Source organism: Nelumbo lutea, chromosome 1 (assembly GCF_056320005.1).
Source record: "Nelumbo lutea isolate HS-2025 chromosome 1, American lotus-T2T, whole genome shotgun sequence".
Classification (NCBI taxonomy): Eukaryota; Viridiplantae; Streptophyta; class Magnoliopsida; order Proteales; family Nelumbonaceae; genus Nelumbo; species Nelumbo lutea.
The window spans coordinates 51405556-51549734 of record NC_142684.1 but is presented as its reverse complement, the minus strand read 5'-3'; the positions used below and the strand labels follow the sequence as shown (position 1 = coordinate 51549734).

The window sequence follows — 144179 nt, the reverse complement described above, 5'->3', positions numbered from 1 at the left end:
AGTAAGATCTCCATTCAGGAATGCAGTTTTGACATCCATTTGCCAAATCTCATAATCATGGTATGCTGCTACAGCTAGCAGGATCCTAATGGATTTAAGCATGTTCACAGGTGAAAAGGTTTCCTCATAATCGATGCCCTCTTTCTGAGTGTACCCTTTCGCCACCAGACGAGCCTTGAAGGTCTCAACCTTACCATCGGGGCCCTTCTTCCTCTTGTAAATCCATTTACAACCGATTGCTTTTACCCCGGAGGGCGGATCTACTAGAGTCTAGACTCCATTGGTCTCCATTGAGTCCATCTCTACTCTCATGGCCTCCACCCACTTCTGGGAATCTATGTCCAACATAGCTTCCGTGTAAGTCACGGGATCCTCCTCACTAGTCAAGGTTTCCACCAGGTAACTATCCTAGTCGTAACCATAATGGACTGGTGGCCTGGATACCCAAGTGGCTCTTCTAGGTTGGTCACTACCTGTAACTTGTGGGACATCTCCCACTGCTCCTGAGCTCTCCTCATCAAGAACAACTTCCTGACGATGGGTGTCCAGGATATAGTCGGTTTCCAAGAATTGCGCATTACGACTGCAGAACACTTTCTACTCACTTGGGTCATAGAATAGGTAACCTACAGAGCCTTTTGGGTAGCCTACAAATAGGCAACGGCTGGTCTTGGATTCCAACTTGTCTGCACTCGTTCTCTTAACGTGTGCTAGACAACCCCAAATCTTCAAGTGTCTGACACTTGGTTTCTTTCCGGTCCAAAGTTCATATGGAGTATTCGGAACCGATTTGGTTGGAACCCGATTCAGCACATAAATCGCAGTCTCTAATGCATAACCCGAAAAGGATGTGGGTAACTTTGAGTGCATGAGAAGCAATCGGACCATATCCAATGAGGTCCTATTCCGCCTCTCCGAAACACCGTTAAGTTGTGGTGTAGCAGGAGGCGCTAATTTTGATACTATCCCATTGTCCTTTAAGTAGTCCTGAATTCGTTAGAGAGATACTCGCCACCTCGATCTGATCGAAGGGCCTTAATTTCTCTCCCTAACTGTTTCTCGACCTCCTGTCCAAACTCTTTGAACTTTTCAAAGGATTCAGACTTGTGTCTCATTAGGTACACGTAACCGTATCGTGAAAAATCATCTGTGAAGGTGATGAAATACACGTGTTGATTTCGTGTCCTAACACTCAGGGGACCACATACATCAATATGTATTAGGTCAAGTGTGCCCATACATCTTTCAGGCTTACCGTTAAATGGCCGTTTCGTCATCTTGCCTTGTAGGCAAGGCTCACAAGTGGGAAGATCTTCTACAGTTAGAAAATCCAAAGGACCATCATTTACCAACCTTGTGATGCGGTCAACACCGATGTGGCCAAGTCGATAATACCACAGACACGTGGGATTAACTGTATCACGAGCTCTCTTCTTAGGGATTTCAGCCGACGTAGTTTCGGTTATGTTAGTTTCTAGAGAAGGATGTAGAACATAGAGACCGTTCTCCAGTTCCCCATCTGCACACAGTTTTGAGATTAACAGTAATCATATTACTAAAGAAGACAGAATAACCATCTGCACACAGTTTTGAGACAGAAATCAAATTTCTCCTTAAATTTTGTACATAAAGACAGTCTTTCAGTACAATTATTCCTTCTCTAAAAATTAATTCCACGGTTCCTATGGCCACGGCTGCAACAGTTGCAGTAGTCCCCAAGAAGAGTGTGACTTCTCCTTCACTCAGCCTTCTGCTTACCTTGAACCCCTGCATTGAGTTACAAACATGAGTCGAAGCCCCGGAGTCAATACACCAGGAAGCAAAAGCTACCAACAAATTGGTTTCTATAATAGAAGTTTCGAAGTTACCTTTCTTGGATTCTAGGTAGGCAGGACAATTCCTTTTCCAGTGGCCGGTCTTCTTGTAGAAGTGACAGGCATCCGATGCTTTGTTTTTCTTCTGCTTCTTGCTCTTAGTGGCTTTCTTCTGAGGCTTCTTTGCCTTCCTCTTTCTCTTGCCTGGCTTGCCAGCTTCAACAAGCATGGCTATAGGCTCATCCTTTCTAATCAGTTCTTCAGCTCTTTGCAACATATTGCTGAGCATCAGCTTGTTCATGTTATAGTTCATGATGAACGGATTAAAGGTAGGAGGCAAAGAGTTAAGGATAGCATCTATCTGGGTAGCAAGGTCCAGCCCGGATCCAAGAGCCTCCAGTTCGTTAATGTATCCCATCATCCGAAGACAATGGTCGTGAACTTGTTGACCCTTGGACATTTGTGCGGTCATGAACTGTTTCAAGACCTTTTGTCGAGTAGAATGATTCAGCTCTTCATACATTGTCCTGAGACTGTCCAATATGTCTTTGGCAAGTTCGATCTGATCGAACTGCCTCTATATCGGGTTGTCTAAGGAGGCAATGATGTAACACCGGGCAAGGGAGTTTTTCTCCTCCCATTCTTGATAGTCTCTCCTTCGGGCCTCAGAAGCCCTATCACCCGGATGCTCCGGGGCAGGATTCTTTGCCACTTTGTCCAGCTTTTCAGAAGCTAGGACCAGCATAAGGTTCCTGTACCAATCAGCATAGTTTGGGCCCTTCAACTTGTTGTCATCAAGTAGTTTTGCAAAAGATCCGTTTGCCATTTTCTGATAAAAGAGCAAACATCAGTCCACAACCTAATTTGATTCATGTTCATTTTATAGATATGGATTTTAATCTATGATCCATTTCCATTTATTCATCTCTGAGATTTCCCTCCTCTCTCAATGATGAAGACTACGGGTTGTCTCTGGAAATGTGGGAAATCACATAGGGTGCATGGAGCCAACTGTTTCAGCTGCATAACCCCACCACCTTTCTGTGAAGGATCACATCCACTCATCATATGAGTTTTTCCTTTGGCCTCTGTCAGACAAGGTTCAGAGCCGTTTTCAGGTAAACCTTTCTGTCCAGTGAGTGCTTACCCATCATATTCGTGAACGCCGAGGTACCGTGATAGGTTGGACCGAATTAACCATTTAATTAAATATCAATCCTCAGGCCCATTAGTGGGAAAATTAGGGTTGACTTTCAGCCTTGATTAAACCCAAGATTTGGTCCAAATAGTTTGAACCAATATTGGGTCGAATGGGTTTAGGGTTTGATCTTTAATTAAATCTTTAATTCAAGAAAATAATCTGAAATTAAAGAACTGATAAAAGAAAATCAAGAATCAGTCAATCAGGGTTGTTCGCACAATCCATCCTGCAAAATAGAGGTTAGATCACAGATTGCAGTTTCACAAACTGCAAATCACAGATTCTATGTCTCCCATCTGTGAAATCTTCTTCTCTGTGAAATCTCCCTTTCTATGCCACCATCTTCGATCCAGAAATAAAAATAAATAGAAATCATATTTCTATTAATAATTACATCAGATCGAATGCCTAATACATTCGATCTCCTCTTGTACGAACAACCCATAAATCAAGAAAATCATAAAGAACTATTCTAAACAATAATTAGATTTATGCAAAATTAATTTCAGATTATTTGCCCATCAAATTTGGGAACAAATTTCCCAAAACCCATATCTGCGCAAATTGGGTAGAACGCCTTCTGCCCATTTGCGCAGGTTCAGATCTGAAATAGAATGGTTCAAGATTTGAACTTGGCTCTGATACCACTGAAGGGATAGGATATCCATCACATGGTCACCCAGAGATTGCAGAATAACAGCGTGAATTTCAAAATTTTTTTCTCTCCCTTCAACTGGGAATCGCATTCCCTATTTAGAAAATCATATTTTCAAGGATCATTCTTGAACCATAAACTAAACCAGATCTGAACCAAAAGGGTTAGGGAGGGATTATACCTGATACGAAGAAATAGTATCTCCCAAAGGAGGTGTTCACGCCCAAGGAAGGATCCAAAATCTGCTCTCACTGAAGATGGCACAGTGCAAGATGGAGCAGAATCAGTAGTGTTCTTCCAAAAGAACTTGACCCTTCGCAAGAATCAACTGGATGCGTGTGAATATATCTCCAATATCAAGATCAAATCTTGTTTTCTCCCAAGAGCTAGAGATCGAACTGCTGGAGTCAGCGGCTGCAGGAAGGAGGTGGCTAGGGAGTATTCGCAGGGTGCAGATTCTCTCTTCTAGTGATTTCAGCTCTGAAGACAAGAATGTGGATTGCATGTCTAAAGCCTGCCGCCCTCTCTTCCTTTTATAGACTTAAAGGGATCAGATCCTAATCCCATTAGGAGTTGCTAACCCAAATCATATCTGGATAAGAAGTCCCTTTAAGTGATAAGGGATAACCCTTATCTTATCTACAGATCAGATCAGCCATTTCCTAATCTAATTAGGAGGTTTCCAGATCTAAATCTCATTTAGATCTTGGACTCTCTATGTGGATAGGGTCTGGGCCCAATCCTATCAGCTGATCCATCTTAGAATTCGCCCCTTTAAGTGACTAATCAAATTAGCCCAGTTCGAAATGGGCTTAAGGACCATTTAAGGTTATGTATTCATTTAGCCTTCCAAACTGCTACCCAGTTGGGCTTCCTTGTATGGTGGGGGACCCTAACATTGATCTACACATCAACCACATGGGTTCGGCCCAGCCTTTGTTACAAGGCCTGGCCGAAAACACTGTTATGGACAGTGCACCCCTTGAAAACCATCTCATGGTCTCTATGGGCCCAACACTTACCCTAAGTGGTCCCTAGGCCAAGCCACCTTATAACACCCAGGGATTGTGGGCAGATGCAAGATTAGCCCATCAGGTATTATTCTCAATGATCTTACACTTAACCTCTCAGCCCATAATGATAATACACTGCCCGACAAGAGAGGACCTCTCCCTCGGCTGCAAGGAACAGTGTTGCACTCTCTGCTTATATGGACCCCGGGAATTAAAACCTTTTGCAAATCATTTCAAAACCATAACATATATACTTTCATATCTCATATAAAATATATTTTGCAAAACAAATCTCAACGATTGAAATCGGTTGCCAGCAGTCTTGGTTTCCATCAGAGAGAGTGCATCCCCGATCATTACCTTTTTCTGACAAAGGGGCTGATCCTGTCACTATGATCACCCACTCAGATGAATTCTTAGACTGTCTCAACATACCCAGGTTTTGACCCCCGCTAAGGATCTCACTGATTGGTACATCAAAGACAGCCTAGTCTGACACCCAATGCAATATCATAATCGAGTCTAGGGGTCGGGTGTAACTTTCCAGTTTTGCACATCAATCTCCAAGGTCTAGGCCAATACCGAAAATCTAGTCCAATTCAAAGAGTCAATTGTATGTGCCTAGGGTCTCACCCTGGCAGCTGAGACTGGCCACCTCAACCGACTTGGTGGCACCACAGTGTCAGCCTTGTCAGGATAGGTCTCCCCATTCCAACCCACTAGATGTGAACATTCTAAACTAACACAAGTCTCATTAAGTGTCCAATTCAAGGGTATTACACAAAAACATACCAAGGGAATATGAATCAAATATGCACTTTTATTCATTTACAATAAACTCATAAAGTACACAATCTTGATTGAAGCTAAGGGCATACAAAACTGTCTAACAATAGTAGCGTGCTATGGAATTTTTATCCTCCCAATCTTGGAATTCCCTCATTCTGGTATCAGAAGCCCTGTCACCCAGATGCTCCGAGGTAGGATTTTTGACTACCTTATCCAAATTCTCGGAAGTTAGGACCAGCATGAGGTTACGGTACCAGTCGGCATAGTTCTGGCCCCTAAGCTTGTTATCGTCAAGAAGCTTTCTAAATTGTCCATTTGCCATTTTTTGATAAAATAGAAAACATTAGTCCACAACCTAATTTAAATCTTGTTCATTACATAGATATGGCTTTTAATCTATGTTCCATTCCCATTTGTTCATCTCTGAGATTTCCCTCCTATCTCACTAACGGAGGCAACAACTTATCTCTGTAAATGTGGGAAACCACATAGGGTGCATGGAACCAACTATTTCAACTACAAAACCCCACCATCTTTCAGTGAAGGATCATATCCACTCATCTTATGAGTTTTCCCTTTGGCCTCTATCAGACAAGGTTCATAGCCATTTTAGGGTAAACACTTGCGGAAGTCCCCAAGTAGAGTGTCACTTCACCTTCATTCAGTCTTCTGCTTACCTTGAACCCCTGTAGTGAGTTATACGCATGAGTTGAAGCCCCAGAGTCAATATATCAAGACGTAGAAGCTACCAATAAATTGGTTTCTATGACACAAGACTCGAAATTACCTTTCTTGGATTCCAAGTATTGAGAACAATTCCTCTTCCAGTGGACGATCTATTTGCAGAAGTGACATGCATCCGATGCCCTGTCTTTCTTCTACTTCTTGGGTTTGGCAACTTTCTTCTGAGGCTTCTTTGCCTTCCTCTTTTTCTTGGCCGATTTGCTAGGTTCAGCAAGCATAGCCATAGGCTCATCCTTCTTTATCAAATCCTCGGGCCTCTACAACATGTTGTTGAGTTCCTGGACGTTGACATTCAGCTTGTTCATATTGTAATTCATTATGAACAGGTTGAAGGAAGGAGGCAAAGAGTTAAGGATGGCATCCACTTACGTGCCAAGATCTTTCCTGGATCCAAGGGCTTCAAGCTCATTGATATAACCCATCATCCGAAGACAATGGTCGTGAACCTGTTGCCCCTTGGACATTTGAGTGGTCATGAACTATTTCAAGACCTTCTAGCGAGTAGAACGATTCTACTCTTCGTACATTGTCTTTAAACTATCCAATATGTCCTTGGCTAGTTCGATCTTATCGAACTGCCTCTGTATTTAATTGTTTAGGGAGGCAATGACATAACAGTGGGCTAGGGAGTTTTTATCCCCCCAATCTTGGAATTCCCTCCTTCTGGCCTCAGAAGCCTATCACTCGGATGCTCCAGGGCAGGATTTTTGACTACTTTATCCAATTTTTTAGATGTTAAGACCAACATGAGGTTACAGTACCAATCGGTATAGTTCGGGCCCTTAAGCTTGTTGTCGTCAAGAAGCTTTTCAAATTGTCTGTTTGCCATTTTCTGGTAAAACAACAAACATTAGTCCACAACCTAATTAGATTCATGTTCATTACATAGATATGGCTTTTAATCTATGTTCCATTCCCATTTCTTCATCTCTGAGATTTCCCTCCCATCTCAGTGACAGAGATAGTGACTTGTCTCTGGAAATATGGGAAACCACATAGGGTGCATGGAGCCAACTGCTTCAGCTGGAAAACCCTACCACCTTTCTGTGAAGGATCATATCCCCTCATCACATGAGTTTTCCCTTTGGCCTCTGTCAGACAAGGTTCATACCCATTTTCAGGTAAACTTTTCTGTCCAGTGAGTGCTCACACATCATATTCGTGAATGGATATGATGCTCCATTTTCTAGTGAGGCCCCTCCCACATCGGGCTATGATGCCCCTATCTTCTTATGAAACACTCAGACAAGCCCAACAGCAAATGGATAGCCAATTTTCTGGTGTGTTTCTTCATTACTGAAGGACCCATCCTCATGCTAATGATGGAAGGGCTTTAGAGAGTTCATCATATGAATCTCCCTATCACATGCACTCATATTTGTTGGAGGGAACGGAAAAATTACGCCCTACTTTGATTTAGGTCAACCCAAAGTGGCTCCCATTGACTTTCATAAAGCTAGATTTTGGTGGGCCCAAATCGGTTAGGGTTCCACACGTATCCTCTTCAAGAGATGTGGGGCCCACCACTGAGGGAGGTCATCCAATGACCAGTAGGGACACCATGGCAATGATGTGCATTCAGCCATGGTGTGTGCAAGAGCCACTATTGAAACGGCATGGGCCAAGTACTTATGGCCCATGAACGTAGCACATCACACATCCATACATCACATGCAAGAAAGAATTGATCCAATCAATTAATATCTATAAAGCCCATTTTAAAGCCCATAATATTAACCATTAATATTATTTAGGTATATGGGCTGAATTAGGGTTGAACATTTTGGCCCATATAACTTTTTCTGCGAAGTGGGCTTTTAGGAGTTTTAACAACTTAAAAATGGGCCTTTATAGGTTGGGCCGAATTAAACATTCAATTAATTATCAATCCTTAGGCCCATTAATGGGAGAATTAGGGCTGACATTCAGCCTTTATCGAACCCTAGATTCGGTCCAACCAATTTGAACCAATTTGGTTCGAATGGGTCTAGGGTTTGATCTTTAATTAAAGATTTAATTCAAGAAATAAATATAAAATTAAATACTGATAAGAGAAAATCAAGAATCAGTCAGATAGGGCTGTTCACACAATCCATCCTGCAAAACAGAGGTTAGATCACAAATTGCAGTTTCATAAACTACAAATCACAGATAGCGATTATCCCATCTACGAAATCTCCTTCCTTGTGCTACCATCTTCGATCCAAAATAAAAATAAATAGAAAACCTAATTTATGTTATACCTACATCAGATCAAATGCCTATACATTTAGTCTAAAAATAAAAAAAAAATATTTTACAGACCAAATGTAATAAAATAATCAAGAAACTGCAAATTCATAGGTCTACGCCAATCAAGATTTTGATCTCCATGTGTACGAACAGCCCATAAATCAAGAAAATTATAAAGAACAATTCTAAATAATATTCAGATTTATAAAATTTAATTTCAGATTAACTGCCCATCAATTGGAAACAAATTTTCCAAAAAAACCTTATATCTACACAAATCGGGTAGACCGCTTTCTGCCCATTTGCATTGGTTCAAATTTGATCCAATTTAGTTCAAGATTTGAACCTAGCTCTGATACCACTGAAGGGATGAGATATCCATCATATGGACACCCGAATCTTGTGGAATAGAATGGGCAAGTTTCAAAATTTTTCTCTCCATCCTACTAGGAATCGTATTCCCTATTTTAGAAAAATCATATTTTTTAAGGATCAATCTTGAACCAAGAACAGAACCAGATCTAAACAAAAGCAGTAGGAGAAGGATATACCTGATATGGAGAAATAGTATCTCCCAATGGAGGTGTTCATGCCCAAGGAAAGAACCAAAACCTGCTCCCACTAAAGATGCCGCAATGTAGGATCGAGCAGAATCAACAGTGTTCTTCACAAGAACTAGATCCTTCGAAGGAATCAGGCGGATGACACGTGAGCACTCCTTCCAATCATCCCTTTCACAAAGGACTGATATCAATATCCAATCTTGATCACTCCCACTGGCAACAGGAGATCGAACTTGCAGATGTGACGGTGGTAGGAAGGAGGCGGCAAGAGAGATTTAACACAATGATACTGAATTCTCTCTTCTGTGATTTTAGCTCTGAAAAGGATGTGAATATGAATCATCTAAAGGCTGCCACCCCCTCCAACTTTTAAAAGCTTAAAGGGATTAGCTCCTAATTCCATTAGGAGTTGCTGATCCAAATCATATTTGGATCAGAATTCCCTTTAAGTGATAAGGGTAAACCCTTATCTTATCTGTAGATTAAATCAGCCTCCTCCTAATCCTATTAGGAAGTTTCCAGATCTGAATCACATTTAGATCTGGACCCTCTGAGTGGATAGGGTTAAGACCTAATCCTATCGGCTAATCTAATCTTAGAATTCACCCCTTATTTAACTGATCAAATCAGCCCAGTTCAAAATGGGCTTTAGGCCCAATAAGTTTATGTGCTCACTTAGCCTTCCAAACTGCTGCCCGGTTGGGCTTCCTTGTATGGCGTGGGACTCAAACATTGATCTATACATCAGCCACATGGGTTCAGCCTAGCCTTTGTTATAAGTCCTGGCCGAATACACTATTATGGACAGTGCTGTTAGACAGTCTTGTATGCCCTTAGCTTCAATCGGATTTGATGTACTTTTGTTATTTAATGGAAATAAATTAAAGTGAATGTTTGATACATGTTGTTTGGTATAATTCTGTGTAAGACCCTAAAACTGGACACTTATAGAAACTTGTGTAAGTTTTAAATGTTCACAGCCATTGTATAAGTCTGGGGAGATTTATCCTGCCAAGGTTGATACTGATGTGCCACCAAGTGTTGGGATGGCTTATTTCGGCCATCAGGGTAAGACCCAAGGCACATGCAGTATGGGATTGCTTGAACCCTTGAACCAGACCAGATTTTCATTATTGCCCTAGACCTTGGAGACAGATGGGCAAAACTGGAAAGTTACACCTAATCCCTAGACTCGATTATGACACATCACTAGGTGTCAGATCGGGCTGCCTTTGATGTGTCATTCAGTGAGATCCTTGGTGGGGGTCAAAACCTGGACATGTTGGGGCAGTCTGAGAATTCATCTGTGTGAGTGGTCATAGTGACAGGATCAACCCCTTTGTCGAACAATGGTAATAATCGGGAATGCACTCTCTCTGATGGAAACCAAACTACCGGAAGTTGATTTCAATCATTGGAATTTTGTTTTGCAAAATTAATATATATATATATATATATATATATATATATATGTATATGTATGGTTTCAAAAGATTTGCAAAAGGTTTTAATTCCCAGGATCCATGTGAGTAGAGAGTATGGCATTATTCCTTGCAGCCGAGGGAGAGGTCTTCTCTTGTCGGGCAGTGCTTGATCATTAAGGGCTGAGAGGTTAAGTGTAAGACCATTTAGGATAATACTTGATGGGCTAATCTTGCACCTGCCCACAGTCCCTGGGTTTTTATGAGATGGCTTGGCCCAAGGACCACTTAATGTAAGTGTTGGGCCCATAGGGTCCATGTGATGGGCTCAAGGGGGTCACTGAGTCTTTCAGTGAATTCGGCTGGGCCTTGTAATAAAGGCTGGGCCGAACCCATGTGGCTGGTGTGTAGATCAATGCTTGGGTCCCATGCCATACAAAGAAGCCCAACTGGGCAGCAGATTGGAAACTGGTTAAACACTGAACACTTAATGGGCCAAAAGCCCATTTCGAACTGGGCTGATATGATCACCTGTTCATGGGGCGAATCTGAGATTAATGTTAGTAAAAGGATTGGGTATTTAACCTTATCCACTCTAAGAGATCAAATTCAAATTAGATTTGAATCTAGTAACCTCCTGATAAGATCAGGAGTTAACTAACTTAATCTGCAAATAGGATTAAGATTATCCCCTATCCAAATACTGGTTTGGATTGGGATAACTCCCAGAATATTGGGAGTTTTCTTAATCAAGAAGAAAGAGGAGAAAACCCTAATAGAAATATCAGATTTCGAACTAGGGTTTTGTGAAAGCAAGAAACACCTCCTGCGAATTGAGATTTGATCTCTCACAGACTCCAGAGAGAAGAGAAAGTTCTGCCCTCTTCGTCCCTGGATTTCTCCTCCCCTAGTAGCCGCCATTCCCTGTTGGAAGATTGGATGTTTGCAGCAACAGGAAGTCAAGAAATCAGTTCTTGACAACAGTCTTGCAAGAAAGACAAAAGGATTCGGTGTTCAAGGTTTCTAGATGATTCTTGTGAAGAATCCAGTGTGTAGGATACACCTTGCTGGTTTCGTTCCATCCACAACTGTGTCATCTTCAGCAGGAGCGGTCCTTGGTTTCTTCTTTGGGTGTGAACACCAACTTTGGGAGATATTGTTTCTCCGGATCAGATATAATCTTTCCTGTTTTCCTTTGGTTCAGAACTGGTTTAATTATGGTTCAAGAAGAATCCTTGAATAATGTATTCTAAATTTAGGGAATATGATTCCCAGATTGGAAGAAGGTAGGAAATTTTTTTTGAAATTCGCCCTCCATTCCGCACCCTTCATGGCATCCATTAGATGGATCCTACCATTCTTTCAAGTGCACCCCCTGAAACCCATCACATGGGCTCTATGGGCCCAACACTTACCCTAAGTGGTCCTTAGGCCAAACAACCTTGTAACACCCAGGGACTGTGGGCAGATGCAAGATTAGCCCATCAGGTATTACCCTTAATGGTCTTACACTTAACCTCTCAGCCAATAATGATCATACACTGCCCAACAAGAGAGGACCTCTCCCTCGACTACAAGGAACAGCATTGCACTCTCTGCTCACATGGATTCTGAGAATTAAAACCTTTTGCAAACGTTTGGAAACCATAATATATATACTTTTATATCTCATATAAAATATATTTTGCAAAACAAATCTCAACGATTGAAATAGGCTACCAACAATCTTGGTTTCCATCAGAGAGAGTGCATCCCCGATCATTACCTTTGTTCGACAAAGGGGCTGATCCTGTCACTATGATCACCCACTCAGATGAATTCTCAGACTGTTCCAACAAACCCAGGTTTTGACCCCCGCTAAGGATCTCACTGATTGGCATATCAAAAACAACCCAATCCAACACCTAGTGCAGTATCATAATTGAGTCTAGGGGTCAGGTGTAACTTTCCAGTTTTTCCCATCAATCTCCAAGGTCTAGGGCAATACTGGAAATCTGGTCCGGTTTAAAGATTCAATTAATCCCACACTACTTGTGCCTTGGGTCTCACCCTGGCGGCTAAGACAGGCTACCCCGACATTTGGGAGCACACCAATGTCAGCCTTGGCAGAATAAATCTCCCCAAACTTATCCAATGACTATGAGCATTCTAAACTAACACGAGTCTCATAAGTGTCCAGTTTAAGGGTATTACAAAGAAACACACCACAACAACATGAATCGAATATGTACTTTATTCATTTACTATAAATTCATAATGTACATCAATCTGATTGTTGCTAAGGGCATACAAATGTCTAACAATTCACCCTCCTCCTATATTTATAGCCTTAAAGAGAGGTTCTCCTAATCTCATTAGGAGTTTCTAATCCAAATCTTATTTGGATCTGGACTCTCTTTAAGAGATAATGATAGACCCTTATTTTATCTACAGATAAAGACCAACCCTCCTAATCCAATTTGGAGTTTCCTGATCCAAATCTCAATTTGGATCTAGACTCTCTAAATGGATAGGGACAATCCCTTATCCTATTTGCTGATCTAAATCCTAGATCCTCCCTTGTTTAATTAATCAAATTAAACCAGTTCAATTTGGGATTTAAGCCAATTAAGTCCATGTGCTCACTTATCTTACAAACTGCTGTCTAGTTGGGTATCCTTGTATGGCGTGGGACCCTAACATTGATCTATACATCAGCCACATGGGTTTATCCTAGCCTCTGTTAAAAGGCCTGGTCGAATTCACTGTGAAAAATAGTGAACCCTTGAGTCCATCACCTTGGGCTCTTATTGGGCCCAACATTTACACTAAATGGTCCCTGTGTCAAACCACCTTATAAAAACCCAAGGACTGTGGGCATATGCAAGATTAGCCCATCAGGTATTATCGTCAATGGTCTTACACACAACCTCACAACCCATAATGATCAAACACTACCTGACAAGAGAGGACCTCTCCCTCGACTGCATGGTATAGTGTTGCACTCTCTACTCACATGGATCCGAGAAATAAAACCATTTGCAAACATTTCAAAATCATAGTATATATATATATATATATATATATATATATATTTATATAAATATATTTTGCAAAACAAATTTCAATGGTTGAAATTGACTACTGGCAGCTTTGGTTTCCATCAAAGAGAGTGCATCCCTAATCATTCACTTTTTCCGTCAAAGGGGCTGATCCTGTCACTACGATCACCCACTCAGATGAATTCTCGACCTGTCCCAACATACCTGATGAGACCAAAAAGAACCCTATTTTTATCCTCTAATATTTACCCTTTTATATTTATTTATCACTTAAATGAACTCATTACTCTTGTCTTTCGATCTAGGGCAATAAAGAAGGCAATTGGAAGAAAACAGGGCAAATCGGGTGATTTTGCACAGTTTCAGCGACAGTCAGTAATATGGGCCTAACTCTCAATTCCGGACACCGAATTGGATAATTCAAGAAGCATTAGAAAGATGAAAGGAAGGCCCACAAATTTTATGTTTTTGGTTTTAACAGATTCAGCCCGAATCGAGTACGAAAACAAGCCCAAAGTCGAAGCAAGTTTGCAGCCAAGCCCATTTCACAACTTAAGCCCAACTCGTAGCAATACCTTGAAGCAGCCCAACTCGAATTCAAGAGTAAGAGTCCGAATTTAGAATGTAATCTCCAAGGAGAGAATTTTATCAGATCTAAAGTCTTGAATGTAATCCTAGAGAGATAAGAAGATTGAGATTAGAGCATTAGATAAGAGATAGGATAGGATTAGTTCAAGATAAGATCAAAACTCCCTAAGGATAAGATGATCTCCTAGAAGGAGTTGGAAAACAGCCCTCTTCTTTGGCTATATAAAGAGGAGGGTGAACCAGCTCTAGAAATCACTCATTCCAAGATCCAAGAGATCATCAAGAAGACCAAGAAGCAAGAAGGCAGTTCGGCTATGGAGAAGAAGAGCATGGAGATTGTGCAGATCATGAGTAGCTAAGCTTCTTTTTCTGGTTCAAGGGGGGAGGTTCGATTGTGTCATTGTGAGGTTTTGTAGTTACTTTGTTTTCTTTCTTTTTAATTCAAGTATTCATTGGTTCTTGTGCACATTTTTTATTGGATGTTAATGTTAATTAGTCTAACAAACTGAATTAATGTTGATTTTCCTACTGCTATCCATGATTTCGGTGATCTGTAATTGTCACGAATAATGGTACAAGTAGCAATTAGGTTGATATCATTTTTGGGTCAATTGTTCGTCACAGCCTTTGACCAATGTTTTAACATGGTTCAACCTAAAAGAATCAATGGAACAAAATTCAGTAATTGCAGCTATCTCAATTATTGTTATTTTGGTTTAACTGTTTTCACAAATCTTAATGCTATCATTGTTTAACATGGAACGCTATCGTACCCAGTTGAGTGGTGATAAGTGTTGATCGAATGCTGGGTTTGGTCAACTGAATTAGGAAAACACAAGGTTTATTATGGCTATCCTAATAAATCTAAGGTTAAATGCTTGAATTGCAAGAATGCTGAATTGTACCTAGGATCGATGGCCAATCGATTCAACCCGAACCCTTGAACCAGAATTTGGTAAGACTGATTTTCTCTTGTTTATTTAGTTTGTTATTCTTTTAATTTTAGTTATTTAATTTTCCCACACAATTACTTTACCCATTCGACTAAGAGATTACTGATTTGCTCCCTGTGGGATTCGACCTAGAACCACTTTTACTGCAAATATTTTATTGTGGGACTAGTAATAATTTTGAGGGCTTCGACAAACCTGTCATTACCCAGGTTTTGACCTCCTCTAAGGATCTCATTGATTGGCATATCAAAGATAGCACAATCCGACACCTAGTGTTTATCATAATCGAGTCTTGGGGTCAGGTGTAACATTCTATTTTTGCCCATTAATCTCCAAGGTCCAGGGTGATACTGGAATTCTGGTTCGGTTCAGGGTTTCAAGAAAACCCACACTGCATGTACCTCAGGTCTCACCCTGGCAGCCGAGACAGGCCTCCCCAACCAACTTGGCGGCACATCAGTGTCAGCCTTGGCAAGATAAATCTCCCTAGATCTACCCAACGGCTGTGAATATTCTAAACTAACATGAGTCTTATAAGTCTCCAGTTTAAGGGTATTACACAGAAACACACCACAATAACATGAATAAAATATGTATTTTATTCATTTACAATAAATGTCATAATGTACATCAATCTGATTGGAGCTAAAGTCATACACTGTCTAACAGCTCCCACTTGCACTTAGGTCCAATTTGGTATAAGCCAAAGTCCCATACTTTCCACGTGTTTCTCAAACACTTTCTCTGTCAGTGGCTTAGTCAATGGGTCTGCTTCATTTCCGCTAATGCTATCTTCTGAATTAGGATGTCTCCTCTTCCAACTATCTCCCACAATACATGATACTTCCTCTTGATGTGCTGCCACACAACAATGGAATGGGTGATGTGCTGGATGGAACTACTCCCAATTCGTGGATGAACTTCTTCATCCAAACGGCTTCTTTGGCAGCTTCACTTATGGTAATGCATTTGGCTTCAGTTGTGGAATCTGCCGTGGACCCCTTTTTGCTACTTTCTAGGAAACAACACACTATTCCATCGTGAAAACATACCCAAATGTAGACTTTCTATCATCTGGGTCTGACTGGAAGTTGGCATCAGTATACCCCTAGATCTTTAGTGAATTACAATCGAATACCAAACAAAACTCCTTTTTCCTTCGAAGGTACTTGAGTATGTTTTTCACAACAGTCCAATGCTCCTGCAATGGGTTGGCCTAGAATCTGCTTACTACACTCACTGCCTGAGCAATGTCAGGACAAGTGCACAGCATGGCATACATGATGCTCCCAACAGCTGAGACATAGGGAACGTCCTTCATGCCCTCAATCTCCTCGGGAGTCTTGGGAGACATGCCCTTGGAGAGAGTGACTCCATGCCTGAAAGAAACATTTCCTTTTTTGGAGTTCTCCATGCTGTATTGACTATCTTGTCAATATAAGTAGATTGGGATAATCATATTATCCTCTTCGATCTATCTTTGTAGAGTCGAAGACCTTGTATATAGGAGGCTTCTTCAATATCTTTCATGGAGAATTGATGTGAAAGCCATACTTTCACCGTAGTCAACATTCCTACATCATTCCCAATGAGTAGAATGTCATCTACATACAGAACCAAAAGCGTAATTTTATCACCACTAGATTTCCTATAAACCCAGGGTTCATCCAGGTTTTGCTTAAAGTCAAACCTTTTGACAGTAGAGTTAAACTGGATGTTCCAACTCCTAAAAGCTTTCTTAAGTCTATATATGGATCTATTCAACTTACATACTATGTGTTTTTGAGCTACAACTAAAAAATCTTGCGGTTGCTGCATGTAGATATTTTCAGTAAGATCTCCATTCAGGAACACAATTTTGTCATCCATTTGCCAAATCTTGTAGTCATGGTATGCTGCTAAAGCTAGCAGGATCCTAACGGATTTTAGCATGGCCACGGGTGAAAAGGTTTCCACATAATCGATACCTTCTTTCTGAGTATACACTTTTGCCACCAGACGAACCTTGTAGGTCTCCACCTTACCATTGGGGCCCTTCTTCCTCTTATAGATCCATTTGCAACTAATTGCTTTTACCCCAGGGGGTAGATCTACCAGAGTCTAGACTCCATTGGTCTCCATTGAGTCCATATCAGTTGTCATGGCATCTAGCAACTTCAAGGAATTTATGTCCAACATAGCTTCTGTATAAGCCACGGGGTCCTCCTCACTAGTCGTGGCTTCCACCTGGTAACTATCGTGGTCATAGCCGAAATGAACTGGAGGGCTAGAAACTCGGGTATATGTTAGTCATTACTTGGAACTTGTTGAATACTGAAGGGGATAGGAAATCCATCACACGGATGCCCAAGATTGCGGAATAAAGGGGGCGAATTTCAAAAATTTCTCTTTTCCCTTCAACTGGGAATCGAATTCCCTATTTAGAAAATCATATTTTCAAGGATCATTCTTGAACCATAAACTAAACCAGATCTGAACCAAAAGGAGGAGAGAGAGATAATGCCTGAAACAGAGAAACCAAAATCTGCTCCCACTGAAGATGGCGCAATGCAAGGTGGAGCAGAATCAGCAGTGTCCTTTCTAAGAACTTGATTCTTCCTAAGAATCACCTAGACGCTTGTGAATACAACTCCTACCAATCTTTTCCCCAAAAGATTGGAATCAAGATTCAATCTTGATTTCTCCCAAGCAATGGAGATCGAACTGCTATAGGCAGCGGCTGCAGGAAGGAGGCAGCTAGAGAGAATTTGCAGGGTGCAGAATTCTCTGCTCTGTGATCTTAGCTCTGAAGACTAGACTTGTGTCTGTGGGATGTTGTGTTTAAAGGCTGCCAAAGGGATCAGCTCCTAATCCCATTAGGAGTTGCTAACCCAAATCATATATGGATTAGAAGTCCCTTTAAGATAAGGGAAAATCCTTATCTTATCTGCAGATTAAATCAGCCAGCTCCTAATCTAATTAGGAAGTTTCCAAATCTAAATCTCATTTAGATCATGGACTCTCTAAGTGGATAGGGTGTGGGCCCAATCCTATCAGCTGATCTTATCTCAGAATTTGTCCCTTAAAAACTAATCAAATTAACCCATTTCGAAAAGGGCTTAAGGCCCATTTAGGGTTATGTATTCATTTAGCCTTCCAAACTGCTGCCCAGTTGGGCATCCTTGTATGGCATGGGACCCAAACATTGATCTACACATCAGCGACATGGGTTCAGCCCAGCCTTTGTTACAAGTCCTAGCCGAATACACTATTATGGACAGTGCACCCCCTGAAACCCATCAGATGGGCTCTATGGGCCCAACACTTACTCTAAGTGGTCCCTGGGCCAAACCACCTTGTAACACCTAGGGACTGTGGGCAGATGCAAGATTAGCCCATCAAGTATTATCCTCAATGGCCTTACACTTAACCTCTCAGCCCATAATGATCATACATTGCCCGACAAGAGAGGACCTCTCCCTCGACTGCAAGGTATAGTGTTGCACTCTCCCATATATGGATTCCAGGAATTAAAACCTATTTGCAAACATTTCGAAACCATAATATATATACTTTTATATATAAAATATATTTTGCAAAATAAATCTCAATGATTGAAATTGGCTGCCGATAGTCTTGGTTTCCATTAGTGAGAGTGCATCCCCGATCATTACCATTGTCTGACAAAGGGGCTGATCCTATCACTATGATCACCCACTCAGATGAATTCTCAAACTGTCGCAACATACCTAGGTTTTTACCCTCGCTAAGGATCTCACTGATTGGTACATCAATGACAGCCCAATCCGACACCTAGTGCAGTATCATAATCGAGTTTAGGGATCGGGTGTAGCTTTTCAGTTTTGCCCATCAATCTCTAAGGTCCAGGGCAATACTGGAATTCTGGTCCAGTTCAAAGATTCAATTAATCCCACACTGTGCGTGCCTAGGGCCCCACCCTGGGAGCTGTGACAATCCACCCCAACCAACTTGATGGCACCACAGTGTCAGCCTTGTCAGGATAGGTCTCCCCAGACCAACCCACTGGTTGTGAACATTCTAAACTAACACGAGTCTCATTAAGTGTCCAGTTTAAGGGTATTACACAGAAACATTCCAAGGGAACATGAATCAAATATGCACTTTTATTCATTTACAATAAACTCATAAAGTACATCATTTTGATTGATGCTAAGGGCATACAAAACTGTCTAACAACTCCCACTTGCACTTAAGTCCAATCAGGTGCTAACCGGAGCCCCAAGCTTTCCACGTGTTTCTCAAACACTTTCTGTGATAGTGGCTTTGTCAATGGGTCTGCTACATTTTCCATTGACGCTACCTTCTGAATCAGGACGTCCCCTCTACTAGCAATCTCCCTCAGTACATGGTACTTCCGCTCGATGTGCTTCGAATTCGAGTGGGTTCATGGCTCCTTAGCCTGAGCAATAGCTCCATTGTTGTCACACAACAATGGGATGGGTGATGTGCCGGATGGAACTACTCCCAACTCGTGAACGAACTTCTTCATCCACATAGCTTCCTTGGCAGCCTCACTTGCGGCAATGTACTCGGCCTCGGTCATGGAGTCTGCAGTGCACCCCTATTTGTTGCTTTTCCAGCAAACAGCACATGATCCTATCATGAAAACATATCCAGATGTAGACTTTCTATCATCTGGATCTGACTGGAAATTGGCATCTGTATACCCTTGGATCTGTAGTAAGCTACCATCGAATACTAGACAAAACTCTTTTGTCCTTCGAAGGTACTTAAGTATGTTTTTCACAACAGCCCCATGCTCCTGCCCTGGGTTGGCCTGAAATCTGCTTACTACGCTCACTGCCTGAGCAATGTCAGGGTGAGTGCACAGCATGGCATACATGATGCTCTCTACGGCAGAGGCATAGGGAACGTCCTTCATGCCATCAATCTCCTCAGAAGTCTTGGGAGACATCTTCTTGGAGAGAGTGACTCCGTGCCTGAAAGGAACATTTCCTTTCTTAGAGTTTTCCATGCTGTATCTTTTGACTATTTTGTCAATGCACGCGGATTGGAATAATCCTATTATCCACTTCGATCTATCTCTATAGAGTCGAAGACCTAGTATATAGGAGGCCTCTCCAAGATCTTTCATGGAGAATTGCTGTGAAAACTATACTTTCATGGTAGTCAACATTCCTACATCATTCCCAATGAGTAGAATGTCATATACATATAGAACCAAGAAGGTAACCTTATCTCCACTGTACTTCCTATAAACACAGGGTTCATCCTGATTCTGCTCGAAGTCAAACGATTTGACGGAAGAGTCAAAACGGATGTTCCAACTTCTAGAAGTTTGCTTAAGTCCATAAATGGATCTATTAAGTTTACATACCATGTTTTCCTGACCCGTAGCTAAGAAGCCTTGCGGCTGCGGCATATAGATATTTTTAGTAAGATCTCCATTTAGGAATGCAGTTTTGACATCCATTTGCCAAATCTCATAATCATGGTATGCTGCTATAGCTAACAGCATCCTAATGGATTTATGCATGGCCACAGGTGAAAAGGTCTCCTCATAATCGATGCCCTCTTTCTGATTGTACCCTTAGCTTCAATCAAAATTGATGTACTTTATGAGTTTATTGTAAATGAATAAAAGTGCATATTTGATTCATGTTCCCTTGGTATGTTTCTGTGTAATACCCTTAAACTGGACACTTATAGAGACTCGTGTTAGTTTAGAAAGTTCACAGCCAGTGGGTCGGTCTAGGGAGACCTATCCTGACAAGGCTGACAATGTGGTGCCATCAAGTCGGTTGGGGTGGCTTGTCTCAGCTACCGGGGTGAGACCCTAGGCACATACAGTGTGGGATTAATTGAATCTTTGAACTGGACCAGATTTCCAGTATTTCCCTGGACCTTGGAGATTGATGGGCAAAACTGGAAAGTTACACCCGACCCCTACACTCGATTATGATACTGCACTAGGTGTCGGATCGGGGTGTCTTTGATGTACCAATCAGTGAGATGCTTAGCGGGGGTCAAAACCTGGGTATGTTGGGACAATCCGAGAATTCATCTGAGTGGGTGATCATAGTGATAGGATCATCCCCTTTGTCGGACAAAGGTAATGATCGGGGGTGCACTCTCACTGTTGGAAAACAAGACTACCGGTAGCCAATTTCAACCATTAAAATTTGTTTTGCAAAGTATATTTTATATGAGATATAAAAGTATTTACATTATGGTTTCTAAAATGTTTGCAAAAGGGTTTTAATTCCCGGGATCCATTAAAGTGGAGAGTGCAACACTGTTCCTTGCAGCCGAGGGAGAGGTCCTCTCTTGTTGGGCAGTGTATGATCATTAAGGGTTGAGAGGTTAAGTGTAAGACCATTGGGGATAATACCTGATGGGATAATCTTGCATCTGCCCATAGTCCCTAGGTGTTACAAGGTGGATTGGCCCAGGGACCACTTAGAGTAAGTGTTGGGCCCATAGATCCCATTCGATGGGTTTCAGGGGGTGCACTGTCTTTAATAGTGTATTCGACCAGGCCTTGTAACAAAGGCTGGGCCGAACCCATGTGGCTGATGTGTAGATCAATTATTGGGTCCCATGCCATACAAGGAAGCCTAACTGGGCAGCAGTTAGGAAGGTTAAGTGAGCACATAAGCTTGATGGGCCTGAAGCCCATTTCTAACTAGGCTATTTATTTAGTTAATTAAAGGGGCAAATTCTGAGATGGATTTGTAGATAGGATAGGGTCTTAATCCTATCCACTCAGAGAGTCCAGATCTGAATGTGATTCAGATCTAGAAACCTCCTAATGGGATTAGGATAAAACTAATCTAATCTGCAGATAAGATAAGGGTTTAACCTTATCACTAGAAGAGAAGGCTGATCCAAATATGATTTGGATAAGCACCTCTTAATGGGATTAGGAGCTGATCTTTTCAAGTTAACAAAAGGAAGGAGGGGGCGGCAGCCTTGAGGGAGACCAATAAACACATCAAATCCTCTTTAGTGCTGAAATCAAGAAGAGAGAATTCTGTACCCTGCGAAAACTCTCTTGTCGCCTCCCTGTTCTTGCCGCCCTGTTTGCCAGTTCGATCTCCAGCTGTGGGAGAAGTCAAGATTGGATCTTGACATCAGTTCTTTGAGAAAGGGTCGAAAAGGAAGTTGTGCTCACGTTCTATCCTACTGTTTCTTAAGAAGGACGGAGTTCTTGGGGAAGAACACTACTGATTCTGCTCCATCCTGCACAGCGCCATCTTCAGTGGGAGCAGTCTTTGGATCCTTCCTTGGCCGTGAACACCTTCGTTGGGAGATATTACTTCTCCGTATCAGGTATTATTCTCTCCCATTCCTTTTGGTTCATATCTGATTCTGTTTAAGGTTCAAGATTGATTCTTGAAAATATGATTTTCTAAATAGGGAATGTGATTCCCAGTTGAAGGGTAAGAAAAATTTTTGAAATTCGCCCCTTATTCCGCAATCTTTGGGAATCCATGGGATGGATCTCTCATCCTTTCAGTGGTATCAAAGCAATGGTTCAAATCATCAACCTGAAGGGAATGAGAGATCCATCACATGGACGCCCAAAGATTGCGGAATAAGGGGAAAATTTCAAAAAAATTTTCTCTCCCTTCAACTGGGAATCACATTCCCTATTTAGAAAATCATATTTTCAAGGATAAATCTTGAACCATAAACTGAACCAGATCTGAACCAAAAGGAATGGGAGAGAATGATACCTGATTCGGAGAAGCAATATCTCCCAACAAAGGTGTTCACACCCAAGGAAGGATCCAAAGACTGCTCCCACTGAAGATGGCGCAGTGCAGGATGGAGCAGAATCAGCAGTGTTCTTCCCCAAGAACTCTGTCCTTCGCAAGAAACAGTAAGATGGAACGTGAGCACAGCTTCCTTTTCAATCCTTTCTCAAAGAACTGATGTCAAGATCCAATCTTGACTTCTCCCATAGCTGGAGATCGAACTGGCAAACAGGGCGGCAAGAGCAGGGAGGCGGCAAGAGAGTATTCGTAGGGTGCAGAATTCTCTTTTCTTCATTTCAGCACTAAAGAGGATCTGATGTGTTTCTTGGTCTCTCTCAAGGCTGCCACCCCCTCCTTCCTTTTGTTAACTTAAAAGGATCAGCTCCTAATCCCATTAGGAGGTGCTTATCCAAATCATATTTGGATCAGCCTTCTTTACTAATGATAAGGATAAACCCTTATTTTATCTGTAGATTAGATTAGCTTTATCCTAATCTTATTAAAAGGTTTCTAGATCTGAATCACATTCAGATCTGGACTATCTGAGTGGATAGGATAAAGACCCTATCCTAACTGCTAATCCATCTCAGAATTCGCCCCTTTAATTAACTAAATTAATAGCCCAGTTCGAAATGGGCTTTAGGCCCATTAAGCTTATGTGCTCACTTAACCTTCCTAACTGATGCCCAGTTGGGCTTCCTTGTATGGCGTGGGACCCAAGCATTGATCTACACATCAGCCACATGGGTTCGGCCCAGCCTATGTTATAAGGACTGGTCGAATACACTATTAAAGATAGTGCACCCCCTGAAACCCATCAAATGGGCTCTATGGGCCCAACACTTACCCTAAGTGGTCCCTGGGCCAGGCCACTTTGTAACACCCAGGGACTGTGGGCAGATGCAAGATTAGCCCATCAGGTATTATCTTCAATGGTCTTACACTTAATCTCTCAGCCCATAATGATCATACACTGCCTGACAAGAGAGGACCTCTTCCTCGGCTGCAAGGAACAGTGTTGCACTCTCCACTTATATGGATCCCGGGAATTAAAACCTTTTGCAAACATTTTAGAAACCATAATATATATACTTTTATATCTCATATAAAATATATTTTTTAAAATAAATTTCAACGGTTGAAATCGGTAGCCGGTAGTCTTGGTTTCCAATAGTGAGAGTGCATCCCCATTCATTACCTTTGTCCGACAAAGGGGCTGATCCTGTCACTATGGTCACCCACTCAAATGAATTCTCGGATTGTCCCAACATACCCAGGTTTTTACCCCCACTAAGGACTCACTGATTGGTACATCAAAGACAGCCCGATCCGACACATTGTGCAGTATCATAATCGAGTCTAGGGGTCAGGTGTAACTTTCCGGTTTTGCCCATCAATCTCCAAGGTCCAGGGCAATACTGGAAATCTGGTCCAGTTCAAAGATTTAATTAATCCCACACTGTATGTGCCTAGGGTCTCACCTCGGTAGCTGAGACAAGCCATCCCATCCGACTTGGTGGCACCACAGTATCAGCCTAGTCAGGATAGGTCTCCCTAAACCGACCCACTGGCTGTGAACATTCTAAACTAACACGAGTATCAATAAGTGTCCAGTTTAAGGGTATTACGCATAAACATACCAAGGGAACATGAATCAAATATGAACTTTTATTCATTTACAATAAACTCATAAAGTACATCAATTTTGATTGAAGCTAAGGGCATACAAAACTGTCTAACAGCTCCCACTTGCACTTAGTTCCAATCAGGTACTATCCGAAGTCCCATGCTTTCCACGTGTTTCTCAAACACTTTCTGTGACAGTGGCTTAGTCAATGGGTCTACCACATTCTCCGCTGATGCTACCTCTTGCTATCAACCTCCCGTAGGTCCTGTGTTGTCATACAACAATGGAATGGGTGATGTGCTGAATTCCAAATTCATGAATGAACACCTTAATTCACAAGCCGGCATCACTTACGGCAATGCGATCGACTTGGGTTGTGGACTATTAATTTGCAACTTAGGACCCCTGTTTGCTGACACTCAGGAAACAACACACGATCCTATCGTGAAAACATATCCAGATGTAGACTTTCTATCGTCTGGGTCTGATTAGAAATCGGCATCTGTATACCCTTGGATCTATAGTGAGCTACCGTCGAATACTAGATAAAACTCTTTTGTCCTTCAAAGGTACTTAAGTATGTTTTTAACAGCAGTCCAATGCTCCTGCCCTGGGTTCGCCTGAAATCTGCTTACTACACTCACTGCCTGAGCTATGTCAGGACGAGTGCACAGCATGGCATACATGATGCTCCCTACGGCAGAGGCATAGGGAATGTCTTTCATGCCATCAATCTCCTCAGAAGTCTTGGGAGACATCTTCTTGGAGAGAGTGAATCCGTGCTTGAAAGGAACATTTCCTTCCTTGGAGTTTTCCATGCTGTATCTCTTGACTATTTTGTCAATATAAGCAGATTGGGTTAATCCTATTATCCGCTTCAATCTATATCTATAGAATCGAAGACCCAGTATATAGGAGGCTTCTCCAAGATCTTTCATGGAGAATTGCTGTGATAACCATACTTTCATCGTAGTTAACACACCTACATCATTCCCAATGAGTAGAATGTCATCTACATACAGAACCAAGAAGGTAACCTTATCTCCACTGTACTTCCTGTAGACACAGGGTTCATCCGGATTCTGCTCGAAGTCAAATGATTTGACGGCAGAGTCAAAACGGATGTTCCAACTTCTCGAAGTTTGCTTAAGTCCAAAAATGGATCTATTAAGTTTACATACCATGTTTTCCTGACCTGAAACAATGAAGCCTTGTGGCTGCTGCATATAGATATCTTCAATAAGATCTCCATTCAGGAATGCAGTTTTGACATCCACTTGCCAAATCTCATAATCATGGTATGCTGCTACAGCTAGCAGGATCCTAATGGATTTAAGCATGGCCACAGGTGAAAAGGTTTCCTCATAATTGATGCCCTCTTTCTGAGTGTACCCTTTCACCACCAGATGAGCCTTGAAGGTCTCAACCTTACCATTGGGGCCCTTCTTCCTCTTGTAAATCCATTTGCAACCGATTGCTTTTACCCCGGAGGGCGGATCTACTAGAGTCCAGACTCCATTGTTCTCCATTGAGTCCATCTCTGCTCTCATGGCCTCCACCCACTTCTGGGAATCTATGTCCAACATAGCTTCCGTGTTAGTCACGGGATCCTCCTCACTAGTCAAGGTTTCCACCAGGTAACTATCCTGGTCATAACTATAACGGACTGGTGACCTGGATACTCGAGTGGATCTTCTAGGTTGGTCACTACCTAGAACTTGTGGAACATCTCCCACTGCTCCTGAGCTCTCCTCATCAAGAACAACTTCCTGACGATGGCTGTCCAGGATATAGTCGGTATCCAAGAATTGTGCATTACGACTGCAGAACACTTTCTGCTCACTTGGGTCATAGAATAGGTAACCTACAGAGCCTTTTGGGTAGCCTACAAATAGGCAACAGCTGGTCTTGGATTTCAACTTGTCTGCACTCGTTCTCTTAACGTGTGCTGGACAACCCCAAATCTTCAAGTGTCTGACACTTGGTTTCTTTCCGGTCCAAAGTTCATATGGAGTATTCGGAACTGATTTCGTTGGAACCCGATTCAGCACATAAATCGCAGTCTCTAATGCGTAACCCCAAAAGGATGTGGGTAACTCTGAGTGTATAAGAAGTGACCGGACCATATCCAATAAGGTCCTATTCCTCCTCTCTGAAACACCGTTAAGTTGTGGTGTAGCAGGAGGAGCTAATTGTGATACTATCCCTTTGTCCTTTAAGTAGTCCCTGAAATCGTCAAAGAGATACTCACCACCTCGATCTGATTGAATGGCCTTAATTTCACTCCCTAACTGTTTCCCGACCTCTTGTCTAAACTCTTTGAACTTTTCAAAGGATTCAGACTTGTGTCTCATTAGGTACACGTAACCGTATCGTGAAAAATCATCTATGAAGGTGATGAAATACACGTGTTGATTTCGTGTCCTAACACTCAGGGGACCACATACATCAGTATGTATTAGGTCAAGTGTGCCCGTACATCTTTCAGGCTTACCTTTAAATGGCCGTTTCATCATCTTGCCTTGTAGGCAAGGCTCACAAGTGGGAAGATCTTCTACAGTTAGAAAATCCAAAGGACCATCCTTTACCAACCTTGTGATTCGGTCAACACCGATGTGGCCAAGTCGATAATGCCACAGACACGTGGGATTAACTGTATCACGAGCTCTCTTCTTAGGGATTTCAGCCGACGTAGTTTCGGTTATGTTAGTTTCTAGAGAATGATGTAGAACATAGAGACTGTTCTCCAGTTCCCCGTATGCGATGAATCTGTTGTTTCTTCTAATAATAATTGTATTACTAAAGAAGATAGAATAACCATCTGCACACAGTTTTGAGACAGAAATCAAATTTCTCCTTAAATTTTGTACATAAAGACAGTTTTTCAGTACAATTTTTCCTTCTCTAAAAATTAATTCCACGGTTCCTATGGCCGCGGCTGCAACAGTTGCAGTAGTCCCCAAGAAGAGTGTGACTTCTCCTTCACTCAGCCTTCTGCTTACCTTGAACCCCTGCAGTGAGTTACAAGCATGAGTCGAAGCCCCGGAGTCAATACACCAGGAAGCAGAAGCTACAAACAAATTGGTTTCTATAACACAAGTTTCGAAGTTACCTTTCTTGGATTCTAGGTAGGCAGGACAATTCCTTTTCCAGTGGTTGGTCTTCTTGCAGAACTGACAAGCATCCGATGCTTTGTCTTTCTTCTGCCTTTTGCCCCGGAGGCGGATCTACTAGAGTCGAAGACCCAATATATAGGAGGCTTCTCCAAGATCTTTCATGGAGAATTGCTATGATAAACATACTTTCACCGTAGCTAACACACCTACATCATTCCCAATGAGTAGAATGTCATCTACATACAGAACCAAGAAGGTAACCTTATCTCCACTGTACTTCCTGTAGACACAGGGTTCATCCGGATTCTGCTCGAAGTCAAACGATTTGACGGCAGAGTCAAAACGGATATTCCAACTTCTAGAAGCTTGCTTAAGTCCATAAATGGATCTATTAAGTTTACATACCATGTTTTCCTGACCTGCAGCAATGAAGCCTTGCGACTACTGCATATAGATATCTTCAGTAAGATCTCCATTCAGGAATGCAGTTTTGACATCCATTTTCCAAATCTCAAAATCATGGTATGTTGCTACAGTTAGCAGGATCCTAATGGATTTAAGCATGGCCACAGGCGAAAAGGTTTCCTCATAATCGATGCCCTCTTTCTAAGTGTACCCTTTCGCCACCAGACGAGCCTTGAAGGTCTCAACCTTACCATCGGGGCCCTTCATCCTCTTGTAAATCCATTTGCAACCGATTGCTTTTACCCCGGAGGCGGATCTACTAGAGTCCAGACTCCATTGGTCTCCATTGAGTTCATCTCTGCTCTCATGACCTCCACCCACTTCTGGGAATCTATGTCCAACATAGCATCTGCGTAAGTAACGGGATCCTCCTCACTAGTCAAGGTTTCCACCAGGTAACTATCCTGGTCATAACCATAACGAACTGGTGGCCTGGATACCCGAGTGGATCTTCTAGGTTGGTCACTATCTGGAACTTGTGGGACATCTCCCACTACTCCTGAGCTCTCCTCATCAAGAACAATTTCCTGACAATGGGTGTCCAGGATATAATCGGTCTCCAAGATCTTGGCATTTCGACTACAGAACTCCTTCTGCTCACTTGGGTCATAGAAAAGGTAACCTACAGAGCCTTTTGGGTAGCCTACAATAGGCAACGGCTGGTCTTGGATTCCAATTTGTCCACACTCATTCTTTTAACGTGTGCTGGACAACCCCAAATCTTCAAGTGTCTGACACATGGTTTCTTTCCGGTCCAAAGTTCATATGGAGTGTTTGGAACCCGATTCAGCACGTAAATCGTAGTCTCTAATGCATAACCCCAAAAGGATGTGGGTAACTCTGAGTGTATGAGAAGTGACTAGACCATATCCAAAAAGGTCTTATTCCTCCTCTCTAATACACCGTTAAGTTGTGGTGTAGCAAGAGGAGCTAATTGTGATACTATCCCATTGTCCTTTAATTAGTCCCTGAACTCGTCAGAGAGATACTTGCCACCTCGATCAGATCGAAGGGCTTTAATTTCTCTCCCCAACTGTTTCTCGACCTCTTGTCTAAACTCTTTGAACTTTCCAAAGGATTCAGACTTGTGTCTCATTAGGTACACGTAACCATATCGTGAGAAATCATCTGTGATGGTGATGAAATACACGTGTTGATTTCGTGTCCTAACACTCAGGGGGGTCATATACATTAGTATGTATTAGGTCAAGTGTGCCTGTACATCTTTCAGGCTTACCGTTAAATGGCCGTTTCGTCATCTTTCCTTGTAGGCAAGGCTCACAGGTGGGAAGATCTTCTACAGTTAGAAAATCCAAAGGACCATCATTTACCAACCTTGTGATTCGGTCGACACAGATGTGGCCTAGTCGGTAATGCCACAGACACATTTGATTAACTGTATTACAGGCTCTCTTCTTGGGGATTTCAGCCGACGTAGTTTCGTTTATGTTAGTTTCTAGAGAAGGATGTAGAACATAGAGACCATTCTCCAGTTCTCCATATGCGATGAATCTGTTATTTCTTTTAATAGTAATCATATTACTAAAGAAGACAGAATAACCATTTGCACACAGTTTTGAAATAGAAATCAAATTTCTTCTTAAGTTTTGTACATAAAGACAATCTTTGAGTACAATTTTTCCTTCTCTAAAAATTAACAACATGGTTCCTTTTGCCACAGCTGCAACAATTGCAGTAGTCCCCAAGTAGAGAGTGACTTATCATTCACTCAGCCTTCTGCTTACCTTGAACCCCTGCAGTGAGTTACACGCATGAGTTGAAGCCCTAGAGTCAATACACCAGGACGTAGAAGCTACCAATAAATTGGTTTCTATAACTCAAGTTTCGAAATTACCTTTCTTGGATTCCAGGTAGGCAGGACAATTCCATTTCCAGTGGTCGGTCTTCTTGCAGAACTGACAAGCATCCAATGCTTTGTCTTTCTTCTGCCTTTTAGCCTTGGTGGCTTTCTTTTGAGGCTTCTTTGCCTTCCTCTTTCTCTTGCTCGTTTTGCTAGTTTCAACAAGCATAGTTACAGGCTCATCATTTTTAATCAGTTTTTCAGCTCTTTACAATATATTGCTGAGCTCTTGCAAGCTGACATTCAGCTTGTTCATGTTATAGTTCATGATGAACGGATTAAAGGAGGCAAAGAATTAAGGATAGCATCTATCTGGGTTGCGAGGTCCAGCCCGGATCCAAGAGCCTCCAGTTCGTTGATGTAACCCATCATCCGAAGACAATGGTCAGGAACTTGTTGGCCCTTGGCCATTTGAGTGGTCATGAACTACTTCAAGACCTTTATCCGAGTAGAACGATTCTGCTCTTCATACATCGTCCTCAGGCTGTCCAATATTTCATTGGCAAGTTCGATCTGATCGAACTGCCTCTGTATTGGGTTGTCCAAAGTGGCGATGATGTAACACCAGGCTAGGGATTTCTTTTCCTCCCAATCCTGATAGTCTCTCCTTCGGGCCTCAGAAGCCCTGTCTCCCGGACGCTCCGGGGCAGGATTCTTTGCCACTTTGTCCAACTTTTCTGAAGCTAGGACCAGCATAAGGTTCCTGTACCAGTCGGAGTAGTTTGGGCCCTTAAGCTTGTTGTCATAAAGAAACTTTGCAAAAGATCCGTTTGCCATTTTCGGATAAAAGAGCAAACATCAGTCCACAACCTAATTTGATTCATGTTCATTTAATAGACATGGCTTTTAATCTACGATCCATTTCCATTTATTCATCTCTGAGATTTCCCTCCTTTCCCAGTGATGGAGACTATAGGTTGTCTCTTGAAATGTGGGAAATCACATAGGGTGCATGGAGCCAACTGTTTCAGCTGCATAACCCCACCACCTTTCTATGAAGGATCATATCCACTCATCATATGAGTTTTCCCTTTGCCATCTGCCAGACAAGGTTCAGAGCCGTTTTCAGGTAAACCTTTCTATCTAGTGAGTGATTACCCATCATATTCGTGAACGCCAAGGTACCGTGAGAGAGTTCCCATTTTTAGGTGAAGCCCCTCCCACATTGGTCTATGACGCCCCTATCATCTTATGAAACACTCAGACAAGCCCAACAGCAAATGGATAGCCCATTTTCTAGTGCGTTTCCTCATTACTGAAAGACCCATCCTCATGCTAATGATGGAAGGCCTTTAGAGAGTTCATTATATGAACCTCCCTATCACATGCACTCATATTAGCTGGAGGGAACAAATAATTACGCTCTAGTTTGATTTAGGTCAAACCAAAGTGGCTCCCACTGACTTTCATAAAGCTAGATTTCGGTGGGCCTTAAATCAGCAAGGGTTCCGCACGTAACCCCTTGATGAGGTGTGGGGCCCACTACTGAGGGAGGTTATCCAATGACCAAAAGGGACACCATGGCAATGATGTGCATTCAGCCATGGAGTGCACAAGAGCCACTGTCGAATGAGCATGGGCCAAGTACTTATGGCCCATGTACGCAGCACATCACACATCCATACATCTCATGCAGAGATACATTGATCCAATCAATTAATTATCTCTAAGGCCCGTTGGAAGCCTGTTAAAATTTCATAATATTAACCATTAATATTATCTAGGTATATGGGCTGAATTAGGGTTACCCAGTTCGGCCCATATATCTTTATCCTTTAAAATGGGCTTTTGCAGTTTTAACTATTTAAAACTGGGCCTTTACCAGCTGGGCCGAATTAACCATTTAATTAAATATTAATCCTCAAGTTCATTAGTGGGAAAATTAGGATTAAAGCCTAGAATTGGTCCAAACAGTTTGAACCAATCTTGGTTCAAATGGATCTAGGGTTTGATTTTAAATTAAATCTTTAATTCAAGAAAATAATCTGAAATTAAATAACTGATAAAAGAAAAATAAAAAAATAGTTAATCAGGGTTGTTCGCACACTCCATCCTGTTAAACAGAGGTCAGATCACAGATTGCAGTTTCTCAAACTGCAAATCGCAGATTGCGAATCTCCCATCTGCGAAATCTCCTTCTCTGCGTCGCCATCTTCGATCCAAAATAAAATAAATAAATAGAAATCCTATTTCTATTAATTATTACATCAGATCAAATGCCTATACATTGAGTCTAAAAATAAAAAATATATATTATTTACAGACCAAATGTAATAAATAAATTCAATAAATTGTAAATCTTGCAGTTCTCCCTACGCAAACCAAGATTTCGATCTCCTCTTGTACGAACAACCCATAAATCAAGAAAATTATAAAGAACTATTCTAAATAATAATTAGATTTATTTAGAATTAATTTCAGATTATTTGCCCATCTGTTTTGGGAACAAATTTCCCAAAGCCCATATCTGCGCAAATTGGGTACAATGTCCTCTCCCTATTTGCGTAGGTTCAAATCTGAAACAGAATGGTTCAAGATTTGACCCTGGCTCTGATACCACTGAAGGGGATAGGAAATCCATCACATGGACACCCAAGATTGCGGAATAAAGGGGGCAAATTTCAAAAATTTTACTTTTCCCTTCAATTGGGAATCGAATTCCCTATTTAGAAAATCATATTTTCAATGATCATTCTTGAACCATAAACTGAACCAGATCTGAACCAAAAGGAGGAGAGAGAGAATACCTGATACAGAGAAATAACATCTCTCAATGGAGGTGTTCACGCTTAAGGTAGAAACCAAAATCTGCTGCCACTGAAGATGGCGCAGTGCAAGGTGGAGCAGAATCAACAGTGTCCTTCCTAAGAACTTGATTCTTCCCAAGAATCACCTAGATGGCTTGTGAATACAACTCCTACCAATCTCTTTCCCAAAAGATTGGAATCAAGATCCAATCTTGATTTCTCCCAAGCAATGGAGATCGACCTGCTATATGCGACGGCTGCAGGAAGGAGACAGCTAGAGAGAATTTGTAGGGTGCAGAATTCTCTCTTCTGTGATCTCAGCTCTGAAGACTAGACTTCTATCTGTTGGATGTTGTGTTTAAAGGCTGCTGCCCCCTCTTCCTTTTATAGACTTAATGGGATCAGCTCCTAATCCCATTAGGAGTTGCTAACCCAAATCATATCTGGATTAGAAGTCTCTTTAAGATAAGGGATAATCTTTATTTTATCTGTAGATTAGATCAGCCAGCTCCTAATCTAATTAGGAAGTTTCCAAATCTAAATCTCATTTAGATCTTGGACTGTCTTGGTGGATAGGGTGTGGGCCCAATCCTACCAGCTGATCTTATCTCAGAATTCGCCCCTTAAAGACTAATCAAATTAGCCCAGTTCGAAATGGGCTTAAGCCCCATTTAGGGTTATGTATTCATTAAGCCTTCCAAACTGCTGCCCAGTTGGGCTTCCTTGTATGACGTGGGACCCAAATATTGATCTACACATCAGCCACATGGGTTCAGCCCAGCTTTTGTTACAAGGCTTGGCCGAATACACTATTATGGACAGTGCACCCCCTGAAACCCATCAGATGGGCTCTATGGGCCCAACACTTACTCTAAGTGTTCCCTAGGCCAAGCCACCTTGTAACACCCAGGGACTATGGGCAGATGCAAGATTAGCCCATCAGGTATTATTCTCAATGGCCTTACACTTAACCTCTCAGCCCATAATGATCATACACTGCCCGACAAGGGAGGACCTCTCCCTCGACTGCAAGGTATAGTGTTGCACTCTCTCATATATGGATTCCGGGAATTAAAACCTATTTACAAAAATTTTGAAACCATAATATATATATTTTTATATATAAAATATATTTTGCAAAATAAATCTCAACGATTGAAATCGGCTGCCGGCAGTCTTGGTTTCCATTAGTGAGAGTGCATCCCCGATCATTACCTTTGTCGAACAAAGGGGCTGATTCTGTCACTATGATCACCCACTCAGATGAATTCTCAGACTGTCCCAACATATCCAGGTTTTGACCCCCACTAAGGATCTCACTGATTGGAACATCAAAGACAGCCCAATCCGACTCCTAGTACAGTATCATAATCGAGTCTAGGGGTCGGGTGTAACTTTCCAATTTTGCCCATCAATCTCCAATGTCATGGGAAATACTGGAATTCTGGTCCAGTTCAAAGATTCAATTAGTCCCACACTATGTGTGCCTAGGGTATCACCCTGGTAGCTGAGACAAGCCACCTCAATCGACTTGGTGGCACCGCAATGTCAGTTTTGTTAGGATAGGTCTCCCCAGACTGACCCACTGGCTGTGAACATTCTAAACTAACACGAGTCTCATTAATTGTCCAGTTTAAGGGTATTACACAGAAACATACCAAGGAACATGAATCAAATATGCACTTTTATTCATTTACAATAAACTCATAAAGTACATCATTTTGATTGAAGCTAAGGGCATACAAAACTGTCTAACGGATACCTCATCAAAAACAACTTTTTGATGATGATTGTTCAGGATGTAATCATCCTCCAAGAAGTTGGCATTTTGACTACAAAACACCTTCTATTCTCCTGGGTCATAGAATATGTAATCCATTGCGCCTTTGTGGTAGCTTACGAATAGGCAACGGCTGGTCTTGGATTCCAATTTGTCTGCACTTGTTCTTTTAACAAGTGCTGGAGAACCCCAAATCTTCAAGTGTATCACACTTGGTTTCTTACCGGTCCAAAGCTCATATAGAGTCTTCGGAACTGATTTGGTTGGAACCCGGTTCAGCACGTATATCACAGTCTCTAATGCGTAACCCCAAAAGGATGTGGGTAACTCTAAGTGCACGAGAAGTGATCAGACCATATCTAGTAAGGTTTAATTCCTCATCTCTGAAACACAGTTTAGTTGTGGCATAGCAGGAGGAGCCAGCTGTGATTCTATCCCATTGACCTTCAAGTAGTCAATGAATTCGTTACAGAGATACTCACCACCTCGATCTGATCGATGGGTCTTAATTTCTCTCCCTAACTGCTTCTCAATGTCTTGTCTAAACTCTTTGAACTTTTCAAAGGATTCAAACTTATGTCTCATTAGGTAGACGTAACCATACCGAGAGTAATCATTGGTGAATTTTATGAAATACATGTGCTGGTTATGTGTCATAACATTCATGGGACCACATACATCAGTATGTATAAGGTCAAGCGTGCCTGCACATCTTTCAGGCTTACCGTTAAATGGTCGTTTCGTCATCTTACCCTGAAGACAAGGCTCATAGGTTGGAAGATCTTCTACAGTTAGAAAATCCAAAGGACCATCCTTTGCCAATCTTGTGATACGATCTATGTTGATATGGCCAAGTTGGTAATGCCATAAGCATGGGGGATAAACTGTATCACGGGTTCTTTTCTTGGGGATATCATCCGACGTAGTTTCGATTATGTTAGTTTACAGAGAAGGATGGAGAACATAGAGATCATTCTCAAGTTCCCCGTATGCGATGAATTTGTTATTTTCTTTTGATAGTAATCACATTACTAAAGAGAACAGAATATCCATCCACACACAATTTTGAAATAGAAATTAAATTTTTCTCAAATTCTGTACATAAAAACAATCTTTTAGTACAATAATTCTTTTTCTAAAACTTAACTCTATGGTTCCTATAGTCATAGCTGCAACACTTGCAGAAGTCCCCAAGTAAAGAGTTACTTCTCCATCACTCAATTTTCTACTTATCCTGAACCCCTGCACTGAGTTACACGCATGAGTCGAAGCCCTAGAGTCAATACTCCAGGAAGCAGAAGTTACCAACAAATTGGTTTCTATGACACAGGATTCGAAATTACCTTATCTTTTGGATTCCAAGTATTGAGGATAGTTCCTCTTCCAATGGTCGGCCTGTTTGCAGTAGTGATAAGCATCCGATGCTTTGTCCTTCTTCTGCCTCTTGAACTTAGTAGCTTTTTGCATAGGTTTTCTCTTTGCCTTCCTCTTCTTCTTGCCCGATTTGCCTGCTTCAACAAGCATGGTGATGGGTTCATCATTCTTTATCAGTTCTTCGTCCCTCTTCAACATATTGCTGAGTTCCTGGATGCTAACATTTAGCTTGTTCATGCTATAGTTCAAAATGAACTGATTGAAGAAATGAGGCAAAGAATTTAGGATGGCATCTACCTTCGGGACATGGTCAAGCCCGGATCCAAGAGTCTCAAGTTCAATAATATAACCCATCATCCGAAGACAATGGTCATGAACCTATTGGTTCTTTGACATCTGCACGGTCATGAACTGTTTCAAGACCTTCTGACATGTAGAACGATTCTACTCCTCATACATCATCCTCAGACTATCCAAGATATCCTTGGACAATTTGATCTGATCAAACTGTCGCTGTTTCGGATTGTCCAGGGAGGCAATGATGTAGCAGTGGGCTAGGAAAATTTTCTCTTCCATTCATGGTAGTCCCTCCTACGGGCCTCAAAAGCATTAGATTACGGTACCAATCAGCATAGTTTGGGCCCTTAAGTTTGTTGTTGCCCAACAATTTAGCGAATTGATCGTTTGGCATTTCTAATAAAGGGCAAAGCAAAATATTAGTCCACAACCTAATTTGATTCATATTATCTACATAGATATGACTTTTAATCTATGTTCCATTTCCATTTATTCATCTCTGAGATTTCCCTCCTATCTCAGTGATGGAGACTACGAATTATGTCTCTAGGAATGTGAAAAATCACATAGGGTGAAAGGAGCCAACTGTTTTAGCTGCATAACCCCACCACCTATTAGTGAAGAATCATATCCACTCATCTTATGAGCTTTCTCTTTGGCCTCTGTCAGACAAGGCTCATTGCCTTTTTTGGTTAAACCTTTCTGTCTAGTGAGTGCTCACCCATCATATTCGTGAACGCCAAGGTACCGTAAGAGAGTCTTCCATTTTAGGATCGGCCCCTTCCACATCGGTCTATGATGCCCCTATCATCTTATGAAATAGTCCAACAGATCCAACAGCAAATGAATAGCACAATTTTATGGTGTGTTTCCTCGTTACTGAAGGACCCATCTTCAAGTTAATGATGGAAGGACTTTACAAAGTTCATCATATGAATCTCCCTATCACATGCACTCATATTTTAGGAGGGAACAAAGTATTATGCCCTAGTTTACTTTAGGTCAAACCAAAGTGTCTCCCATTGACTTTCATAAAGTCAGATTTCGGTGGGCCCTAAACAATTAGGGTTTCGCACGATCCCTCTTAGGGAGGTGTGGGGCCCACCATGAAGAAAGATCATCCAATGATCTTTTGGGACACCATGGCAATGATGTGAATTTAGCCATGGTATGCGCAAGAGCCACTATCGAATCTACATGGGCCAAATACTTATGGCCCATGAACGTTGCACATCACACATCCATACATCACATGTAGGGATAAAATTGATCCAATCAATTAATATCTGTAAAACCCATTATTAAAGCCCACAATCATCCATAATATTACTGATTAATATTATCTACGTATATGGGCTGAATAGTAGTGAGCAGTTCGGCCCATATAGCTTTCGTGTAGTTAATGGGTTGAAGCAGTTTTAACACAATAAAACTAGGTTATATAGGTGTGGGCCGAATTAGGTCTTGCAATTAAATATCAACTCCTAGACCCAAGATTGAAAAATTAGAGTTAAGAATAGCCCCTATTAAACCACAGATTCGGTCTAGCCAGTTTGGTCCAATTTGGTTCGAATGGGTCTAGGGTTTGATTTTTAATTCAAGAATTAATTCAAAATTATGGTCTGAAATTAAATTACTGATAATAGACAATCAAGAATCAATGTAAGGGTTGTTCGTAGATCTGCAACCCTGCAAAACAAAGGTTAGTTAGCAGCCTATAGTTTCTCAAACTGCAAATCGCAAATGGGCGAACCCTAATTTGTGAAAATCCTTCCTTTTGTGCAATCAACTTCGATCTTGATTGAAATAAAATAGAAAAACCTTAATTTTCTATTAATATTACATCAAATCGAATTCCTATACATTCAATCTAGAAAATTAAAAGAAATTAATTATAGACCAAGAATGTAAAGAACTAGAAAGTGTAGATTTCTTGCACCAATCAAAGATTTTGATCTCCACCATACGAACAACCCATAAATCAAGAAAAATATAAAGAACCATTCTAATTATAATTCAGATTTATAAAGATTTAATTTCAGATCAACAACCCCTAAACTGGTAACCGATTTCCCAAAAAATCAATAATATGCGCAAATTGGGTAAAATGCCTTCTGCCCATTTGTGCAGTTTCAGATCTGGCTAATTTTGGTCAAAGATGTGAACCTGCTCTGATACCACTGAAGGGAAATGAGAGATCCATCACATGGATAGCCAAACCCTACAGGAAGGTTGGGCAAAATTTCAAAAAAACTCTCTCCCATGTGGGAATCACATTCCCTGTTTTAGAAAACTGCATTTTCAATGATCGATCTTGAACCCTAAACCAGACCAGATCTAGAACCAAAAGATAGGAGAGGGATATACTTGATACGGAGTAACAATAACTCCCAACGAAGGTGTTCACGCCCAAGGAAAATGCCAAAAACTGCTCCCACTGAAGATGACACAGCGTAGGGTGAGCAGAATCAGTAGGTTCTTCAGCAAGAACCGAACTCTTCAGCAAGAATTCGATGGAGAGGGAGTGAGTACGACTTCAGATAAGTTTTTCACCAAAAACTGATATCAAAAACACTTCTTGATCGCTCCTACTGGTGGAGATCGAACTGTGAGTGGCAACAGCAAGAGGAGGAGGCAAGAGCAGAAGATGGCATCAGTCTCATTGTAGTTGTCTTCTCTATTCTGTTCTTCTGTTGTCTCTAGAAGGGTTCACCCTCCTCCTCTATTTATAACCTGAAAAAGAGGTTCTCCTAATCTCATTAGGAGTTTTGTAATCCAAATCTTATTTGGATCTGGACTCTATTTAATAGATAAGGATATACCCTTATCTTATCTGCAGATATAGACCAGCCTCCTAATCCAATTAGGAGTTTCTTGATCCAAATCTCAATTTGGATCTGGACTCTCTGAGTGGATAGGGACAATCCCTTATCCAATCTACTGATCTAAATCCCAAATTTGCCCTTGTTTAATTGATCAAATTAAACCAGTTCAATTTGTGCTTTAGGTCCATTAAGTCCATGTTCTCACTTATCTTCCAAACTGCTGCCCAGTTGGGTATCCTTGTATGGCGTGGGACCAAAACATTGATCTACACATCAACCACATGGGTTCAGCCTAACCTTTGTTACAAGGCTTGGCCGAATTTACTGTAGAAAACAATGAACCCCTAAGTCCATCACCATGGGCTCTTATTGGGCCCAACATTTACACTAAATGGTCATTGGGTCAAACCACCTTATAAAAACCCAAGGACTATGGGCAGATGTAAGACTAGTCCATCAGGTATTACCCTCAATGGTATTACACTTAACCTCTCAGCCCATAATGATCAAACAATGTCCGACAAGATAGGACCTCTCCCTCAACTGCAAGGTATAGTGCTGCAATCTCTACTCACATGGATCCCGGGAATTAAAACATTTTGCAAACATTTCAAAACCATAGTATATATATATATTTATATAAATATATTTTGTAAAACAAATTTTGACGATTGAAATTGACTGTCAGTAGCTTTGGTTTCCATCAGAGAGAGTGCATCCCTGATCATTCACTTTGTCTGACAAAGGGGCTGATCCTATCACTATGATCACCCACTCAGATGAATTCTCGAATTGTCCCAACATACCTAGGTTTTGATCTCCTCTAAGGATTTAACTGATTGACATATCAAAGACAAACCAATCTGACACCTAGTGCAGTATCATAATCGAGTCTAGGGGCCAGGTGTAACATTCTAGTTTTGCCCATTAATCTCCAAAGTCCAGGACAATACTAGAATTCTGGTCCGGTTCACAGTTTCAAGGAAACTCACACTGCATGTACCTCAGGTCTCACCCTGATAGCTGAGACAGGCCACCCCAACCAACTTGGCGGCACATTAGTGTCAGCCTTGCCAGGATAAATCTCCTCAGATCTATCCAACGACTGTGAAGATTATAAGCTAACACGAGTCTCATAAGTGTCCGATTTAAGGGTATTACACAGAAATACACCATAATAACATGAATCAAATATGTACTTTATTCATTTTCATTAAATGTCATAATGTACATCATTCTGATTGGAGTTAAGGACATACACTATTTAACATTGCCAACATTACCAAAGGCTTAACAAAAGAGAATAGAGCCATTAAGGCTTCAAATGGTTAAGAGAGAACATCAACTACCTCTTGGTAGTTAACTACTTAGGTCTACATACTCTTCGTTGATAGACATGGGGCTTATTCGTTTTCTCTAATAGCTAAAAGTGCAATAATTAAGAGGTGTATTGGTATTAATAACTTTTCTTTCCTCTTAAGTATGAATGCAAAGAAAATTGTTTGAATTTTAAATTCTAAATTTTGAATTCTGAAAATTATCAAATGCCCATTTTAACCCCATATATGAAAATTTTTGTTTGTCTATAATTTAATAAAACATAATATTAAAAGTTATTATAATGATTATTAATTAATTAATAACAATTAATAACAGATACAATCAAAAACCTTTTGGTTCTGTTATTCGATTACTGACCAAAGTCAATGTGACATTAGTCTCAACTGTCATAGGTAATCAACTACTACCTCAAGGGTAGTGAACTATTCAGTGACACCAGTCTCAACTTTCACATGTAGTTGACTATTACCTCATGGTCAAATAATGACCATGTCCAACCTTAGAATCTTTATGTAGCCGACTCCCAAGGTTTGGGAATTAACTTTCCATGGTTTCATGCTTAAAATTTTTACAATTAAAGCTTAGTTAAAATCTAAGGAAAGCCTAACCATTTAACTATTGGTCTCTAAGGTTTTGGTTATACAAAGGTAGGTCAATTAAGCTCATTGTTGTGCACTTGTGCATCTTGCAAATGATTACATCAAGTCATTGATATTCTTCAAATGAGTTTATCAAAATTTAAGTTCATTTGATAAAGTCATTTGGTATAGTTGCATACTTATCTTTTAACAAATGTTAAAACTCTCAATGAATTTGTTATCATTAAAACACATAGCATCAACAATCTCCCATTTTTGTTTATAACAAACCATTAATGAAAAAAAATGGTAATATTTATAAGCTCATATAACAGGAAGGGCATTTTATTCAAGAAAAAATCCATAAAGCTCATTTATTTAATGTATCTTAAATATAAGATTTAATAAAGAGTTGGAGTTAATACCTTAAATATAAGACTTAGTGAGTGAATAGGTTGAATTTAAAAATAATAGTTCAAATTACATTTTTTGATCTCACAATGAAAAGAGACAAAAAATTCAAAGGGTATTTTAGTGACGGGTTTGTCGAAGCCCTCAAAATTAGTACTAGTTCCACAATAAAATATTTGCAGTAAAAGTGGTTCTAGGTCAAATCCCACAGGGAGCAAATCAGTAATTTCTTAGCCGAATGGATAAAGTAATTGTGTGGAAAAATTAAATAAATAAAATTAAAAAAATAACAAATTAAACAAACAAGAGAAAATTAGTCTTACCAAATTCTGGTTCAAGGGTTCGGGTTGAATCGATTGGCCATCGATCCTAGGTACAATTCAGCATTCTTGCAATTCAAGCATTTAACCTTAGATTTATTAGGATAGCCATAATAAACCTTGTGTTTTTCTAATTCAGTTGACCAAACCCAGCATTCGATCAACACTTATCACCACTCAACTGGGTACGATAGCGTTCCATGTTAAACAATGATAGCATTAAGATTTGTGAAAACAGTTAAACCAAAATAACAATAATTGAGATAGCTGCAATTACTGAATTTTGTTCCATCGATTCTTTTAGGTTGAACCATGTTAAAACATTGGTCAAAGGATGTCATGAACAATTGACCCAAAAAGATATCAACCTAATTGCTACTCGTACCATTATTCGTGACAATTACGGATCACCGAAATCATGATAGTAGTAGGAAAATCAACATTAATTCAGTTTGTCAGACTAATTAACATTAACATCCAATAAAAATGTGTACAAGAACCAATGAATACTTGAATTAAAAAGAAAGAAAATAAAGTAACTACAGAACCTCACAATGACACAATCGAACCTCCCCCCTTGAACTAGAAAAAGAAGCTTAGCTGCTCATGATCTGCGCAATCTCCATGCTTTGCTTCTCCATGGCCGAACTGATCTTCTTGAGTTGCTTGATGCTTGATTGCTGGATGATTGAGTGATTGCTAGAGCTGGTTCGCCCCCCTCTTTATATAGCCAAAGGAGATGGCTGTTTTCCAACTCCTTCTAGGAGATCATCTTATCCTTAGGGAGTCTTGATCTTATCTTCTTTGAACTAATCCTATCCTATCTCTTATCTAATGCTTTAATCTCAATTTTCTTATCTCTCTAGGATTACATTCAAGAATTTATATCTGATAAAACTCTCTCCTTGGAGATTACATTCGAAATTCGGACTCTTAACTCTTGAGTTCGAGTTGGGCTGCTTTAAAACTTGGGCTGCTTCAAGGTACTTCTGCGAGTTGGGCTTAAGTTGTGAAATAGGCCTGGCTACGAACTTGCTCCGACTTCGGGCTCATTGTCGTACTTGATGCGAGCCGAATCTGTCAAAACTCAAAACATAAAAGTTGTGGGCCTTCCTTTCATCTTTCTAATTCTTCTTGAATTGTCCAATTCGGTGTCCGGAATTGAGAGTTAGGCCCAGATTACTGACTGTCTCCGAAACTGTGCAAAATCACCCGATTTGCCCTCTTTTCTTCCAATTGCCTTCTTTATTGCCCTTAATCGAAATACAAGAGTAATGAATCCATTTAAGTACTAAATAAATGTAAAAGAGTGAATATTAGGGGATAAAATTAGGGTTCGTTTTGGTCTCATCATTTAGTCAAGAAAATCTACAACCTAAGACCTCATTTCCACTTTTAATAATAGCATGGATATAAATACATTATTTTCAACCCATAGTTAAATTAGATAGTCAGACCAAATGACCCATCACCCGATAAGACTTGTAGGCAAAGGTTCAAAGTATCAACACATATCGGCCGGTATTGACCGATACGCATCATTCTGAGACCCCTGCGATATGCCCCTATAGTGGATGTATCAGGGGTCTGACTGGTTCAGGGGCTAGAGCCCTAGACCAGTTTTAGAAAAAATAAAAAAGGTAAAAAAATAAAAAAAAAATAGTACCAATTCACCCAATACACCCCTACTGGCATATCGGTCGTATCGATATTTTGAACCTTGCTTGTAGGTCTATTTCACCTCAAACCACTCTTTGGTATAACCATACAAATTTGAGTGCAGGAAATCTACATTCGAAGGAATTCAAAGTTTTAACCTTATATGCTACCTTCATATATTACTTTCTTCTTTTAATAAATTGAAAGACTACCTTATCAAAATTAAGACAAACTAACTGAATAGAATCCAAAAGATGGTAACAACCCCAAAGGAGAGATACAATATCACCTATAAAACCATAATCATCATGTTCAAATCAAGACTACAACCAATTGGTTTCAATCAGCAGGCATGCAAATTGGGCATCAACCAAAATAGGCTTGAGTTCAATTTAAACACCAATAATTTAACAATGAATATGACTTTAAACATGACTGAATAGCAAAACAGGTTTAGTGTAGCCAATCCTATATAGTTGAATAAGGCTTGGATGATGATGATTTAGAATTCTACCATCTTTGCATGGGGGGTGGGGGGTATCTCTCATCCCCTTAATCTTCCCCCCAACCACCATCAGTTGGTTGACCATTATCTGTTCTTATAACTATATAAATCCAAAGATGGATTGATCAAACCTCCATTTAAATTCAGTTTAACTAATTTGGCGGAGGCAAGGACCAATTACTACCATTCCTACCTCTGATTAACCTTAAAAAAGCTATAAACATTATTATTAGTTCTATCACTTAACCTACCCTGAAAAAACACCTGTCTAGACAATTAAGATTATTCCTTGAATTCCAATTAAAGCTGTAAAATTCCAAGAGAGAAAATTCAACTGCTCATCCTTTCTCGTGAATGGATTTACTTTTCATTGGTAATATCTAACAAGGAATTAGAAGTTCTATTCTGAGTTTGAATTTTCCAAGATTTGAAACCCAATCTAAAGTGAGTCGACATAGACTGCTTAGGCATCTAAATGGAAAATTACCAAACTATATAGTCTCAAGGGTCAAAAGCCATTTTTTACTGTCTTATATTGTTTGAGAAAATTTAGGAGGGGCAAAATTTGAGTACTGATAAATAAATAAATAAATAAATAAATAAAATCCTTTGACGCTAAATAATCCATACACTAAAGCCGAAGACCCAAAATCCAAATTGTGTAGAATACCAAAATCCGTAATTGAGAACCCCAAATTCTCCAACATCATGGAAAGCCTTAAATATCCACAAATATATTTATTAGCATCTTAAACTTGTTCTTTATCTTTGAAGAACAAGCCTAAAAACCAAAATAGTTCTTACCCCCTTTTCTTTCTGAATGACTAAAAATGATTGATTTTCCTGTTGGGAATAAGTAAACATGGTTGTCAAAACCGTAACACAACATGTTGCTGGTGTTGGTTCCCAAAATCTAAACTACTCACAAACTTCCATGTGGTTTGGATAGGAATTCAACCCACGTTCCAAGAGAAAGTAGACGTTTAATAACTATACAGAATTTAAGCTGTATTGTTGAGTATACAGGTGTTTAGGTAGCTATATCTAATCAGGTATACACAGGTATATATCCATTCATCACGACACAATTTGGGTTTAAATTTTTACCATAGACAAGGTTTTCAATTAACACCTTGTACAGAAAGACCATCCTTAACAAAGAAATTAGTTCAATAACTATTACAGTTGATAATATACCCTACGAAGAGGAGTTATCATGGAGATATAAAATCAGTAAACAGTAATATTTCATGAGGTTCAAAAGCGCATCAAACTAAAAATACAACATACAAATAACAACCCCAAAATAAATATCAACTTTTTACAATGAATCAATTGATTTGCATTAGGATTCATAGTTGTCAATCTTTCATCACATTGAATATCAGGATTCAGTGCAGGATTTGGCTGGAGACTCAATCTTTCAGTATCCTGCAGGCCCACATTTGAATGATCATTGGGAAGTCTATCATCTAGCATATAAACCAGGTGGACGCCACATTTATTAACTTGGATTTCTTCTCCACTCGCTACTCTTCCTCTAATTTCACATATAATTGAAACCTGCACTTGGTCTCCGCCTCCCAACCAATTTCTAATCTCGCTTGTAGAATGAGGATAACCAGTAATCATAACATCACCATTTATCAGAATTTCACCAATCATAATAAAAGTCCTGTAGATCACCCAAACATTCTTTCCACGTCTTAGTAAAGAATGGTTTGCATGTGGCTGTACCGTCCACTCAACACCTTTTGTTTTATTAATGATTTCTGCTTTAAATAAAGCAAAATGATACGAACTGTAATTTTTGTTTGCAACATAAGCAGCACATATGATCAGCCCTTGGATCTTGCGATTTACAAGTGGAGGCACCTCAAAAGATATAAGAGAACCATTGTTTTGATAGCTAAACCAGTCAGGGATATCACTTCCCAGGAGATGGATGTCAGATCGATCAGCTTTTCTTGCTCCCTGTTGTTTCATGATGGTGAGTATGATCAGTTTGGTGATAACGTATTTAAATTACATAAATATCATTTTTATCTGAAACCTCCCTCGACTTTGTTCACATCTATTTTCTTAATGTGACACATGCTAATCATATTTCTATCTCCAAGACATGCTCTACAAATAATATGATAGGCACTCTATCTGTAGGGTCATTAACTAATACTGCTAATCTATTTTTTTTTTATGGTTAGTTTGTTCAAACAAATTACAAAAAATGGCGGTCCCACATCAAGAAACTTTTGTTAGGGGTAGGCAAGGTGTGGCTAACAATAATAACTGCCAAGGAAATCATTGCAAAATTGAGAAGGCAAAGGAAAGGAAATGATTGGTTTGCAATAAAAGTAGATATGTCAAACGTATATGACAGATTGAAACAAAAAACGGGGTTTCCAATGGATTGATGAAACCTTATAAAACAATGTAATGATACCCCAACATTTTCAATAATAGTAAATGGTACTCAGAATTATTCAACTTAAATGAAGAAATTAGGCAAGCCAACCCACTGTTAGTTTACCCATTTATCCAGGGGATGCAAATTCTTTCAGGTCTGCTGGAAGGTAGGCTGAAGGGAATAATGTTGGCTAAAAGTGACCTGTCAATGTCTTATTTACTATTTGGTGTTGATTATATGCTGTTATGTAAGGCAAAACCAAAATATTTAGATTTAAAGGAGCTGCTCGTCTTTTATCAAAAAAATAAAGGAGCTGCTGATGAGAGGAAAATGTAGGATCCCTGTCTCCCTTGTTGATGATTCTCTTGTTTCTGTCTCAGGTAATCGTAAGATCCCTTTGATAATTGACTTTGGTACCTCTAACATATGACTAATGTGTCTCTTTTATTTTTTACTTACCAGCTTTTATTTGGTAAAGACAAGATTTCTCTTGTTGATGGCTCTCTTGTTCCTATCTTTGGAAGGGAAATATCAGAGCTTTAGATACTAACTTGCTTTAAGTTAGTAATTTGACAAAATTCATGAACTATAGTTTAACCTTTTACTCTTATTAATATGTTTTTCAGGGCGTGAAATCTCGGAAGGTGATTAAGAGTGGCCATGAGATGAATGGGATACAATTGTTCGATATGCTTGAACAAAGTCAAGTATCACCTCAAAGAGCAACCTTTGGTTCTAATGTGCTCAAGTCTGTCAATCGCATTATGTTATGTCATTAACGTTTGAGTCATCTTTCTTTTTCTTCATTGAATCTTTTGTTTCCAGCTTTGTTTAAAGATTAAGTCTACATTGTGAGTCATGGGAGTTTCCGAAACATTGTATAAATTCTTATCCTACAAGTAATAAAAGATCTATAGTTCATTTTCATATCATTCACTTTGATGTGTGGGGGCCATATCATACCATTTACCTTGCATGGATAGTTATAAATACTTTATTTTGTTTATTGATCATTTTTCTCATTATACATAATTTTGCCTTATGCATTCTCGTGCTAAAGCACCTAAGCTTGTGAAGCAATTTCATGAATCTTTTCTTACCCAATTTGTTATCCACATCATTTTATTTTTCTGATAAGTAACTTAAATTATAGTAACAAACTTAATGTAACATCTTTATAAGCATCCCTTAGAAAGGCATGAGATGCTACCTCTCAGACAATAAAGCAAATTACAATTGTGCCCAAAATAAAAATAACTTATTCACCCCTTGCTTAGCCAAAGGATCCACCACCCGATTTGTTAGTTTCCTCACCCATTGTATCCTCAAATTCATATTTCCTGGTTAGCCATTTAATTTTTTTTTTTAAATTTCACTCTTGTAGCACCAAATTATCGACTCTGGATTCTTTAACCACATCACCACCACTTTTTGAAATTTCCTCCAATCACCACATTTGCCAAGTTTAGCTCACTAGCGATCTGCACCCCTTTTTTTGCAGCAGGTAATTCCACTTTGAGAGAGTTACACATACCTGCAAGGCCATAAAAGAATGCTACACGTTAGAGTTACACATACCTGCAAGGCCATAAAAGAATGCTACACGTTTACCTTCTGCATCTCTCAAAATCCCTCCTACTCCAGAAGGACTTGAATTACCTTGGCTTCCCCCATCAAAGTTCAGTTTAACATAACTTTCAATTGGTAGTACCCAAACAACCTCCACACTATCCTTTCTATTAGAGCTTTTAGCAACTACTTCCCAATTCCTCCAAATATCATCAAAAGAAAACTGAGAAAACAGCTCTAAGGTCTTGATCCAATGGATCACCCTAACCATCAAACAAATTCTGATTTCTTCCTTCTCTCCTCTGAGAAAATTCTTGCATTCCTCTCTTCCTAAATGGTCCAAATCATGACTACTGACAAATCTCCACATCATCCTTCCTCTCCTCTTTGGCCAAGTAAACAAAGAAGGATCAAATAACATATTAATCTCCATTGGTAAGGTCCACATGCACCCAAATAAAGAAAAAAAATCAAAGCCAAATTTTGCGACAAAAGGTAGGAAATCAGTAAATGAAGACAACTCTCGTTATTGGATTTGCATAAGGCACAATAGTTAAGGAAGAGACAAGAATTAGGTGTTCTCTTTTGTAGCATGTGCATAGTATTTATCTTCTTGTGAACTACTTCCCAATAAAAAGCTCTTACTTGGGTGGTACGGGTCTACACCAAAATTTTTTGAAGGGAAATGAAGAAGTTGAGGATTCAAAAAATGTCTTCAGAAAAGAAGCACAACAAAAAAACCCTTAGGGTGGGGGTCCCAAATACGCTTAGCAGGTTTATTAGGGTCCAAGCAAACATTTTGAAGGAGTTTTAGGAGCTATGTAGTACAAGCCAAAAGTGCATTATCCCTGAAACCTTTCCAGAAACCAAAGTTCCAATTAAGACTCACAGGATGTAATGGAGGAACAATAAATTTGACACAAACTCACTTTTGTACAAGGAAACCAAGTATAATGAAGGGAAGAGATCCTTTACTAGACAAGATCCAACCTAAGTATCCTCCTAGTATTTAACAGAAACCCCAACACAAGCATCACAAAATAAAGAAATTGAGGCATCACAATTTGAATAGCTTTCCAAGGTGAGGCCAGAGTAGCTCTGGTAGATATACATCCCAACCGTTTCCTGAACTTCTTCGATGTATGTTGGCTAATCTTCATGCCACAATCTATCCCTACCCATTGGCCACCACATGAGCCATTTCCCTAGTAAAGCCCAGGTTTTTTTTTTTTTTTTTTATCCATACCCAAACCTCCCTCTTGAAGATTCCTACACACAACCTCCCATTTAACCAAGTGATCGTTCCTTCCATTACCCAACTCCCACAAAAAATCCCTCATAACCTCAATTTTCTTGGCTTCCTTTCGAGTGATTCTAAAATTTGATAGGAAATAAATTAGCAAATTAGCAAGCGTGAATTTGATCAAAGGAATTCTTCATCCAGAAGATACATAATTTCTCTTCACTATTGGGTTCCAGAATCTTTTCTCCTTAGGGTTTGCTCCTAAAGGAAATTCTAGGTAGGCCAAAGGCCAGCTAGAAATAGGACACTCTAAAATATTTGCAGCAAAGTTCAGTTCCTCTTCCTCTAAGTTGATTCCTGCTATGCAGCTCTTGCCTAAATTGATTTTCAGATTAGAGATGAGCTCAAACTTCTTCACCAACTCCCTCAAATTCCTTATCAATTCTTGCTCTTTATCCTCACAGAAAATTAAAACATCACCAGCAAACTATAGAAGAGTTATTGGGACCCTAGTCTTAAATTTCAATCTTCCACTCTTTTATTAGATTCTCCCTATTAGCCTTTAAGATCATTCTACAAAATACATCCACTACTAGGGAGAAAGGGTGAGAGAGGACCACCTTGCCTCAATCCTCAACGAGCTGGAAAGAAATCTCTAACAATCCCATTAACGAAAATGGAATAGTGGCAAGACTTAACCAAAGATCCATTTGTAGCTTCTCTCCCTAAACCCACAATTTTTCATCACCTCAATAAGGAAGGTCTAGTCCACCAGATCATAAGCTTTCTATAGGTCCAACTTGCACATAAAGCCTTTCCTCTTCAATCTTTTCAAATCCTCTACACATTCATGAACAACTAGAATTTGATTAGCTATTTGCCTCCCCTGAATGAAAGCTCCTTGATTTTGACTGATTAAAGTTGGGAAAACTAATTTGAAGCATAATGAGAGAACCTTGGCTAAGAACTTGTAAATGATAGTTACCAAATTGATTGGTCTAAAGTTCTTTGGATGACTGGCATCATTTTTCTTCAGAATAAGAGCTAGAAAGGTTGTGTTCACCCTTGGGTAACTCTATGCTTCTCTACAAATTCATTGAAGACCTTGAACAAATCATCTTTCACAATTTCCCAGCAACCCTAGTAGAAAGCCATTGTAAATCCATCTGGTCCGAGGGCTTTGGATCCATTTTCCTTTTAGAAGAGAGAGAAACGAGAGAGGAGAGGAGAGAAGAGAGAAGAGAAGAGAAGAAGAGAGAGGGAGAAAGGTTTGAGAGTCAAAAAGTGTTGTTGGTGGCATATAGTTTCTTATTTATAACAACTTAACATAAAATAAGTAGAAGATTACATTTATACCCCTAGTAGCACACCCTAATAATAAACCAACTTAAAAGAAGAAAAGAACAAGCTGATAGCACACTAACAACAAATATAAAAAATAAGTGAATAACACTAACAACACTCCCCCTCAAGTTGGGCTGAATATGTCTATCATGCCCAACTTGTCACACAACTCATTGTGTCACGAGTAGGGAAGCCCTTTTGTGAGGACTACAGCTAATTTGCCCTTGGAGTTGACATAAGTAGTACAAACTTCCCCCCTCCCCAATTTTTCCCTTATGAAGTGTGCCCACTTCAATGTGCTTGGTCCACTTGTGTAGGACAGGATTGCTGGCAATGTTTATGGCCACCTTATAGTCACAGTAAAGAGACATAGGATTGTGAACAGTAACTCCAAGCTCCCCTAGAAGGTGTTCATGGAGTAGCAGTAACTCCCAATGAAGGTGTTCACGCCCAAGGAGAAATCCAAAAACTGCTTCCACTGAAGATGACATAGTGTGAGGTGAAGTAGGATTAGCAGGACGGCTCTTTAGTAAGAACCAAATTCTTTAGCAAGAATGGGGTAGAGAGCTGGTTAGCACGACTTCAAATTGCCTCTTCTGCCAAGAAGCAATATCAAGAACAATTCCTGATCATTCCCACAAGTCGAGATCGAACTAGGTAGGGGCGGCAAGAACAGGAGAGAACTCTACAAACTACTGTAATGTTTGTTGTGTGTTTTGCATGTCCACCTTGCTCTCTTATTTATAGTCTTAAAGAGACAACCTCCTAATTTGATTACGAGCTTTCTGATCCAAACCTTTATTTAGATCTGAACTCTTTAAGTGATAAGGATAATCCCTTATCTTATCTACAGTTTATGATCAGCTTAATCCTAATCAAATTAGGAGTTTCCTTATCCAAATCTTTATTTGGATCTGGACTATTTAAGTGGATAGGACTTATCCTTATCTACTGATCCAAACCCAGATCTACCCCTATTAAATTAGTCTAATTAACCCAGTTCAAATTGGGCTTTAGGCCCATTAAGTTTATATGCTCACTTAGCCTCCTAACTTTCTACCCAGTTGGCTCTCTTTGTATGGTGTGGGACCAAACATTGATCTACACATCAGCCAAATGGGTTCAGCCCAGCCTTTATTACAAGGCTTGGCCGAATTCACCATAGGAGACAGTGAACCCTTGAGTCCATCACCATGGGTTCTTAATGGGCCCAACATTTACACTAAATGGTCCTTGGATCAAGCCATCTGATAAAAACACAAGGACTGTGGGCAGATGCAAGATTAGCCCGTTAGGTATTAACCTCAATGGTCTTACACTTAACCTCTCAGCCCATAATGATCAAACACTACCTGACAAGAGAGAACCTCTCCCTCGACTGCAAAGAACAATATTGCACTCTCTACTCACATGGATCCCAGGAATTAAAACCTTTTGCAAACATTTTGAAACCATAATATATATGTATATCTCTATATAAATATATTTTGCAAAACAAATTTCAATGGTTGAAATCAGCTACTGGTAGTTTAGGTTTCTATCAGAGAGAGTGCATTCCCCGATCATTGACTTTGTCCGACAAAGGGGCTGATCATATCACTATGATCACCCACTCAGGTGAATTCTCAAACTGTCCCAACATACCTAGGTTTTGACCCCCTCTAAGGATCTCACTGAAAAACAGCCCAATCCAACACTTAGTGTAGTACCATAATCAAGTCTAGGGGTCAGGTGTAACATTTCAGTTTTGCCCATCTATCTCCAAGGTCCAGGACAATACTGGAATTTTGGTCCGATTTAGGGTTTTAAGAAACCCACACTGCATGTACCTCAGGTCTCACCCTAGCAGTTGAGACAAGCCACCCCAATTAACTTGGCGGCACATCAGTATTAGCCTTGGCAGGATAAGTCTCCCTAGATCTATCCAACGGCTGTGAAGATTCTAAACTAACACAAGTCTCATAAGTGTCCAGTTTAAGGGTATTACACAGAAATACACCATAATGACATGAATTAATTATGTACTTTATTCATTTACAATAAATGTCAAAAGGTACATCAATCTGATTGGAGCTAAGGGCATAACTGTCTAACAACAAGTATGCCCTTAAGTGGGTGGCCAACTAGGCAGTAACATAAAGAGATCAAACAAAAAGGAATAACAGGCCCATCAAGAGAGGCCCATTAGCTAACAGGAAAATAGAAAAAATATTACAAGAGAAGATACTAGGACCCATTCGGCCTAGTCTCTTTATACTCCACCTCAAGCGGAGCATAGATGTCAATCATGCCCAACTTGCTTATATAGTGTGTCATTTTCCCTCTCGGAACTCCCTGGGTCAAGATATTAGCCAATTGTTTGTCTGATGTGATGAATGGAAAACAAACTTCCCCTGAGGAAACTCTCTCCCTTATAAAATGTCTATCAACCTCAATGTGCTTAGTTCTGTCATGTTGAACAGGATTATGTGCAATACTGATAGTTGCTTGGTTGTCACAGTAGAGCATCATTGGCTCATAGTCAAACCTCAATTCTTCTAAAAGGGATCGTAACCACAATAATTCTGACACACCATGTGCCATTTCCTTGTACTCTACTTCAACTGAGGATCTAGCAACTATAGATTGTTTCTTACTCCTCCATGATACAATGTTCCCAGCGACCAGAGCACAATAACCTGAGGTGGATCTCCTAGAGATCCAGATTCATACCCAATCAGCACCAGTGAAAACTTCCAGCTTCATGTGTCCATGTTTGGCAAATAGAATACCCTTCCCTAGAGTACCTTTCAAGTAACACAGAACCCTTTCTGTAGCAACTAAATGAGTATCTCTAGGAGAATGCATAAATTGACTGATAACACTTACTGCATAGGAAATGTCCGGCCGAGTCATGCAAAGATATAACAACATCCCAAGCAGTCTCTGAAACACCCCCTTATTAGATAAAAGGTCACCATCTGTAGCAGAAAGCTTATGATTGGGATCAATAGGAGTGGAGATTGGTTTAGCTCCAAGTTCATTAGTCTCAGCAAAGAGGTCAAGGACATATTTACGCTGAGAAATGAAAATACCATCCTTAGATCTAGCAACTTCAATGCCCAAAAAATACTGAAGATCTCCCAAATCCTTGATCTCAAATTCAGAGTTAAGAAATCTTTTGAGTTTACTGACCTCTTGAGTGTCATTACCCGTGACCACAATATCATCAACAGAAACTATAAAAACGTCACCAAAGAGCCATTTATCTTCAAGAATAGGGTATGATCAGATTGAGTTTGTAAACCAAAGGAGACAAATGCAGACCTAAACCTCTCAAACCAAGCCCAAGGAAACTATTTGAGACCATAAATAGATTTCTGCAGTTTACACACCTTGCCTTGCATTTCCTTCCCAGACACCCCTGAAAGCAAAGACATATAGACCTTTTCATGTAGGTCTCCATACAAGAAGGCATTTTTAATACCAAACTGGTGTAGGGGCCAATCAAAAGTAGCGGCTAGAGATAACAAAACCCGGACTAAGGTCATCTTAGCTATAGGAGCAAACTGTTAGACAATTTTGTATGCCCTTAGCTTCAATCAAAATTGATGTACTTTATGAGTTTATTGTAAATGAATAAAAGTACATATTTGATTCATGTTCCCTTGGTATGTTTCTGTGTATTACCCTTAAACTGGACACTTATTGAGACTCGTGTTAGTTTTGAATGTTCACAGCTGGTGGGTCGGTCTAGGGAGACCTATCCTGACAAGGCTGACACTGTGGTGCCACCAAGTCGGTTGGGGTGGCTTGTCTCAACTACCGGGGTGAGACCCTAGGTACATACAGTGTGGGATTAATTGAATCTTTGAACTGGACCAGATTTCCAGTATTGCCCTGGACCTTGGAGATTGATGGGCAAAACTGGAAAGTTACACCCGACCCCTAGACTCGATTATGATACTGCACTAGGTGTCGGATCGGAATATCTTTGATGTACCAATCAGTGAGATCCTTAGCGGGGGTCAAAACCTGGGTATGTTGGGACAATCCGAGAATTCATCTGAGTGGGTGATCATAGTGGAGAGTGCAACACTGTTCGGTAGCCGATTTCTAAAATGTTTGCAAAAGGGTTTTAATTCCCGGGATCCATATAAGTGGAGAGTGCAACACTGTTCCTTGCAGCCGAGGGAGAGGTCCTCTCTTGTCGGGCAGTGTATGATCATTATGGGCTGAGAGGTTAAGTGTAAGACCATTGAGGATAATACCTGATGGGCTAATCTTGCATCTGCCCACAGTCCCTGGGTGTTACAAGGTGGCTTGGCCCAAAGACCACTTAGGGTAAGTGTTGGGCCCATAGAGCCCATTCGATGGGTTTCAAGGGGTGCACTGTCTTTAACGGTGTATTCGACCAGGCCTTGTAACAAAGGCTGGGCCGAACCCATGTGGCTGATGTGTAGATCAATGCTTGGGTCACACGCCATACAAGGATGCCCAACTGGGCAGCAGTTAGGAAGGTTAAGTGAGCACATAAGCTTAATGGGCCTAAAGCCCATTTCAAACTGGGCTATTAATTTAGTTAATTAAAGGGGCGAATTCTAAGATGGATTAACAGTTAGGATAGGGTCTTAATCCTATCCACTCAGAGAGTCCAGATCTGAATGTGATTCAGATCAAGAAACCTCCTAATAAGATTAGGATAAAGCTAATCTAATCTACAGATAAGATAAAGGTTTATCCTTATCATTAGAAGAGAAGGCTGATCCAAATATGATTTGGATAAGCACCTCCTAATGGGATTAGGAACTGATCTTTTCAAATTAACAAAAGGAAGGTGGGGGCGGCAGCCTTGAGAGAGACCAAGAAACACATCAGATCCTCTTTTAGTGCTGAAATCAAGAAGAGAGAATTGTGCACCCTGCGAATACTCTCTTGCCGCCTCCCTGCTCTTGCCACCCTGTTTGCTAGTTCGATCTCCAGCTGTGGGAGAAGTCAAGATTGGATATTGACATCAATTCTTTGAGAAATGATTGAAAAGGGAGCTGTGCTCACGTTAAATCCTGCTGTTTCGTACAAGAGGAGATCGAATTCTTGGTTTGCGCAAGGAATCTGCGATTTTGCAGTTCTTGACTTATTTTGGGTCTGTAAATAATTTTTTTTTTATTTTCTAGACTCAATGTATAGGTATTCGATCTGATGTAATTATTAATAGAAATAGGATTTCTATTTATTTTATTTTGGATCGAAGATGGCGGCGCAGAGAAGGAGATTTCGCAGATAAGAGAAATGCTATCTGCGATTTGCAGTTTGTGAAACTGCATTCTTTGATCTAACCTCTGTTTTGCAGGAAGGATTGTGCGAACAGCCCTGTTTGACTGATTCTTGTTTTTCCTTTAATCAGTATTTAATTTCAGATTATTTTCTTGAATTAAGGATTTAATTAAAAATCAAACACTAAACCCATTCGAACCAAGATTGGTTCAAAACTGTTTGGACCAATTCTAGGGTTTAATCAAGGCTGAATGTCAGCCCTAATTTCCCACTAATGGGCCTAAGGATTGATATTTAATTAAATGGTTAATTCGGCCCAGCCTGTAAAGGCCAAGTTTTAAATAATTAAAACTGCAAAAGCCCATTTCAAAGGATAAAGCTATATGGGCCGAACTGGGTAACCCTAATTCAGCCCATATACCTAGATAATATTAATGGTTAATATTATGGAATTTTAACGGGCTTCCAACGGGCCTTACAGATAATTAATTGATTGGATCAATTTATCCCTGCATGAGATGTATGGATGTGTGATGTGCTGCGTACATGGGCCATAAGTACTTGGCCCATGCTCATTCGACAGTGGCTCTTGCGCACAACAGGGCTGAATGCACATCATTGCCATGGTGTCCCTTTTGGTCATTGGATGACTTCCCTCAGTGGTGGGCCCCACACCTCATCAAGAGGTTGCGTGCGGAACCCTAGCCGATTTAAGGCCCACCAAAATCAGGCTTTATTTAAGTCAGTGGGAGCCACTTTGGTTTGACCTAAATCAAACTAGGGCGTAATTTTGTTCCCTCCAGCTAATATGAGTGCGTGTGATAGGGAGATTCATATGATGAACTCTCTAAAGGCCTTCCATCATTAGCATGAGGATGGGTCCTTTAGTAATGAGGAAACGCACCAGAAAATGGGCTATCCATTTGCTGTTCGGCTTGTCTGAGTGTTTCATAAGATGATAGGGCGTCATAGACCGATGTGGGAGGGGCTTCACCAGAAAATGGGAACTCTCTCACGGTACCTTGGCGTTCACGAATATGATGGGTAAGCACTCACTGTACAGAAAGGTTTACCTGAAAACGGCTCTGAACCTTGTCTGACAGAGGCCAAAGGGAAAACTCATATGATGAGTGGATGTGATCCTTCACAGAAAGGTGGTGGGGTTATGCAGCTGAAACAGTTGGTTCCATGCACCCTATGAGATTTCCCACATTTCTAGAGACAACCCGTAGTCTCCGTCACTGAGAGAGGAGGGAAATCTGAGAGACGAATAAATGGAAATGGATAATATGTTAAAATCCATATCTATGAAATGAACATGAATCAAATTAGGTTGTGGACTGATGTTTGCTCTTTTATCAGAAAATGGCAAACGGATCTTTTGCAAAACTACTTGATGACAACAAGTTGAAGGGCCCAAACTATGTTGATTGGTACAGGAACCTTATGCTGGTCCTAACTTCTGCAAAGCTGGACAAAGTGGCAAAGAATCCTACCCCGGAGCGTCCGGGTGATAGGGCTTCTGAGGCCCGAAGGAAAGACTATCAAGAATGGGAGGAGAAAAACTCCCTTGCCCGGTGTTACATCATTGCCTCCTTAAACAACCCGATACAGAGGCAGTTCGATCAGATCGAACTTGACAAAGACATATTGGACAGTCTCAGGACAATGTATGAAGAGCTGAATCGTTCTACTCGACAAAAGGTCTTGAAACAGTTCATGACCGCACAAATGTCCAAGGGTCAACAAGTTCACGACCATTGTCTTTGGATGATAGGATACATCAACGAACTGGAGGCTCTTGGATCCGGGTTGGACCTTGCTACCCAGATAGATGCTATCCTTAACTCTTTGCCTCCTTCCTTTAATCCGTTCATCATGAAATATAACATGAACAAGCTGAATGTCAGCTTACAAGAGCTCAGCAATATGTTGCAAAGAGCTGAAGAACTGATTAGAAAGGATGAGCCTATAGCCATGCTTGTTGAAGCTGGCAAGACAGGCAAGAGAAAGAGGAAGGCAAAGAAGCCTCAGAAGAAAGCCACTAAGAGCAAGAAGCAGAAGAAAGACAAAGCATCGGATGCCTGTCACTTCTGCAAGAAGACCGGCCACTGGAAAAGGAATTGTCCTGCCTACTTGGAATCCAAGAAAGGTAACTTCGAAACTTGTGTTATAGAAACCAATTTGTTGGTAGCTTCTGCTTCCTGGTGTATTGACTCCGGGGCTTCGACTCATGCTTGTAACTCACTGCAGGGGATCAAGGTAAGTAGAAGGCTGAGTGAAGGAGAAGTCACACTCTTCTTGGGGACTACTGCAACTGTTGCAGCCGCGGCCATAGGTACCGTGGAATTAATTTTTAGAGAAGGTATAACTGTACTGAAAGACTGTGTTTATGTACAAAATTTAAGGAGAAATTTGATTTCTGTCTCAACTGTGTGCGGATGGTTATTCTGTCTTCTTTACTAATACGATTACTGTTAAAAGAAACAACAGATTCATCGCATACGGGGAACTGGAGAACGGTCTCTATGTTCTACATCTTTCTCTAGAAACTAACATAACCGAAACTACGTCGGCTGAAATCCCTAAGAAGAGAGCTCGTGATACAGTTAATCCCACGTGTCTGTGGCATTATCGACTTGGCCACATCGGTGTTGACCGAATCACAAGGTTGGTAAAGGATGGTCCTTTGGATTTTCTAACTGTAGAAGATCTTCCCACTTGTGAACATTGCCTACAAGGCAAGATGACGAAACGGCCATTTAACAGTAAGCCTGAAAGATGTACGGGCACACTTGACCTAATACATACTGATGTATGTGGTCCCTTGAGTGTTAGACACGAAATCAACACGTGTATTTCATCACCTTCACAGATGATTTTTCACGATACGGTTACGTGTACCTAATGAGACACAAGTCTAAATCCTTTGAAAAGTTCAAAGAGTTCAGACAAAAGGTCGAGAAACAGTTAGGGAGAGAAATTAAGGCCCTTCGATCAGATCGATGTGGCGAGTATCTCTCTGACGAATTCAGGGACTACTTAAAGGACAATGGGATAGTATCACAATTAGCTCCTCCTGCTACACCACAACTTAACGGTGTTTCGGAGAGGAGGAATAGGACCTTATTGGATATGGTCCGGTCACTTCTTATACACTCAGAGTTACCCACATCCTTTTGGGGTTACGCATTAGAGACTGCGATTTATGTGCTGAATCGGGTTCCAACCAAATCGGTTCCGAATACTCCATATGAACTTTGGACCAGAAAGAAACCAAGTGTCAAACACTTGAAGATTTGGGGTTGTCCAACACACCTTAAGAGAACGAGTGCAGACAAGTTGGACCAGAAAGAAACCAAGTGTCAGACATGTGTTTGAGAAACACGTGGAAAGCATGGGACTCTGGCTAGTACCTGATTGGACCTAAGTGCAAGTGGGAGTTGTTAGACAGTTTTGCATGCCTTTAGCTTCAATCAAAATTGATGTACTTTATGAGTTTATTGTAAATGATTAAAAGTACATATTTGATTCATGTTCCCTTGGTATGTTTCTGTATATTACCCTTAAACTGGACACTTAAAGAGACTCGTGTTAGTTTTGAATGTTCACAGCCAGTGGGTCGGTCTGGGGAGACCTATCCTGACAAGGCTGACAATGTGGTGCCACCAAGTCGGTTGGGGTGGCTTGTCTCAGCTACCGGGGTGAGACCCTAGGCACATACAGTGTGAGATTAATTAAACCTTTCAACTGGACCAGATTTCCAGTATTGCCCTGGACCTTGGAGATTGATGGGCAAAACTGGAAAGTTACAACCGACCCCTACACTCGATTATGATACTGCATAAGTGTCAGATCGGGTTGTCTTTGATGTACCAATCAGTGAGATCCTTAGCAGGGGTCAAAACCTGGGTATGTTGGGACAATCCGAGAATTAATCTGAGTGTGTGATCATAGTGATAGGATCAGCCCCTTTGTCGGACAAAGGTAATGATCGGGGATGCACTCTCACTTTTGGAAACCAAGACAGCAGGCAACCGATTTCAACCGTTGAAATTTGTTTTGCAAAATATATTTTATATGAGATATAAAAGTATATATATTATGGTTTCTAAAATGTTTGCAAAAGGGTTTTAATTCCCGGGATCCATATAAGTGGAGAGTGCAACACTGTGCCTTGCAGCCGAGGGAGAGGTCCTCTCTTGTCGGGCAGTGTATGATCATTATGGGCTGAGAGGTTAAGTGTAAGACCATTGAGGATAATACCTGATGGGCTAATCTTGCATCTGCCCACAGTCCCTGGGTGTTACAAGGTGGATGGCCCAAGGACCACTTAGGGTAAGTGTTGGGCCCATAGAGCCCATTCGATGGGTTTCATGGGGTGCACTGTCTTTAACGGTGTATTCGACCAGGCTTGTAACAAAGGCTGGGCCGAACCCATGTGGCTGATGTGTAGATCAATGCTTGGGTCACACGCCATACAAGGATGCCCAACTGGGCAGCAGTTAGGAAGGTTAAGTGAGCACATAAGCTTAATGGGCCTAAAGCCCATTTCGAACTGGACTATTAATTTAGTTAAATAAAGGGGCGAATTCTGAGATGGATTAGCAATTAGGATAGGGTCTTAATCCTATCCACTCAGAGAGTCCAGATCTGAATGTGATTCATATCTAGAAACCTCCTAATAAGATTAGGATAAAGCTAATCTAATCTGCAGATAAGATAAGGGTTTATCCTTATCATTAGAAGAGAAGGCTGATCCAAATATGATTTGGATAAGCACCTCCTAATGGGATTAGGAGCTGATCTTTTCAAGTTAACAAAAGGAAGGAGGGGGCGACAGCCTTGAGAGAGACCAAGAAACACATCAGATCCTCTTTTAGTGCTGAAATCAAGAAAAGAGAATTGTGCACCCTGCGAATACTCTCTTGCCGCCTCCCTGCTCTTGCCGCCCTGTTTGCCAGTTCGATCTCCAGCTGTAGGAAAAGTCAAGATTGGATCTTGACATCAATTCTTTGAGAAAGGATTGAAAAGGGTGCTGTGCTCACGTTCCATCCTGCTGTTTCTTGCGAAGGACAGAGTTCTTGGGGAAGAACACTGCTGATTCTGCTCCATTCTGCACTGCGCCATCTTCAGTGGGAGCAGTCTTTGGATCCTTCCTTGGGCGTGAACACCTTCGTTGGGAGATATTGCTTCTCCGTATCAGGTATCAATATCTCCCATTCCTTTCGGTTCAGATCTGGTTCAGTTTAAGGTTCAAGATTTATCCTTGAAAATATGATTTTCTAAATAGGGAATGTGATTCCCAGTTGAAAGGAGAAAAAATTTTTTGAAATTCGCCCCTTATTCCGCAATCTTTGGGCGTCCATGTGATGGATCTCTCAACCCTTCACTAAGGATCTCACAGATTGGTACATCAAAAACAGCCCGATCCGACACCTAGTGCAGTATCATAATCGAGTTTAAGGGTCGGGTGTAACTTTTCAGTTTTGCCCATCAATCTCCAAGGTCTAGGGCAATACTGGAAATCTGGTCCAGTTCAAAGATTCAATTAATCCCACACTGTATGTGCCTAGGGTCTCACCCCGGTAGCTGAGACAAGCCACCCCAACCGACTTGGTGGCACCACAATGTCAGCTTTGTCAGGATAGGTCTCTCCAGACCGACCCACTGGCTGTGAACATTCTAAACTAACACGAGTCTCAATAAGTGTGCAGTTTAAGGGTATTACACAGAAACATACCAAGGGAACATGAATCAAATATGTACTTTTATTCATTTACAATAAACTCATAAAGTACATCAAATTTGATTGAAGCTAAGGGCATACAAAACTGTCTAACAGACCGGCCACTGGAAAAGGAATTGTCCTGCCTAATTGGAATCCAAGAAAGGTAATTTCGAATCTTGTGTTATAGAAACCAATTTATTGGTAGCTTCTGCGTGTTGGTGTATTGACTCCGGGGCTTCAACTCATGTGTGTAACTCACTGCAGGGGTTCAAGGTAAGTAGAAGGCTGAGTGAAGGAGAAGTCATTATCTACTTGGGGACTACTGCAACTGTTGTAGTCGTGGCCATAGGAACCTTGGAGTTAATTTTTACAGAAGGAGAAATTGTACTGAAAAATTGTCTTTATGTACAAAATTTAAGAAAAAATTTGATTTCTGTTTCAAAACTGTGTGCATATGGTTATTCTGTCTTCTTTATTAATACAATTACTATTAAAATAAATTACAGATTCATCGCATACGGGGAACTGGAGAACGGTCTCTATGTTCTACTTCCTTCTCTAGAAACTAACATAACCCAAACTACGTCGGCTGAAAACCCCAAGAAGAGAGCCCGTGAAATAGTTAGTCCCACGTGTCTGTGGCATTACCGACTTGGCCACATCGGTGTTGACCGAATCACAAGGTTGGTAAAGGATGGTCCTTTGGATTTTCTAATTGTAGAAGATCTTCCCACCTGTGAGCCTTGCCTACAAGGCAAGATGACGAAACGGCCATTTAACGGTAAGCCTGAAAAATGTACAGGCACACTTGACCTAATACATACTGATGTATGTGGTCCCCTGAGTGTTAGGACACGAAATCAACACGTGTATTTCATCACCTTCACAGATGATTTTTCACCATACGGTTACGTGTACCTAATGAGACACAAGTCTGAATCCTTTGAAAAGTTCAAAGAGTTTAGACAAGAGGTCGAGAAACAGTGAGGGAGAGAAATTAAGGCCCTTCGATCAAATCAATGTGGCGAGTATCTCTCTGACGAATTCAGGGATTTCTTAAAGGTTAATGGGATAGTATCACAATTAGCTCCTCCTGTTACACCACAACTTAACGGTGTTTCAGAGAGGAATAGGACCATACTGGATATGGTCTGGTCACTTCTCATACACTTAGAATGATATTAAGTGGAGAATCCGGATGAACCCTATGTTTACAGGAAGTATAGTGGAGATAAGCTTACCTTCTTGGTTCTATATGTAGATGACATTCTACTCATTGGGAATGATGTAGGAATGTTGACTACGGTGAAAGTATGGTTTTCACAGCAATTCTCCATGAAAGATCTTGGAGAAGCCTCCTATATACTGGGTCTTCGACTCTATAGAGATAGATCGAAGCGGATAATAGGATTATCCCAATCTGCCAACATTGACAAAATAGTCAAAAGATATAGCATGAAAAACTCCAAGAAAGGAAATGTTCCTTTCAGGCACAGAGTCACTCTCTCCAAGAGGATGTCTCCCAAGACTTCTGAGGAGATTGATGGCATGGAATACGTTCCCTATGTCTCTGTCGTAGGGAGCATCATGTATGCCATGCTGTGCACTCGTCCTGACATTGCTCAGGTGGTGAATGTAGTAAGCAGATTTCAGGCCAACCCAGGGCAGGAGCACTGGACTGCTGTGAAAAACATACTTTAGTACCTTCGAAGGACAAAAGAGTTTTGTCTAGTATTCGATGGTAATTCACTACAGATCCAAGGGTATACAGATGCCGATTTCCAGTCAGATCCAGATGATAGAAAGTCTACATCTGGATATGTTTTCACGATAGGATCGTGTAATGTTTCCTGAATGTCAGCAAACAGGGGTCCTGAGTAGCAAATTAATAGTCCACAACCCAAGCCGAACGTATTGCCATAAGTGAGGCTGCCTTGTGAATGAAAGTGTTCATTCCTGAATTTGGAATTCAGCACATCACCCATTCCACTGTTGTATGACAACACTGGACCTATGGGAGGATGATATTAAGAGGTAGCATCAGTGGAAAATGTGGTAGACCCATTGACTAAGCCACTGACACAGAAAGCCACTGACACGTGGAAAGTATGGGACTCTGGCTAGTACCTAATTGGACCTAAGTGCAAGTGGGAGTTGTTAGACAGTTTTGTATGCCCTTGGCTTCAATCAAAATGATGTACTTTATGAGTTTATTGTAAATGAATAAAAGTGCATATTTTATTCATGTTCCCTTGGTATGTTTCTGTGTAATACCCTTAAGCTGGACACTTAATGAGATTCGTGTTAGTTTAGAATGTTCACAGCCAGTGGGTCGGTCTGGGGAGACCTATCCTGACAAAGCTGTCATTGTGGCGCCATCAAGTCGGTTGGGGTGGCTTGTCTCAGCTACCGGGGTGAGACCCTAGGCACATACAGTGTAGGATTAATTGAATCTTTGAATTAGACCAGATTTCCAGTATTGCCTTGGACCTTGGAGATTGATGGGCAAAACTAGAAAGTTACACCCGACCCCTAAACTCGATTATGATACTGCACTAGGTGTCGGATTGGGTTGTTTTTGATGTACCAATCAGTGAAATCCTTAGTGGGGGTCAAAACCTAGGTATGTTGGGACAGTTTGAGAATTCATCTGAGTGGGTGATCATAGTGACAGGATCAGCCCCTTTGTCGGACAAAGGTAATGATCGGGCATGCACTCACTGATGGAAACCAAGACTGCCGGCAGCCGATTTCAATCGTTGAAATTTGTTTTGCAAAATATATTTTATATGAGATATAAAAGTATATATATTATGGTTTCAAAATGATTTGCAAAAGGTTTTAATTCCCGGGATCCATACTAGAGAGAGTGCAACACTGTTCCTTGCAGCCAAGGGAGAGGTCATCTCTTGTCGGGCAGTGTATGATCATTATGGGCTGAGAGGTTAAGTGTAAGACCATTGAGGATAATAGCTGATGGGCTAATCTTGCATCTGCCCACAGTCCCTGGGTGTTACAAGGTGGCTTGGCCCAGGGACCACTTAGGGTAAGTGTTGTGCCCATAGCACAGTGTAGGATGGAGCAGAATCAACAGTGTTCTTCCAAAAGAAATTGACCTTCGTAAGAACCAACAAGATGGCTTGTGAATACAGCTCCAATCAATCTTTTCTCCAAATGATTGAGATCAAGATCAAATCTTGATTACTCCTGTAAAAGTAGGAGATCGAACTGCTGGTGACGGCGGCTGCAGGAAGGAGGCGGCAAGAGTGTATATGCAGGGTGCAGAAATTCTCTCTTCTTGTGATTTCAACTCTGAAAATAGGAGTTGTGTGTTGCATTCATATCTAAAGGTTGCCGCCCCTCCTCCTTTTATAATATTAAAGGGATCAGCTCCTAATCCCATTAGGAGTTGGTGATCCAAATAATATTTGGATTAGAAGTCCCTTTAAGTGATAAGGGATAACCCTTATCTTATCTGCAGATCAGATCAACCATCTCCTAATCTAATTAGGAGGCTTCTAGTTCTAAATCTTATTTAAATCTTGGACTCTCTAAGTGGATAGGGTCTGGGCCCAATCCTATGAAGGGATAGGAAATCAATCACATAGACGCCCAAGATTGCAGAATAAAGGGGGCGAATTTCAAAAAAAAATTTCTCTCCCTTCAACTGGGAATCGAATTCCTTATTTAGAAATTCATATTTTCAAAGATCATTCTTGAACCATAAACTGAACCAGATCTGAACCAAAGGAGGAGAGAGAAATAATACCTAATACAGAGAAACAATATCTCTCAATGGAGGTGTTCACGCCCAAGGTAGAAACCAAAATCTGCTCCCACTGAAGATGGTGCAGTGCAAGGTGGAGCAGAATCAGCAGTGTCCTTCCTAAGAACATGATTCTTCCTAAGAATCACCTAGACGGCTTGGGAATACAAGTCCTACCAATCTTTTCTCCAAAAGATTGGAATCAAAATCCAATCTTGTTTTCTCCCAAGGAATGGAGATCGAACTGCAATAGGCGGCGACTACAGGAAGGAGACGGCTAGAAAGAATTTGCAGGGTGCAGAATTCTCTCCTCTGTGATCTCAACTCTGAAGACAAGACTTGAGTCTGTGGGATGATGTTGGATGTTGTTGGATGTCTAAAGGCTGCCGCCCCCTCTTCCTTTTATAAATTTAAAAGGATCAACTCCTAATCCCATTAGGAGTTGGTAACTCAAATCATATCAGAAGTCCCTTTAAGATAAGGGATAATCCTTATCTTATCTGCAGATTAGATCAGCCAGTTCCTAATCTAATTAGGAAGTTTCCAAATCTAAATCTCATTTAGATCTTGGACTCTCTGAGTGGATAGGGTGTGGGCCCAATCCTATCAGCTGATCTTATCTCAGAATTCGCCCCTTAAAGACTAATCAAATTAGCCCAGTTCGAAATGGGCTTAAGGCCCATTTAGGGTTATGTATTCATTAAGCCTTCCAAACTGCTGCCCAGTTGGGCTTCTTGTATGTCGTGGGTCCCATTTGATGGGATCTATGGGCCCAACACTTACCCTAAGTGGTCCCTGGGTCAAGCCACCTTGTAACACCCAAGGACTGTGGGCAGATGCAAGATTAGCCCATCAGCTATTATCCTCAATGGCCTTACACTTAACCTCTCAGCCCATAATGATCATACACTAGCCGACAAGAGAGGACCTCTCCCTCGGCTGCAAGGAACAGTGTTGCACTCTCTGCTTGCATGGATCCCGGGAAATAAAACTTCTTTGCAAATCATTTCGAAATCATAATATATATACCTTTATATCTCATATAAAATATATTTTCCAAAACAAATCTCAACGATTGAAATCGGCTGCCGGCAGTCTTGGTTTCCATCAGTTAGAGTGCATCCCCGATCATTACCTTTGTCCGACAAAGGTGCTGATCCTGTCACTATGATCACCCACACAGATGAATTCTCAGACTGTCCCAACATTCCCAGGTTTTGACCCCCGCTAAGGATCTCATTGATTGGTACATCAAAGCCAGCCCAATCCGACACCTAGTGCAGTATCATACTCGAGTTTAGGGGTCGGGTGTAACTTTCCAGTTTTGCCCATCAATTTCCAAGGTCTAGGGCAATATTGGAAATCTGATCCAGTTCAAAGATTCAATCAATCCCACACTGTATGTGCCTAGGGTCTCACCCCGGTAGCTGAGACAAGCCACCCAAACCGACTTGGTGGCACCACAGTGTCAGCCTTGTCAGGATAGGTCTCCTCAGACCGACCCACTAGCTGTGAACATTATAAACTAACACGAGTCTCATTAAGTGTCTAGTTTAAGGGTATTACACAGAAACATACCAAGGGAACATGAATCAAATATGCACTTTTATTCATTTACAATAAACTCATAAAGTACATCATTTTGATTGAAGCTAAGGGCATACAAAACTCTCTAACATCCTATCAGCTGATCCATCTCAGAATTCACCCCTTTAAGTGACTAATCAAATCAGCCCAGTTCGAAATGGGCTTAAAGCCCATTTAAGGGTATGTACTCACTTAGCCTTCCAAACTGCTGCCCAATTGGGCCTCCTTATATGGCGTGGGACCCAAACATTGATCTACACATCAGCCACATAGGTTCAGCCTTTGCTACAAGGCTTGGCTGAATACACTGTTATGGACAGTGCACTCCCTGAAACCCATCTCATGGGCTCTATGGGCCCAACGCTTACCCTAAGTGGTCCCTGGGCCAAGCCACCTTGTAAAACCCAAGGACTGTGGGCAAATGCAAAATTAGCACATCAACTATTATCCTCAATGGTCTTACACTTAACCTCTCAGCCCATAATGATCATACACTACCCGACAACAGAGGACCTCTCCCTCGGCTGCAAGGAACAATGTTGCACTCTCTGCTTGCATGGATCCTGGGAATTAAAACTTTTTTGCAAATCATTTCGAAACCATAATATATACCTTTATATCTCATATAAAATATATTTTGCAAAACAAATCTCAACAATTGAAATCGGCTGCCGGCAGTCTTGGTTTCCATCAGTTAAGTGCATCCCCGATCATTACCTTTTTTCGACAAAGGTGTTGATCATGTCACTATGATTACCCACTCAGATGAATTCTCAGGCTGTCCCAACATACCCAGGTTTTGACCCCCACTAAGGATCTCACTGATTGGTATATCAAAGACAGTCCAATCCGACACCTGGTGTAGTATCATAATCGAGTCTAGGGGTCGGGTGTAACTTCCCAGTTTTGCCCATCAATCTCCATGGTCCAGGGCAATACTTGAAATCTTGTCCAATTCATAGATTCAATTAATCCTACACCGTATGGGCCTAGGGTATCACCCTGGCAGCTGAGACAGGCCACCCAACCGTCTTGGTGGCACCACAATGTCAGCCTTGTCAGGGTAGGTCTCCCCAGACCGACCCACTGGCTGTGAAAATTCTAAACTAACACGAATCTCATTAAGTGTCCAGTTTAAGGATATTACATAGAAACATACCAAGGGAACATGAATCAAATACGCACTTTTATTCATTTACAATAAACTCATAAAATACATCATCTTGATTAAAGCCAAGGGTATACAAAACTGTCTAACAGTGAACACCTCCATTGGGAGATACTGTTTCTCTGTATCAGGTACATCCTCCCTCTTACTCCTTTTGGTTCAGATCTGGTTTGGTAATGGTTCAAGATTGATCCTTGAAAAATATGTTTTTCTAAAATAGAGAATTTGATTCCTTGCAAAGATGGGAGAAATTTTTTTGAAATTCGCCCAGTCCATTCCACAAGATTTGGGCGTCCATGTGATGGATATCCTATCCCTACAGAAACAACTTGCCCATGTCTGAATCTGTGCCTTTGGTACCACCTTTGGAGAATAGGATGACGAGGAATTATAGGAGAATGAGGTGGAGAAGGAACAGGAATATTGGAAGTAGGTCTAGTGGGAAAAGTGGACACCTCATGAGAGGACTCAAGAAGAATGGGGAGAGGAACAGCTGGAGACATAGCAAAGGGTTCTTCAGATTTCTCCCCCCAAGAGAAATACTAAAGAAAGGAGTCAACTCAGCAAATGTAACATCCCGAAATACAAAGCGGGTGCCACTAACTAGATCAAAACAACAATATCCCTTCTGTGTGGAGGCATATCCCAAAAAAACACATTTACGAGTCTTAGGTTCAAATTTGGGCCTTTGATGGCTGTGAACATGCACATAGCAAGTGCACCCAAAAACACGAAGAGGAAGAAAAAAAATATCCTCATCCGGGAAGAGAAGGCTAAAGGGGGTTTTGAAGTTAAGAACCGGGAGGACATACGGTTGATCAAAAAGGTAGCAGTAAGAAGAACATCTCCCCAAAATTTTATAGGAACATGGGATACAAACAGGAGGGATTTGGCAACTTCAACCACATGTCGATTCTTCCTTTCTGCCACTTCGTTCTGTTGTGGAGTGTAGGAACAAGAACTTTGATGAATAACCCAAAAAGTTTCAAGATAGGTGGAGAGGGTTTTTTCAAAATACTCCTTAGCATTATCAGAATGGAACATTTTGATTCGAGTGTTAAATTGGGTGAGGATGAGTTAATGAAATTTTTGCACAATAGCTGGTACTTCATCCCTATATTTCATGAGATAAATCCAAGTGTAACAAGAGTAGTCATCAATAAAAAGGATAAAGTACCTGTAACCCCCCATAGTTGGCAAATGATATGGCCCCCACAGATCAAAGTGAACAATATGAAAAGGAAAAAGAGATCTTTTATTGCTTACTGAATAATAATGTCTACAATGCTTTCCCAATTCACACGACTCACAATAAAGACACTCCCTTAAACATATCAAGAAACAAATGACTCAAACTAGAAAAAGACAAATGACCAAACCGAAAGTGACATAACAAGACTTTGTCAATAGACTCTGACAAGACTAACTCTAAGGCAACTCCATGAGGTGGTTCAAAAGCTCCATCCGGTGTGTCCAGCAAGTATATACCGTTCGCCTCATGGCCACTCCAAATCATCCTCTGAGATTGCAGGTCCTAAAAAATACAATGAGTGGGAAAAAAGGTTATGCTACAATTCGTGGATTTAGTTAAGTTGCTAACAGATAAAAGAATTATATTAAGTTTAGGGACATGAAGGATAGAGGATAAATAAAGGAGGTCAGAGGTCTTTATATCCTCTTTACCAGAAATGGGAGCAAGAGACCCATCAACAAGGGATATTTTCTCTTTACTAGAGAGAAGGTGGTATGAGCAGAAGAGATTAGACAAGCTGGTCATATGGTCTTAAGCACCAAAAACAGTAATCCAAGGGACTTTATGGATTACCTGAAACTGAAGCATGATTTGCAGAAGTACGTATACCTGAGTGAGCAAATGCAGATGATGATGATGTGTTGCTGGAAGAGTGAGATGAAGAAATAGTAGCTTCCAAGTGATTTAGTAGCCTCCCATACTTTTCAAAATCCGCCTTCATTGCTGCTAGCTATTCAATGTTTGATTTTTCTTCACTCTCCTTAGTTCCTCCTTCAGGTACTGTAGCAATATTAGTTGTCTTAGGTTTTCCTGCCTAACTGCCTTTGTTAGAACTGTTATTCTTAAACCTGTCAGGAAGAATCTCAAGATGAAGCTTCCAGCAAGTGTCCTTTGTATGCCTCAATTTCTTGCAATATTCACATATCTGCTCATTTTTCTCAGTAGGACTCTTTGGCTTTATTCCATCATGTTCACGGTGTTCTGTAGGTGGACTCTGTAACTGAACCGGCCGCCTACTCTCCTCACTACTTATCATAGCATATGCCTAGGAAAGAGTAACCTCATCTTTGGCCGGGATATTTTGCCTAATGATGTCAAATCCAGGCTTGAGTCCAATAAGAAATTCAAACACCCTATTTCTCTCCACCAACTTCCTATACATTTCAGCATCATTCTTACTCTCCCATACAACTATCTCCATAACACCAATTTCTTGCCATAGGGATTTCAATATAGAATAGTAGATTGCTACACTCTTCTCCCTCTGTCTTAAGTTCTTCACGTCACTTTTCAACTTGTAGACTCTAGCTACGTTCAACTTCTGTGAATAGGTCCCAGTAACACTGTCCCATATCTCCTTAGCCGAAGACATTCAGAGATAATGCTGACTTATATGAGGTTGCATAGAGTTGGCCAACCATCCAATGACTGTATAGTGCTCTTGCATCCACTTCTTAAATTCAGGGTCTATCTCTTCGGGTTTCACTTTACTACCTGTGAGATACCCGAGTTTTCCTCTACTACAGACATAAATTCTTATAGACTGTGTCCAAGCAAGATAATTTGTCCCATCTATCTTGATTGTGGTCACACTAGTCAAAACGGATCTACCAAACCAAGGCCGAAAACTGGCACTTGCTTGAACTCATTTTCGTATGGCTCATTAATCAAGCGAAAATCAAAGAACCAGAAATTTGGTCTATATAAACTTACTTGAAGTCAAACTAGAACCCAGATGCTTGAAAATTAGAGTTTTACTCCGCCCAGCTATTGGAAGGGAGAGAGAAGATGTAGTCACTCCTACCAGAGCTTCCCAATCTATTCCAAACCTGAACCGCCCTCCTTTAGGAGTCAAAATACACCTCCCAAGCACAAAGCGCCACACCCAAGCTTCACCTTTACCTATACCTTCAAAAATCTCTAGTCGGCTAGGATTTTGGGCAGCAACAAAACTGCACCACTTCTTGGCAATATCCAACCAGCTTTAAACTCTCCAAACCCTCTACCAACTAGGGCAGAGATCCTCTAAGCTATAAAGAACCTATTTCTCCATACACTCTCTTAATCGAAGGGTGTATGGGAAAAGAGGAAGAAGAAAAGGAAGAAAGAAACCTGCTCTGATACCAAGATGTAAACATGTCCTCAAAAATAGGTGTAAACTTGAAAAAATTAGAGAGAAAAATGAAGAAATGTAAGAGTAGAAGTAAAAGAGAAGAAGACGGAGAAAAGAGGAGGAGGAAGAAGAAAGGTTCGAATAATCCTTCCCTCTCTTCTCTAATTCTTTTTACTAAAAATTAATGTTAAAATAGTTACAAGTATGCCCTTAAGTGGGCAGCCAGCTAGGCAGTAACATAAAGAGATCAAACAAAAAGAAATAAACAGGCCCATTAGCTAGTAGGAAAATAGAAAAAATATTACAAGAGAAGATACTAGGACCCATTCGGCCTAGTCTCTTTACACTACCATCCACAGTAGCTGCCCAATCAGCATCTGTATAGACTTCCACCTTTAGATGATTATGTTTACTGAATAGTAGACCTGTTCCTATATACTTTTTTAAGTACCGAAGAATCCTCTTTGTTGCCTCCATGTGTGGTCTCTTAGGGTAAATCATGAATTGGCTCAGGACCCCAATTGAATAAGCAATGTCTGGATGGGTCATGGAAAAATAAAGCGACCTTCCCACTAACCTTTGGAACTATTTCACATCTTTCAGAGGTTCACCATCACAGTCACCCAATTTATGATCAACATCCATCATGAGAGTATTTGCTGGCCTTGCACCTAACTTTCTTGTGTCTTGTAACAGATCAAGGGTGTACTTCCTCTAGGAAATGAATATGCCCTTTTTTTTAGCAGGCAACTTCAATTCCAAGAAAGTACTTTAGTGGACCCAGATCTTTCACTTCAAATTGAGATGCTAGGAATTGTTTCAATTTTTGTATTTCTAAGCTTTAGTTTCCTACAATGATGATATCATCCATATACACTATCAACACAACAACCTGTTCCTAGCATCTCTTCACAAAGAAAGTGTGTTTAGTCTGACATTGCTTGAATCCTACTTGCTGGATTGCCATATGAAACTTACTGAACCAAGCCCTAGGAGATTGTTTCAAACCATATAGAGACTTTCTTAGCTTGCACACCTTATTTTCACTTCCCTTGGTAGAGAATCCTAGGGATTGAACCATGTACACCTCCTCCTCTAGGTGACCATTTAAAAAGGTATTCTTTATGTCCAGTCGATGCAATTCCCAGTCAAGGTTAACGACCAATGATAGAAGAACTCGAATTGAGTTCATCTTAGCTATTGGAGCAAACGTCTCATCATAGTCAACCCCATAGACTTGAGTGTTCCCCTTTGCCACTAATCTTGCTTTGTACCATTCAACTGTCCCATCTACCTTGTGTTTAACTATAAACACCCACTTACACCCCACTGGGTTTTTCTCCCTTAGGTGACCTAAACATTTATGCCATATATCCCAGACATTGTTTCTTTGTCCCAAAACAGAACTCAAAAAAAAAGAGCTCAAACAAGCAAAGGATAGTGTTGATTGGGAAGAAAGGAATAACAGAATATTCTTGGACAAAAATAGAACAAGGGAGGAGGTAATCGACACAATTAAAGTTAAAGTAGCTCATTGGGAAAGATCTTTGCATATCTTTCAAGATTTCTCAGTCAGACATTATAAGATCTTGGACAGAAGTAGCACAATCTTCAAGAGTTAAAGAGTAAGGATGGAATGGAAACCTTCAGACGGCAACAAAATTAAACTAAATTTTGATACAAGATCTTTTGGAAATCCGGAACTGTCAAGTATCAAGGGAGTAATCAGAAATTCTGAATGGAGAATATTAGCTTTGTTCTCTGGACTAATTGGCATGGGCAACTCTCTAAAAGCTGAGTTAATGGCATTGCTACAAGGACTAAAGATAACTAAGCAACTAGGAATGAGGCATATTGAGGTTTAAGGGGACTCCAAGGTGATCACTCTTGGGCTAAAAACAATAGAAGTATCATGTGGACTTTCAAACAAGTGATAAGGGAAGTGGAAAATGTTGTAAGGGAGGTAGAGGCAGAACTCAAATGGGTTAGGAGTGCAAATGGGATAGCTGATTATCTTGCTAAACAAGGGACTTTGAGGTAACAATTGTTTTGAGCTGCAATGTAAAGAGGGACAGAAATATGTGATAGTGTGGGAGCACTAATCCCGTGCACAAAGTTGTAAAACTATATTTTAACCCTAAATTCAAATAGAATTCTCCTTTGCTAATAAAAAAAATGATGTTGATTGAGATTTCTCAAATTCTAGTGCAAACAAGCGGCCCTGCAAGCGGCCCTGCCTATGCCCCTTCCCTTTCACCTTCCCAGTGCACCGGTCCTAAATCAAACAACCATTAGAAGAAAAGGTTAGAATGTTGCCTTCATCAACCAGTTGACCAACTAAAATAAGGTTAACAATAATTTTAGGAACAAAGAAGGTCTTGGTAAGGGAAAATGAGTTTTGAGGGTAAGAGTTTGAGAGACAAATTATCACCATTGACAATAGCAATATATTTATGGTGGCTCGCAAAAAAAGTCATTTGATGGTTGTTGAAGATTTAGTCAGTTTTGTGTTGTTTTAGGAGCAATTGTTTTATGTTAATTGTTAGATAGGAAGTGGGGACCATAGCAGTTATGCTGGGTCCCTTATTATTATTATTTTTTTATGTTGGGTCCCATATTATTCTTTCTCAAGTTCTCTTCTCTTCTTCTTCTTCTTCTTCTTCTTCTTCTTCTTCTTCTTCAAGAAAATAGTTTTTTCTTTCATAGTTTTTGAATTCAACAGATTTCTACTATGGTTCAGGGTAGGCTCCAATCATATGATTTGTAGCACTAGAATCAATTATCCAAGCATGAGAGGGAGAAGAATAGTAACTAGAGAACTCACCAAATTGGTCTATAGCAAAAAAGGCAAATGAGATAACAGAGGATATCAATTGTTGTATTTCTTTCTTGTTCATGGAAGCAGAAGATTCACCTTTGGTAGTAGAGATTTCATGACTGATTCTTCTTCATAGTACCCTTAGAGGGACAAACTGGGCAATTTGGGTTGATATGACCACGTTTGCAGTAAGTGCATACATTCTTCTTGCAATGTGAAGCTATATGTCCAAACCCCTTACATTCATAATATTAGGTCTTGGAAAGATCCTTTTCACCAGACTTTTTACTTTTGTGCGCAATGAAAGTAGTTCCAGCCCCTGAATCAAGTTGCCTCCCTTCATTGGTTGTAGCAGTCATGAGTCCGGTTTCTTCCCTCAGCAACTCTCCCATCATAGAGTCTAGATCCGGAAGGGTACCTCTACTCAAGATGTTAAACCTGATTATTTCATATTCATGTCTGTCTCATAAAGAACCGGTTCACCTTTCTATTCTCAAAATGCTTCTATAGATACTTAACACACTTGGGTGATAAGAGGGATCAGTGTTAACTAGTTCATATTCTGCCCATACATCAATGAAGCCTAGATAGTACTCTTGTACCTTTCTATCCCCCTGGCAACTGGCAAAGATCTCATACTCAATTTGATATTGTATTGACATGTTAGACTGATGATAAACCTTCTCCAAATAGGAATACATCTCATAGGCTGTTCACAATCCTCTCATGAGAACAGAAATGTGAGGTACAATGGAGCTTAGAATCTAAGAAACTAATTTCCTATTGTCAAGTTTCCATTGTTGGAAAGCCTTTGCTTCAGTAACATCTGGCTTGGTAATTATACCATCCAGATAACCTTCCAAACCCTTTCCCTCAACAAAGAAATCAAAATGGAACTTCCGCATACTTTAGTTAGTTCCATCATACTTCACAGGTGACATCAACTTTATCAACCATTTAGGTTAACAATTTCCAGTCCAAAACAATAACAGGAATGAGTTCGAGTCCAAGTAGAAGCACTGAAAGGCAGTTCTTTGGGTAAAACAGATTAGAAAGCCTTCTAAATGCTAGAACAAGTGTTCAATATCCAAATAGAAGTGATTCTCGAAAATAAAAGTCCAAACAACTAGGTTTTAGGATTGACAGTCCAACTAAATGGAAGTTTACAAGCCCGCTGAACCAAAGAAAGGATCAAAACCCTTCTAGAATGAAGTAAATCTTCAAACCAATCAATGGAACATCTAAAGCAGGTCAGGGCGACACAAAAATTAGAGTACAAGGCTGAAAACAACATCCAAATGGAAGAAAACTCAAAAAAACTCACCTTGTATGCGTTTTTTTCAGAAAAAGTGACCTCTCTTGTTTAGACCAGAACTCCCCGAGGAAAAATCCAATCCTCACAAGATTTTACAGGTGTAACAAAGAGATTAGAGTGACCCAAGATGCAAAATCTCAGCCCCAACAGACAAGCCAATAAAGAGAGAGAGCAAGAACACTGACCTGAAGGGCATTTTTCCCAAAAAACGCAGTTCACCTTGTACTGATTGAAACAGTCCCAAAGAGAAGCCTTTAGTAGCTCCAATAGGTCGATTTTTGAACACTCAAATAACAGTCCTAACAACTAAGAATGAAGCCTTACTTTGATACCATGTCATACAACCAGTTCATACAAGAGAAGAGAACACAATTCTGGGGTGTAAAACTGAACTGATCAACTCCACCCCAAGAGCCAACAATTATATACATGAAATGTTAGATATTTACAGAGAAGTCCTTACAGGACTAAAGAAAAAATAAATATTTACATAAAGCCTTCATAGGAAATAAACAAGAAGGAAAATACAGTGCAACAGGGACTATAGAGAATGATACATCAATGGGACTCTTCACAAAGGGGTCTTCTGGAGAGTGGTTGGCCGCCTTCTTTATCCCTGTTTGACCAGAGATGATATATCATATGCAGTCGAGGTGGTCGGCCAACATAGGCATGAGCCCAGAACCTCCCACATGAAGGCTATTAATAGAATCCTAGCCTATTTGAAGGGATGTCCTAGTAAAGGGATGTTGTACTCCAACCATAGGCATTTAAAGGTTGAAGCCTACACAGATGCAAACTAGGCAGGGTCTATTGATGATAGAAGATCTACATCTAATTACTATGCCTTAGTTGGAGGTAATGTCATTTCGTGGAAAAGCAAGAAGCAACCAATTGTTCCTTGATTTAGTGTTGAGGTAGAATATAGGGCAGTGGCCCATGGAGTGTCAAAATTACTCTAGTTGAAGACCTTATTGACTGAGATAGGCATCCAAGATGATACTCCAGTGAGACTCTATTGCGACAATCAAGCAGCCATAAACATTGCCCACAATCCTATGCAACATGATTACATGAGCATACAAAACATGTTGAAGTGGATAAACATTTTATCAAGAGAGGATAGCAAATGGAGAGATTTGTCTACCCTTTGTAAGGTTAGAAGACCAACTGGCTAATTGTCTCACTAAAGGCCTTCATCACCCAAAGTTTGCCAAGAACTTAAACAAGTTGGGCATGATTAAGATATATGCTCAACTTGAGAGGGAATGTTGAGATTGTTTAGGTGCAAGGGTATTCTTGTCTTTTTGTTCTTTTGTATTTGGGTGTTCTTTTTGTATTTGGGTTCCCATATGAGGGCTTACTTGTAATTTCTCACAATAGGATAAAATCTCAAGTTTGAGAGAGTGAACAGTAACTCTCTCTTCTCCACTCGATTCTTCTCTTTTCTTATTCTCTTTTCTCTTCTTCTTGTTTTCCTTCTCAATAAAACCTAGATATTGCAACTACACTAGGGATACTCGTTGAAAGCTTCACCCTCAACATATTCCAACAAGATTGAAAAATAAGAAAGGGAATTCCAACACATCCGTGACTACAAAGGCTTCATCCACATCCAACAGAAGTTCTAGTCCTCTTGATTCCTTGGCTGCAGTAAGAGCTACATTGAATCAATTGGAGAGTGATGTTGATATTATCAGATAGCCCTAGTCAGTTATTGTTCCTCCTCCTATTCCCACTTTTTCTCACTCAGAAGGGCTACCTATCATGCCTCCAGCCCTAGTAACACTAGTCTTTTTTGGATTGTAGATTTAGGTGCATCTGATCATATGACTAGTTTATGTTCCTTGTTTTCTTCCTATTGCTTGTCCTCTTGTACAGATAAAGTATCTATTCTTGATGGTTCTCTTGTCCCTATCTCTGACAAGGGAGACATTAGAGTCTCTAATGCCATTTCTTTATCCTCAATTCTGCATGTTCCTAAGCTCAACACTAATATACATTTAGTCAACAGTATCACTAAAAATCATAATTGTTCGTGACATCTTGCCCTAATCATTGTGTTTTCCAAGATTTGGTGACAAAGAAGGTGATTGAGACCAGCCATGAAATGAATGGGATCTACTTGCTTTAACATTCAACTGGGAGAAATAAAGAAATCAATAAGTCTTTTGTATCGCAGTCTATCAGTCAGGTTATGCTTTGGCAGAATCAATTGGGTCATTTATCTTTTGGGTCTTTATGGAGTCATTTTCTACTTTGTTTGTCGGTCCAAGTGTCCAATTTCAAATGTGAGTTGTGAATTAGCAAAGCATTGTAGACTAACTTATTAATTGAGTAATAAAAGAGGTATTATTCCTTTTGAAATTGTGCATACCAATGTTAGGAGACCATACCACATTACTATTATGGGAGGGTACAAATACTTTCTGTTATTTCTTGATAAATACTCTTAGTTTTCATGGGTTTACCTTGTGCATTCTTGAGATGAAGTTCCTATTTTGACTTGTGTTTTTCATCAGATGTCTCTAACTTATTTTGGAATTAGAATGAAAAATCTCAGATCTGATAATGCCAAGGAGTATTTTGCAAAACCCTTGCTTTCATATCTTCTTGAGCATAGAGTTATCCATCAAAGCACATGTCCTCATACACCTCAACAAAATGGAGTAACTAAGAGAAAAAATAGACACATCCTAGAAGTTTCAAGTAGAATCATGTTGAACTCTAATGTTCCTATACGTTTCTAGGGGGATACCATCCACACTGCTGCCTATCTCATTAACAAGATTCCTTCACCAATCTTAGACATGAAAGCTCCTATTAACTTGTTGTGTCCTGATAAGGAGTGTGATCATACAAAGGAAGAAAAACAAGAGAGAAGAGAGAAGAGAGGAGAGGAGAAGAAAGAAGGAGAAAGATGTGAGGGTCGAAAAGAATTGAGCTAGCGGCACCCAACTTCTCTTTTATTTAAAATGTATTATAATGATTACAAGAAATTGCTAATAGGCCCCTAGCGGCACACCCTAAACAAAAGAAAATAGTTTAAAACTAACAACAAGGACCAATTTTCTATTCCTCTCCTTTGGATGCACATGTTTTGTTCAAATACTCGGGCCTAACCATTCTAAATTTGATCCCAAGGAAACCAAGTGTATTTTTCTCGAGTATGAACAAAACCAAAAGGAATATTGTTGTTATGATCCTGTCTCAGGGACTCGTTGTGTTTATAAATGTTATCTTCTTTGAAGATGCCCCCAATTATCCTAGGGTGGTGACCGAGGTATTTTTGCTCAAGAAGTCTCATTGCCTCCTATAAATGAAGGAGTGTGTAATGAGGGGAGTTGTTAAAAGTGTAAAGAATTGAAGGTGTTTCACAAACGATAGTGGAGGCACGTTGGTTCTAGTAATGAGCAGTCCAAGCTAGTTCCAATCTCCTTTGCAGCACCAAATTTAGGTATTACACTCCCTTCACGACTTCACCCACTCTTACTACAGATGGCATAACTACTGACTACTACCACCACTAAACTTCAACCTCCCTATGATGGATGATCTTGGCCTCCCTATTGCACTATGCAAGGGGAAGCATCATTGTACCTCATCTACTTCCCATTGCATCTCCCACTTCCTCTCTTATGGCCACCTTTCATCATCATATAATTCTTCTTTCTATTGTTGCAATTCCTATTCATAGAACTATGCAAGAAGCCTTAGTAGTGCCAGAGTGGAAGTAAGCAATGAAGGTTGAGATGGATGTCCTTGTGATAAATGATACTTGGGAATTAGTATATCAGCCAAAAGGGAAGAGACCTATTGGGTGCAGATGAGTATTCACAGTAAAATATAATGCCAATGGTACAATCGAAAGATAGACTGGTTGCTAAGGGATAAACACAAACTTATGATATTGATTAATTGGAAACTTTTACACTAGTTGCCAAAATGAACACATCAGAGTTATGTTGTATCTTGCTACTAACTTCTCATCGCCATCATTTCAAATGAACGTTAAGAATGCTTTTCTACATGTTGATTTGCAAGAGGTGTATATGGAATTACCTCATGTTTTTATGATGCAGTGTTGCTAAGAAAGTCTGTAGGATTAAAAAAGCTTTGTATGGTCTAAACCAAACTCCAAGAGCATGGTTTGATAGATTCAAACTTGCTTTAGAAAGATTTGGAAATGTACAAGCCCTGACCATTCACACTTTTCATTAAGAAGAAAGACTCTACTTTGACTCTCCTAGCTATATATGTTGGTGACATTGTGGTGACAAGGAGTGATATTAATGAAATTAATTCCCTTAGGCTTTTGTTTTGCCTTGCGCCCCACGTAAGGTTGCCAATTTTGTCTCTTTGTCTTACTCCCTTTTCTCCTCCCTCCACAATTGCACTTCAATGGAAGTCGCCAACCACACTGGATAGGAGTAACCATTGATTACTACCTCCACTCTTGTTTGGATCTCCTTAGATTTTACCCCACTAAATGGAGATCAAACCCAAACCAACCATCTAAAGGGGCATTGCAGATGGAGGCTATTGACTGAAACAAATCTTCCTTCCAAAGACAAAAGATGAAAGGGCAGACCCAACATTCTAACAACAACATTATCCCCAACTCCAAGATTTATTGTATTTGATAAAGGACACCACTTCAAGACTGTAGAGACATCTCCATTCAACTGAAAGCTCAAAACATTCAGTGTGTCTTTGTCTACATTCAACTGAAAGACATCATCAGTTTAAGTTCCCAGAGGATCATTTCAGCAAGTCTTCTCCAGCTAGTGGAGAAGAGGTCTTGACCCACATACTTTCTCCCCCACTTCTCCCTGCCGCTAGAGGTTATCAACTTGCTCTTTCCACTTGCCTTTCCAACTATCAGAAACTCCTGTTCAATAGGCTCCTAACTGCAAACTGTTAGTTTTGTTGAATTCTTAGTCGATACAACTTTTGCCCGAACTAAGAATTCACCAAGTAATCTTGCAACCTCTGCATCCTTTATCCTTCCTACCTTGTCGGAAGCACAATAGCTACCTCTTTTCCTGCCCAAAATGTTCATAGAGTGCAATGAAGGATACTTTGGTATTCTTTTTGCATTCTATCACATACCTTTTCCCTCCTATACCAAGCTCTTTCTAGTTGGGTTGATTACCTTTTGAGCTCACTTCAAAAACAAAGTCCCAAATCAATTCAATAGCTTCAAATCCTTCAATCAGTACCACAGCCATGTTTGCTTCCCTAACTTCAAGCTCATCAGCCTTTTGATTCTAATTTCTTCAAACAAGAATTCTTTTGCTTCAAACTCTAGCACTCACTTCCACTTTGCTTCCTCCACAAACCTCTCATCTTCTATTTCTTGAAGAACCCCACATCAAAATATTTCGACCAAACAATGCTGAGGAATATTTTAAGGACCTTCATATTTTAAGAGATTTGGGGTTATGCATCAGAGTTATTGTGCTCGTACTCCAGAGCAAAATGGAAAGGCAGAGAGAAAGAATCGACATGTTGTTGAAGTTGTTAGACAGTTTTGTATGCCCTTAGCTTCAATCAAAGTGATGTACTTTATGAGTTTATTGTAAATGAATAAAAGTGCATATTTGATTCATGTTTCCTTGGTATGTTTCTGTGTAATACCCTTAAACTGGACACTTAATGAGACTCGTGTTAGTTTAGAATGCTCACAGCTAGTGGGTCGGTCTGGGGAGACCTATCCTGGCAAGGCTGACACTGTGGTGCCACCAAGTCGGTTGGTGTGGTGGCTTGTCCCAGCTACCGGGGTGAGACCCTAGGCACATACAGTGTGGGATTGATTGAATCTTTGAACTGGACCAGATTTCCAGTATTGCCCTGGACCTTGGAGATTGATGGGCAAAACTGGAAAGTTACACCCGACCCCTAGACTCGATTATGATACTGCACTAGGTGTTGGATTGGGCTGTCTTTGATGTACCAATCAGTGAGATCCTTAGCGGGGGTCAAAACCTGGGTATGTTGGGACAGTCTGAGAATTCATCTGAGTGGGTGATCATAGTGACAGGATCAGCCCCTTTGTTGGACAAAGGTAATGATCGGGGATGCACTCTCACTAATGGAAACCAAGACTGCCAGCAGCCGATTTCAATCGTTGAGATTTGTTTTACAAAATATATTTTATATGAGATATAAAAGTATATATATATATATATATATATATATTATGGTTTTGAAATGTTTGCAAATAGGTTTTAATTCCCGGGATCCATATTAGAGAGAGTGCAACACTGTTCCTTGCAGCCGAGGGAGAGGTCCTCTCTTGTCGGGCAGTGTATGATCATTTTGGGCTGAGAGGTTAAGTGTAAGACCATTAAGGATAATACCTGATGGGCTAATCTTGCATCTGCCCACAGTCCCTGGGTGTTACAAGGTGGCTTGGCCCAGGGACCACTTAAGGTAAGTGTTGGGCCCATAGAGCCCATCTGATGGGTTTCAGGGGGTGCACTGTCCATAACAGTGTATTCGGCCAGGCCTTGTAACAAAGGTTGGGCTGAACCCATGTGGCTGATGTGTAGATCAATGTTTGGGTCCCACGCCATACAAGGAAGCCCAATTGGGCAGCAGTTTGGAAGGCTAAATGAATACATAACCCTAAATGGGCCTTAAGCCCATTTCGAACTGGGCTAATTTGATTAGTCATTAAGGGGCGAATTTTGAGATAAGATCAACTGATAGGATTGGGCCCACACCCTATCTACTCAGAGAGTCTAAGATCTAAATGATATTTAGATTTGGAAACTTCCTAATTAGATTAGGAACTGGCTGATCTAATCTGCAGATAAGATAAGGATTATCGCTTATCTTAAAGGGACTTCTAATCCGTATATGATTTGGGTTAGCAACTCCTAATGGGATTAGGAGCTGATCCTTTTAAGTCTATAAAAGGAAGAGGGGGCGGCAGCCTTTAGACACATCACAATAGACAACCAATTGTCTTGTCTTCAGAGCTGAGATCACAGAAGAGAGAATTCTACACCCTACAAATACTCTCTAGCCGCCTCCTTCCTGCAACCGCCGCCTACAGCAGTTCGATCTCCATTGCTTGGGAGAAATCAAGATTGGATCTTGATTCCAATCTTTTGGAGAAAAGATTGGTAGGAGTTGTATTCACAAGCCGTCCAGGTGATTCTTTGGAAGGATCAAGTTCTTGGGAAGAACACTGCAAATTCTGCTCCACCCTGCACTGCACCATCTTCACTGGGAGCAGATTTTGGATCCTACCTTGGGCGTGAACACCTCCATTGAGAGATATTGTTTCTCTGTATCAGGTATTATCTCTCTCTCCTCCTTTTGGTTCAGATCTGGTTCAGTTTATGGTTCAAGAATGATCCTTGAAAATATGATTTTCTAAATAGGGAATTCGATTCCCAATTGAAGGGAGAGAAAAATTTTTGAAATTCGCCCCCTTTATTCCGCAATCTTGGGCATCCATGTGATGGATTTCCTATCCCTTCAGAAGTATCCGGGATCATCCTTTTTGCCTCCCATGTTCTAGTGACATTTTGGGGTGGCGTAGTCATGACAACTACCTATCTTATTAACCGCATGCCTTTTCAAGTCTTGGGGTTCAAATCCCCCTTTGTTGTTCTGTTCCCTAAGGGTAAAGTGTTTTCTATTCCTTTGTGTCTTTGGTTTAATATGATATGACCATGTTCCCATATCTCATAGACATAAATTTGAAGCCAATGTTCAAAAGTGTATTTTTCTAGGGTATGCCTCCACGCGGAAGGATTAATGCAACTTTGATCCCACCAGTGGCACTTGCTTTTTTTCCATGGATGTCACCTTTGTAAGTCACTTCCTTTTTATGGTCATTCTCCTAAGGGGGAGCATTTTATTGAGTTTACTTCACAATTTCCTCTTCCATCTCCTGTTAACCTTGGGATTAAATCCCCTATAGTTCCTTTTATCCCATTGGCAAAATCCTCCTCATCTCCCAGTTATCCCATTCCTGCTCCTCCACCTATTAGTCCTCTAGTTTTCACTACTCATCCTATTGTTTATAGGTGGTACCAAAGACAAAGGTTACGGCATGAACACATTGTTGCCCCATCTAAAATTGAGCCTCAAACACTCCTAACTCTTGAAGAGAGGACAAGTCCTTTACCACCTGCTCCAACTTCCTTCCCAGACTTGGACCTATCTAAAGCTATGATAAAGGGAAAGAGAAAATGTATAACAAATTGTGTCTCCAAACTCCTTTCTTATAGCATGTTGTCACCATCTTATTATTCTTTCCTAGCCTCTATTTCCTCTCAACCTATAATCAAGTTAGTTACAAAGGCCTTGTTTAAGCCAAAATGAAGGGAGGCTATGTGAACTGAAATAGAAGCACTTAGCAAAAATAATACCTAGGATATTATGGATTTGCCTAGGAAGGAACCAGTGGGATATAAGTGTGCATTCACCATCAAGTATCATGTTAGCGGTAACATTGAGATGTATAAGGATTGGCTAGTAGCCAAGGGTTATACCAAGGTATATGGAGTTGATTATATGGAGACCTTCTCACTAGTTGCCAAATATGTGAGTTCTGACCAGCCATTATATCAATTTGATGGTAAGAATGCCTTCTTAAATAGGAACTTGATTGAAGAGGTTTATACATCACTTCCTCTAGACATGTATGGTAAGGAAATGCAGGGAAGGTGTGCAAATTGAAGAAATTCCTTTATGACCTCAAGCAATCCCCATGATCTTGGTTGTACATATTCAAAGCTACACTTATTGAGTTTGGCTATATACAAACACAACCTGATCATACCTTGTTTGTTAAAAGAAGTACTTCCTTATCATTTATGTTGATGATATTGTGGTTATAGGCAATGATACGAAGGATGTTCAGGCACTCAAGAACTTTCTTAACTCAGAATTTAAAATTATAGATTTAGGGAAGTTAAGATATTTCTTGTGAATTGAAATTGCCAAGTCTAAAGATGGCATCTTTATCACCCAACAGAAGTATGTGTTAGATCTTCTTATAAAGACTAAGAAATTTGGTGCCAAACCTACCTCTACACCTATTGATGCCAACCATAAGCTCTCAGCTAATGAAGGTAAGCACTTGGTAGAAAAGGGAGTGTTTGAGAGACTTTTGGGGAAGTTACTATATCTTTGTAGAACACGACTAGACATCTCATATGTTGTCAGTGTGATTAGTCATGCATGCCCCAAAAGACGCACATATGGCTATTGCAAAACAGGTTGTGTTACTTGAATGGAACTCCAAGAAAGGGTATTCTCTTCTCTAGGCATGGACACAAGAAGCTAGAGGCTTATACAAATGCCAATTGGGCTGGTAGTATTGATGATAGAAGATTTACATCTGATTATTGTGCTCTGATAGCGGGGGACATTGTCTCTTAGAGAAGGAAGAAGCATTTAGTAGCAGTCAGATCTTCAATTAAGGCAAAGTATAGGGCCATTGCACATGGAGTTTCACAGTTGTTATGGCTTAGGTCACTTCTAGAGGAGATGGGTACTGCATATGATGAGCCTTTAATGTAGTACTGTGATATCCTGGTTGCAATTAATATAACTCACAATCCATATCAGCATAATAGGACAAAACACAGTGAAGTAGACCAGCATTTTATAAGAGAAAGAGTGGCTATTGTAAAATTTGTCTTCCTTCTATTGCCTCAGAGCAACAATTAGCAAATGTTTTAACCAAGTCTGTCCCTAAGGCAAAGTTACAACACCATGTAAGCAAGTTGGGCATGATTAATATCCATGCTTACCTTGAGGGGAATGTAGAGATGATGGACCGAACAGGCAATAATTCATTATTTTTTATTTGTTTCTGTCTGTTTATTTCTATGACTAGTGGGCCTTAGTTATTGACATGTTCTATTTCCTTTTATTATTGCTTCTAGTGCTGGCTGCCCTCCAAAGGGTATTCATGTAATTGTGTTCTTTTTACAATCATAGAATAAAGTACAATTGTGGGGGACTGGAAAGAGGTTCTATTAAATCTCTTCCTTCTCTTCCCTTCCATCTTCTTTCTGCATTGTTTCTCTCTTCCATCTTCTTCAATCTTCTTCTTTTCTATTTTATTTCAAATTATTTGTTGTAAGGCTTACTTAATTGTTACTTTATAGCTGCTGTTAGTAGGTTGTCGGTCAGTTACTTGTTTTTTCTTTTCCTTATTATTTTGATTCTGGGATGTGCCGCCAGGGGCATACTTGTAATTTCCGATTCTTTTATGAAGTTAATATAAATAGAAAAATGGCGGCAGCCAGAAGATGACTGTTTCCTCTCAACCATACCTCTCTCTCTCTCTCTCTCTCTCTCTCTCTCTCCCCCAATCTCCATGAATCACCACATTATTCAAGTGGGATTTACATCTGTATGTACTCCTTATGTTAGCTTCAATGAGCAATTAGCTAATGTATTCACAAAGGGTGTAAATTATTCCATAATGTTTTGTGTAGCAAATTTTGAATGATTAAAAACTATGAATCCACTTGAGGGGGAATGTGACAATTTGTACAATTAGAGGTGCAAGGATATTATAATCTATTTATCCTTTAATGAGTCACCCTAATAAAATAATAGAGTGGGTCCACTATCCCTTATGTGGTTCCATTCTATTTCATTGTCTTTTCTCTATCTTTTTTGCTCTTTCATCCATTCCACCATCATTGCAGGTCTGGTTGATATATACTTTTAAGAATCTAATGAATAGTTGTCTGTAGTGGTTTTCTTGCCAATAAATAAATAAAAAGTTGACAATAAAAATAAGAAAGCAATGAAGGACAGATTTTGACTGTCCACTGGGAATGCCAAATCCAAAACAAATTTCAATATCAGAAAAAGAATTGTTTCTTTTTATGTGGCAGGTCCGTTTGTTTAAAGAAACAAAATCATGCATATGGGCAAAGGCCCCTAACTTTGCTTTTTTTTTTCATTTAATATTGAGTATGTAATTCCGTACCACCAAATTCTGCACAAAAAGGAACAACTACAACAAAACTATAGCAGGAGGAGCAATACCAAGTAAAAACGAAGACTGAAAACAGAGACAATATGTTTTTGTATTGGTACCATAACAACACACCAGTGTAAGTTTGTAAGCCTTGTACATCCAAACTAAAATGTTGTATCCTAGGTCCATTATACATGGGGTGTTAATACTCTCAAGGTGCAACATTACAAAATGGGTGCAATAATAACAATAACAACAACAACAATAATAATAGTAAGAGTACTATTACTACTACTACTATTGTTCAATTTCCCTAACAATGATGAAAATGATAATTATAATAATAATGATGAGAGAGAGAGATAGACAGACAGACCTGAAGGATATTATTCAAGAGAAAATTCCAACTTGTATTTTCCAAACTACTGCAACCATTCATGCTAATATCGCTTATGAATACCAAGCTCTCTGGGAACTGAACATCTACCAACTTCCTGCAGTCTTTGAGCTGTAGGGAACTTAAGCGCTGCAAGTTTGATAGATCTAATCTTTCAATCAATGTGCAATTATTCATGTTCAATATCTTTAAACATGATGGAAGCACCGGTAGTGATTGAAGCCTTAAGCATTCTTCTAATCGTAGACAATCAAGTCTAAGAAGTTGATTGATAGCAACAGGTAGGCTGACAAAATTGGTATTGTGAAGATTTAAATACCTTAATGATGTTAAACTTCCAAGGTTTGATATACTTTCCAATGACGTGCAACCACTTGCCTCTAAGAACTGTAAACTTGATGGAAGCCCAGGGATTGATTGAAGCCTTGTGCAATTCTTTAATTCAAGCCAATGGAGTTGAGAAAGGCGATTCATGCTGGTTGGTAGGTTGCTGAAATTGTTGAAGCTTAGATACAACTTCTTCAGTGAGGATAAGCACCTAAGATCACTTGGTAGTGCACCTTCTGACAAATTGCAGTGCCTGAGATCTAATCTCTCTAACGAGTATGAATATGAGGATGAAATTGACAAAAATGATGAAAGCAATGACTGAGATAGAAATTTTCCAATATTTTTGCAACCGTGGAAATTAAAATATTTAAGAGATGTCAGGTTGCAAATGCTGCTGGGAAGAGTCATAAGGTTTTTGCAATCTTTTAGATTCAGGATAACAAGTTTGTTCAGATTTCCAATAGATTCATGAATCTCAACCAAGCTTGAACAACCTTCAAGGATCAATATCTCTAAACTAGGGCATCCTAAGAAGTTTGGTGTTTGCATTAGGAATTGGGAATAGCTAAGGTTAAGGTATTTCAACTTTTCAAGAACCTGCAAAAAATAAAATAAATAGAATTCTAACATGAGTAGAAATTATTTTCAAAAAAAGAACCATAGCTTAGAAAATCATAGAGATTCAGTCAAACCTTGATTCCCTCCCACACTCGTTCAACTTTGCTGTGTTGCATTTCAAGTATGACAAGATACTTCAAGTGAAAATCAGCTGGTATAAATTTCAAAGCAAATCCATTCCAGCAAAGCCATGTTAGCTCCTTAGGAAGATGTTCAAAGTCCCCTGTTAGGTATACATTGTTAAGTTGGAGCAGTCTCACTTCCGTCATCTTCACAAATGCTTCAGTACCAAAATCTACATCAGTCAAGCTACAATAATTTTCTAGGATGAGACCTCTAATTACTTCGGATCCCTGCATGAAAAAAAACATAAGATAAAGCATAAATAAAAATTTGTACACACCTAAACATTTAATATATATATATACATGCACACACATGTATATACAAGCATAGTAACAAACTTTAAACAACTTAAGGTATGTTTGGTTCGCAGGAATAGGGGTCTGGAATCTGAATTGGAATGTCCAATTCCAGTTGTTTGGTTGGGTGGAATCAGAACCCAATTGCCATTCCTGGCAAAATGGCATTCCTGCTCCCTAAGAATAAGAATCCCATTCCAACCAACCAAAAAGGAAAAGAAAAATGACAAAGTAATAAAATAAAATCAACAATAAAACATTAATAGAAAAATAATATTACTAACATAACAATAATAATAAAAATAATAAAAAATAGAAAAATAATATTAATAAGATAATAAAAATAAAATAATAAGACAATAAAGAGTAAAAAATAAAATTCCCAGTTAATTCTGATTCTAGTTTCCAGATGAACCAAACAACATCAATTGGGATCCAATTCCAATTCTCATCTAAACCAAACAGGTGGGGGGAATAGGCCATTATAATTCCAATTCCAGCTGCGAACTAAACAGACCCTTAAATAGGGGTCTAGATTTTTAGGCACCAGTCAAACCATAAGTCCTAAGAATCCAATCAAAGCCAACCTAAAATTGTGTTTGGTTGGTCGGGTTCAGCTCACCAATGAAAGTTGTAAACCCAAGGTTCAAAATATTGCAATGTATCATACCATATCAAATGATACGCGTCAGTTTTTGAACCCACCAAAATGCCATATAAAGGGATTTAGGGGTTCTTCATGTTTAAAAAACCCCTTCCTAACATGTTTATCATTAAAATATCAAATTGAAAAATAAAAAAGTAAAAGAGTATTGGCCCTTTGAATTGTGTGATATGCAAATTTTTTGGTATCGTTAATGTTGATACTTTGAACCATGTGTACACCTATTGGGTTTGGGCATAGAATTTTCACACATCTCCCCTTTTAGGACATGAAGAGACACATCTTAGTGTAGAAACAGCCAACAGGAGCTAGCGGTAACAGATTCTGAACTGGCCATTCAGGAGCTATAGGTCATTTAGAATAATGCCCTTGAATTCCTCACATGTCAATGTCCATTGAGCAACTCTTATGTTAATACATTCAATCAATCCCTCAGCCTTCAATGACTTTTCTTCAATGATTTGAACATTTCTTTTTGATGTGGATAGGAAAACAAATTGCATGCAGCACTTCAAGCATACAGCAATAAGCTCAAGAAATATCAAGCTGAAAACAGCAAAACAAGTTGGATTTTTAAGGATTTCAAACCTGAACTTGAAGTAAAACTCCTCCTAGAACAGTTCTGTTATAGTAACAACGGCATCAAACTGGCCTCCCACGCAGACACGTAGAAATAGAGGGATTGAAAGGTGCCAAAATGGGTTGATTCCTCAAACCCCAATCTCCCAATACTTGAAAACCTTAGTTGGGGCTGAACTACAACTCAAAAAGAAAGAAAGAACCAAAAAAGACCCCTACAGAAACAGCCCCCTTCTCTTTTATAAGACTCAATGGCTAGCTAGATCCAATTAAAATATTTAAAAATGAGCACCTAAAATGTTTCTCTTTCACAAATAACTCCTTAAGAACAAAGCTAAGGACCTTCTTGGCTAAGGACAGCTCCAATCACAAACATGTGATGCATCACATTCAACTTCAAAGAGCCTGTCAAAATCAGGTAAAGCCGGTACTGGATCCTTGGTCATCCTCATCTTTAGCTTGTAGAAGCTTTTCTCAGCTGTGAGAGTCCATGTAAATTCACCTCCTTTCAAGCATTCAATAATGGGTGCCACAATAGTGCTGAAATTTTTTATAAATCAATGATAAAATGTTGCTAGCCCATGGAAACTATGAATTTCAATTAAGGTCTTTGGTATTGGCCACTCTTGAATAGCTTGAACCTTTTCCTTATCCACTTCAATCCCCTTGGCTGAAACAACATAACCTAAAAACACCAACCAATCTGTCATAAAATTACACATTTTCAAATTGATATATAGTTGATTTTGTCTCAAGGCTTGTAAGACTGCTCTCAAGTATTCTAAGTGACCTTAGAACTTGGCTCATAAACCTCATAAAGGTACTAGGAGCATTAGGCAACCCAAATGGCATAACCAGATATTCATAAAGACCTACCTTATTCTTGAATGTAGTCTTCCACTAGTAGAGATAGTTGTTAGTGTGTGGTCCCACACTTTATTTCTTATTTTTTGTTCCTTATGATAGTTGGACCAAATTTATCTGTTTTTTGTTGCTTATGTAGGCAGCAGGGGTACTAGTGGAATTCCACTAATATTTTAAATCATAAATATAAATAGATTGGTGTAGCACCCAAACACAATCAACCAAACTTTGTTTCTTTCTCCTCATCCTCTTCTTTTCTTTTCTCTTCTCCTCTTATGTTCTTGGTTTATTCTTCTTCTTTTTCTCTCTGAATTCACATCAGAAAACAAACAACTTTTTGTTTCTTTTATCAAGTTGGTACCTAAGATGACCTAGGGCAGATTAGGGTCCTAATATGAGCCTGATCTGGTCGGCAGCACGAAAACTCCTTAGGACTTGAAGTTCTACATCATTGCCTGATTCTTGGATGTTGCTGGAGTCTTTTGAGATTGCTGAAGGGATTGCAAAACCCTTGGACATTGCCTGGTGACCAGGAAGGATCAGAGAAAACAGTTAAGTCCAATATTAGGGTTTAAACTGAAGTTGAAGGTGGTGATCAGTTTTCTTCTGAGAAAGTTTCTATTTTTACTAAAGACCGACCTTGATTAGAGCAGTTTAAGCCATTTTGGAAGCAGCAATTGATAGATTTCTGTCTTCCCTGCTATTTTCTCTAGGGTTTTCAAACCCTACAATAAGTTTTAGGCTCCAAGGCTTGTTATTCTGACTGAGAATAATTTATGGGTGGTGTCTTTGACTGTGGATGATTTTTGGAAGACTATTATTGACTAAGAATGATTCCTGGATGACTGTTCTTGGCTGTGAATGATTTCTGAGTGGCAGTTTTTCAATTATTTAGGGCTTTTTTGGGTTTCCTTCTTTAAGTTTTGACCTGTTAGTATTTTATATAAAATGGAGAAGTCTGAAAATGAGTTAAAGACTCAAGGGGAAGGATTTTTAGGGGCTGGAAACATGACTAAAAGTTCTTTTTAGATTTCCACTATTAGGTTTGATAGAACCAATTACTTTGGATGGGCCCAATCAGCAAGGGGAGAAGTGTGAAGTGAATAATCTCAAGGGGAGAAGCCAGTCTCAATTTACTTTGCGACTTTGAAATCTTTGTGGCATGAAATTGACCACTCGAAGACAATTGAGTGGGAAAGTCATACAGATGCAACAACATATAGCAAGCTGGTTGAAACAAACAGAGTATTTGAGTTCTTAGCTGGTCTGAATTTAGATTTTGATATTGTAAAACAGCAACTACTTACTAGGGAGAGTGTGGCATTGTCCCAAACCTATTCATTAGTGCACAGTGAAGAGAGTAGGAGAAAGGTTATGTTACAGTTTCAACCTATGGAATCAGACAGCAATAACAAAACCAAAAACTTGGGGAGATAAGAAAAGGGAAATGAAAAAGGAAGATAAAAGGATATATCTTTTGATCATTGTAAGAAGCCGAAACATACTATGGACACTTGTTGGAAGCTGTATCCCCATCTTATTCTAGTAAGACTCAGAAATATGGTACTTCAAGATCCCGATCTCAACCACCAGCTACTGCATCTGCTACTCCCACTTCAATATTTGCTCACTTAGGTACAAGAGCTACAACATATCATACATCAGCCCCAGGTAACGCTAGACCTTTCTAGGTAAAAGATTCAGGTGCTTTTGATCATATCACTAGTTTGTCCATCTTGTTTGCCACCTACTGTCTATCCTCTGGCAGAGACAAAATATCTATTGTTTATAGCTCTCTTGTGCCTATTTATGACAAGGGATACATTAAATTGCTTGATGCCATCTCCTTGTCTTTCTAAATTTAGTGGTAACATGCTTTCAGTTAATAGTATTACCAAGAATCAAAACTATTCAATGACCATTCTCCCTGATAGTTGTGTTTTTCAAGATCTAGAGACAGGAAGGTGATTGGGATTGGCCATGAGACAAATGGAGTCTATTTGCTTGAGCATCCACAGGGAAGGACAACGAAGTTAGGAAGTTATTTGTTTCTTAGTCTTTGAGTTAGATTATGCTTTGGCATAATCAATTAAGTCATTTATCTTTTGAGTCTTTGAAGAGTCTATTTCCTAATTTGTTTGAGCCAATCCAAGTGTCTAGTTTGAGGTGTGAAAGCTGTGAACTTGCAAAACATTGTAGATCAACTTATTCTTTAAACAATAAAAGAAGCAATGTTCCTTTTGAAATTGTGCATACAGATGTTTGGGATTGGCCATGAGACAAATGGAGTTTATTTGCTTGAGCATCCACAGGGAAGGACAACGAATTTAGGAAGTTATTTGTTTCTTAATCTTTGAGTCAAGTTATGCTTTGGCATAATCAATTAGGTCATTTATCTTTTGGGTCTTTGAAGAGTCCATTTCCTAATTTGTTTGAGCCAGTCCAAGTGTCTAGTTTGAGGTGTGAAAACTGTGAACTTGCAAAACATTATAGATCAACTTATTCTTTAAACAATAAAAGAAGCAATGTTCCTTTTGAAATTGTGCATACAGATGTTTGGGGACTATACCATATTACTGCTATGGGGGGTGCAGATATTTCCTATTGTTTGTTAATGATTATACTCGTTTCTCGTTGGTTTACCTTATGCACTCTCAAGATGAGGTCCCTACTCTAACCCAAGCTTTTCATCAGATGGTATTTACCCAATTCGAAATTAGGATCAAAATTCTCAGATCCAATAATGCCAAGGAGTATTTTGCAAAACCTTGACCTCATATTTCCTTGATCTCGGGGTCATCCATCAAAGCACTTGTCCTCGTACACCCGAGCAAAATGGCGTTGTTGAGAGAAAAAATAGACATATCTTTGAGGTAACCAGAAGCATCATGCTAAACTTTAATGTTCCCATACGTTTTTGGGGGGTGCTATTCGTATAGTTGTATACCTTATTGATAGAATTCCTTCACGGGTTTTAGACATAAAAACACAATTTAACTTCTTGTATCCAGACAAGGACTTGTTCACTATTCCCCTTAAAACCTTTGGGTGCACTTCATTTGTTCAAATCTTTGGACCTCATCGCTCCAAATTTGATCCCAAAGTTGCCAAATGTATCTTTCTTGGGTACGCACAAAATCAAAAGGGGTTTACTGTTATGAGCCTATCCAGGAAATGGTTTGTATCTAATGGATGTCACATTCTTTGAGGACGTACCCTACTATCATAGCGTTTCTTCTTAAGGGAGAGTAGTGAGGTAGGTATTTTAGTGACAAAAGTTTCGTTACCTATTCCAGTCACCAAGGGGGAGTGTGGTGAAGAGGATAGAAATGTAAGGAATTGAGGGTGTTTCACAGATGATAGAAGCAGATTGATTTCAGTTGTCAGCAGTCCAGGCCAACCTCAATCTCTTCTATAGCTCCAAATCCAAGCATTACCTTCATTGTTGAGCCCATTGTTGTAGATGATATACCTAACATTGTTGAGCCTCAACCTCATCCTTCACCTGACCTTGATCTTCCAATTGCAGTTCGTAAAGGGAAGCGCCATTATACTTCATCCGTTGCTCATTGTTTCTTCCAATTCCTTTCTTATGGTCGCCTTTCACAATCTTATAGATCTTTCCAGTCATCTATTGTTATTTTTATTCCTAGAACAGTGCGGGAAGCCTTATTAATACTTGAGTTGAAGGATGCAATGAAAGTAGAAATGGATGCTCTTGTTAAAAACAATACATGGGAATTAATTGACCAACCTGAGGAGAATAAACCTGATGGGTGTAGATGGGTGTTTATAGTGAAATGCAATGTTGATGGCTTCGTAAAGAGATATAAGGCCAAATTGGCTAAAAAGGTATTCACACAAATTTATGGCATAGATTATTTGGAAACATTTACACCAATAGCCAAGACGAATACTATTAGTCCTATTATCCATTGCTACAAATTTCTCATGGTCACTGTTCCATATGGATATCAAGAATGCATTCCTCAATAGAGATTTGCACGAGGTGTACATGGAGTTGCCCCCTGGTTTTACCGTACAGAAGCAAGCAAGGTGTGCTAGCTGATGAAAGCTTTATATGGGCTGAATCAGTCTCCAAAAGCCTTATTTGATATATTTAAACTTGTTTCGAAGAAGTTTTGTTATACGTAGGCTCAATCAAATCACTCTCTTCCTTAATAAAACAGATTCTTCTTTGACTTTACTTGTTTTCTATATAGATGACATTGTAGTGACAAGAAGCGATATTATTAAAATTGACTCTCTTAAGTAGCTTCTTCACCAGGAGTTTGAAGTGAAAGATTGGGGGAACTATGCTATTTCCTAGGAATAGAGGTAGCCCAATCTAAGCATGGCATTTTTGTCTCCCAAAGAAAATATGTTCTTGACTTGTTGGAAGTGAAGGGATAGGAAATCCATCACATGGACGCCCCAGATTGCGGAATAAAGGGGGCGAATTTCAAAATTTTTTCTTTCCCTTCAACTGTGAATCAAATTCCCTATTTAGAAAATCATATCTTCAAAGATCATTCTTTAACCATAAACTGAACCAGATCTGAACCAAAAGGAGGAGAGAGAGAAAATACCTAATACAGAAAAACAATATCTCTCAATGGAGATGTTCACGCCCAAGGTAGAAACCAAAATCCGCTCCCACTGAATATGGCGCAGTGCAAGGTGGAGCAGAATCAGCAGTGTCCTTCCCAAGAACATGATTCTTCCTAAGAATCACCTGGACGGCTAATGAATACAACTCCTACCAATCTTTTCTCCAAAAGATTGAAATCAAGATCGGATCTTGATTTCTCCCAAGCAATGGAGATCGAACTGCAATAGGCGGGGGCTAGAAAGAATTTGCAGGGTACAGAATTCTCTCCTCTGTGATCTCAGCTCTAAAGACAAGACTTGAGTCTATTGGATGTTGTGTGTCTAAAGGTAGCCGCCCCCTCTTCCTTTTATAGACTTAAAGGGATCAGCTCCTAATCCCATTAGAAGTTGCTAACACAAATCATATCTAGATTAGAAGTCCCTTTAAGATAAGGGATAATCCTTATCTTATCTGCAGATTAGATCAGCCAGTTCCTAATCTAATTAGGAGGGTTCCAGATCTAAATCTCATTTAGATCTTGGACTCTCTAAGTGGATAGGGTCTGATCCCAATCCTATCAGCTGATCCATCTCAGAATTCGCCCCTTTTAATTGACTGATCAAATCAGCCCAGTTCGAAATGGGCTTAAGGTCCATTTAAAGTTATGTACTCACTTAGCCTTCCAAACTGTTGCCCAGTTGGGCTTCTTTGTATGGCGTGGGACCCAAACATTGATCTACACATCAGCCACATGGGTTCGGCCCAGCCTTTGTTACAAGGCTTGGCCAAATACACTGTTATGGACAGTGCACCCCTAAAACCCATCTTATGGGCTCTATGAGCCCCACTTACCCTAAGTGGTCCCTGGGCCAAACCACCTTGTAACACCCAAGGACTGTGGGCAGATGCAAGATTAGCCCATCAGGTATTATCCTCAATGGTCTTACACTTAACCTCTCAGCCCATAAAGATCAAACATTGCCCGACAAGAAAAGAACTCTCCCACGGCTGCAAGGAACAATGTTGCACTCTCTGCTTATATGGATCCCGGGAATTAAAACCTTATGCAAATCATTTCGAAACCATAATATATATAGTTTTATATCTCATATAAAATATATTTTGCAAAACAAATCTCAACGGTTGAAATCAGCTGCCGACAGTCTAGGTTTCCATCAGTGAGAGTGCATCCCCGATCATTACCTTTGTCCGACAAAGGGGCTGATCCTGTCACAATGATCACCCACACAGATGAATTCTCAGACTGTCCCAACATACCCAGGTTTTGACCCCCACTAAGGATCTCACTGATTGGTATATCAAAAACAACCCAATCCGACACCTAGTGTAGTATCATAATCGAGTCTAGGGGTCGGGTGTAACTTTCCAGTTTTGCACATCAATCTCCAAAGTCCAGGGCAATACTGGAAATCTGTTCCAGTTCAAAGATTCAATTAATCCCCCATTGTATGTGCCTAGGGTCTCACCCCGATAGCTGAGACAAGTCACCCCAACCAACTTGGTAGCACCACAGTGTCAGCCTTGTCAAGATCGGTCTCCCCAGACCGACCCACTGGCGGTGAACATTCTAAACTAACACGAGTCTCATTAAGTATCTAGTTTAAGGGTATTACACAGAAACAAACCAAGGGAACATGAATCAAATATGCACTTTTATTCATTTACAATAAACTCATAAAATACATCAATTTGATTGAAGCTAAGGGCATACAAAACTGTCTAACAGCTCCCACTTGCACTTAGGTCCAAACAAATACTAGCCGGAGTCCCATGCTTTCCACGTGTTTCTCAAACACTTTCTGTGATAGTGGCTTTGTCAATGGGTCTGCTACATTTTCCGCTGACGCTACCTTCTGAATCAGGACGTCCCCTCTACCAACAATCTCCCTCAGTACATGGTACTTCCTCTCGATGTGCTTCGACTTCGAGTGGGCTCGTGGCTCCTTAGCCTAAGCAATAGCTCCATTGTTGTCACACAACAATGGGATGGGTGATGTGCTGGATGGAACTACTCCCAACTTGTGAACAAACTTCTTCATCCACACGGCTTCCTTGGCAGCCTCACTTGCGGCAATGTACTCGGCCTCGGTCGTGGAATCTGCAGTGGACCCCTGTTTGCTGCTTTTCCAGCAAACAGCACACGATCCTATCGTAAAACATACCCAGATATAGACTTTCTATCATCTGGTTCCGACAGGAAATCGGCATCTGTATACCCTTAGATCTGTAGTGAGCTACCATCGAATACTAGACAAAACTCTTTTGTCCTTCGAATGTACTTAAGTATGTTTTTCACAGCAGTCCAATGCTCCTGCCCTGGGTTGGCATGAAATCTGCTTACTACTCACTGCCTGAGCAATGTCAGGGCGAGTGCACAACATGGCATACATGATGCTCCCTACGGCAGAGGCATAGGGAACGTCCTTCATGCCATCAATCTCCTTAGAAGTCTTAGGAGACATCTTCTTGGAGAGAGTGACTCCGTGCCTGAAAGGAACATTTCCTTTCTTGGAGTTTTCCATGTTGTATCTTTAGACTATTTTGTCAATGTAGGCAGATTGGGATAATCCTATTATCCGCTTCGATCTATCTCTATAGAGTCAAAGACCCAGTATATAGGAGGCCTCTCCAAGATCTTCTATGGAGAACTGCTGTGAAAGCCATACTTTTACCGTAGTCAACATTTCTACATCATTCCCAATGAGTAAATGTCATCTACATATAGAACCAAGAAGGTAACCTTATCTCCACTGTACTTCCTGTAAACACAGGGTTCATCCGGATTCTGCTCGAAGTCAAACGATTTGACGGTAGAGTCAAAACGGATGTTCCAACTTCTAGAAGTTTGCTTAAGTCGATAAATGGATCTATTAAGTTTACATACCATGTTTTCCAGACCCGCAGCTATGAAGCCTTGCGGCAGCTGCATATAGATATCTTCAGTAAGATCTCCATTCACTACCTGGAACTTCTAGGTTGGTTACTACCTGGAACTTGTGGTGGACTGGATACCCGAGTGGATCTTCTAGGTTGGTCACTACCTGGAACTTGTGGGACATCTCCCACTACTCCTGAGCTCTCCTCATCAAGAACAATTTCCCAACGATGGGTGTCCAGGATATAATCGGTCTCCAAGAACTGGGCATTTCGACGGTAGAACACTTTCTGCTCACTTGGGTCATAGAAAAGGTAAGCTACAGAGCCTTTTGGGTAGCCTACAATAGGCAACGGCTGGTCTTGGATTCCAACTTGTCCGCACCCGTTCTTTTAACGTGTGCTGGACAACCCCAAATCTTCAAGTGTCTGACACTTGGTTTCTTTCCGGTGCAAAGTTCATATGGAGTGTTCAGAACCGATTTGGTTGGAACCCGATTCAGCACGTAGATCGCAGTCTCTAATGCGTAACCCCAAAAGGATGTGGGTAACTCTGAGTGTATGAGAAGTGACCGGACCATATCCAATAAGGTCCTATTCCTCCTCTCTGAAACACCGTTAAGTTATGGTGTAGCAGGAAGAGCTAATTGTGATACTATCCCATTGTCCTTTAATTAGTCCTTGAACTCGTCAGAGAGATACTCGCCACCTCGATCAGATCGAAGGGCCTTAATTTCTCTCCCCAACTGTTTCTCAACCTCTTGTCTAAACTCTTTGAACTTTTCAAAGGATTCAGACATGTGTCTCATTAGGTACACGTAACTATATCGTGAGAAATCATCTGTGAAAGTGATGAAATACACGTGTTGATTTCGTGTCCTAACACTCAAGGGACCACATACATCAGTATGTATTAGGTCAAGTGTGCCTGTACATCTTTCAGGCTTACCGTTAAATGGCCGCTTCGTCATCTTGCCTTGCAAACAAGGCCCACAGGTGGGAAGATCTTCTAGAGTTAGAAAATCCAAAGGACCAACTTTGTGATTCGATCAACACCGATGTGGTCAAATCGGTAGTGCCACAGACACGTGGGATTAACTGTATCACGGGCTCTCTTCTTGGGAATTTCAGACGATGTAGTTTCGGTTATGTAAGTTTCTAGAGAAAGATGTAGAACATAGAGACCATTCTCCAGTTCCCCATATGCGATGAATCTGTTATTTCTTTGAATATTAATCGTATTACTAAAGAAGACTGAATAACGATCTGCACACAGTTTTGAAACAAAAATCAAATTTCTTCTTATGTTTTGTACATAAAGACAATCTTTGAGTACAATTTTTCCTTCTCTAAAAATTAACTCCACGATTCCTATTGCCGTGGCTACAACAGTAGCAGTAGTCCTCAAGTAGAGAGTGACTTCTCCTTCACTCAGCCTTCTGCTTACCTTAAACCCCTACAGTGAGTTATACGCATGAGTTGAAGCCCCGGAGTCAATACACCAGGACGCAGAAGCTACCAATAAATTGGTTTCTATAACACAAGTTTCAAAATTACCTTTCTTGGATTCCAAGTAGGCAGGACAATTCCGTTTCCAGTGGCCGGTCTTCTTGCGGAAATGACATGCATATGATGCTTTGTCTTTCTTTTACCTTTTGCCCTTGGTGGCTTTCTTCTGAGGCTTCTTTGCCTTCCTCTTTCTCTTGCCCGTTTTGCTAGCTTCAACAAGCATAGCTACAGGCTCATCCTTTTTAATCAGTTCTTCAGCTCTTTGCAACATATTGTTGAGCTCTTTGCAAGCTGACATTTAGCTTGTTCATTTTATAGTTCATGATGAACGGATTAAAGGAAGGAGGCAAAGAATTAAGGATAGCATCTATCTAGGTTGCGAGGTCTGGCCCAGACCCAAGAGCCACCAGTTCGTTGATGTAACCCATCATCCGAAGACAATGGTCGTGAACTTGTTGGCCCTTGGACATTTGAGTAGTCATGAACTGTTCCAAGACCTTTTGCCGAGTGGAATGATTCTGCTCTTCATACATCGTCCTCAGGCTGTCCAATATGTCCTTGGCAAGTTCGATCTGATCGAACTGCCTCTGTATTGGGTTGTCCAAGGAGGCGATGATGTAACACCGGGCTAGGGAATTTTTCTCCTCCCATTCCTGATAGTCTCTCCTTCGGGCCTCGGAAGCCCCGTCACCCAGACGCTCTGGGGCAGGATTCTTTGCCACTTTGTCCGGCTTTTCTAAAGCTAGGACCAGCATAAGGTTCCTGTACCAGTCGGCGTAGTTTGGGCCCTTAAGCTTGTTGTCATCAAGAAACTTTGCAAAAGATTCGTTTTCCATTTTCTGATAAAAGAGCAAACATCAGTCCACAACCTAATTTGATTCATGTTCATTTTATAGATATGGATTTTAATCTATGATCTATTTCCATTTATTCATCTCTAAGATTTCCCTCCTATCTCGGTGACGGAGACTACGGGTTGTCTCTGAAATGTAAGAAATCACATAGGGTGCATGGAGCCAACTGTTTCAGCTGCATAACCCCACCACCTTTCTGTGAAAGATCATATCCACACATCATATGAGTTTTCCCTTTGGCCTCTGTCAAACAAGGTTCAGAGCCGTTTTCAGGTAAACCTTTCAGTCCAGTGAGTGCTTACCCATCATATTCGTGAACGCCAAAGTACCGTGAGAGAGTTCCCATTTTCTGGTGAAGCCACTCCCACATCGGTCTATGACGCCCCTATCATCTTACGAAACATTCAGATAAGCCAACAACAAATGGATAGCCAATTTTTTGGTGCGTTTCCTCATTACTAAAGGACCCATCCTCATGCTAATGATGGAAGGCCTTTAGAGAGTTCATATGAATCTCCCTATCAAATGCACTCATATTAGCTGGAGAGAACAAAATTACGCCCTAGTTTGATTTAGGTCAAACCAAATTGGCTCCCACTGACTTTCATAAAGCCAGATTTAGGTGGGCCTTAAATCGGCTAGGATTCCGCACGTAACCTCTTGATGAGGTGTGGGGCCCACCACTGAGGGAAGTCATCCAATGACCAAAAGGGATACCATGGCAATGATGTGCATTCAGCCATGGTGTGCGCAAGAGCCACTGTCGAATGAGCATGGGCCAAGTACTTATGGCCCATGTACGCAGTACATCACACATCCATACATCTCATGCAGGGATAAATTTATCGAATCAATTAATTATCTGTAAGGCCCATTGAAAGCCCGTTAAAATTCCATAATATTAACCATTAATATTATCTAGGTATATGGGCTGAATTAGGATTACCCAGCTCGGCCCATATAGCTTTATCCTTTAAAATGGGCTTTTGCAATTTTAACTACTTAAAACTGGGACTTTACAGGGTGGGCCGAATTAACCATTTAATTAAATATCAATCCTTAGGCCCATTAGGGCTGACTTTTAGCCTTGATTAAACTCTAGAATTGGTCCAAACAGTTTGAACCAATCTTGGTTCGAATGGGTCTAGGGTTTGATTTTTAATTAAATCCTTAATTCAAGAAAATAATCTGAAATTAAATAACTGATAAAAGAAAAACAAAAACAGTTAATCAGGGTTGTTCGCACACTCCATCCTACAAAACAGAGGTTAGATCACAGATTGCAGTTTCTCAAACTGCAAATCACAGATAGCGAATCTCCCATCTGCGAAATCTCCTTCTCTGCGCTGCCATCTTCGATCCAAAATTAAAAATAAATAGAAATCCTATTTCTATTAATTACTACATCAGATCGAATGCCTATACATTGAGTCAAAATTAAAAAAAAAAAATTATTTACAGACCAAGTGTAATAAATTCAATTTAAAAACTGCAAATCTTGCAGTTCCCCCCTTTGCAAATCAAAATTTCGATCTCTTGTACGAACAGCCCATAAATCAAGAAAATTATAAAGAACTATTCTAAATAATAATCAGATTTATTTAAAATTAATTTCAGATTATTTGCCCATCTGTTTTGGGAACAAATTTCCCAAAACCCATATCTGCGCAAATTGGGTAGAACGCCTTCTCCCTATTTTCGCAGGTTCAGATCTGAAACAGAATGGTTCAAGATTTGAACCATGGCTCTGATACCACTGAAGGGATAGGAAATCCATCACATGGACGCCCCAGATTGCGGAATAAAGGGGGCGAATTTCAAAAATTTTTCTTTCCCTTCAACTGGGAATTGAATTCCCTATTTAGAAAATCATATCTTCAAAGATCATTCTTTAACCATAAACTGAACCAGATCTGAACCAAAAAGAGGAGAGAGAGATAATACCTGATACACAGAAACAATATCTCTCAATGGAGGTGTTCACGCCCAAGGTATAAACCAAAATCTGCTCCCACTTAAGATGGCGTAGTGCAAGGTGGAGCAGAATCAGCAGTGTCCTTCCCAAGAACATGATTCTTCCTAAGAATCACCTGAACGGCTAATGAATACAACTCCTACCAATCTTTTCTCCAAAAGATTTGAATCAAGATCGGATCTTGATTTCTCCCAAACAATGGAAATCGAACTGCAATAGGCGGCGGCTACAGGAAGGAGGCGGCTAGAAAGAATTTGCAGGGTGCAGAATTCTCTCCTCTGTGATCTCAGCTCTGAAGACAAGACTTGAGTCTGTTGGATGTTGTGTGTCTAAAGGCTGCCGCCCCCTCTTCCTTTTATAGACTTAAAGGGATCAGCTCCTAATCCCATTAGGAGTTGCTAACCCAAATCATATCTGGATTAGAAGTCCCTTTAAGATAAAGAATAATTCTTATCTTATCTGCAGATTAGATCAGCCAGTTCCTAATCTAATTAGGAAGTTTCCAAATCTAAATCTCATTTAGATCTTGGACTCTCTGAGTGGATAGGGTGTGGGCCCAATCCTATCAGCTGATCTTATCTCAGAATTCGCCCCTTAAAAACTAATCAAATTAGCCCAGTTCGAAATGGGCCTAAGGCCCATTTAGGGTTATGTATTCATTAAGCCTTCCAAACTGCTGCCCAATTGGGATTCCTTGTATGGCATGAGACCCAAACATTGATCTACACATCAGCCACATGGGTTCAGCCCAACCTTTGTTACAAGGCCTGGCCGAATACATTGTTATGGACAGTGCACTCCCTGAAACCCATCAGATGGGCTCTATGGGCCCAACACCTACCCTAAGTGGTCTCTGGGCCAAGCCACCTTGTAACACCCAAGGACTGTGGGCAGATGCAAGATTAGCCCATCAGGTATTATCCTCAATGGCCTTACACTCAACCTCTCAGCCCATAATGATCATACACTGCCCGACAAGAGAAGACCTCTCCCTTGGCTACAAGGAACAGTGTTGCACTCTCTATTTATATGGATCCCGGGAATTAAAACATTTTTGCCAACCTTTTAGAAACCATAATATATATACTTTTATATCTCATATAAAATATACTTTGCAAAACAAATCTCAATGATCGAAATCGGCTGCCGGCAGTCTTGGTTTCCATCAGTGAGAGTGCATCCCCGATCATTACCTTTGTCTGACAAAGGGGCTGATCTTATCACTATGATCACCCACTTAGATGAATTCTCAGATTGTTCCAACATACCCAAGTTTTGACCCCCGCTAAGGATCTCACTGATTGGTATATCAAAGACAGCCCAATCCGACACCTAGTGCGGTATCATAATCGAGTCTATGGGTCGGGTGTAACTTTCCAGTTTTGCCCATCAATCTCCAAGGTTCATGGCACTACTGGAAATCTGGTTCAGTTCAAAGATTCAATTAATCCCACATTGTATGTACCTAGGGTCTCACCCCGGTAGCTGAGACAAGCCACCCCAACCATCTTGGTGGCACCACAGTGCCAGCCTTGTCAGGATAGGTCTCCCCAGACCGACCCACTGGCTGTGAACATTCTAAACTAACACGAGTCTCATTAAGTGTCAAGTTTAAGGGTATTACACAGAAACATACCAAGGGAACATGAATCAAATATGCACTTTTATTCATTTACAATAAACTCATAAAGTACATTAATTTGATTGAAGCTAAGGGCATACAAAACTGTCTAACAGGAAGAAACTGGAAAGTTAAGATTAAAGCCTGTTGACACACCCATTGAGTTGAACCATAAGATAAGTGCAGAAGGTAGAGAGCCTCTTGAAGACAGAGTTATGTATTAGCGATTGGTTGGAAACTTCTTGTCATTTCCTAGCGCGACCAAATATTTCTTATGATATCAGTGTTGTTAATCAGTACATGCATTCTCCTGGAACCACTCACTATCTTGCAATGGAATTGCTACTTGCCTATTTGAAGAGATGCTTAGGGAGAGGCATAGTCTTCAAGAATAATGATAACATGAAGATAGAAGTATACACAAATGTTCATTGGGAAGGATATATTGATGATAGGAGATCTACCTCTAGGTATTATGCTTTTGTAAGGAGAAATCTTGTTTCTTGGAACAGTTAGAAACAAAATGTTGTTGCTCGCTCCAGTGCTAAAGTTGAATATAGATCCACGGCTAATGGTGTGGCAAAAGTGTTATGGTTGAGATCTTTACTTAATGATTTGGATGTTGAATATGAAAAACCTATAATGTTGTATTGTGATAATCAGGCTGCCATTAACATTACTCACAATCCGATACAACATGAAAACAAAAACATATTGAAGTGGATCGACATTTCATCTGAGAGAGAGTTGCATCTCAAGAAGTGTATCTTCCCTATATTGTCTCAGATATGTAGCTAGTTGATATCTCCACTTAGGTAGTCATTAAGACCAAGTTGGAGATAGATTTACACAAGTTGGGAATGTAGAGATGGTTGTTAGTGTGTGGTCCCACACTATTTTTTGTTTGTGTCTTTATGTTATTTCATGGTAGTTATGGTAGTTAGGCCATATTTATTTGTTTTTTGTTTCTTATGTAGGTAGTAGGGGTATTAGTGGAATTTCATTAATATTTTAAATCATAAATATAAATAGATTGGTGTAGCATCCAAACACAATCAACCAAACCTTTTCTCTTTCTCCTCTTCCTCTTCTTTTCTTCTCTCTTCTCCTCTTCTATTCTTGGTTTATTCTTCTTCTTTTTCTCTCTTAATTCACACCAGAAAACAAACAACTTGTTTCTTTTATTCAAGTCCACTCATCCCCCTCTCGAATAAGAATTTGATGGTACCCACTTTTCAAAATCTATCTTTGAAAAGACTTGTGAGCCAGCCAATGTGTCTAACATGTCATTAAAGCAAGGTGTGGGAAGCTTATATTTAACTATAATCTTGTTAATAGCACAACTATCAACACACATAAGCCAACTACCATCTTTCTTTGGTGTAAGCAAAGCTGGTACAACACATGGGCTTAAGCTCTCACGGATCAGAACCTTCTTCAATAACTTTGCTACTTGTCTTTGGAGCTCCTCATGCTCCGTAGGGCTCATTCTATAGTGGGGTAAGTTAAGCAATGTTGCTCCTGGCATTAAAATCTATATGATGTTGTACTTCTTTTAGGGGAGGAAGGCTAATGGGCATCACATCAGCATATTCATGAAGTAGCTTCTTCACCATCTTTGGAACATGTGTTTCTTTGCTAACTTCTTTTGTAACCAACACATAAACAGCATTCAAATTTCCATCTTAAGCCAATTTATTTGAGGTGAAGAGAATAGTGGTTGACTTAGTTTCCTTCTTTGGAAATGAATAAAGAAGCATTGGTTTAAGAGTTATCCTCTTGTTGTCTTTCACAAAGTTGTATGTGTTCTTGTCCCCATAATGAATGGTCTTATGGTCATATTTCCATGAGCACATCCCAAAAGAATATGGTATGCATCAATTGGGACATCACACCATATCGATTCTTCAAATGTATTACTAATAGAGAAATTAACTAAGCATTTAGAAGAAACTCGTATCTCATTTCCTCTATTGAACCACAAAATGTGATATGGTCGAGGGTGTTGAACAGTCTTGAGCTACAACTTATCTACCATCTCTTAAGAAACAAGATTCTCATTACTTCCGCTATCAATAATCAAGTTACACAACCTCCCACCAGCTACACAATGTGTTCCAAAGATATTCTTTCTTGGCCAATCTCCTGGTAATGGTTCTAAAGGTGCAACCATGGAGTGTTATATCACTAGAGCTTCACCCGCAATGTCTCCATCTAAGTTTTCTTCCTTAAAGCATTAGCTTCAGTAGTTCCAGCCACTTGTCCATCCTCGATAAGGCCTATATCATCTTGATGTTCATAAATGACTTCATCAATCAGATGTGTTTGTCCTTCAATCCTTCTCTTAGGACATTCATTCGAATGATGTCCCAACTCCATACACCTGAAACATTAAATAGTAGGCTGCCCTTTATTGCTCTTTAATGCATTTGAGGACCCTTGGACTATAGGTCATGTTTGGTTGATCATACGACCCCTACCAGCCCCAACACCTTGACCAACTGCTGAAGATGTACCTTGGACAGCAATTAGTTTCTACCCTGAGCTCCAACTCAATTGAGCTTCAACCTTATTAGCTAGCCGATATGCATCCTTTACCTTATAGGGACAATGTAGGCTGACTTGATCTTGTATTGGCAACCTCAAACCATTGATATATATACTAACTTTTGTTGTTCAATTTCTATCATATTACTCCAAAGAGTTAATCTATTAAACTCTTTTTTGTGTACACTTTTACATTCTTTTCACATTGCCATAAATTCTACACCTTTTGGTAAAGTGTTTGCTCATAATTTGGTGGTAAGAATTGTGATTTCAGCTTTTCTTTCACTCTTCCCCAAGAACTAACCTTTCTTTTCCCCTTCCTTTCTTTATCCCTTTTATAAGTTTTCCACCAGCATCAAGGGCTTCTCATAATCAATCAATACCCAACTCTTCAAGTAGTGAATTCAGCCATAGGAATTCAGCCACTCCGTTAACCATTGACCTGTATTCAGCTTCAGCACTAGAGCGGGAAACAACACTTTGTTTCTTATTCATCCAAGAGACAAATTTACCTCCTACAAGGGCACAATATTTAGAGGTAGACCTCCTGTCATCAGTACTCCAAGCCCAATCAGCATCTGTATAGACCTCCACCTTCATATGATTATTGTTCTTGAACAATATACCTCTACCTGGGCATCTCTTCAAGTATGCTAATATTCTCTCTGCTACAAGAAGATGAGTAGTTCTAGGGGAATGCATGTACTGGCTGACAACACTGACTGCATAACTGATATCTGGCCGAGTGAGGCAAAGATATAGGAGCTTTCCAACCAACCGTTGGAACATAACATTGTCTTCCAAAGGCTCCCCACCCTCTGCACTGATCTTGTGATTCTGTTCAATGGGTGTATCAGCAGGCTTGACACCCAACAAGTGCACTCAAAGGTTTTAAGAGGAACAGTAAACAACTCCTCGTCTGGGTATAGAAGGGTAAACGGAGGCTTCATATCAAGAACCCGGGAAGGAACCCGATTAATGAGATACACTGCCGTGAGGATAGCATCACCCCAAGAATAGCCACCACCAAAATGTGCCTATTCTTCCTCTTGGCAATAACCCCATTCTCAAGTAAATAAGAGGCCAGTGGCTTAGCAAAGTATTCTTTTGCATTATCAGATCTAAGGACTTTGATTTTGACCCCAAACTGGGTTAAAATCATTTGATGAAAGTTTTGGGATAGAGCGGAAACCTCATCTCGAGAACACATAAGGTAGACCCAAGAAAAACGGGTATGGTCATCAACAAACAACAGAAAATATTTGTACCCACCCATAGAAGGGATGTGATATGACCCCCAAACATCGGTTTGCACAATATCAAAAGAATTATTACTTCTTTTATTACTCAAGGAATAAGATGTTCTACAATGTTCGGCAAGCTCACAACTCTCACATCTCAACAAGCTCAAATAAAGTAAGAAATAGACTCTTCAAAGACTGAAAAGATAAATGACCTAATCGATTATGCCAAAGCATATCCGGACTCACACACTGAGAAACAAAAGATTTCTTATCCAATGGCTCTTTCCAATTAGGACTCTCTCCAAGCAAGTAGAACCCATTCATCTCACGGCCAGTCCCAATCACCTTCCTCGTCTCCAAATCCTGAAAAACACATCGGTCAAGGAAAAAGGTTACTGAACAGTTTCGATGTTTGGTAATACTACTGACTGAAAGCAAATTAGAATCAAGTTTAGGAACATGTAAGACAGAGGATAAAGAGATAGTATCAGATAACTTGATGTCACCCTTGCCAGAAATGGGAACAAGAGAGCCATCAACAATGGATACTTTATCTCTACCAGAAGACAAGTGATAAGTAGTGAACAATGATGGAAAGTTAGTCATATGGTCAGATGCTCCTGAGTCTATTACCCAACAGTGTTCAGTATTACCTGCGGCTGAAGCATGGTAGGTTGAGACCCGGGTACCTGAATGAGCAAATGCAGATGTGGCCGAGGCTGATGGTGACTGAGATGACTGAGCCAAATTCCCAACCTCCTTTTCCAACTGTATCAGGGCAGCCCGAACAGCAGCTAAGGTATCTAGGGGCATGCCTTTTGTGCCTGACGAGGATGCAGAATCAATATTCACAGCCATATGAGCATTACCCCTTTTGTTCCTTAGTTTTGCTAGGACTAAATGAGGGTGGAGCTTCCAACATGTACCTTTCGTATGCTTGGGCTTCTTGCAATGTTCGCATACCATATCCCGTTTGTCTTCCTTCTTCATGTCTCTTTCTATATCACCCCCAGACTTAGGTTTAACGGCTGACAGGGCTGGGGGAAAGGGCTGATGTTGCATCATAACCTCTCTCCTGGTCTCTTCACTATGCACCAGGGAGTATGCTTGAGAAAGGGTCACACTGTCTCTTGTCAGTATCTGTTGTCTCACAATGCCATAATCTAAACTTAGGCCAGCCAGAAATTCAAACACCCTATTGGTCTCGATTTGCTTTCTATGGGTCTATGCATCTTTTGGACTTTCCCACTCAAGAGTCTCTAGATTGTCAATTTCATGCCACAGTGATTTCAGTGTAGAGAAATACACAGAGACTGGTTTCTCTCCTTGTTTAAGGTTATTCACCTCACACTTTAGTTCATAGGCCCTAGCAACATTAAGGGGTTGGGAGTAGGTCTCTTTCATGACATCCCATATTTCCTTGGCTGTCTTTGCCCACAAGTAATTTCGGCTTATATGTGGCTGCATCGAGTTGCACAGCCATGTCATAACCAAGTAATTCTCCTGAACCCACTTGGTATACATTGGATCCTCCTTGAAAGGCTCTTTCACATCTCCCAATAGATAGCTAAGTTTTCCCCTTCCCCAATAGCCATCATGGCTGATTGGGCCCATTCCAAGTAATTGGATCCATCAAATCTCACAGTTGTAATCTGAAATGCAGTCTCAGACATACTACCAGAACTACTGTTCCCAAACACACCTTCTCCCTGATTTTTGAACTCCATTCTTGGTCAAGAATCAGTAGTTAAGAACTATTAGGGTTACCACACTAGAAAACAGCACTGCAACAGTCGATCACAATCAGAAAACTGTATGAAATCACTTCAGATCTGATCTGAAACCAATCGACAATCAGAGTATATGCAGTCCGATAACAGTTCTCACTCTCAAAACAGGCTCGAAAGCCAAAACCAGGTCTGAAACTCACTTAAAGCACTCTGTAGAGCTGAAGCAAAATTAGGGTTTCAATCGTAGGGTTAGTAAAACCCTTGTGAGAACATAAACAATGCTCAGCCACACTTTCCAAGAGAATTCACAGTCAAGTCTAGCCGTAGGGTTAATGACAAACCCTAAAAAAAATTGATCCCCTCAAAGAGAAAATAGAAGAGTTCGGCTGCTCCTCCTAGATAGGTCCAACCTATCACGACTAACAGCAATCTCAAGGGAAAAATAAAGACTTACCCAGAGAATTCTGATCGCTACCTTCAATCGTGGCCTGAACCCTAACATCCTCTGATTCTTCCTGATTACCAAAACACTCTGCAAACCTCAACAAGTCTTCGAACAACTGCTAAACTTTTTCTGGTAACCTCCAAGAATCAGCCACCGAACCGTCCTTTGTAAGCTTCCAGCCCTAGATAGTTCTCATGTGGTCGGCTGGACTAGACTCACATGAGAAACCCTAGATAGGCTCTGATACCAAGTAGTCGATCAAGACTACAATCAGTCTTGAATCCCAACTGATTTCGGAGTGAGAAAAATAGAAGGAAAAGGAAGAAGAAAGGAGAATAAGCAGAAGTGTCTTGACAGTGTAGCCGGCCAGAGATAAGTGGAAGAGGAGAGAAGAGAAGAGAAGAAGAAGAGAAGAGAAGAGAGGAGAGAAGAGAAAAGGTTTGCAATGTAACAGTGCTAGCGACGCCAGTGTTTATTTTACTATATATAGGGCGACAGAAATAACAAGGGAAAAAACCCTTATGCCCCTGAGTACAATAACAGACATAACAGAAATAAAAAACGAAATAAAAAAACACATTAATTAGCCAAACAGGCCCTAACATCTGTAACTAAGTTATTTTAACATTATTCCAACACTCCCCCTCAAGTTGGAGCATAGATGTCAATCATGCCCAACTTGTCACACAAATCTTTGTGCCGCACATGATGAAGACCTTTGGTGAAGATATCTGCAAGTTGCTCTTCCGAGCTGACATATGGTGTGCACACTTCTCCACTTTCAAGTTTCTCTCTAATAAAATGCTTGTCCACTTCAATGTGTTTCGTCCTATCATGCAGAACTGGATTAGCAGCAATATTGATGGCAGCTTTATTGTCACAGTAGAGTGACGTAGGATTACTTACTGCAAAACCCAGTTCACCTAACAGATTTCTTATCCACATGATTTCCGCAATCCCATGAGCCATCGCTTTATACTCTGCTTCAGCACTGGGTCTAGCCACCACACTTTGTTTTGCTTCTCCATGTGACAAGGTTTCCTCCTACAAAGGCACAAAAACCACTTGTAGACTTTCGGTCATTGACTGCTCCTGCCCAATCTGCATCAGTATATACTTCCACTTTTAAGTCACTGTGTTTCTGGAACAACAAACCAGCTCCAGGAAACTTCTTGAGATATCTCAAGATCCTCTCTGCAGCGTCAAAGTGAGTTGTACTCGGGCTGTGCATGAATTGACTAAGGACACCCACAACATAGGCAATATCAGGCCTGGTCATAGACAAATACAGAAGTCTCCCCACGAGTCTCTGGAACATCTTTACATCATTCAAAAACTCTCCCTAACTGTCTCCCAGATGGTGATTAGGTTCAATAGGTGAATCAGATGGTTTTACCCCCAACTTGCCTGTATCTTCTAGTAGATCTAGTACATACTTCCATTGGGAAATAAAGATGCCCTTGTGAGAGCGGGCAACTTCAATTCCAAGAAAGTATCGTAAGGGGCCTAGATCCTTCACCTCAAATTTAGTGGCTAAGAATTTTTTTAGTCTCTGGATTTCAGCCTCCCAATCTCCTGTGATCACTATGTCATCCACATACACAATAAGAGCTGCAATTTTACCTTCACCTCTTTTTACAAATAGGGTATGATCAGATTGGCATTGTTTGAATCCCATTTGTTGGACTGCTAAATGGAACTTACTAAACCAAGCCCGAGGTGATTGTTTCAACCCATATAGGGACTTTTTTAACCTGCACACCTTTTGTTCACTGCCTTTGGCACAGAACCCTGGCGGTTGGGCCATGTACACCTCCTCTTCCAAGTCACCATTCAAGAAAGCATTCTTGATGTCCAATTGGTGAAGATCCCAGTCAAGATTTTCTGCCAAGGAAAGGAGAATCCGAATGGAGTTCATCTTCGCTATTGGAGCAAAAGTCTCTATATAGTCCACTCCATATACCTGTGTGAAGCCCCTTGCTACCAGTCTAGCCTTGTACCTTTCAATAGTTCCATCAGCTTTGTGTTTCACTGTAAACACCCACTTGCACCCCACTGGTTCCTTCCCCTCAAGAAGATCTACCAACTCCCACGTACCATTTTTGTGTAAGGCATCAATTTCTTCCTGCATTGCATCTGTGCATTCAAGTTTTGACAAAGCTTCTGCCACGGTCTTAGGGATGGGAACCCTATCCACAAAAGAGATAAAGGCATGGTACGAAGGTGAAACATGCTCATAGGACACAAAGTTAGAGATAGGATGATTATGGTACAAGATCTAACGCCCTTTCTCTTAGCAATAGGAATATTAAGATCATTGGGGACAGGTGAATCAACATTTAAAGGAGCAATGGGAGCAAGTGTACCTGACTGATGAGACGAATCTGCCTCGAGTGAATCCGATGATGTTGGTTGCATAGTGTCCAGCTCCACGGCTCTTGAACTCTGCTGGTTCTTATGGCGACGATGAAAAACCCAGAACGAAGGAGGATCGGGTAAAGGAGGTAGTTGAATTTGAGTCGTCGCCTGTTTCTCCTCAACCCTACTTTCCCCCTGAGGAGAAACTGAGAAGAACAGTTGACTCTCAAAGAATGAGACATCAATAGAAACATAGTACTTGCAAGCAATGGGATCATAGCAACGATACCCCTTTTGAGATGAAGGGTAACCAAGAAAAACACAAGGAATAGCCCGAGGGTCAAGTTTACCACGAGTAGGTGACAGGTTGTAGACAAAACAACGACACCCAAAAACACGCATCGGAATGGTGAACAGTGGGGCTGTAGGGAACAAGAGCTGATGTGGGGCCTTATACTCTAGTAGTCGAGAGGGCATGCGATTGATGATATATGTCGCACACAATACTGCATCCATCTAGAATTGTTTTGGCACATTCATACGAATCAGCAAGCCACGAGCAACTTCGAGAAGGTGACGGTTTTTTCGTTTAGCCACACCATTTTGTTGAGGTGTACTGGCACAAGAGCTTGAAGGATTGAGAGATCCATCACATGGACGCCCAAAGATTGCGGAATAAGGGGCGAATTTCAAAAATTTTTCTCTCCCTTCAACTGGGAATCACATTCCCTATTTAGAAAATCATATTTTCAAGGATAAATCTTGAACCTTAAACTGAACCAGATCTGAACCAAAAGGAATGGGAGAGAATGATACCTGATACGGAGAAGCAATATCTCCCAACGAAGGTGTTCAAGCCCAAGGAAGGATCCAAAGACTGCTCCCACTGAAGATGGCGCAGTGCAGGATGGAGCAGAATCAGTAGTGTTCTTCCCTAAGAACTCTGTCCTTCGCAAGAAACAGCAGAATGGAACGTGAGCACAGCTCCCTTTTCAATCCTTTCTCAAAGAATTGATGTCAAGATCCAATCTTGACTTCTCCCACAGCTGAAGATCGAACTGGCAAACAGGGCGGCAAGAGCAGGGAGGCAGCAAGAGAGTATTCGTAGGGTGCAGAATTCTCTCTTCTTGATTTTCAGCACTAAAAGAGGATCTGATGTGTTTCTTGGTCTCTTCTCAAGGCTGCCGCCCCCTCCTTCCTTTTGTTAACTTGAAAAGATCAGCTCCTAATCCCATTAGGAGGTGCTTATCCAAATCATATTTGGATCAGCCTTCTCTTCTAATGATAAGGATAAACCCTTATCTTATCTACAGATTAGATTAGCTTTATCCTAATCTTATTAGGAGGTTTCTAGATCTGAATCACATTCAGATCTGGACTCTCTGAGTGGATAGGATTAAGACCCTATCCTAACTGCTAATCCATCTCAGAATTCGCCCCTTTAATTAACTAAATTAATAGCCCAGTTCGAAATGGGCTTTAGGCCCATTAAGCTTATGTGCTCACTTAACCTTCCTAACTGCTGCCCAGTTGGGCTTCCTTGTATGGCATGGGACCCAAGCATTGATCTACACATCAGCTACATGGGTTCGGCCCAGCCTTTGTTACAAGGCCTGGTCGAATACACTGTTAAAGACAGTGCACCCCCTGAAACCCATCAAATGGGCTCTATGGGCCCAACACTTACCCTAAGTGGTCCCTGGGCCAAGCCACCATGTAACACCCAGGGACTGTGGGCAGATGCAAGATTAGCCCATCAGGTATTATCCTCAATGGTCTTACACTTAACCTCTCAGCCCATAATGATCATACACTGCCCGACAAGAGAGGACCTCTCCCTCGGCTGCAAGGAACAGTGTTGCACTCTCCACTTATATGGATCCCGGGAATTAAAACCTTTTGCAAACATTTTAGAAACCATAATATATATACTTTTATATCTCATATAAAATATATTTTGCAAAACAAATTTCAACGGTTGAAATCGGCTGCCGGCAGTCTTGGTTTCCAACAGTGAGAGTGCATCCCCGATCATTACCTTTGTCCGACAAAGGGGCTGATCCTGTCACTATGATCACCCACTCAGATGAATTCTCGAATTGTCCCAACATACCCAGGTTTTGACCCCCGCTAAGGATCTCACTGATTGGTACATCAAAGACAACCCGATCCGACACCTAGTGCAATATCATAATCGAATCTAGGGGTCGGGTGTAACTTTCCAGTTTTGCCCATCAATCTCCAAGGTCCAGAGCAATAATGGAAATCTGGTCCAGTTCAAAGATTTAATTAATCCCACATTGTATGTGACTAGGGTCTCACCCCAGTAGCTAAGACAAGCCACCCCAACCGACTTGGTGGCACCACAGTGTCAGCCTTGTCATGATAGATCTCCCCAGACCGACCCACTGGCTGTGAACATTCAAAACTAACACGATTCTCAATAAGTGTCCAGTTTAAGGGTAATACACAGAAACATACCAAGGGAACATGAATCAAATATGTACTTTTATTCATTTACAATAAACTCATAAAGTACATCAATTTTGATTAAAGCTAAGGGCATACAAAACTGTCTAACAGAGCTTCGCTGAAGTGACCCACTCGAAGCAAAGAACTTCGTGAGATCACTATGGATATATTCCTTTGCATTGTCCGACTGGAAAATATGAATTTCCGTTTGGAACTGAGTGAACACCATGCGTTGAAAATCTTTCACAATTTGTGGCACTTCATCTCGAGATTGCATAGGGTAAACCCAAGTGTATCGAGAGTAATCATCAATCAAAGTAACAAAATACTTATAGCCAGCCGCAGTAGGTAGAGTAACAGGGCCCCAAACACCAGAATAAACAATACGAAATGGAAATTCAGATCTTTTATTTCTTAAAGGTAAAAAACTTCTACAATGCTTACTAGATTGACAAGTTTGACACTGTAACTGACTCACTGACAAGGAATCAAACAACTTTGGGAACATAACTTTTAACGACTCAAAAGAAAATGACCTAAACGACTATGCCATAAATAGGCCTGACTCTCACTCGACGAACTTGTGGACTTAGTCTCCACTAGACCAGCATTATTCTCCAACACGTAGAGACCATCCACCATGCTTCCTCTACCAATCGTCTTCCCCGAGGTCAAATCCTGAAACACACATGAAGACGGAAAAAATGTGACTGAGCAGTTCAAAGAGTGAGTAATACTACTAATGGACAGCAAATTAATAGGTAATTTCGGAACATGCAGGACATTAGGAAGAGTAAGGCCAAGTGGGAGAGATATGGTGCCACGACCAACTATGGTAGAAAAAGAACCATCAGCCGGTCTTACCTTATCTCTCCCAGAGAAAAGGTTATATGTCTGGAACAAATTTGACTTACTGGTCATTGATTTGAGGCTCCGGAGTCAATAATCCAAGGTGAATCAGTAGTATGAAATGACACATGGAAGGCTGTGGCATTACATGATGTAGACACAAATGAGGTAGAAAGAGTAGGCCCAGAATCCACCTGGCAGAGAGTCCTACCATACAATTGCAAATATTCACGGAAGGAGTTGATAATATCTTCCTTAGGGTCAGAACCGGGATGTCTCTCCTGAGTTACGGAAGGACTAGTCTCAGTCGATGCCATATTAGCTGAGTTATACCTTTTTTTATTCTGCTTGCCTGGTTTCTTGCCCTGATCCGGTGCTGACTTCTTACCCAAATCCTGTGCCCATTTAGGTTTTCCATGGAGATCCCAGCATGTATCTTTAGTGTGTCGTGTCTTCTGGCAATGAGTGCACCAAAGCTTGCTTTTATCTTCTGATTTTTTCTGAGTGTCACCCCTTTTAAAGCCACATCCGACATTTGTATCTGAATTTCCCCAGACCGCTAGGGCAACTGACTCCCCTTCTACACCATTCATCACACTTCTTCTGCTTTCTTCTGACTGCACCAAGGCATACACCTCCTGGACTGATTTCCAGTGTAGAATTAATTGAATTTTGAACTGGACCAGATTTCCAGTATTGCCCTGGACCTTGGAGATTGATGGGCAAAATTGGAAAGTTACACCCGACCCCTTGACTCGATTATGATACTACACTAGGTGTCGGATTGGATTGTCTTTGATATACCAATCAGTGAGATCCTTAGTGGGGGTCAAAACCTGGGTATGTTGGGACAGTCTGAGAATTCATCTAAGTGGGTGATCATAGTGACAGGATCAGCCCCTTTGTCGGACAAAGGTAATGATCGGGGATGCACTCTCACTGATGGAAACCTAGACTGTCGGCAGCCGATTTCAACCGTTGAGATTTGTTTTGCAAAATATATTTTATATGAGATATAAAACTATATATATTATGGTTTCGAAATGATTTGCATAAGGTTTTAATTCCCGGGATCCATATAAGCAGAGAGTGCAACACTATTCCTTGCAGCCGAGGGAGAGTTCCTTTCTTGTCGGGCAATGTTTGATCTTTATGGGCTGAGAGGTTAAGTGTAAGACCATTGAGGATAATACCTGATGGGCTAATCTTGCATCTGCCCACAGTCCTTGGGTGTTACAAGGTGGCTTGGCCCCAGGGACCACTTAGGGTAAGTGTTGGGCTCATAGAGCCCATAAGATGGGTTTCAGGGGTGCACTATCCATAACAGTGTATTTGGCCAAGCCTTGTAACAAAGGCTGGGCCGAACCCATGTGGCTGATGTGTAGATCAATGTTTGGGTCCCACGCCATACAAAGAAGCCCAACTGGGCAACAGTTTGGAAGGCTAAGTGAGTACATAACCTTAAATGGACCTTAAGCCCATTTCGAACTAGGCTAATTTGATCAGTCAATTAAAAGGGGCGATTTCTGAGATGGATCAGCTGATAGGATTGGGCTCAGACCCTATCCACTTAGAGAGTCCAAGATCTAAATGAGATTTAGATCTGGAACCCTCCTAACTAGATTTGGAGATGGCTGCTCTGATCTGCAGATAAGATGAGGGTTATCCCTTATCACTTAAAGGGACTTCTAATCCAAATATGATTTGGACCAGTAACTCCTAATGGGATTAGGAGTTGATCCCTTTAAGTTTATAAAAGGAAGAGGGGGCGACAACCTTTTGACATGCAACCAACATACTCTTGTCTTCAGAGTTGAAATCACAAGAAGAGATAATTCTGCACCCTGCGAATACTCTCTTACCACCTCCTTCCTGCAGCCACCACCTCCAGCAGTTTGATCTCCTATTCTCTATAGGAGTAATCAAGATTTGATCTTGATACCAGTCTTTTTGGAAAAGATTGATTGGAGTTGTATTCACAAGTCATCCAGTTGATTCTTGTGAAGGGTCAAGTTCTTTTGAAAGAACACTATTGATTCTGCTCCATCCTGCACTACGCCATCTTCAGTGGGAGCAAATTTTGGATCCTTCCTTGAGCATGAACACCTTCATTGGGGGATACTGTTTCTCTGTATCAGGTACATCCTCCCTCTTACTCCTTTTGGTTCAGATCTGTTTTGGTAATGGTTCAAGATTGATCATTGAAAAATATGTTTTTCTAAAATAGGGAATTTGATTCCCTGCAAAGATGGGAGAAATTTTTTGAAATTCGCCCAGTCCATTCCGCAAGATTTGGGCGTCCATGTGATGGATATCCTATCCCTACACCCTGGACCTTGAAGATTGATAGGCAAAACTAGAAAGTTACACCTGACCCCTAGACTCGATTATGATACTGCACTAGGTGTCGAATTGGGCTATCTTTGATATGCCAATCAATGAAATCCTTAGCGGGGGTCAAAACCTGGGTATGTTGGGACAGTTTGAGAATTCATCTGAGTGCGTGATCATAGTGACACGATCAGCCCCTTTGTGGGACAAAGGTAATGATCGGGGATGCACTCTCTCTAATGGAAACCAAAGTGCCGGCAGTTGATTTCAATCGTTGGAATTTTGTTTTGCAAAACTTATATATAAGATATATAGATATATACGGTTTCAAAATGTTTGCAAATGGTTTTAATTCCCGGGATCCATGTGAGAAGAGAGTGCAAAACTATTCCTTGTAGCCGAGGGAGAGGTCCTCTTGTTGGGCAGTGTTTGATCATTATGGGCTGTGAGGTTGAGTATAAAACCATTTAGGGTTACACCTGATGGGCTAATCTTGCATCTGCCCACAGTCCCTGGGTTTTTATAAGATGGCTTGGCCGAAGGACCAGTTAGTGTAAGTGTTGGGCCCATAGAGTCCATGTGATGGGCTCAAGGGGTTCACTGGGTTTTCCAGTGAATTTGGCTAGGCCTTGTAACAAAGGCTAGGCCGAACCCATGCGGCTGATGTGTAGATCAATGCTTGGGTCCCATGCCATACAAAGAAACCCAACTGGGCAGCAGTTTGGAAGCCTGTTGAGCACTTAATACATATTGAACCTAAAGCCCATTTCGAACTGGCTAATTTAATTACCCACTTAAAGGGGCGGATCTGAGATTGGGGCAAGCCAAAGGATTGGGTCTTGACCCTATCCACTATTGGAGACCAAATTTAAATAAAGATTTGAATCTAGTAACCTCATGATGAGATCAGGAGTGGGCTGACCTAACCTGTATTTAGGATTAAGATAATTCCCTATCCAAATACAGATTTGGATTGGGATAACTCCTAAAAGGATTAGGAGGTTTCTTAATCACTAAGAAAGAGGAGAAACCCTAATCTTGAATTACAAGAATTCGAACCATGGGTTTAGCAAAAACAAAAAACAAAAAAATCCTCCTACAATTTGAGATAGGATCTCAAAGTTCTCCTCCAGCCACCGCCGCCACCTGGTTCGATCTCTCTGAGAGGGAAAGATCAAGAAGGTGTTATTCATATCAGTCTTTGCTGAAAGGCTGATTGTGTACGGTGCTCTTCGCTTCCATCGAATTCTTGTGAAGAATTTAGTTCATAAGACGAACACTGTTGGTTCTGCTCCAGTATCACTGCATCATCTTCAGTGGGAGATGATCTTGGGAGTATTCTTTGGGCGTGAACACCGACATTGGGAGATACTGACTCTCCGTATCAGGTATAACACTTCCCTTTCTCTTTGGTTCAGATTTTGTTCAGTTTTTGTTCAGTTTTGGTTCGATTGGATCCTTGAATATTGTATTCTAAAATCAGGGAATATGATTCCCAGTTGGAAGAGAGGAGAGAAATTTTTGAAATTCGCCCACCCTATTCCGCTGCATTCTTGGCGTCCATACGATGGATCTCTCCCTCTTTTCAATTCCCTCTACAAGGAAAAAGCTATCTCTCATTCCTCCCATCTCCTATTTCACCCTCATCCTTAAGTTGGAATTTTGGCTTTCGGAGAGGTTTGAGGGATGATGAACTTAACAGTATTTCAGATCTTTGTCTTTTCTTGGCAGTGTCTTTTTGGACCCCCTTAGTGCGGATGTGAGATTATGGTCCCCTCATCCAAAAGGTGAATTTTCTTATGCTTCCTTGTTTAAGCCCCTTTGCTCTTCCTTGAGGCAGTGGAGTTTTCCAACTAAGGAGATTTGGTCTAAACCTATTCCACCTAAATTTATTATTTTCTGCTAGGAGGTGTTTTATAGTAAGATCAATTCCTTGGATTGCTTGCAGAAGAAAAAGCCTTTCATGTGTTTGTCCCCCTAATTAGTGTGTACTTTGCAGGGCTAGTGGTGAGGATTGTTCCCACCTACTTGTATCTTGTTCCTTTTCTAATGCTATTTGGAGTTGGATTTTTTCTTTGTTTGGGTGCAGGTGGAATTTGTCCACAAACTTAAGTCAGCTATTCAGTCCTTCCTTTTTTGTTTGGCCTACAAAAAAAGGAAAATTGATGTGAAGATGTATTAGAGCAGCTACATTGTGGACAATCTGGGAAGAAAGGAATGCAAGGATATTCAAGGAAAAGGAAAGAAGCACTCAGGCTGTTAGGTTGTTGAGGATTGTATATTGACTAGGACCATTCATTGGTTGAGAACTATAGACTTCTTTCATACCTGGTCCTTTGATGATATTTGGAGAAATTGGATAGTGGTGGCTAATAGCCATACAAGGAAGGACAGGAATCTGCAGTGCAGATCCCCTCGCCCGAAGGATGGATAAAGTTGAACTTTGATGGCAGCAGCCAAGGGAACCTAGGCCCTTAAGGGATTGGAGGGGTACTAAGGGATACGGAGAGCAAAATCTTAGCCTTGTTTTCAGGCCCCATGGGAATAGGAGACTCTAATAGAGCTGAAATTTTAGCGGTGGTACAAGGTATACAGATTGCAGAACAATTAGGAGTTCAGCACTTAGTAGTGGAAGGAGACCCTCAAATTGTTGTGGGATGGCTGACAGAAGTTTCAGCTGTGGCAACACAGAGATTTATTGAGGAAAATCAACTGGCTTACAAGAGACATGACTGTTACCTCTCATTGGGTGGGAAGATCAGCAAACACCTTAGCAGACAGGTTAGCTAAGCAGGGGGGTCACAAGGGAAAATTTATTTTGGGCTGCTCTGTAATTTTACTTCAGGCTATTTTTGTTTTAATTTGATGTAATAGTTTTTGAAGAGGTAACAGCTCGTGCCTCTTCTTGGGTTGCCTTTTTCTGAATTAATAAATTATCTTTATTCATCAAAAAAACACCCTCCTATCCAAACCACACATCTGAATATTGACCACGAAACTACTGTAGCAGCCCTCTTCGGTCCATTGATTAGAGGGTTTCCTACCAGTCACCTAAAACCACCACACCACAATCAATCGGAGGCATTAAAACCTCCAGAAAGAAAAAACAACCACTCCTTTTCAGCCTTTTTGCCAAACTCCAAGAAACCTAAGAGAATTCTGCAAAATACTAAACTAGGGTGCACAGAAGACTACAAATCCGAACTAATTTAACCTAGCTCTGATACCATGATAAAGTTCATATATCTATATCTGTTAGTTTCATAATAAAAGAGATAGAAAAGATAGAAAGAGAAGGAGAGAAGAGAGAGGAAGAGAGGAGAAGAGTGAGGAGAAGGAGAGAAGAAAGAAAGACTGGTTCGAACTAGAGAGAGAAATCTCACCTCTCTAGTCGGCCAGGTTATATTTATAGTTTTCTATATTAAACACAAATTGATTCTTGTGCCCTACTTAAGTATGGGACACATCACTTAACTCAACATTACACCTCACCTCATACTAGACATAAACAAAAAGACTAATCTACACCGATATAGTCGACACTAACATGTTTTAATCCTACTCTTTGTCATTCCTTTATACTTCCAAATGTGTCATTCTTTGAAAATGTCCCTTATTCCTCTACAGTTCGCCCTTCCTCTACATGTGATTTGTGCCCTTTCGCTTCCTCTTCTTGTGGCAAAGTGTCCTTACTGGCTCCATTGGTTGAGGTGTCTATGCAACCATCGATTCATAGGATACACTCATGGTCCTCGTGGAATTTTTTGCCCACTCCGACTTCCCCTACGCCATCATTGTCTTCACCATTAATAGATCCCTCAAATTTAGACTTGTGCATTGCTTTTCAAAAAGGTAAATGTGCTTGTATTGAACATCCCATTTCTCTTTATGTTTCCTTTGCTCGTTTATCTCCTTCCTATCAGAATTTTTTTGTGTCTTCTTTCTTCTATGGTTGTCCTTAGGTGGGTTCATGAAGCCTTTCTCTCACCAAACTTGAAAAAGGCAATGGATGAGGAATTTCATGCTCTTTAGTTTAATCAAGCATGGGACCTCACTTCTCTTCCTTTTGGGAAGAAAACAACTGGTTGTCAATGGGTGTATATTTTAGACAGTATATGCCCTTAGCTCCAATCAGAATGATATACATTATGACATTTAATGTAAATGAATAAAGTACATATTTGATTCATGTTATTATGGTGTGTTTCTGTGTAATACCCTTAAACTGGACACTTATGAGACTCGTGTTAGTTTAGAATCTTCACAGTCGTTAGATAGATCTAGGGAGATTTATCCTGCCAAGGCTGACACTGATGTGCCGCCAAGTTGGTTGGGGTGGCTTGTCTCAGCTGCCAAGGTGTGACTTGAGGTACATGTAGTGTGGGTTTTCTTGAAACCCTGAACCGGACCAGAATTCTAGTATTGCCCTGGACATTAGAGATAGATGGGCAAAACTGGATAGTTACACCTGACCCCTAGACTCGATTATGATACTGCACTAAGTGTTGGATTGGGCTGTCTTTGATATACCAATCAATGAGATCCTTAAAGGGGGTCAAAACCTGGGTATATTGGGACAGTCCAAGAATTCATCTGAGTGGGTGATCATAGTGACAGGATCAGCCCCTATGTCGGACAAAGTGAGTGATCGAGGATGCACTCTCTCTGACGGAAACCAAAACTGCTGGCAGTCGATTTCAACCGTTGAAATTTGTTTTTGCAACATATATTTATATATATATATATATATATATATATATATATATATATATATATATATATTACGGTTTCAAAATGTTTGCAAAAGGTTTTAATTCCCAAGATCCATATGAGTAGAGAGTGTAGCACTGTACCTTGTAGTCGAGGGAGAGGTCCTCTCTTGTCGGGCAGTGTTTGATCATTATGGGCTGAGAGGTTAAGTGTAAAACCATTGAGGGTAATACCTGATGGGCTAATCTTGCATCTGCCCACAATCCTTGGGTTTTTATAAGGTGGCTTGACCCAGGGACCATTTAGTGTAAATATTGGGCCTAATAAGAGCCCGTGGTGATGGACTCAGGGGTTCACTATTTTATACAGTGAATTCGACGAGGCCTTGTAACAGAGGCTAGGCTGAACCCATGTGGTTGATGTGTAGATCAATGTTTGGGTCCCACACCATACAGGGATATCCAACTGGGCAGCAATTTGGAGGACTAATGAGCACATAGGCTTAATGGGACTAAAGCCCAATTCGAACTGGCTTAATCTAATTAATTAAAGAGGGGCGAATCTGGGATTTAAATCAGCAAATAGGATAAGGGATTGCCCCTATCCACTCAGAGAGTCAAGATCCAAATAGAGATTTGGATTAAGAAACTCCTAATTAGATTAGGAGGGCTGATCTTTATCTACAAATAAGATAAGGGATTATCCTTATCTCTTAAAGAGAGTCCTGATCTAAATAAAGATTTGGATTAGGAAATTCCTAATAGGATTAGGAAATGCTCTCCTTAAGGCTATAAATAAAAGAGGAGGCAAAACCTCCAGAAAATCCTTTAGTCTGCTGATACAAGAGAGAAGATAGAATACAGTTGGACTGCCTCTGTCTTCTGCTCTTGCTTCCTCCTGCTACTATTGCCATACCAATTCGATCTCCACCTATAGGAGCAATCAAGAAAGGTTCTTAATATTACCTTTTGGCAAAAAAGGTGATCTGAAGTTGTGCTCATTACCCTCCATCGAATTCTTGGTAAAGAATTCGGTTCTTGCTGAAGAACCACCTGCTGATTCTGCTCCACCCTACACTGTGACATCTTTAGTGGGAGCAGTCTTTGGCATTCTCCTTGGGCGTGAACACTTTCGTTGGGGATTACTACTACTCCGTATCAGGTATATCCCTCTCCTATCCTTTTGGTTTCAGATCTGTTTGGTTTGGGTTCAAGATTGATCCTTAAAAATGCAGTTTTCTAAAATAGGGTATGTGATTCCCACGTGGGAGAAAGAAATTTTTGAAATTTCGCCCTACCTTCCTATAGGGTTCAGCTATCCATATGATTGATCTCTCATCCCTTTAGTATACAGTGAAACATCGGGTTGAAAATAGTGCAGAGTGGTATAAGGCACATCTAGTGATGAAAGGATATCCAAAAACCTATGACATTGACTATTCTAATACCTCCTCACCAATTGCTGAAATGGGCTCTATTTGTGTAATTATTTCTCTAGCTGTCCACTTTGGTTGGCCATTGCTTTAATTGGATGTCAAAAATGCCTTCCTCTATGGTTCCCTCGAAGAGGTATATATGGAGCAACCTCTGGGGTGTGTTGCTTAGGAGGAAGCAAGAAAAGTATGTTAATTAAAGAATGCAATTTATGGGCTGAAACTGTCTCTAAGAGCTTTCTTTGGGAGGTTTAGTAATGCGATACAACAGTTTGAGATGAAGAAGTGCAGTGTTGATCACTCAATGTTTAGTAGGGATACCTCTTCCAAAACGATTGTCTTGGCCATATATCTTGATGACACTACTATTACAAGGAATGGTATACAAGGGATTAAAGAATTGAAACAAATTTTGCAAAAACAGTTCTAGACTAAGGGCTTGGGGCACTTGAAGCACTTCTTGGGTATTGAAATTTCAAGGTCAAAGTGGGGAACCTCCGTTTCACAAGAGAAAGTACATGCTTGATTTGTTGGAAGAAACATGTTTATTAGGAGTAAAACCAATGGTTCTCCTATAATATGAAGATGTCTAATTGTGAGGGAGACCTTCTAGATGACCTAGGAAGATACAATAGACCAGGGAAAACTCATCATCTATTTAACCATTGCAAGGCCAACTGTTTCCCTTAGTGTGGGATTGTTAAGTCATTTCATGTAAAACACAACGGCAGTTCATTGGGAAGGCATTGTTAGAGTTCTACACTATTTGAAGGCAGTTCATTGAGAACTATCATTGGAAGGATATACCCTATGTATTAATAGTGAAACAGTGAGCATACAAATGGTAATACCCTATGTATCATAATGAAATTGAAATAATTATGACCTTAATCATAAGGCCCGTTTGGCATGTCTTTCCGTGTGGTCTTTCGGCTGTTTACAAGCCAGGAAGACCGATTTTCGGTCTATTTCCGTTTGGCACGCGGAAGATCTAGCCACCAAAAGACAGAATGCCAAAAAGATGTGAGAAGCCCATTTTGGGCTGATTTTGGGAAGCTCCAAATGAAGCTTCTCGCGTCTTTCGCATTTTAATCTTGTGCGCATAAACACACGTCTGCCAAATGTGCTTCAGGCTGCTCCGGTCTTCATGCAAAAGCTCAATGCGTCTTTTACATGTCAGAGCTACCAAAAGATATTCCCAAAAAGATGCACCAAACGGGCCCATAGTTATTTCAACTTTAGATTTATTGTTATCAATATATTTGTAGGATTTTTAAGAGTTTCCCCATATCCAAGCACATCCATATCTTTCCATCCACGTGTATCCAAAGTGCATAATGATACATATCCTATCAACGCATACCAATACAACATGTGATACCAATATTTTGAACCTTGATTGAAATTGTCAAGAGTCATCTTTGAATTATTGTTTGCATAGTAAATGAATTAAAGTCTAATTTTCGGGGGAACTTTAAATAGGAAAAAAAAAGAGGGATTGTATATTGGCTCTCACCTTGTGCTTTCCTAGCACATGAACAATGTCTTCACTAGACCACAATCTGGTACGCCTTCCAGGACTTCTTGGTGATTCTTGCCGAACAATTTCCCTCCCCATGTCTCGAATCTGATCATGCATCTTGATCTTGTTTCTGTTCTGTTTTAAGAGAGACCTCTGAATAAGATCAGTTATTCTTCCCTCTGGATTGGAATAATGACCTTCTAATATTCTAATTACATGGTGTTTGTCCATTCCAATAAAAAAGCACGCAATATCAAGGAATACTTCCTTGTTGTCATAATCTAATGCATCGAAACTTGTTCTAAGTTTTCCTTGAACGTCACCATGAGGAATTTTTTTTAATTTATCTAATTCATTTTCCCATAAATGTGTGCTTGTTTTGTCACATAGATGAGAACCCCAAACCTCAAGTGCTAAAGGAAGCCCTTCAACATAACGCACAACATCACTTGATAGATCAGAATATCCTTCTATGGGGTGCTTCTTTTTGAAGGCATGCCAACTAAAAAGTTCAATAGATTCATCATCATTTAATGCTTTAACCTTGTATTTTCCATCAACTTGAAGGACATTCAACAAATGATCATCCCTAGTTGTTATGATTATTCTACTTCCATTACCAAACCACTCATGATCTCCAGCTAATTTCTTTAGTTGATCTATCCCATCCACATCATCAAGAACTAGAAGAACCTTTTTAAAACGAAGCCTTCCTTTGATTATACTAGTTCCAATAGCACAACTTCCAATATTTAGATCTTTTATCATCAAGATATCCAAAAGAAGTTGTTCTTGTAGCTTAACCAGACTAACCCAGCTCCTTGAACGTTCTCTAACATCTTCAAGAAAGCTGCTACCTTCAAAACTGTTGAAGATTTGGTTGTAGACTGCCTTGGCTATGGTTGTCTTGCCTATTCCACCCATACCCCAGATCCCCACTATGCGAACACCATTTGATCCAAGATTTAAAAGAGAGCACACATCATTTACACGTGAATGTATTCCAACCGGGTGAGTAACAACATCCAGCATTGTTTTGTTTAATTTCATCCAAACTTCTTTAACAATTTTTTCTATAAACTTTGACTCATGCCTGCCAAAAGTAATAAAAGGAGGAACATAAAGATGTGGTTAGTTGGAACAAGCAATGAAACCACAAAAAAAAAAAAAAAAACACATGAAGTAAATCTGATGAACTGAAACTTTGGTTACCAATACGAAACATGCAAATAGAATCCTGAACAGAAATGAGAAAAATTTTGGTGGTCATGAGGGTTCATGGGGTTTCTTACCTAGAATTTTTGAGATAAATGACTGTAAATCTATATGTTGACATGCCATGGTCATGAAATTGGTTGGAGGAGAAATACATGGAAATTTTATGAACTAACATATTGTAGGATATCATAGCAAGAAGTTTAGGAGCATAGATTGTATTGTCCAGAAGAGAGGAGAAGAGAGAAGAGAGATTTGAAAGCCAAAAATCTAAGCCGGTGGTGCCAGTTTTAGTATTTATATTAGGGTGATCATAAACACATAAAAAGAGAAAATTACAATAGTACCCCTGTGGTACTAAACTGAATATAATAAACAGCCTTTTAACACACCCCCTCAAGTTGGAACATAGATGTCAATCATGCCCAACTTGTCACATAGATCATTATGACACAAGTGATGTAACCATTTTGTGAAGGTGCCCATGAGTTGGTCTTCGGAACTGACATAGGGGGTACACACTTTCCCTTTGACAATTTTTTCAATGATAAATGCTTGTCTGTCTCAATGTGTTTGGTTCTATCATGTAGCACCGAGTTAGCAGCAATGGTTATGGTTACCTTGTTATCACAATATAAAGTCATAGGCCCATCAACTGTAAATCCCAGCTAACTCAACAAATTCTTTAGCCACATAATTTCAACCACTCCATGAGACATTGCCCTATATTCAGCTTCAACACTAGACCTAACCACCACATTCTGCTTTTCGCTTCTCCATGTGACTAGGTTCCCTCCCACAAAAGTACAATAGTCACTGGTAGACTTCCTATCATTCAATGGTCCTACCCAATCTGCATCAATATACACTTCAACCTTCAAATGCCCGTGCTTTTGGAACAATAAACCTGCACCTGGAAATTTCTTAAGTTATCTTAGAATTCTTTCAACTGGTTCAAGGTTGGTAGTCTTACGGGCATGCACGAATTGACTAAGAATACCCACTACATAAGCAATGTTTGGTCAAGTCATAGATACATATAGCAATCTTCCTACAAGCCACTAAAATTGCTTTCATCCTTGATGAATTTACCTTGACAATCACCTAATTTGTGATTAGGATCAAGAGGAGAATCAACAGGTTTCACTCTCAATTTCCATATATCATATAACAGATTTAAGACATACTTTCTCTAGGAAATGAAGATACATTTTTGTGAGCAAGCAACTTCAACTCCATGAATGTACCTTAAAGGACCTAAATCTTTTCACCTCAAATTGAGTAGCGAGAAATCCCTTCAACTTTCGAATTTCATCTTTCCAATCACCAGTGATAATTATATCATCATATACACTATCAAGGCTGCAATTTTTCCTTCCCCTCTTTTCACAAACAATGTGTGATCAGATTGACACTACTTGTAGCCTTTTTGTTGTACAACTACATGAAGCCTGTTGAACCAGGGTCTTGGTGGTTGTTTCAGGCCATATAATGACTTCTTCAACCTACACACTTTTTGTTCATCACCTTGAGAAAACCAAGGGATTGTACCATGTACACCTCCTCATCAAGATCACCATTTAGAAATGCATTCTTGATATCGAGCTAATGAAGGTCCGAATCAAGGTTAGAGCTGTTGCCATCTTCTAATATCATGCCCTTTTGTTGTGAAATTTTGGGAAAAGATCTTTAGTCTTTTGGGGTACAAGTGGAGGCCTTTGCAAATCAGGGGAGCTTTTCGACCTTAATACTTTCAAGCAGCCTAAGAAAAGAGAAAGTCTTATGGAGGTGTGTGAGGGAGGCTTTAGTTTGGATAGTTTGGGAGGAAAGGAATAACATAATTTTTAATGACAAAGAAAGGGATAAGGATTCTATGTGGGAATGTCTATTTTTTAGGGCTATTAACTGGGCTAAAGCTATGGACCTATTCTCACTTTTCTCCTTTGACGACATATGGAGAAATTGGGAACTAGTTGTTAAAGCTTCTTCGGTTAAGGACAAACCTGTTGTAGCCTAGAAGCCTCCGGAAGCAAGTTTTACAAAACTAAACTTTGATGGAAGCAGCCTTGGTAATCCTGGGCCCTCTGGGATTGGGGGAGTTTTCAGGAATGCAGAGGAACAGATAGTGGCTTTTGTTCTCTGGTCCAATTGGAGTGGGGGATGCAGTTAGTGTAGAGGTCCAAGCTATTTTACAAGGGGCTCAAATTTCTAAAGAGTTGAACCTCAAAAATCTGGTCATAGAAGGAAAGCCGAAAGTGGCTAACTTCTAATATAACAGTCAGAATTCAGTGGGAAAGAAGATTGGAAAATGGGTTGGCAAACCTACCATTAAGAAAGGGGTGAATAGGAGTTAACTTTTCTAGGTTATACTGTAATTTATTTTGACTTTTGAGGCAGCACCTCATGCATCTTGAGGAAACTAAATGATGTATCAATTGTAAACCATTCTTAAAAAATTTTAATGAAATGCTTTCTTATTCGTCAAAAAAAAAAGATTGGCTAATGGTTTGTAGACACTTTAGCCAAACAAGGGATACTAGGGTTCATTTGTTGTGGGCTGTTGAAATTTTTATTTGTTACATGTGAGAGTTTGAACCTCACTGCCCTCCTTTCCTATATTTCTTCTGGATTTTAATAAAATTCTTCTTTTATCCATCACAAAAATTATTTCTAATTAGAGGAGGTAAATCAATGTTATGGCTTTATAATCCCCAAGGTGAAGAATCCAGAAGAATCCTCACAGTACAGACTTATTTGCCTATGCAACACTATATTTGAAGTAATTGACAAAACTTTAGCAAATAGGTTGAAAGGAATTTTGGGAAATTTGATAGGGCCAAACCAAAGTGATGTTATTCCCAAGATAGGGGATATATATATATGCAGGGGTTGTTAGATAACGTATGCCCTCAACTCCAACCAATACCAGACTGATACAATCCAATGTTTATTATTGAATGAAATCAGAAAATTGTTATTTCATGTGTATTTTGGTATGCTTCTGTGGTTTAGCCCTTAAACTGGACAATTATTATACTCATGTTAGCTTAGAATGTTCTCAGCCATTTGACAAACTTACAAAGTTTATCATGTCAAGGTTGACACTATTGTACTACCGAATTGGTGGAACAGTTTGCCACAACTATTAGGGTTAGATCTAAGGTATAATGAGCAGGTGTTTAGTAAAACACTGAACAAGGACAATTTTTAGCTATTACCTGGATGGGAAAAATTAGGATATTGCACTCAACCCCATAACGATACTTCACTAAGTGTTGGATTGAGCTGTTTTTGATATGCCAACCAATGAAATCCACTTAGGGTCAAATATTTGGATATACTGGTGAAGGGATAGAAAATCCATCATATGGACGCCCAAAATTGCGGAATAAAGGGGGGCGAATTTCAAAAATTTTTTCTTTCCCTTCAACTGGGAATCGAATTCCCTATTTAGAAAATCATATTTTCAAATATCATTCTTGAACCATAAACTGAACCAGATCTGAACCAAAAAAGGAAAGAGAGATAATACCTGATACAGAGAAATAATATCTCTCAATGGAGGTGTTCACGCCCAAAGTAGAAACCAAAAACCGCTCCCACTGAAGATGGCACAGTGCAGGGTGGAGCAGAATCAGCAGTGTCCTTCCTAAGAACTTGATTCTTCCTAAGAATCACCTAGGCGGCTAATGAATACAACTCCTACCAATCTTTTCTCCAAAAGATTGGAATCAAGATCTGAACTTGATTTCTCCCAAGCAATGGAGATCAAACTGCTATAGGCGGCTGCAGGAAGGAAGCGGCTAGAAAGAATTTGCAGGGTGCAGAATTCTCTCCTCTGTGATCTCAGCTCTGAAGACAAGACTTGAGCCTATTGGTTGTTGTGTGTCTAAAAGCTGCCGCCCCCTCTTCCTTTTATAGACTTAAAGGGATCAACTCCTAATCCCATTAGGAGTTGCTAACCCAAATCATATCTGGATTAGAAGTCCCTTTAAGATAAGGGATAATCCTTATCTTATCTACAGATTAGATCAGCCAGTTCCTAATCTAATTAGGAAGTTTCCAAAGCTAAATCTCATTTAGATCTTGGACTCTCTGAGTGGATAGGGTGTGGGCCCAATCCTATCAGCTGATCTTATCTCAGAATTCGCCCCTTAAAAACTAATCAAATTAGCCCAAATCGAAATGGGCTTAAGGCCCATTCAGGGTTATGTATTCATTAAGCCTTCCAAACTGCTGCCCAGTTGGGCTTCCTTATATGACGTGGAACCCAAACATTGATCTACACATTAGCCACATGGGTTCAGCCCAGCCTTTGTTACAAGGCCTGGCCGAATACACTGTTATGAACAGTGCACCCCCTGAAACCCATCAGATGGGCTCTATGGGCCCAACACTTACCCTAAGTGGTCCCTGGGCCAAACCACCTTGTAACACCCAGGGACTGTGGGCAGATGCAAGATTAACCCATCAGGTATTATCCTCAATGGCCTTACACTCAACCTCTCAGCCCATAATGATCATACACTGCTCGACAAGAGAGGACCTCTCCCTTGGCTACAAGGAACAGTGTTGCACTCTCTATTTATATGGATCCCGGGAATTAAAACATTTTTGCCAACATTTTAGAAACCATAATATATATACTTTTATATCACATATAAAATATACTTTGCAAAACAAATCTCAATGATTGAAATCGGTTGCCGACAGTCTTGGTTTCCATCAGTGAAAGTGCATCCCCGATCATTACCTTTGTCCGATAAAGGGGCTGATCCTGTCACTATGATCACCCACTCAGATGAATTCTCAGACTGTTCCAACATACCCAGGTTTTGACCCCCGCTAAGGATCTCACTAATTGGTACATCAAAGACAGCCCAATCTGACACCTAGTGCAGTATCATAATCAAGTCTAGGGGTCGGGTGTAACTTTCCAATTTTGCCCATCAATCTCCAAGGTCCAGGGCAATACTAGAGATCTGGTCCAGTTCAGAGATTCAAATAATCCTACACTGTATGTGCCTAAGGTCTCACCCCAGTAGCTGAGGCAAACCACCCCAACCGACTTGGTGGCACCACAGTGTCAGTCTTGTTAGGATAGGTCTCCCCAGACCGACCCACTGGCTGTGAACATTCTAAACTAACATGAGTCTCATTAAGTGTCCAGTTTAAGGGTATTACACAAAAACATACCAAGGGAACATGAATCAAATATGCACTTTTATTCATTTACAATAAACTCATAAAGTACATCAATTTGATTGAAGCTAAGGGCATACAAAACTATCTAACAGCTGGAGCTGTTTGAAATAACACTCAAGTGGGTGATCATTGTGATAGGATCAACCACTTTGTCAGGCAAAATGAATATCTTAGTTTACACTCTCTCTAATGGAAGCCTAAAAGTATCAATAGTGGATTTCAAATTGTTTTGATATCAATTTGCAAAATGTATTTATATCTATAAATAGTTTAGTCTATAAAAGGGTTTGCAAAAGGTTTTAATCCTAGGATCCATCTAAGTAGAAGGTGTGACATTGCATCTTCCAATCAGAGAAGAGGTCCTTTGTGGGTATTGTACTGATGTTATTGATTGAGAGGTTAAGAGCAAGTGTTTGGTTAGGCTAAAACCTAATGGGCAGTTTTCTTAGGTTAAACCATTGGGTTTGGGCTCATAGGATGTTTTTAAGTGTTAGACCAGTTCTAAGCCCAATAAGATTAGGTTGGCAGTTCACTAGGTCTTACTAGTGAATTCGGGCCATGTGTTTTAATGCATGAGCCAAACCCATATTGTTTGATTTTGGGAGCTTAGTGGGTCCCACTCCATACAAGGTTCAGGTCAAATTGACCAATCAAATAAATGAGAAAATAAGATTGCTTAATAGGTTGAAATAAACTCCAGCAAGACTAATTTGATGAGACGCTTACCTAATTTCACCATGAAGTTATTTAGTTGGAGTATATAGGTAGAATTAGGAAACTACCTTTTTCTCTCACACACCTAATTTGATTAGAATAATTTTCTAATTCAGTTATAAATCAATTGAGAAACTCCTTTTAGGACACTAAAAGTGAAGCTCTATTTAAGATGGTGTAGGAGATTAGAGAGAGAAAATTATCACAAGATTATCTGCCCAAAACCTAGTTTGACCAAGACTGAAAAGAGGCTCTTTTTCTCTCTTTCCTTTTGTGTTTTTCCAGAAAAAACATCAAACTTTGAGTGATAAAAAGCTGCACAAATTTGGATATTGGATCCATCCAAAGCAGTACAAAAGATCAACATCGAGTTCTCACTATTTTGATTGGATCGAACTCCAATATTGAGCTGCACCATCTTCAGCTTTGGAGGGCGATTTCAGCAGAATCCTTGGGCATGTTTCACCACTTTGGGAGCTGCATTTGTGGCATCTGGATCAGGTAACATTCTACCCAATCTCTAAAACAAAATTTGATAGTTATGCTAGACCGATCCTAGGAGAGAAAAACTGTTCTCTCATGGAAATTTGATTTCCTTTATGTTGGGCTGAATCAGGATTTAAAAATTGAACCTTTGCACCCAGAAAGGTTCGATCTTTTTGGGCTAGGAACAGCCCATTCTTCAGGGTTAAGGATGCATACATCTGTCCCTCCCCAGACCCTGCATTAGCAGGAGCCTCATGCATTACACTGCCCTATAGGGGTAGCAAAAGAAGCTTTAATGTAGGAGAGAGCTATACTTCAATGCAATTCTAGCACGAAAATGTTTATACTATTGAAGAATTTGTTGGCTGAGGAATTGAAATGGAATGAAATATTTTCGTCTCAAAAAACAAGGATAAATTAACTCAAATGAGGTGAACGAAACATTACCTTCAATTAGGAGAGATAAAAATACAAATCGGTAGAGATAAAAAAAATAATGTGGACTATTTTGAAGAACATAACTTAGTGGCAAAGATGTTTAAAGATTCCTCTTAAAATATTTCACTCCCACAAACCTTTGTGGCAGTTAGGAAGTAGGAAACATTCTTCATTCCTCTAAATTTGAGGGTTAAAGAGAATGGTTTATAAGAGAGATTAATGAAGATGAAAGTAGAGATACGGTCTTCCAATATAGCTCTAAGGAAATCTCTAGGACCTGATGGTTTTCCAAATCTTTTCCAGGTTGATAAGGATATTATGGATGATATTCCTCATTTCTTCAAATTGGTTGTTATGCTTAATGAGGCAAATCAAACTTAAATTGTTCTAATCCCCAAAGTGATGAATCTGAAAGAGCATATAGACTTATTAGCCTACAAAATATTAAATATAAAATATATATATATATATAAAGTACTTCAATTATCAAAAAAAATATTAAATATAAAATAATTGTCATATTTTAACACATAGGTTAAAAGGGGTTCAAAGAAAAATGACAGGGCTAAACCAAATTGCTTTTTTCCTTGAAAGCTTGTATTAAATAACTTCTTAGTAGCTCATGAAATCTTGCACTACATGAGAAAGTCAAAGAATAGGAAAGGAACTATAGCTATTAAGTTGGACATGATTAAAGCTTATAACTAAGTAAAATCGACTTTTCTAGAGAAAGCTATGGTTAAATTAGGGTTTGTACCTAGATGGATAGGTTGGATCAATCAATGTATCTTAATTATTGTTGCATGGACTCAAATACAGAAGCCGGAAGTTGACACATGTCCAGGAGTCAGAATTTGACTCAAATACCACCATTGCAAGTTTGCAACCGTCATCTCCACTGCCTCCACTAAGCCCCACACAATGACTTGTTTTATCACCTTGTTCACCTCAACACTCTCTACCACATTTCTCATCTGCACCTTCTCCAACACAGCTAGCCCATTGACCACCACTAGAAATGAAAGTCAGATACCTGACTTGAAGAATTTACAATTTTACACTGCCCCAGGCCCATGGAACCCCATAAATTGACTTTTGACTCGGAGATTCGGCAGAATCAAATCCAAGTTTTCCATGAATACTGAAAATCAATTGCACAACAATCGGTGAAGAGGATAGTTCTTGAAACAAGTCAACTTCTTGAAGCCTACACTCATCTCCTTTTAAATGATTCTTCTTCCTCTTTTATCTTTTTTTCTTTTTTTTTCTGGTAATTTTCATATATCTACTAGAAGAAGCGGAAAGAAAACATAATGTGCTACAATTAAATAAAAGAAAGCTGAGAGGGATTACCCATTGACAACATTTTCTAGGTCCCATCCTGACAAATCTGCAGCTGCTCGGAGGGCTCTCTCCCACATCTGTACCTTCGTTACCTCTGATTTGAATCGCTTTTTAAGTTGGGAAAATTGTTTTCCAAAGCTCCCGGTTTGTTTCCGGACATCCGATGGATCAACCTTATAGAAAATTGGGAGAACTAACCGTTTTAGCCTTTTCTCGCACTCCATGATTTTGACAAGTTCATCGAGGCACCATCTGGACGAAGCGTAGCTCTTGGAGAAAACGATGATACAAATTCTTGATTCCTCGATTGCTTTTAATAATGCTGAAGAGATTTCTCGTCCTCTCTGGAGCTCCTCGTCGTCTCGAAACGTGTAAATCCCTCTAATAGACAAGGCTGTGTAGAGGTGATCGGTGAAGTTATTCCGGGTTTCTTCGCCTCTGAAACTTAAGAAGACGTCATACTTCCAAGGATGAGTTGAGGAAACCGGTGGAAATGCTTCTGGGCTGTCGATGGCCATGGAAACCAAAAGCTCCAGCAGTCTGGTCTCTGGGTTTGTCGGAGACTCGGAGATAGATCAACTGTAAAAAGTAAAAGGCTGTGGGGGTTGGTCAATGTTTGACGCTCTTCGTCGGAATCTTATATGGGATAAAATTACATTTATCCCCCCCGAGTTTTCTAATAATTACCTGATTTTTGTCCGTACTGACCAAAACGGACACCGTTGTCGGGAGGAAAGGCTGTGTCTACCGATCTACGAATGAGCCCCGTAAAATTAGGCCCCGTTTGGTGCGTCATTTCGTGTGCGGGCTGTCGGCATAGCCCTGAAAAGATGTGGCAAGCTCATCTCGAGTTATTTTTGGGAAGTTTCAATTGGAGTTTTTTGCCCTTTTTTCAATTTGTCTCTCCCGTGCCACGCTGCTTGGCTTCTCAATGGTTTTCTCATTGATGCTGCCATCACTCTCCTCCTCGGAGTCAGGGTCCTCCTCGGATTGAAGTACCATCTCCGTGGTGACCCCGACAGTGGTGACAATTCCAAGGTCGAGCTGAGGGAAGGCATGCCTGGCCAACCAGAAGCAAAACTTGAAGCCCTTTGTAGTGACGTCATGGAAAAATTTATTGAACTCCGGAGAATCCTTATAAACCTAAACTACTAGGACCTTGGCATCCTTGATACCTTGAATCAGAGCCTCCTCGCGATAAGCAAAATCTTTCTAGGCCTCCTCATGATGCTTCTTCGCCTCCTCGGCCACACTCTCCAGCTTATCTATGTGCCTTTTCTCCACCGCCATGTTGTCCTCAAGCTTCTTGACCTAACCGATTGCCTTCACAAGCTTACTCTCAACAACCAACGCCTTGGCATCGGAGGCGGCTACCTTAGCCTCAACAACTTATGCTCTAGCAAAATGCAACTCAAACTGCTTGTGGAATGAATGAATCATAGAGTTTGTCTGCGGGGAGAAAAAGAATGATACGTTTAGAAGGGAAAGCAGAATACAAGTATAAGTGCAACATGGGGGTCGGGAGAAATATGCCACCATGAGATAACCTAAGGCTTTCGTGGCAAGCTGGTGAGGTAATAGTTCAGCATGCTTCAGGACTTCCTCAAGGAAGATGACCTCCTTGCTTCTGGCAACGGCCACCCGGGCATTGAAGACACTTTGGCTCTCCTTGGAGTCTGGTGGGGAAGCATCGACCTCGAGATGACTAGGCCAAGGCTCGGGTGTCCTGGCCACCTCGAGCTTGTGAGGCATGGATTTTGCTCCCTGGTCCTCTTCGACTAGGTCGACAACAAGGATCCCTTCCTTGACTGGAGCAACAAGAACAGTGAGCTTGACCGCCACCTCCTGAAGGACATCATGAGCTGTCTTCCTCTTCTTCCTCCTCTTCATGTCAGTGAACAGTCTGGTAATTGGAACACCCGTCATGATACCTATGACAAACGAGTAGAAAGTTAGCTGAAGTGATGAAAAAGGAAAGTATGTGTGTGTACCGAGGTGGTGACCTACCTGGAGGACCCAGCCCAGGCTTGACAAATTTCTCCTCGGTAAAAAAATCCTCCAACTTTAGACTAAGCTTCACCAAGGAGCGGATTTCTTTCTTCAACTTCCTATCAAGCTTATCCTTAGGGTCACTAATACCCGTCCTCCAATGCGTTAGGAAAGGCCACCCCCAAGCGATGGTAATGGTGAAATATCTCCTCTTCCAAGATGGGACATTGTTAAGATAATCATGCAAGATCTTTTACCTAGGTCAGTGAGAAAGGTAGTAGTTGTGTTTATCTACTCCTGGAAGGCTGACGAGGCTTTTCTTGATGGAATATATCAAACTGAAGATGTCTAAGTCTAAGGGCATGTTGTAGTCATGAAAAAGGGAGGTGGTCCCGATAATTTTGCGAACTAAGTTAGGATGAAGCCGATCTACAATGATGTCAAAAAACATGATGACCTCGATGATGAAGGGATGAAGCAAGAAGCATAGCCTGACAACTAGTTGCTTTTCGAAGACCGTAATCTTGTCGTAATCACGATCCCAAGGAAATCCTTCCAAAGGAATGCTATAACCATGGTCATTAGGGATTTTAAAGTGGGCAGCTAGTGCATTGTGTTAGACAGTTTTGTATGCCCTTAGCTTCAATCAAAATGATGTACTTTATGAATTTATTGTAAATGAATAAAAGTGCATATTTTATTCATGTTCCCTTGGTATGTTTCTGTGTGATACCCTTAAACTGGACACTTAATGAGACTCATGTTAGTTTTGAATGTTCACAACCAGTGGGTCGGTCTAGGGAGACCTATCCTAACAAGGCTGACACTGTGGTGCCACCGAGTCGGTTGGAGTGGCTTGTTTCAGTTGCCAGGGTGAGACCCTAGGCACATACAGTGTAGGATTAATTGAATCTTTGAACTGGACCTGATTTTTAGTATTTTCCCTGGACATTGGAGATTGATGGGAAAAACTGAAAAATTACACCCGACCCCTAAACTCGATTATGATACTGCACTAGGTGTCGGATTGGGCTGTCTTTGATGTACCAATCAGTGAGATCCTTAGCGGGGGTCAAAACCTAGGTATGTTGGGACAGTCTGAGAATTCATCTGAGTGGGTGATCATAGTGACAGGATCAGCCCCTTTGTCGGACAAAGGTAATGATCGGGGATGCACTCTCACTGATGGAAACCAAGACTGCCGGCAGCCGATTTCAATCGTTGAGATTTGTTTTGCAAAATATATTTTATATGAGATATAAAAGCAAATATATATTATGGTTTCGAAATGTTTGCAAAAGGTTTTAATTCTCGGGATCCATACTTGAGAGAGTGCAACACTGTTCCTTGCAGCCGAGGGAGATGTCATCTCTTGTCGGGCAGTGTATGATCATTATGGGCTGAGAGGTTAAGTGTAAAACCATTGAGGATAATACCTGATGGGCTAATCTTACATCTGCCCACAATCCCTAGGTGTTACAAGGTGGTTTGGCCCAGGGACCACTTAGGGTAAGTGTTGGACCCATAGAGCCCATCTGATGGGTTTCAGGGGGTGCACTGTTCATAACAGTGTATTCGGCCAGGCCTTGTAACAATGGTTGGGCTGAACCCATGTGGCTGATGTGTAGATCAATGTTTGGGTCCCATGCCATACAAGGAAGCCCAATTGGGCAGCAGTTTGGAAGGATTAATGAATACATAACCCTAAATTGGCCTTAAGCCCATTTTGAACTGGGCTAATTTGATTAGTCTTTAAGGGGCGAATTTTGAAATAAGATCAGCTGATAGGATTGGCTCCAAACCCTATCCACTTAGAGAGTCCAAGATCTAAATGAGATTTAGATTTGGAAACTTCTTAATTAGATTAGGAGCTGGCTGATCTAATCTGTAGATAAGATAAAGATTATCCCTTATCTTAAAGGGACTTCTAATTCAGATATGATTTGGGTTAGCAACTCCTAATGGGATTAGGAGTTGATCCCTTTAAGTCTATAAATGGAAGAGGGGGCAACAGCCTTTAGACACAACATCCAACAGACTCAAGTCTTGTCTTCAGAGTTGAGATATCAGAAGAGAGAATTCTGCACCCTACAAATACTCTCTAGCTGCATCCTTCCTGTAGCCGCCACCTATAGCAGTTCGACCTCAATTCCTTGGGAGAAATCAAGATTGGATCTTGATTCCAATCTTTTGGAGAAAAGATTGGTAGGATTTGTATTCACAAGTCGTATAGGTGATTCTTGGGAAGAATCAGGTTCTTAGGAAGGACACTACTGATTCTGTTCCACCTTGCACTGCGCCATCTTCAGTGGGAGCAGATTTTGGTTTCTACCTTTGGCGTGAACACCTCCATTGAGAGATATTATTTCTCTGTATCAGGTATTATCTCTCTCTCTCTCTCCTCCTTTTGGTTCAGATCTGGTTCAGTTTATGGTTCAAGAATGATCCATGAAAATATGATTTTCTAAATAGGGAATTCGATTCCTAGTTGAAGGGAAAGAAAAATTTTTGAAATTTGCCCCCTTTATTCCGTAATCTTGGGCATCCATGTGATGGATTTCCTATCCCTTCACATTGACCCTCTCCACCATCATGGTAGAAAGACCAAAATGATCTAGCCCCCAAGCAAGAAGAGGTAGAAGCTACATGTGCCGAGGTATCCACCATGGTCATTAGGGAGGTAAAAGCATTCTTTCTAGAAGCCTTATGCTCTTGTGCCAAGGTATCCACTTTGGATGGGCTGGACTCCGAGCTGGGTGTTGACGTGGCCATCTCAGCTAGATGAGACTCTATGTTCTGGATCAAGGTGCCCACCTCGGCCTCATCAAATTCATTACTTGTATCGAACATGCTACCTGTACTACTACTAGACATGCTAAACTAAAAGGAAAGAAATGAACAAGGAACGAAGACAAAGGAAGTGACTTACCTAAGAGAAAAGGAGGAATGACTTCGGGAACAAAATAAGAGCTACCGACTTGGAAGCAACTGCTTGACCTCTAGAATTCGAACGCACAAGATGAGACGAGGCGAATGGGACCCCAAGGCCCCTATTTATAGCCACAATAGTTGATCTAGGATGGCTAAGATCTAGTTGATCCAATGACTCTCATCAAAGCATGGGTCTCGAGGCCAAAATCAGTTGATCACACATTTTGACATCCACAGGGTTTGTAATCCATGCAACGTCTGCACATTCCCAGTACATGACCTAGTTTTATGGTTGATCCAGTTGGGTCAATACAATCAAACCTCCAGATTGGACCCTGGCCAGAGAAGACCGAGCCAAACCCACTTGAACTCATCGTGAGCTCCCTACACTAGGTCAGGACCCCTAGCACGGGGCGTGGGGGGCAATTGATGAGGGGTGATTTGGCCCGACCTACTAAATAGCAGACACGTAGATGTGACCTGGTGACTAGACAATGACTCAACATTTCCTAGCACCTCAATTTGTTAGATCACCTCGGGTGCCTCGGTCACCTCGGCCAGGACCGAGGTCCAAGTAGCACGGGATGGCCTAACTCGCTGAGGTGACACGTAGCAAACTTTTAGAAGTAAGGTTGGTGTGAGGTACTCTATGAGGAGCAGATCCATATTTCTGATAGGACCTGTTTATCAAAACCCCATAGGTATGGGTTGTTAGACAGTGTATGCCCTTAGCTCCAATCAGATTAATGTACATTAAACATTTATTGTAAATGAATAAAAGTACATAATTGATTCAGGTTATACTTGGTATGTTTCTATGTAATTATTCTTAAATTGGACACTTATGAGGCTTGTGTTAGTTTAGAATGTTTTCAGCCATTGGATAGACTTGGGGAAGTTTATCCTGCCAAGGCTGACACTAATGTGCTACCAAGTCGGTTGGGTAGCTTGTCTCAGTTGCTAGGGTTAGACAGATGTAGAGTGTGCTTGTTTGAAACATTAGACCTAGACCATTTTCTAATTGTGCCCTAGACCTTGGAGACTAGTGGGAAAAACTGGAGAGTTATACTTAACCCTTAGACTCGATTATGGTATTGCACTAGTTGTCAGATTGGGCTGTCTTTGATATGCTAATTAGTGAGATCTTTCAGGGTCAAAACCTGGGTATGTTGGGGTAATTTGAGAATTCACTTCTGTGGGTGATCATAGTGACAGAATCAACCCCTTTATCGGGCAAAGTGAATGATCGGGAATTGGACTCTCTCTAATGGAAACCAAAACTGTTGGTAGTCGATTTCAACCATTTTTTATATTTGTTTTGCAATGGTTTGCAAAACCTGAGTATATATATATATATATATATATATTATGTTTTACGAAATGGTTTGCAAAAGGTTATAATTCCCGAAGTTAAGTGTAAGATCATTTAGGGCAGTGTTTGATCATTAAGGGCTGAGAGGTTAAGTGTAAGACCATTTAGGGCTTTTATACCTAATGGGCTAATCTCACTTAAGACCATTGTCCTTGGGCCTTCATAAGATGGATGTACTCAATGACCATTTAGTATAAGTGTTGGGCCCATTAAGAGCCCATGCTTATGGACTCAGGGGTTCACTGTGTTTAATAGTGAATTTGGTCAGGCTTTGTCACTGAAGCTAGGTTGATCACAGACCCCAATGCTGGGAGTGGGTTCATCACAAACCCCAATGTGTCATAGGTTCATCGCAAGAAAGGGCTGGTCATGGGTTAATTGCAAGCGTTCTTGTGGTAGCAATTCAGTATCTATTATTCTCTAAGGGATTGAATGAGCACTATGTACCTACATTAGCCCCCTGCTTATTCGTAAGTTGGAGCTTATCAATAAGCACTTTGCTTATTTATTTATTTTTTTAGGTCTTGCGGTGGATTCATTTACGTGCATTGGGTGTGGAGATTTACCCTATTTTGTTATTTTGTGTGGATGGTATGAACTTAATTTCGGGTTTTGTTTGCCCTCCCTACTTATTAACAAGCTAGGAGTTAGTTACTTGGATGGTCGTACATTTTGTGTGTTCATAATCTTGGGCATACATTGGGTATCTGATCTTCAATGGGGTTTCCTACATTCCATCTTTTAGTTCCCTTGTCTTTTGATGATTTCCTTTTTGTCGATATTTTACAACAGGCTATCCCCTTTCTACCAATGGGCAAGTTTGTGTTGAATTTGTAAATTTTAGCCGCCTTGGCTATTGGCGGAAAGGTGTTAGTCAGAGATACTTGGGTGTTTTCGTTAATTATTCACCTGGGTTCCAAGCCCCCTTGACTTCTAGTGATGGAAAGGGATATGGCAAAAGATGATGCCGTTAGTGCTTTAGTAGGGGTGAAGCCCTCTTGTTTGGTGGTGCAAGAGTTTGTGTTCAATGCATGATGTTGGTTGATGATGAGGAATTCGACGACGCATCAAATTCTGTTGTTGATGGAGATCAGGAAAGCTGGTGGGTGATGGCCATGTGAAGGTTATGATTAACAATTTCTTGATTATCCTTCCATAATAAAATGTGGATTGCTTACTCATGTGGCACAGTTCCAATACTTGATATTTAAAGTGGCAGTTGTTGATGTGGCGATGTATTTAAATTAATGCACCATTTTATCCCGCCTTTTAGAGGGTCTTTTTGTAAATTGACAGGGGTTATTTTCTTGTCAATCATCATCTTGGATCGCGTACTTGCGCCTGTTCATCTTCTCCAGTGCCGCTTATCGTTCTTAGCATGTGGAAGCTACATTTAAAAGAGTGGTGTACCACCGTTGATCCCTACTTTTCTTGATTATTCTCAACTACTTACTATGCTCACTAGGTTTCCTTATTCGCTTAGTGACTGTTATTCTGTTCCAACACCATTTTTCGTTCATGGCTCCTCATCAACAAAAGGCAGAGAAGAAGGTTGAGAAGGAGATGGGTAAGAAGGTAGAGAGAAGGACTTAATGTCCCTTCCTTGACTTTGTTAGAGAAGCGGATATGACGATAAAGTTATTTGAAAGGGAGGCAGCCACGATGGTGGATGGTGGGAGGGGGTTTTGGCCCCCGATGTCTATATCCCGTGGTAAGGGAGGGATGTTTGATGTTGTCTTTGGTACAGAGTTGAAGTGTTTGTGTGACTACCACGATCAATCTATATTATACAAGTGCCAAGAGCCTAGGATTGATGATCCAAAATCTCCTAGCAACTATACAACATAGACACATCATATTTTCAAGAACCCTACGTAGTATGTTGTAGGATTTAGAGATCCTTAGGTTTGTGGACTGGTACACAAATCTTTTTGGTAGAGAGGGGGTTAAGTACTGAAAGGGATAAGAGATCCATCATATGGATGGTAGAACCCTACAAGAAGTTTGGGCAAAATTTTAAAAATTTCTTTCTCTTCCATATGGGAATCACATTCCCTATTCTAGAAAACTGCATTTTCAATGATCAATCTTGAAAACAAACTGGACTAGATCTGAAACCAAAAGGGAGTAAAGGAATATACTTGATACAGAGTAATAGGGATAATCCCTTATCCTATTTGCTTATCCAAATCTTTATTTGGATCTGGACTCTCTGAGTGGATAGGGATAATCCCTTATCCTATCTACTGATCTAAATACTAGAACTGCCCCTAATTAATTAATTTTATTAAGCTAGTTCAAATTGGGTTTTAGGCCCATTAAGTCTAAGTGCTCACTTAACCTCCTAATTGTTGCCCAGATGATTATCCTTGTATGGCGTAGAACCTAAACATTGATCTACACATCAGCCACATGGGTTCAGCCTAACCTCTATTACAAGGCTTGGCCAAATTCACTGTAGGAAACAATGAACCCCTGAGTCCATCACCATAGGCTCTTAATAGGCCCAACATTTACACTAAATGGTCCTTGGGTCACGCCACCTTATAAAAACCCAAGGATTGTGGACACATGCAAGATTAGCCCATCAGGTATTACCCTGAATGGTCTTACACTTAACCTCTTAGCCCATAACGATCAAACATTGCCCGACAAGAGATGACCTCTCTCTCGGCTACGAAGTGTTGCACTCTCAACTCACATAGATCCCAGGAATTAAAACCTTTTGCAAACATTTTGAAACCATAATACATATATGTGTATCTCTATATAAATATATTTTGCAAAACAAATTTCAATGGTTGAAATCAACTACTGGTAGTTTAGGTTTCACTTAGAGAAAGTGCATCCTTGTTCATTCACTTTGTCCAACAAAGGGGTTGATCCTGTCACTATGATCACCCATTCAGATAAATTCTCGGACTGTCCCAATATACCTAAGTTTTGACCCTCTCTAAGGATCTCACTGATTATTTATCAAAGACCGCCCAATCTAACACTTAGTGCAGTATCATAATCGAGTATAGGGGTCAGGTGTAACATTCCAGTTTTGCCCATTTATCTCCAAAGTTCAAGCAATACAGGAATTTTGGTCCGGTTCAAGGTTTCAAGAAAACCCACACTGCATGTACCTCAGGTCTCACCCTGGTAGTTAAGACAAGCCACTGCAATGAACTTGGCGGCACATTAGAGTCAGCCTTGACAAGATAAATCTCCCTAGATCTATCCAATGACTATGAAGATTCTAAACTAATAAGAGTCTCATATGTGTCTAGTGTAAGGGTATTACACAGAAATACACCATAATAACATGAATCAAATATGTACTTTAT

General features: G+C 40.4%; 1 protein-coding gene across 4 annotated transcripts; it reads right to left on the bottom strand.

The window, feature by feature from the left end:
- Positions 1 to 41917: 41917 nt before the first annotated feature.
- LOC148874622 (TMV resistance protein N-like) lies at positions 41918 to 135166 on the bottom strand. 4 transcript variants are annotated; one of them, XM_088966565.1, is made up of 6 exons: positions 134565 to 135166; positions 125148 to 126246; positions 87614 to 87892; positions 86571 to 87518; positions 47681 to 48023; positions 45668 to 47603 (listed from the first exon to the last, which is right to left on the bottom strand). In XM_088966565.1, the coding sequence occupies exons 1-6, from the start codon at positions 135071 to 135073 to the stop codon at positions 47488 to 47490; spliced, it is 3294 nt and encodes a 1097-aa protein (XP_088822691.1). In that variant the 5' UTR covers positions 135074 to 135166; the 3' UTR covers positions 45668 to 47487. The 4 variants fall into 4 exon arrangements, with proteins under 4 accessions (XP_088822693.1, XP_088822690.1, XP_088822691.1 ...); XM_088966567.1 differs by lacking the exons at positions 45668 to 47603; positions 47681 to 48023 and adding an exon at positions 41918 to 42751; XM_088966564.1 differs by lacking the exons at positions 45668 to 47603; positions 47681 to 48023 and adding an exon at positions 44751 to 45636.
- Between the last annotated feature and the right edge of the window lie 9013 nt (positions 135167 to 144179).

Bases quoted from the DNA above. Each gene is read 5' to 3' on its own strand.
- LOC148874622 (XM_088966564.1), bottom strand. From the start codon at position 135,073: ATGGCCATCGACAGCCCAGAAGCATTTCCACCGGTTTCCTCAACTCAT. The intron at 126,247-134,564 runs GTAATCCCTCTC...TACTTTTGGCAG, and splicing joins CTAGAAAATGTTGTCAATGG to GCATGAGTCAAAGTTTATAG. The intron at 45,637-86,570 runs GTCTGTCTGTCT...ATGAAACAACAG, and splicing joins TCTTGAATAATATCCTTCAG to GGAGCAAGAAAAGCTGATCG.